Consider the following 144,179-nt stretch of genomic DNA (forward strand, 5'->3'; position numbering starts at 1 on the left):
CTAAAGAAGGAAAAACTTAAGTTGGAACTTGAAGGCTGATTGGGCGAAGGGGAGGGAAACAAAGGCATTCCAGATGGGGAAATGGACAAGCAATGGCTCAGCGTTGGATGGGAGAAAGGCACACTCCACAAGAAAAGATAGCAGCCAGGCTGAAGCAGGTGGGTATGATGAGGAGAAGCTAGAGAGAGAGGAACAGGGCAGAGACAGGCGTTTGGGAAGGCTTTTGAAAGCCGAGAGGAAGGGTTTCCCAGATTGACAAAGGAGAAACCTAGTATGTTTCTGTAAAGAGGAAGGATAAGACATTGGTATTCATCAAAGCAACAGCACAGGGAAGAGTTATATAAGCACAAAGACACATCTGATGATATCCCAGTAGGAGAGAGATAAGCAGTAAGAAACAGAGTGTGCACCTTGGACCTTACAAGATAGGAAAGAATTAGTCCTAACAGACACATTGTCTAGAGCTTCTGAGGACAAAAATAACAAGACCCCAAGAATAAAGATGGAAATTGTGCAGCCACAGCTGTGAATTTAGGGACATCATGGCATGACCAACTGCTAGCCACACAGCCAATGGCTTTATTTACACAAGGGTCTGATGAACTTCTTTGAAAAGATAATGAGTAGAAGCATTGGCACAGACAACTGGCTGCTTAGAAAGTGTCCTAAACAACTGGGGAACCCACAGATGTCCCTTACCCTCCTGAACGAAGGATTAGAATAAAAGGGGAAAGTGGTTCAGAGGGACGAGATTCAGAGAACATTCGCTAACACCATCATCCTTGAATGGAGGAGGGCGAGACGTTCAGAGTGGAGCCCTGAGTAATATTCTTACCTCCTGACACAGCCTTCCCAGAGCTTCTCTCCAAATTCCTGGAGAGAAGAGAATAGAGAAAGTGTAATGCTCAAGAGTGAACCAAATAAAATATCCTAAAAATCTTGACTCATCCAATAAAACGAAATTATTTTTTATAAACTGAGGAATAACAATTTTATCAGTTTTACCAGCAGATTTAGCGTTGTGCACAGTTTTTGCTTGGAGTCATTGAGTCCCAATGCGATACACTAAAGAAGACTTCTACTGTCACGTCAGTGAGCTCTGATCTGAGCAGATTGGACCGGCTTGGAATGAATGGCCCAAAGGCCAGGTTCATCTAGCAGGGAGGCTCTTGTCAACACTGACCATAGATGCACCTATTGTTCGCGTGAGAATAAAATGACTGGAAAGAAAGAACCATAAATAAAAATGATTCCATTATTAAGATGGCTTCTTGTAGGTATGAAATAGAAGATAACCAACTATCAGATTGACCTTGCACACTCGAGGAAATGGGCTTGTAAAAAAGAAAGTTAACATACACTTCCAACCACTATTTCTTGTTGAATAGGATTAATTGCCTCAATGTATAAGTAGATTTAGTGTGGATGGTGAGAAGACATAGAATATACAGTTTTATATTTAAGAATGTGTCCAAAACATCTAAACCTTTTGCTAATTAATCAACAAGTTCATGAGTAACTGGAATGGACAGGAGTTGACGGCACTGAAATTGAAACATGTTTCTAGATTAATTTCTATAGAGTAGGGTGATTATACTACTAAATGAACTCAATTCTATGAAGAATAAAAGGGCACAATGATCTAATTTCAGATGATTTATTTCTGCCAACACAGAGGGAAGATAAATGGTTAAATTTAAAAAATAAAATGTAACTGGTTTATCGTAAAAGCTTTTGCATTAAGAAAATAACTTCTGGGCCGGCCCCGTGGCTTAGCGGTTAAGTGCGCACACTCCGCTGCTGGTGGCCCGGGTTCGGATCCCGGGCGCTCACCGATGCACCGCTTCTCCAGCCATGCTGAGGCCGTGTCCCACATACAGCAACTAGAAGGATATGCAGCTATGACATACAACTATCTACTGGTGCTTTGGGGGGAAAAATAAATAAATAAAATCTTTAAAAAAAAAGAAAATAACTTCTGCGGCTGCCCCGTGGCTTAGCAGTTAAGTGCGTGGGCTCCGCTGCTGGCGGCCCTGGTTCAGATCCCAGGCGCGCACTGACGCACTGCTTATCCAGCCACGCTGAGGCTGAGTCCCACATACAGCAACTAGAAGGATGTGCAACTATGACGTACAACTATCTACTGGGGCTTTGGGGGAAAAAAAGGAGGAGGATTGGCAATAGATGTTAGCCAGAGCCCGTCTTCCTCAGCAAAAAGAGGAGGATTAGCATGGATGTTAGCTCAGGGCTGATCTTCCTCACACACACACACAAAAAAAAAAAAAAGAAAAAGAAAATAACTTCTGGATTAAATTTTTCTCATTACATTTTAATGTGATTCTTTAGGCAATTAGAATTAGGTTATAAAAACGCTAGGAAACTCTTCCAAAAGTAAAAAAAAAACAAAATTTCAAAAGAAAAGACAAATTGCTAGCTCAGAAAAAATTATTTGTGCTCTTTTCAGGTGAAAATAAAACACATTAAAATGTCTAGTTTCTTTAAAAACTTATTTTAAAAATCATGAAGTTCAGGTCAGTTCCTGCAGTGAACACTAACAAGTGGTGAATAGTTATTCTGGTACTTTCTTCAATTCCATAAATTCAACAATGGTGCAATGTCAAAATAAAGGAATATTTTACTTGTCTCTGGGAGCACCACTTCCTGAACTCTAATTAGAGGGTGATGCATAAAACATGTTTTGCTAACCAACGTAACATATTTGGAGTTGAGATATTGTCCAGGGAATAAACATTCAAATGAAAAGGAGACTTTATTTTAGGTAATGATTATTCTTGACTATTAAATATCTCTCTGGTCAAAATGTGGTATATATATACAATGGAATACTACTCAGCCATAAAAAAAGACAAAATCGTCCCATTTGCAACAACATGGGTGGGCCTGGAGGGTATTATGTTAAGTGAAGTAAGCCAGAAAGAGAAAGGCAAACACTGTATGATCTCACTCATATGTGGAATATAAACCAACACATGGACAGAGAAAACTGTATTGTGGTTACCAGGGGCAATGGGGGTGGGGGATGGGCACAAGAGGTGAAGGGAGACATATATATGCTGATGGACGAGCAAAAATGGAAAACCCCAAATTTCACAATGTTAAAAACTATTAAAACAATCCAAAGAGGCTTATGCACCCCTATGTTCATTGCAGCATTATTCACCATAGCCAAGAAGTGGAAGCAACCTAAGTGTCCCTCGACTGACGATTGGATTAAGAAAATGTGGTATATATATACAATGGAATACTACTCAGCCATAAAAAAAGACAAAATCGTCCCATTTGCAACAACATGGATGGGCCTGGAGCGTATTATGTTAAGTGAAATAAGCCAGAAAGAGAAAGACAAACACTGTATGATCTCACTCATATGTGGAATATAAACCAACACATGGACAGAGAAAACTGGACTGTGGTTACCCGGGAAGTGGGGGTGGGGGGTGGGCACAAGGGGTGAAGGGAGTCATATATGGGGTGATGAACAAACAAAAATGTACAACCCAAAATTTCACAATGTTAGAAACCATTAAAATATCAATAAAAATCAAAAAAAAAAAACTATTAAAACATAAATTAAAAAAAAAAGATTTAAAACATAAAAAAAAATCTCTCTTGTCTTTGCTTAAAATTAAATTGCTCTCTGAGAAATGTTTAATTTTAAAGCAGGAAATCAAGAAAATGAAGGTAGATACAGAAAAGTTCACTGTTTATCAGTTAAAGATATGCTTGTACATAGAATTTAAACTTAAAACCAACATAATTTATTAAACTAAAACTCACTTTTTGGCTAGAAAAAAAAGAAGAAAGAAGCACCTTCTTTCTTTTCAAGTAACAAGTGTTTTGAAGACAAATAAAGAGTGCAGAGGTAGAAACCAGGACAGAAGGCACAAATGCCAGACACAACTCACATCAGTTCAGGGCATGTAGCTCTCCAGCCTGCAGGCGTAGCCCTGAGATGGCTGATGTGTACCTGTCTCAGGGAGGTTCTGCTCGCTCTGACAGATCGTGGAATTCAACAGTAAAACTGTCCCTATCAGAGACTACAACGATCCCTAGAATAGTAACAAAATGATGTTTTCCAGTAGACAGACCACCCCAAGATGCACACTTTCCACACAGCCTGGGAGCCTCGCCTCCTACAGCTCTGGAGAAATGTGTCTGCAGGTCCAGAAGGCACCATCTTTGAATGTCAGCATCGCAGTCACACACCATAACATAATGCCTTGTTCCTCAGGGAGAACAGGCTGTTCTAACTGAGCTGAACAGATCAAGATTTTCTTCTAGTTTTCAGGCATGGATTCAAATTTCGTGGGGCCTGGAGCTTATACAAAATTAAGAATACAGAATTAGGTACCTATGAAAGGAAACAATGGCTAGAGAGAAAAGATATTACATAAAATTACATATTTTAAAAAATTGATTAATACCAAATTCCCAAATCCAAAAAAAGAGCATATTTCTTATAATTACATGTCTAACATATCTGTACAATACTTTTCCCTACATTTTTCATTGTATGTTCTTTGATCACTTCTTCATATTAAAAATTATTTTTTAATCCCATTTTCTGTAGAGAAATTAGAAATAATTCATTCTTTCTTCTTGCATAGTGGATTGAACTTTTAAAAAATTATTGATTGTTTAGAAAAATTTTTTCTAACTTCACAACTCGTTGTTAATGTCCTATATATTTTTAAGAACTTTCTAGCAAATTTCCTCCCTATATGAGTTGTAAAATTTCAAATTTTTTTATGCAGTGACTAATCTTAAATATTACTTGAACTGATAACACTCGATTTTGTGGGTCATTTTGCCTGGAACCACCAGACTGTGTCAGGACAGCATGTATCAAAATTGCTAAGACTCGATCTGATATGTCGGGGTGCATAAACTGTGTGATTCACGTATAGATATCATCACTAATCTGCTCCAGGGTTGTGCTTCCAAACATAGGAATTCCCTTAAATTTTATTTTGCACAATTCCCATGAAAAAATGAAAAAAAAAAAAAAAGCGTTTGGTGCTTTTATAGTTATATGTGCTATTTACTGCCTGCATTCTTGACCAGAAAGAACTTCTCTTCTGATGAGGCATCAACGAGAACTGAATCATCTGTGTACAACTTCACACACTGATGACTGGAAAGACTTTCCGTAGACTAGCTTATGGCTCTGTCCATTTCTTCTTCTATGCGCATATGCTTTAAGGGCAGCTGTGGTAGGACACGTCACAGCATGATTCCACTCTGGCCCTGCATCGATGTGCCATGATGCTGTGAATCAGCACAGTGGGGAGTAGGAGTATTCTGAGAGCTCATTCCACACCAAGCCAGGTAGCAATAACTTCCCTGTACAAAGAAGTGACCATAAACCACACAAATATTTCTCAAACTAAATGTATCCTCAATTCAGCTTCCTTTTAGCCAGCTTTTGGCCCATAGCCACTCCGACACACGACATAAGAGAAAGGGTGACAGACAATACATCAGAAGGAAAAGAGGCAGCTATTCTAGCCAGGTTTATGGTTACTTTTACACAAGTATATGAGCACATTGCTAGGACTCCTTCCCATAGCCTTGAAAGGGGACTGTGCAAATGAGGGGCCCTGAACCCTGACAATCATGACTAAATTCACCTCAGCTAGTTATTAGACAGTCCAACCTTGGGCTTCATGGTTTCTCCAAAAAGATACTTCTCATTAGTTGGCCTCTCTTCAAGTTTGATGCAGTGAAATGGAGACTGGAATGCTATAACTCCATCTGAGGAGCTTCCCTCTAAGGTGTTCTGAGCTAAAACCAAAGTGCACTTACCTTCAGAGTCAGTGTGGGCCACTCTGAAGGAGTAAGCATCATTTTAGTAACTCGAAATCGAGAATGCCAATTGGGGGACAGATAAAGTTATAGAATCCCTGTGTTGGAAAAGGCATGTTCTCAACCAAAGTAGAATAATGCTGTTTCTGACCAGTTATTTCACAAAGTATCTCTAGGCTTTCACACAACAGAAGATCAAACGTCTATGTCATTTAAGCCACTGTAACTAGGGCTTTGTCTATTACCTGCACCCAAACCATCCTTAATTGAGAAAGGGTACCAGCAGGATCACCCGGGGGGCTTTTCTGGGTTATCTCCTCCTCCATTCTGCTGTCCTGCAATGCAGGGAGGGCAGGAGGCCTTCTGCTGGGGAGAGGAGTAAGAAGAGGGAAGACTTGATGTGGTGTTTCAGTTATCTATTGCAGTGAAACAGGAGGCCCTAAAGCTTAGTGGATTAAAACAACAATTTATTATTTCCCATGACTCTTTGGGATGGGTCAGCTGGCCTGGGAGGTTCTGCCCACACAGTGTCAGCTGGGGTTACAAGGGTGGCTGTATTCAGCTAGGTGCTCACCTGGGGCTGGAACACCCAAGATGTCTTCTCTCACACGTCTGGCACCTCAGCTGGGGGCTGGCTGGGTCTCACCACGGGGTCTGCCTTTATTCAGTAGTCCTGCCTGAGCCTCCTTACACAGTAGCTAGGGCCCACGAGAGCAAAAGCAGAAATTGCCCAGCCTTGTAAAGCCTGGGCCTAGAATTATTGCAGCATCAACTCCCACCACATTGTGCTGGTCACAGCGAGTCACTAGACCAGCCCAGATTTAAAGGCAGGGGAAATAGACTCTGCCTCTTGATGGGGCAAGTGGTTTGCAGGTACAGGAATGGAAAATGTGTTGGCAGCCATCTTTGTAGACAGTCTACACGCAAAGAGATGGATAGAGAAGTACAGTGATTCCTAAAAGGACAAAAGAGTAGGGTGGAGTGGAACCCACGTTTGCCCTTTTAGCACCAAGAACATAACGTGTCCCTCAGATTTCAGCCATTCTTCCTATTCAATCACTTGCCCCTATAGAACACTGATAGTACTGGGGAAAGGGATGCTACCTGCTTTCCTAGAGTGAGCCACCCAGGATGGAACAACTGTGGTGACCATGTTCCGCAGTGTAGCTCTCAGAGCGCAGGCCTCCAAACTAAAGTTTTTCAGTATATGCTGAGATGAGCTGATTCACTGAAACAAATACATCATACACAAATACACACACACACACACACACACACACAGAAGTCATGAAAATAGGATTGCCAATTTATTAATTTGAAATTATAAAATAGCTGCTAAGTAATCCAGAATATTGTATTTTCTGATCAGTACATTTTTTCTTAAAAGTTGGACAGTCTACTTGGAAAGCCAAACTATTTCCAGAGGTTGCACAAGGAGAATCAGAATCAGAATGGAGGAAGTGGATTATCTTAACATGGTGTCCTCTTCTGTAAGGCTTGAAGGAAGTGCCTGCCAAGTGGGCAGTCAGACTACTGGTCCACTGGCTAAATCAACCCCGTGGTCTGTTTGTGTGTGACCTTTGAGATAAGAATGAAAGTGTTATAAAGAAAAACAAAGAGGATATACAACTGAGACCACATGTGATCAACAAAGCTTAAGATATTTACTGTCTGGCCCTTTACAGAAAAAGCCTTTACAGTGTTTACAGACTGCATGTCACAACCCAGTAGTGGGCAGTGAAATTAAGTTATTGGGTAGAAATCAGGATCTTATGGGCTGAATTGTGTCCCCCCAAATTCTTACGTTGAGGTCCTAGTCCCTAGTACCTCAGAATGTGACTGTATTTGAAGATAGTGCCTTTAAAGAGGTAATTAAGTTAAAATGAGGCCTTTAGGGTCGGTCTCAATTCAATATGGCTGTTGTCCTTATAATAAGAGGAAATTTGGACACAGATACACACAGAGGAAAGACCACGTGAAGACACAGGGAGAAGACAGCTGTCTACAAGCCGAGGAGAGAGGCCTCAGAAGAAACCAACCCTGCTGACACATTCATCACGGACTTTTAGCCTTCAGAACTGTGAGACAATAAATTTCTGTTGTTCAAGCCACCCAGTCTCGGATACTTTGTTATGGCAGCCCTGGCAAACCAATACATAGGAATTTTAGAAATATGCAATAAACTGAATGGAAAATGTCAGGGAACACTGTGTACTGAAAGAGTAAATATTGTTTAATATAGTTTTATTATAATTACATGGTGAGTGCATTTGTGTGTGTGTATGGGGTTTTGATATGTGATGTATTTCTCAATGTGGCTCATGCAAAAAGTTTGAAAAGCACTGGCTTAGAATACAGTAGGTGCTCAATGTGTTTGCTAGACAATACTTGCCCATCTTGTCAGGGTCCTTCTGGGGCTCACCAATACGTTTCTGGTCTTGTCTCTCCTTCTCTTGAGGCCTTCTCTGTTCCTCTTCACCTTCCTTCTGGTATCATATCGTGATCAGTTAGGCTGTGATCTTTTATACTGTCATGTACTGACTCTGCCTTAAGCTAAGTTCTGCTTTTCACAAGGTCTGATTGCTTCTTGATTTGTGTGGTTTCTATCATTTTCAGAACATCTCCAAATGGCTAACTTCACTCATTGTTTGGGATGTAGTAGATATCTGTTATTTTCATCTGACCACCATGGCTGCTGACCTCTGGCAATTGCCTCCCAACTTTTCTTTTGAGGAACCACCCCTCCCTACGCAATGTGGTTCTGGTAGGCTGTTCCTAGGGTGGATATGTGACCCAGACTGGCCAAAGTCGTCCCTGATATTTGACATAACATGGTCCTTAGTTTTAAGGACCATGAGAACCTGGAGCTGTCTTTCCTTCAGCATGGAAGACTCTCTCTGTGAAATGAAGCCAGACACAGACTCGAGCAGAGAGTTGGAGAGAAAGAGCCCCGGCTACACAGCTGGAGTTCTGAGATCCAGCCACGTCTAACATGTGAACTTCAGTTCTCAAACCAGTATTCTGTTATCATTGCTTGAATTTAACAAAGCAGGTTGGTCCCATTTGCCTCACATCCAAAGTTAACCTTGGGCTATAGTTGGCTACAAGCGCTGGCATGTCGGCTGATCATGGACACCAGCTTACCCGATGAGGAGCAGTGGTACGGTAAATGAGGCGGGTTTAAAGAAAGACCATGGAAGCGTCAGTACCTGTTCAGTACTGGGTGAATTCAATTATGTACACTATGCAAGTGGAAAGGAGATGTGTAAACTGGGAAAGACGACAGTAAACGTAGTGTTAAATGAATGAAGACCATGTATGGGAGGTCTCGCTGTAGGGCCAACAACTGAACTAAACCAATTAGCAGGCGATTTAAAAACCTTTCAGATTTATGATGTTTTGTTTAGAGGAGGAAATTATTGTATGCAATGATCAAGTAAAAATAAAAGACTCCTACAAGTATAGTAATTAGTCTCTCATTTTTAGTTTTAATTACTTTTTAAAAAATGGAACACAAAAATTATGAGCACAAAAGGATAGGTTTAAATCAAGTTTCAGTGAGTTATTCTAGAATACGAGAAGGGAAAATTAGACAGAGCTAGTGGCCACGTGTCTGTGAGGTTTTGCTGTTCACCTGTACGGAAGCCTTCCTGTGGGCTCTGCTCTACGAGCAGAACAGATCCCCAGAAGCATACAGTGTTTGAAGACACTAAAAAACAAATTACCGTGATGAAAAGCGTCTCTCTGTAGCTCATGGACTGTGAGGCATTAAGCACAAGAACTTGATGAAGCCCAGCCAGTTTCTAACGCACTAAAGAATTACACCTAGGAGTGAAACACGGAGAGGTAATAGGAGGCTGGCCTAGGCGTGGAGAGCTTCCAGCACATTGTGTGACACACACAGACAGCTGAGAGATACTAGTTATGTAAGACAATAGGCCGTGTAACTCCATATTAAGAACTCCATATTAAGTTCATAAGAACTCTGCTCTTAATGAAATAGCACAAAATTGAAGACATTCTTAATGACCACAGATTAAAAAAGAGTCACCCCTGTCTTTATTACTAATTTCCAACTTTCTTCTCTGTTTTCCTTCTGTAAAAATCTTCATAGAGCCTCTAACACTTCTGATCTCCATTTTCTCAATTTTTCTTATTTCTGGGCTCCCCATGCTTCAGCTGGCTCTTATAAGATTTCTGCTAAAGCTTTCTCCTTTTCAAGTGCCTTGCCTGCTTCCGTGAGAGTCCTTAAAGTCACACCAGCTACTATAAGTCCACTTGTCCTGACTTAGATTTTTTCTGTAGTAATTTTCTACCTGCAGTCACTGGTCCTATTCCATTTCTATTCACTATCTCCCAATTTCAACAATTCTTTCCCACATTTTTTTTGGCATATAAATAATTAAGGAGCTCACCCAAAACTTCCAGAATGTCAAATCCAAAGGATGTGTTCTAGTGTCTGTTTGATCTGACCTTTCTTTGAGACTCTTCTCTCGGCTTTCTCTCCAATACTTTCTACTGGTTTTTCTACTTCTCAGGGTGGTCTATCCTATTCTCCAGGACTTCCTGAACTATCTCACCACAGCCACTGTGCTGTCCAATGGGGACTTTAACCACTCGGGTGTTTCGTCTACACCTCAAAGTCACGGTGTCCAGAAGCAGCCTCGTTAATCCATCTCACTTAATTGCGTCCACTAACCCAGCCAGAAAATGTGGGTCCACCCTTTACTCCTCCCTCTGCCCAACAGCTAATAAGACATCTCCACGGCCATGACTCTAGTTCCAGCCCTTACCATCTCTGAATTAACTAATTGTCTCGCAGCCTCTATTCTTCCCCACGTCACCCTTCCCCACACCACATCTTCTCCTCTCACTGCTAACTCTGTGATTTTCTGAAAACGCAAATATGATTCTTTGACACCCTTGCTTTAAATCCTTCAATGCCTTCTAATACCCACAGCTGTGCTTCTCACACTTCACTGTGACTCTGGATCACGGGAAGCGTGTGAAAATGTGATTTGACTGGGGGTAGGGGAGCAGGCTCCACGTACCGCTCCTCCTCGAACCACACTTGAGTAGCAAGAGTTCCAGGTTCATGTCCACAGCCCACAGCCCCGTAGAGTCTGGTCCAGCCGCCATTCCTAACACAGCCCAGGACACTGTGATACCTCGGTCAACCTTGACCTCAGTCCCCCTCCATCCAGGGACCCTCATGCTTTTCTAGCCTCATTTCTCATTTCTCTTGTCAGCCAGTGAAATAAACACCAGCTGGGGATTAGCCCATATTCAAAAGATAAAAATCAAATAAAATTTCCTTAATAACAGGGAAATACGTGTTTTACAAGCTCTTGAGTGTGAAATGATTTAATAATATCACATTTGTTTCACATTTCTTAACAATTCACCTTTGGGTCTTTACCACATAATCTTTTTTTCTTAATGAAAATCTCACTAAAATTTTCATGAGGCAGTGGTGAGAGAACAGAACTATATTAAGTCTTATGAAAAATATATTATAGATCTTTCTCTAGGTACTGTATTTTTTCATTGGGTTATCAATTGCTTATCTTCATTCTAGGTTCTCAGGTCCTTTTTCTGTTATCCCTAGAAGCAGCTAATAAAAAGGCAGATGAAAATACATTTGGCTGTTTGGCCAGGGTTGACCATAATTTCCTATACCATGAATGCTGGGAAGAAACGTTCACGTTCGAGAGGATCAACTTTCTCTTTCCTTGAGCCCAGATCAGAGATTACCATAGGACGAGCAACCTCACGTAACATAGCTGAGCCATGAGGTTCAGCCTCACCTCCCGCCACTTCAGCAACACCACCCAACATCTTCTTAATCCTGGAGACTGCTGGGCTATTCCACACGCCTGTACTTTTACATATGCTATTTGCTCTGCTTAACACTCCCTTTCTCACCCCCTCGGTGAACTCGCCCAGATCTTCAGAACTAGGTCAAACGTCACCTGCATTAGGAGGCCCCACCCGATGGCCTCAGCTGAGCTAGCTTCTTACTGAGTTACCTACAACCACCGCGTTCGTGCTGGAAAATCGGATTTATTTGCATGATCCGTATCCCACCCTATTAGAGGCAAGAACCTTGATCTCCTGAGCCTGGCTGGCACAGTGTTGACTTATAAGGTGCTTGTGTAGGCAGAATAACGCCCTCCTCCTCCCAAAGGTGCCCACATCCTAATCCCCTGAACCCGGGAATGTGTTGCTTTACGTTGGCAAAAGGGACTGTGCAAGATGGAGTTAACAATCTTGAAATGGGGAGTTTATCCCAGATTATTATCTATGTGGGCCCAATGTAATCACAAGGATCTTTTAAGAGGAAAGAAGCGTCAGAGTCAGAGAAGGAGATGGGAGGTAAAAGCAGAGGTCAAGGGCTGCAGCCTTGAGCTAAGGCATGCAGGCGGCCTCTAAAACCTGGAAAAAGCAAGGAAACGGATTTTCTTAGACCCACCAGAAGCGAGTGTGTCCCTGCCAACACCTTGATGTTAGCCTGTGGGACCCATTTTGGACTTCTGATCTCCTGAACTCTAAGATAGGTTTGTGTTGTTTTAAGCCACTGAGTTTGGGTAATTTGTTACAGCAGCAACAGGACACTGACACAGTGCTCAAATTAATGTTTTTACAGAATGTGTGAATAGAAACACGGCTCATCTTCTCTGTCCTTGTGTTCTTTCCATCTCCTCTTTCTCCCCGAGCTGCAAGGGAAGCTGCAGGTGATGCCTCTGGGACCTGACCAAGGGAACCTGCACACCCAGAGGTGTTCTGCCAGCCCAGGCGGGTCAAGGCTGGGAGGGGCTGAGAGGCACCCCACTGTGTCACTCCGCCAAAACGCAGAGAAATGCTTAATTAAATACTTTGTCACCTACTGGTGCAAGACCCTGTGATTGGTGCTGGGGGAAATCTTATTTGGTCTAAAGCTTACTTTAAAATTCTCTGGAACTTGCGAATGAGCACTGCACTAAGGTAAATTCAAGCATGATACCTCTGGCGATCAGCTGCTGCCCTCCACCGGTCTCCCCACCCTCCTGCCTCCCCCAGGAAGGCAGGGCCGCCTACCTCCTCTGAGAACACAGCTTTCCTGACCTCCTCAAGTCACTTTCTGAAATACTGAGAAGCTGCCCCTTCCCCAGGCCTTTATTTCCAATTTAACGTATGTAAATATATAAAAAAAAGACTTTTTTTAAAGATAGGTTTCCTTTTCACAGTTATTTTCACAGGTGATGATTAAAAAGCAACACGAAGTCCACTCTGGAATTTGTACTCAGTCGTCGGCCTCTAGGTGTCGCCACCACCCAAGTCCTGTTATCAAAGGGCCCCCGCCCCATGCAAACAGGCTAATAAGCACTTGGTATTTTTTTCAAGATTATCCAGGGGAAAAAATATACATATATATTTATATATATATATAATATATATTTTTGCCTGTTATAGCCATAACACATATTTTTCACCTATATTATTTATATATACTGTGTAAATCACAGAACATTGTCATTTTTCTCTGCTGCATCCTAGCTCTAGTTTTCTGTACAAATTCAAACTAAGACAGTAGGTGATGTACCTGGCTACTCTTTAGTTTTATTCTTTTGTTCTATTTTCCGCATCAGCACTGGAACATCCTGGATTTTGTCTATCAGAATATTCATCAACAGCACACCCAGTTCCACAGACACACACGCAAACTGCTTCTCCTGGACAGCACTGCTGTGGTGTTTCCCCTTCCTCTAGACGTGTGTACATTTTTGGAGGCTGCTGTGAGTTGTTGTGGTTGTCAAAGCAAGTGGGCAGCAGCAGACATGGAAGAGTGGCTGCGTTTAGAGCTCTGGAAACATGCGGAAAGTTCACCAGGTAGTCACCAGCATTTGGTTCTTCCCCATTCTGAACCTTTACAACTTATAAATGTAAATGCATGGTATTTTGAATCTGAAATAAGAATGCTGGGTGGGAGACCTCAGAGGGTTCAGAAAGGTTGAAACCCTGCCCTCCAGCACTGCTCCTTCCTGGCTTTACGGGGTTTTTCTCTATATCGCCAAGGTCACCAGATTTGTTTGTCTTCATTTCAAAACATACGACAAACTTGTACAAAAACCATTGCTCCAGTTGTTCCCCTTTCCCTCTTCGTGCCGATCTGCCCCGTGCTAGTGCATCCTCACTCACGCATTGCCACCCCTTCTGCAGTTCTGTCACTCCCTCCCCGGGACTCTTCTTGTCACTGACTTGGTAATTATGGCATTTTACTCCTGATGGTGCTGTAGGTCACATTTCACAGGCGAGGCCAAGACTGAAATCAAATAACTGGAAAAGACATTCTGTTTAAAGATAGTCCTTGCCTCTCTTGTTTTTTTAACTAAGATTTAGTAGAACCAAAAATTGAGACAAATCTCCACTAAGCTATGTATGTAGGTATGTGTATACACACACACACATACACATAAAAATGAGAGCTTTCCAAATCTTACATCTAATATTTACACAGTCATTTTTCTGACAGCTTTGAATATAACCAAAGCTATTGTTAGGCAAAGAACTTTGGCTATAATCAAGGTTATTGTAAGACAAGAGAACATGCTGTTTTTATCATCCACCCACTTGCTCTACCCAAGAAAACTACTGAAGAGCAGTTAGCTCATATTAAGGGCTATATCTAGTTACTGCTAAACTGGCAGACTTGTGTCAGGCTTCTAAAAGCAATTTGTATTGACTTCTGACTCTGCAGCTAAAATTAACAAGAAGACCAGGAAGGCCAGGGTTTTGAACAAAGAAGCAACCCAAAGGCTATGTTAGTGACCAAATTGGCTGTGCTAGTTAAGAGTTTAAAAAATAAGAATGTATATGAAAGAATATCAGTCAAATTGAAAAAGTGGATAGTTACATAATAACAGCAAGTATCAGATTTCAGTCTGCTTTTATTGTAAGCCAGCAGTGACCCTTCCATTGGGCTACTGGAGAAATTAGAATGTTTAGTTAACTAATACTTTTGTAAAATAACAAACAGTCCCAAAACTCCCTGGCATACGTATTAATACGGTTGACAAAGTCTGGGCTTGTGGGGGAAGGGGAATTAATTCCTGCAACCAATACCAATGTTACTACTGACTTACAGACACCTGTCAAATCTGTCCCACAGAACTGGAACATTACAAGGGCGCAGAGGCCCTCGAGAGCAGCTCACCACCACTGCAGAAACCTTCTCTCCAGGTGGGCATGGTGGCACCACGTGACGCCAGCACTGTAAGCTCCTAATATGATTGAGCCACACTGGAACTGACCTTTACATTCCCCACACAGCCCAGACGGTGCTGGTACTCTGAACATCTATTTGTTACTCCTGATTTAGTAAACATGTCTTGATGGCACACAAAACCCCCAAATACTGATGAGAAAATCCAAACAGAAAACGGGCAAACCAAGCGTTCCAGTAGCCAGCACAGAGGCTCTGGGAAGGAAGGGCGTGTCCTGGACTAGCCAGCTTCTGAAGCCAACTACTTTCTCAATGAAATTAGTTTTTCCTTCACTTCAGGCTCACTTAAAAGTTAATAAAGGAAGGATGTCTGGCAGGATCCTCTCTCTCCATCTCCCCACATGCTTGATCACCCGCCACCACAGACTGGAGTCTGGGAATGCACATAATCATTGGATTTAACCGAATCTGGCACCTACCATTTCCTAATAACCTTCTGCCTTGTCTTCCGTTAGAAGTCAGATGTTTTAGGGTGAGCGAATAGGCCAGACTTTACAGAGAATTTTTTCAATTTTCTATTTGCCACAGGAGCAAAGTAAAAACAAAAAGAGAAAGCCAATAGCTATGTCCTTTATGGAAGTATTGGGTCCTTGGTATGTATTGTTGGGGAATTAAAGAGAAATTCTAGTACTAGGCTAAGACCAATGCTCTAAAAATAGGTGGGTGCACATCCTCTGAATAACTGATTACATGAAGAGACATTTCCAGAAGCTTTAAATATATATTTCAGCATCATGCTTTTTCCTTTAAATAAAATTTCAACAGCGTTATAAAACTGAGAATACAAAGGATGACTAGAAGTCACGGTTACATCCTGAGCTTGTAACATTTATATTTGTGACAAGACACTCAGCGGCTGACTTAACAACTCACTTGCTAGCTTCCCACAACGAAGTTTTGGATACTTGACAGCAAAGCATCAGTACTGCTTGTAATGCAAATCTTCACTTAAATTACCTATACTTCACAAAACACTGCTCTTAATGAACATGGCTAATTCCAGATGAGAATCCTTGCACTAAGAGAATCCTTTTCTGCTATGTGCCAGTTATCAATTTATCATGTCTTAGCTCCAAATTTACCCTCCAACACATGTTCTTTGATAATGGACAGAATTCCTTTCAGCTTCTCTCCTTCACAGTGAGCACGATGTCAAGCTTTCTCAGTAGAGGGTGCTGGAGGGACGCTTCAGGAGGAAGGGGCTCTCCCGCGGGCTGCTGCATGGTGGGTCAGCGGTATGGGTCTGATGGTGCTGCCTCAGCCTGGGGTCCCTCAGGGACCTTGCAGCTCTGGCCTGGCCTGGTGACAACCGCCCCACATGCTCCAGCCCTCCTGTCTGCGCCAGCACCTCCACTCCCTCTGCAAGCACACAGCTGGGCCACAGCTCACCAGCCCGGCCTGCACTCTGGGGGTGGCTTCCTGTCGTCCAGTGACTGTGGACCAGCCCCGCCTGGGAAACCAGGGACATCTCTGCTATGTCTCTGCTATCCACAGGCTACAACTCTAACATCTCCAAGGAGCGCTGAAGCCTGGCCTCCTTCCAAGTGTGCCCTTCCTGGGTACTCTCCCACAGCCTCAGAGTAAAATACAGTTTTCTTATATCTGAGAGTCACCCTCTAATCAGAGTTTAATAATTCTCAATATTTGACTTAAATCACCATGTGGTGTTTATCTCCTGATTGGTCACAGGCTGACACAACACATTTCATACTTCGCAACTGCTAACTGTCAGCAGAAAAGACATAAGCAATCAAAGTTACTAGTGATACACTAAGAAAAAACTAGATCTTTCAGTACATGGCCACATATTTAATTAACAGATAGACTATGAACACATACTAATAAACTATGTCTTTCATTTGACAACTGTAGGGTAGGTAGGCTTTTGTATAACAAATTTATTGTATACAAGTAAAAAGAGGACATACAAGTAATTCCTCTCTCTTAATACAAAGCTGACCCAGACCAAATAGCACAAAATAAAAAAAGCAGCTTCCGAGATACTAAACAGTAAACATTTATGCTCACGGTAAGTTACAGAGTACTACATTGTCATCAGCATCACGCAAACATACATATCCATACTCACCAATACTCGCTAGCAACAAACTCCACACAACGGTCCTAATCCAGACGAGATAATGGATCTGGTTTTTCTATCATCGTATTTGGGCTTACTTGGTGATCGGTGATTCTGCCGTTACTGAAATAGGAAAGGCCTCATCCCCCCTTTCAGGTCTTCACCAGGGAAAAGATACGCGCCAAGGTACAAAGAGAAAAAAACGACTTCTTAGCGCAGAGATCTCGGGCTTGGGCTGGACAGTTACTCGGTGACTCTTACGTCTACCACAAGGCATGCAACGGATACTGTTCCAATCAGCACAAAATCAGAATGTAAATTATAACAATATATTGAAAATACTACAAATAAAGGGCCATTTGCAATGAGAATGACTAATAAACAGTTTTCAGTAATGATGAAATCGTTGGAGAAAACAGATCTTCACCAATGCTTAAAATCTACTCTCTGCTAAAGGGACACATGTTCAGGAAGACGGCTGTCTCTCCTGGTGGACACCACCATCACCCGAAGTCCCCTGTCATCAGCTTGTCACTTTGCCTGCTGCCCAAGATTCCAGCAGTGCCTCTGCCTGTCTTCACTGCAGATGTAACTCTGTGTTTTGGGGTTCCAGTAAAGCTGTCCCTAGGGAACTAGCCCACTCTGGAACGGTCTCACCTAGGGGCAGTCTGGGCCCTAAATGAGCCAATGATGGGAACGGTTTTCCTGCTGTTGTCATTCAGAAACCATCCACAAGTCTGAATGCTTGAGTCATCTTACCTGCTAAATATGTACCTGCTGAAACTGTTTGCCCAGTCACCTCATAACCAGGATGGGAAACTGTCAGCATTCGGTTTCTCATGTATGACTGGGATACAGTACAGTCATAAATATTTATTAGGCATGTACAATAGTGCACGAAAGGAAGCTGCAGCTGGAATGCCTCCTTCTGGCTGCCACTCTGGGGAGTAAAAATACTGCTGCTGTCATCACTTCTGCTACCCGTACTACTTGGTTAGGATGGGCGAGGAGCAGACTGTGTAAGAGTGGTTTACCACTAAAGACAGGAAGGAGAAGGAAGGAGAAGTCTGGTCTAGGATAAGAGTCAATGTCAACTGCTGGTCTTTTTGCCACAGCCATTGATCTCAGAGTCATCTCTGAGCATGGCTGAGGGCCGTCCCAGAGTCCAGAATCTGTATTTCAACCTAGTGATGTTATTAGGACATGACATGAAATGGACTGACAGGGAGAAAAAGAAGAGAAAAAGATTATCCCAACTTCACAGATGGGATAATAATATCAATAAGCCAAATCAAATTAGCACCAAAAATGTTTGTCTATAATTTATCTCGGAGAAGTTGTTCCACCCGTCCCCAAAGGAAAATCCTACATAGGCATGGTAGATCATCAGAATAGCAGATAACGAGCCCAAAGCAACATGCAAAGCATCTACGTGAAAACAGTCATCTCCTGGCTGGCAAAGACTATAATACAATCACTCTCTTATTTCAGGGAAGGGTCCCAAACAAAATAATTCAAAAAACGTTCTTCCACTTAACGAGTACTATTACCATCAATTATTTTAACAGGTTTTCCCCAAAAACTACTTTGCTAAGAGAGTAGCCAAAAAAAAAAAAAAAAAAAAAAAAAGGTTAAAAACCCTGGTCGGGGAAAGGAAGAGATTTTTCCCTTAATATTCACATTCTGTTTTAATCTTTCGCAATGAGACCAGAAAGAAACTTCTAAAAAGCAGATTATCCATATTATTCTTATGAGCTCAAATGAGTTTTACAGATACAGAGAATTAACATTTTAGGAAATCTAGGATAAAATCCTATTAATATTCATCACTGTTCTGCAGATTATAGATGGTATCTATGTGGTTCATTAAATTTCTCCTTTAAAAAAAGAAAAAAACACAAAAATGCCATCATGACAGTTCACTGATGTGGACCAATTCAACAGGGGACATCAACTTTATAAGACAACAAAGGAACAAGAGGCTGGACACGCAGAGAGATGTCCCATATTACAACACACACACATTACTCTCTCATTCCAGCAGAAAAAGAACTCCTCCCTCACTACAAAATGCTTCAAGTTAGACGGACAAAAAAGCAAAACGAGAAACGCATTTATCTTGGCAGCAGGATTAGAAAATTATGTTCCAGGAGATGTTCACATTTCCTTTCACATTACAAATGAAGGAAGGAGATATTTTGCTGAAACCCCCAAAATCTTTCAAAGATATTTATTTCTCTATGGTAAATTCAGGTAGAAAGGCTGGTACAGAACAGTACTGTCCAACAGAACTAGAATGTATGCTGTACACAAATTTTTCTAGTGGCCACATTAAAAAAAATGGTGAGGGGCTGGCCCAGTGGCGTAGTGGCTAAGTTCGTGTGCTCCACCTCGGCAGCCTGGGGTTCACAGGTTCAGATCCTGGGCGCGGACTGACAGACTGCTTGTCAAGCCATGCTGTGGTGGTGCCCCACATATAAAGTAGAGGAAGATGGGCACGGACGTTAGCCTAGGGCCAGTCTTCCTCAGCAAAAAGAGGATTTGCAATGGATGTTAGCTCAGGGCTAATCTTCCTTACACACACACACACACACACACAAAAAGGTGAAATTAGTTTTAATATTTAACCTAATATATCCAAAATATTATCATTTAAAAATGTAATCAATATAATAATTACTAATGAGATATTTTACATTCTTTTTCTCATACTAAGTTTCCAAAATCTGGAATATATTTTACACTCACAGCACATCACACATTCAACTAGGTACGTTTCAAGTGCTCAGTAATAGTTCTATGTGGCATGGTGGTACCACGCTGGACAGCCTGTTCTGTGCTATACAGCTTTCATTTCCATAACATTAATAATGATAGATATTTGCACTGGAGCTTTTTCAGTGCAAAGTTTGGTTATTGTGAATTTTATTATTTTAGAACCAAAAATTATGTATATTACAAGAGTGTGGAGTGTTGTTCTATAAAAAGTTCTAAATCTCTGTGCCATTCATTATAAGCAGTACCAAGTTTTCAGCTAATATGCTTTCAAATGCCAGGGTCCTTAGCCTATTAAAAATGTGGTCCTCTGGAAGCAGGAGCCTCAGGAGATAAGACTGCATTGTAGTTTCTTGTTTTTCTACCTACCAATCAGTTCACGCACATGAAAACACACCACTACCACACACGCTGGGTTATACATGATGCTGACCTGTCTCATTCAGCTTAAGAGTTATTTAATTATGAGTAGATTCAATATAATCTCCTATGACTTAAATCATTTTTTAAAATGTTAAGTATAACATAATTTTGGCCTATTGTTTTAAGCCTATTATATGTTGACATACTAAGATAATGTGCATATTTAAACATGCAGTCTATATAAAGATTTCCATTTGGTGAAATTCTGTAGCAGAAACCAAATCCTGACATTAATTTTCTACCAAATAACTAGAACTGATGAGCCTTAAAACAGCTTCAAAGAAGAACCCTTCTGAAGCACAGAGAGGTTTCCAAAGTACATCTTCTCTTGGCTGATACACTGCCAAGCTGAAAATTAGCATGCAATAAAAACACACAAAATACGCCTTTATCTTTATTTTCTCCAAATAAAGTTTCACATGCTTTTCATACTTCTGGAAATAATTTCATTTCAGAAGATTTTTCTACTCTAAATATGGTTTTGTTTCACTTTAGTAGTTAAATAAGCATTAACCAATAAAAGTAAGTATAAAGAACTTTTAAAAATTATTAAAAACAACACAACAGAAAAAAGATGAAAGACTGAAGACAGATTTCCAAAAAGAAATAGGAATTCCCATAATAAAACACATTCAACTTATTAGTAATCAAATATATGCAAAATGAGATACCATTTTACACTCTTCAGCTCGGCAAAAATTTTAGTCTGATGATCCCAAACGTCGGCAAGGATCCAGAGTACCGGAAATTCTAGTGTAGCGGTGGGAGTGTAAGGTGCTACATGACTCTGGAAAGCAACTCGGTCTTATCTACTGAAGATGATCATGTGATTTATTGTACAACACAGCAATTCTATCCAAGGTACTCATCCACTCTGCATATGTGCACCAGAAATCACATAAAGAATGTTCACAGCAACACTTCCTTTTTCTACTTCAAAGAAAGATGCAGTTCAATGTCCAGCAACAGGAGAAGGGAAAAACTGATATTCATACAATGAAATAATACTTAGAAGTGAAAATAAATGAACTAGGTTACTTGTTTAAAAATGATAATACCCCATTGCTACGAACATAAAAAGGAAGTGACAGAAGAATCCAGTTTAATCCCATTTACTGTTATTTAAGGATACACACATGAAGGTAAAATGGTAAAGGACAGAAAGGCTGCGATCAACACAGAGCTCAGGAGAGGGGCTCTCGCTATCAAACAGGGACGGGGTAGGGTCAGAGAAGAGCCACAGAGCTTAGAGGAAAGGCAGGAGGCTGGTGGCAGGCACACAGGGGTTTATTGGTCTTCATATTTTAGTGTGTGCGTGTATATATATACACATAATATATGTGTGTGTATGCATATATATTCCATTGCACACATGAAATAATTTTAAAAATTGGAATGTTTGTAGTAAACAAAGAAAAAGATCGTACATAACGTTTCAGCTGAGCAACCATCACCTGGAGCGCCGTGCACTTGCCCTAAGTCTCCTTCACTCCTCGGCTGTAACCGCTGCTGTCGCTTCTGTTTCTCTCATCCTTGCAGGTGGAGACTCTTGTGCCGGTTACATTCTAGGGGCTCAACAGATGTTGACTGAAAGGATAACCAAACTAGACTGACCTGCGTTTCTGGAAGAACTAGGAAAACTCTGAAAATCTGGGTTACAAGTGGGCGGTGAGTACTTGGCTGACTTGGTTTCACGATTTAACACATTTCTGCAAACGTACAGCCTGTTCTCTTTTATCTCCTCCTTCACCCTCCCTCTGTCTTGGTGTTTAAAGTTTGAATAGTTCAGTGATGAGATCACCCTGAGACATTGCCTTCAGAAGTGTTGTCTCCTGCTTTTAGAGGCAGCTGCATCAAAGGCGGCCCAGCCATTAAGAGTTGCAGCTACACTCTACTTGTTTTCTGCACCCAATTAGGGGAGCAAATCCACCAGCCTGAGGCTCAGTGTCCCCAGGAAACCACAGTCATCGACTTGAACCAACCACGGGATGAGTGATTTAATGCCGTCCTCGGTCCTGGTCACTGTCTGAGATGATTCTGTGGTCGCTTTACACACACACACACACACACAGGACCACACATGCATCTCCTCGAATGGTCAATGATCCATCTGCATTTTTAAAACTAATCTGCAGCTTCAGGAATAGAGTTCACGGAAGGGAGTAGAAACACAGCATCCCAAATAAGGAAGGTTTCAACCAAACACAACTAAAATCAGAAAAGGTGTAAGAAATGGTAGAGCACGAACACTCCATTTTCAGAACGTGTTTTCTGGAATTTGTTTCTCTTTAATGCTGAATATAAAATCTGAGATTTCACCAGTGCCTTTAGAGACAAATGCATACAAATTGAAATCTAAAAACAATTATGCAGTTTAAAGTGGGCCCTGACAATTAAGCTGTTAAATGAAAAACATTTCTAGGAAAAGCAAAACTCTATACAGCAAAACCAAATTAAAACAAAACAGAAGGAGGCTTTGGTACCTTTCAATAATAGAGGACAAAAATAAGTTTAGTTCACTATTAAATTCATGTAATATAAAAACATCTATGTGGGAGTGTTGAATAAATCTGTAAAACAGAAACAAATCTAAACTATATTACAGTCTGAGAGAAAAAAAAATCTTCCTTTTCTCCTGTTTGACTTTAATAGAACACCAAAATTTGGAAAAACAAGTATATCCCCAACTAAATTTTCTTCTGGTCTGCATATACCTAGCAGGATGGTAATCTGTATTTTATCTAATTGTAAAATGGCATAATTTGATTTTTAGCAGCACATTTCCTTTGCCTCAACAAGCCTACTACAGGAAATAAAAATCCTGTCTTGAAATGCCCTTGTTATTACATCTATGTCCACTTCTTTCCTAGGCTTTAAGACTGTGATTATCCAAATCTAAAGGCAGCTAATTAAGGAAAGGAATAAAATCATTACATGTTTGGAATTCCGTCGGTAAAACAGTACAAGGACACAGTAATGTTCTCTGAACAGTGTGGTCCCGGAGGGCAACACCGCAGGATCTGCAGGGCCTGGGTGCCGCAGTGAACGCCACAGGTGTGCTTCCAGCTCACTCACAACCAGTATGGGACCAGCCAGGCTGCTCTCTATTTCTTTGCAGATTAAAGAAAAAGGGGGGCAGGGGTAGATGATGTGTGACTGCGGTAGTAAGTTAGCACTACTATCCATCTGGTCTGTTTAGGAGAGCCCTACTGGGCCTGCTATAACCACAGTAATTCAAAAGTTTTAAGACAAACAAATGTGAGTAGCTTTCTTTGTCTAGCAAGTAATTGTGTTGATCCTACAACCCTGCAATTTAACTTGAAGAGCCTATATCTTACCAACTTAGTGCTTGGTGCTCATCGGCAAAAGTAGACTAAATGTAAGTTAGATCATGGTAACATTAAAATTTTTTTTAATTGCTGTATCGTAAACAGAAATTCTAAGTCTTATCAGATGACTCAGATACTCAAACACAATATCCAGTTCAAAAAAAAATTTCCTGGATAGTCCCTGGGATTCATCAAATGGAATTTGACCTGGATCTTATTTAATGCCAACTAAGCAGTAATATCCATGATTTCACAACAGCTTTCCTTTGAGAGAAAATTGTGGATTTTGCATCTGTTCCAGTCAAGGAGAATTGTGTGGCATGTTTCTCTTCTGGTTGTGGTCCTGGGCTGTAAGTCTCGGGCTGGGATTTCAGCTTTAGCATTCAACAGTTCTTTAGAATAGTCCACAGTTAGCAAGTGGGAGGGTGAGAGAACACATGTGACAGGGCTTTAATTCTTTTGTTCTTTAAATTTCTTACAAACTTCCAGCTCAGAATCTAAACAGCAGATCCAGCATCAGGATGCTGAGAACAGCAGAATATTTTAAGCAGCCCTCTGCGAGTTTATCCTATTCAAGACTGTTCCCATGTTTGGCAACTAAAATCTCTAAAAAAATGTAAGCAGGAACAAGGATGCAGAAAAGCAGCCTCTACCCTAATGAAGCAGACATGTTCAGGGTTCATCAGTGTCCACTCCAAAGGGAGCAGAGATTTTGCATGCCAAGTAAAATTCGGAGTTACTCTCTGCTGGCCCCCTTCTTGTATATGCTGCTCTGAAAACTTACTGGTGCTCATATATGGAATGAGAACACTATCTACATTATTCTGAAAAACCTGGGACTGTGCACTGGCCAGAAGTATGAGTTAGTAAAGTTAGAGGACCAATGAAGAGTAACACAGGAAAAAAATTAAATTGTACAGCAATATCAGTATGTTTTAATATGCCTCATCAAGGGTTCATAAAATATATCTAAGATCTTCCTTTCTCAAAAAAATATAATCCCTTCACAAAATAGAATAAGCAGCTGTTAGGGGAGCTGCGTTTAAACACACATGTGCACTCACACATAAATAAGTTGCTAAAGCTGCAAATGCCTTCAGATATGAGTCAGATAATTTTCCTATAAATTTACTAATTAGTGCACCTCTTAAAATGTAACTTTTAAGCAGTCTTATGCATTTAGGTGAAACTTGCCCCTTGCAAGAAATAAAGTATATATTTTCCAAAATAGCAATTATTTTCATTCCTGTAACTTAGGTCTGATCACATGTTTTTGCAACAGAGATTTCTGGAAACCATCTGTAGGAGCTTGGAGGATTTATGGAGATAAGAGTCTCCACTACCAAAAGGAGGCTAGAACATCTAACTTTTTCTACAGGTGTTATTACAAAGCATAGTGACTTTTGTGATTCTGCAGCAAAAATCTTCAGCCCTTTGTCAACCAGCATTGTTTTTTTCCTTTCTGATCAAACGATTCTAATAGCCTGACAGACTAATCTCAAGGATACAATCCAGGCAGCTTAAAGAGAAGCAGGTCTGAGCAATACCGGTATCAATTACAACCCAGGGCAGATCCAACATTTTCTCTCTGATGGTGCTACCCACTTATCTTTCCGTCATGAAGGAAGCACAGCTGTCTCAGGTTAACAGCACCTCCAGAGGAGTGAGGCAATTGCAGGCAATTCTGAAAATAAGGAAAAACCCACCACAGTCTTATTTGGTTTAAAGCAATCATGCAATCCCATTACTCCCACATCTTCCAGAAACACCTTTTCCATGGCAAGCAAAGTTACTGGTGATGCATGTGGCTTCTGTCACAGGGATGCAGTAGGTAAGCAGGTGTGTGCTGAGTACCAGAGGGTGCTCCCAAATGCATCTCCGTCATCCTCCACTTGTCTTCTCTACGGTTCTGCCTGTTTATTACCAAAAAAGAAAAAGGTCAGTTAATGTATTGCATTGACAAGAAAATTCACCCTGGCAGTGATATTTTAAATGTCAGAAACAGGGATGTTGGCAATCACAATAAATCAGCCCACGTGATTGATAAGAGCAAATCCTGGGTTTCAGGGTCAGAGCCCAGATTGTAATCACACCCACCTGACCTGCTGCATATAAAGTGGAAAGAGAGCCACAGGTTTTCAACAACTGCTGAGGCTCCTCTCAGAGGTACTGTTCCACTCGCACCTGAGTGGGGAGTGTGGGGGTTGCCTCTCTCAGGGAGCCTGCAGAGGGTGACGATACCTATTGGTAAACAGCCACTGCCCCAAACCCCCAAGTGCTACCCCGGGGCCCTCCCCCAGGGATGACTCCATGATTCAACCACTAAACAGACACCTGGCACAGGGGGCCTCCGAGACTGCTCCAGCTCCGGCCAGTCAGTGCCCCAGGGTTGACCAACTGTTACATATGTTGAATACCACCTCTGAATGGCAGAGATCCAAAAGCAGAAACTTCTACTTCAAGCCCCACTTTGAGTCTATTAAAATAACAAACTTGATGGTTTTCTACCGGAAAATTATTGGTGAAAAGGCCTCCTTTTCTTTTAGGTAGGTACCATGGTGGGCCAGCCACTGCTGGCTCCAACCAGCCATAGGAGAAAGTGGGCTACCCCAAGGTTTCCATACCTTCTGACTTTTCAAGAAAAGTGGGAAATCTGTATTTTAAATATTAGCAACCTATTTAAATTCTTTTAAAAATTCTGTGCAGGACATATACATCCAGAGCGAATGTGGCCTGCAGGCCACCATTCTGTGACCTCCTACCTTCCTCTGCCCTGTCCACTTTGAGAACTGCCCGGAGACTATACTGCACCTGTCTATAGCCAAGAACGTTCTTTTCCCAGTATCTCTCGTCTCTCTCCTCACTGTGTAAGAGCAATTACAGATGCTAATGGTGTCTCAACATGTTCCCTGGCAGGCTTTCTGGCCCTGGCTTTTCTGTGTGAATGCCGTAGAGAGGGGAGGAAAGGAGATGAGAAAAGGGGCTTCCATCTCTTAGTGCCTTCCACCTGTGAATGCTCTGTCGAGGCCCGCACTCTGGGCCTACAGTGTAGACTGTGTAATAAATTGCTACCAAAGTGAAAAAGAAATAACTAGAAAGGAGGAAAACGCTGAACTTCTCTTGAAGACATTTTTATTTCTCTCCTGTGAAGACAAAGTATGAGCTGCTGTGAACTCATGAGACCCTGAGTGGTTCCTGAGAGGAGGTGGCACAAACACTGCTCCACGGACTGCCACTCTGCTCCACGCGCTCCTGCTCAGGTGTGACTGACTCAGGCCCCGCAATGGTGGGATGACTTGGCGGGGATGCGCAGAGCGCTGGCTGCCTTTGGAATGGTCTATTGACCAAGCAGACGTCAACGGCATCAAGACCACCTCTAATACTACGACCACAAGTCATGTAAGAATGCACATTGTATAGATCATAGGTTTCCTGCGACATTTCTGAGAGATGAATATTTTTAAAAAGTAAAAAAGTCAGCCGGCAGAGTCTCTAAGGAATCTACGTCTTCAAGGGAAATGAGAACAAAGGTGGCAAGCACACAGTATTTTTTTAAAGGTTTTTGCACAAACAATGATGTCCACTGGATTTAAACATCCATTAGATTACTCCTGCCCCAGTTTTTTCCAGTTCTTTGAAGATAAATCTGGATTGTTTAATATCTTTGGATGAAACATGTTATAAAAATACTACAATTTTCCTAACAAGTATTCCAATGCTCCATCTTTATAAAAATAGTTTTAAGAACCTTTAAATATTATATGTGTGGGTTTGCCTCTGTTTAAAACATGTGCATGGAAACCACCCACGCCCATCTGTGGACTCTGATGTAAAAACAAAGCCAGACCTCACCTCGGCTGTGAGCTGCAGGTGCTGGTGTATAATTTATATTACTGATAGTCTCCGCCCTCCTCCCACAGGTGTTCTAGAAATGGTACAAATCCTAGGCAGCCTCAGAAGCCCTATTACTTACAGACATCAAAGTTCCCAGTAATACACTTTCATTTCAATTCAGTGTGAAAAATAGACACTTTAGAATTCAGTCTCAATTTGAAATACAGTCAAAACCTCAATTGCTATGTATATAAAGACTGCAAGGAAATATACAAAAAATGTTAACGTGGTTATCTCTGGGTGGGGGAATAATAGGTGATTTTATTTTCTGCTTTATACTTTTTTGTATTCTCCCAGTTTTTCAAATGAGCCTAGGCTACTTTCATAATCAGAAAAAAATAGTGTTTTTTAAAAAGGGAAATAATCAAAATATTACCTCATTTAATAAAGAAATGCTATTTTTTTATTTTGAAAGTGGATCCATGTGCTTCACAAAGTTGTGATAATATACACTATTTCTAGGTCTAAATATTAGAAGAGCCTGAGCCTTTTATGTTCTCTAAAGGACACACGACATCATGAAGTGGCTACAGACACATTCCTATTAGTTTAAGAATTGCAGCATTTTTCTCATGGCTGATCATTTGTTACTGCAGACCATCTATCTCCCTTTGGATGTAAATGAGTTCAACAGGCAAAAGACCTTAAAAATATGGCTTTGATTCTGCTATTTCAAAAAATGTAAAACAATGTAAACTTGCACTTTAAAATAGAAAGAACTTACTACTTTTTGCTACCTTAAATTCTTCTTGGAAGAAGGGGGTATAAATTATAAATAAACTAAATTATAAATAAAAATAAACTCTAGTATACAGTAACAATTAAAAATTGGAAAGAAAAAAAACTAGACTTCTTTGCATGTTTTTACACTGGGCAGTCTCTAACTGTGCATTTGAGAAAGCGAAAGCCAAAAATCTGGAGACTATATATGCATTCCTGTAACACCTTCAACCTCAATCCCTAAGAACAATTTGAGAAAAATGAATTTTAAAACAAGAAAAGATTTACCTACCGTTGATGCCAACCGTGATTTTAGGCCTAAGAATGAAAAGACTGTGTTGCTTTCCTTTGATTCAAAAAAACTGTCATAATCCTAGAAAAAAGGGGAGAAGAAAATCAACAAAAGCGAACAATTATCTTTGGTGTTTTTGACAAATTTTTTATGGAAATAAAAAATGTACCATTGCTCCATTCAGGCCAGGGAAGAGCTACATAAATGTACTGCGAATTTGCTCTGCTTGAGCCTAAACATTTCTTTGCGTAAGATGACAAATGGTAACAAGTTTTTAATACAAAGCCTGTGACAAGATTAAAATGTAAAACATCGACAACGGAAATGAAATGGGAACACGCTCCCTTTCCCTTGTGTGCCAAACTAACATTTCCCTGTGTGGAATCACTCTGACCTAAGATTTACTGCAGCACTTGAACATGGAAGGCTGCCTCCCAACTCCACTCCTGATATTTCGTTATCTCGGACTTTAAAAAAAAATCACTGGGTAAACAGAAAGCCCTAAAGGTCTCCATGTGTCAACGTGAGTGCTTCTAATCTGCTTTTGAAGTTTTCCACATTTTTGAGATGATGTCTTCAGAGAGAATAAAAAGATCAAATAAAAACGAGAGGAAACTATATTCTCTGTAACATTTATCTTTGCCTCAGACACAGAATCGTTTTTCTCTCCTTACTTTCAGAAAAAAAGCCATCAAGGAATTCTGGTCAATATGTTTATCAATTGTTTCTTTTCAAAAGTTTGCATATATAATACTAGAGAGTTTCTAAGCTAATATAAAGCAGTCTTAAAATTTGATAGAAGTCCGCTTGATAACTCTATCCTAAGGATAAATATCATAAGCAGACAATGATCAGAATCACTTTTAGGCACATGCTCTGTGCCAGGTGCCCTACAATCAGTACGTCATTGGATCCCCACCAGAGCCCACCAGGTTGGAGACTGGCTCAGAGCAAAGAAACATGTTGCCCAAGTTTGACAGCCAATACGTGAGAGAGCTGAGATTTTGGCCCAATTCTCACTGACCTTGAAATTGATGATTTTTGTACTCTGTGATGCTTCTTGCCCAAGAGGAAAGCAGGTATGGGGGCACCCTGCATACCAGAGTCACGGAGCCCTAATGAAGCCACTGCTGAGCCAAGCCAATGGCATCACAAGTACTTTGAAACCTGTCTAGGGATCTACATGAGAGTCCATGACTTAGAGAGTAGAGACCTGCATCCTGCCCAGCATGCCTCAGTTCATGAAAAACCTCTGAATGACTGACTCTGTGCAGAGTAGCGAGTCGAGTCTCACGTGGTCTTGAAGGCAGCTTGGTTGTAATCCACGGTCATCTCAGCCTCAGGCCGTGCCCTTGCTGCTCCTTCTGTTGATCTGCACGGGGCAGCTCCCTCCGTTAGTGGATCGGGCCTAATGCCACTCACCTCCAAAGAGAGGCCCTCCTTGACTATGCCAAGGAGGAGCGACACATCTGAAGAGGGAGGCTCCGCAAAGACCTCCTGGAAAAATGGCATTTTAAGCTGAAATCTGAAGGATGAGTAGAGCTGGCCTAGTAAAGGGCCGGGACAGGGGCATTTGGGACGGGGACAGCACCGGCGGAGAGCGAAGCTGGCAGGTGTGACAGGGATCAGCATATGGCAGGCTGTAAACCAAGAAAAAGATTTTAAATTTTATCTAAAGTACAAAAGGAAAGCACGTACGGGTTCTGCTAGAATGAACTAGCTTCCTTTAAGAAAACCCCTAAGTCAGCTGTGTGGAGAATGGCTGAGAGAGGGCAGCAAGAAGGGAAGCAGGGAGAAGGGTGAGCGAGTACCATGGTAATTCAGAGACGGCGGCACCTGACCCAGGGCCATGGGAGTGGAGATGGAGAGAGGTGGACAGATTGGAGATGTATTTTGGAGGAAGAACTGATCATACTTGATTGTGGAATTGGTGTAGGAGGTTAGGGAGCATTAAGAATTAAAGCGGCTCTGAGCTTTGTGACTTGATGGAAAAGGCCAGAGAAAAAGCAGCTTTGAGGGTAAGGCTGGAGTTGAGTTTCAAAATATTAAGTTTGAGAAACTGTATGAAACATCCAAGTGAAGAAGATATCAGCCAGGCAGCTGGAGGTTCCTAGTGGCTCTAGGATATTACAGACTTTGTAGAATTTTATGGAAAATTTTATGAAACTGTCACTAATAATACAGGTCTAAATTTGAGGTAGAATTTAGGCAAAATCCCATGACCTGAAAATGTTGTTGCAAATATTCTTTGTAACAAAGATAATTCCAAATAGTTGAATAACATTTCACTTATCTGAGTTCAAGAAATAATCCTGTTCAATACAGACTTTCTCTACTTGATCATTTGATACTTATATTCAATGTGGTAACAGGAGGAAGAGAGCTAAACTACAGTCAGATTTCTCACCCTTGTAAAGATCCACTATATGAAAATTGGGGTCCTTATCCCTCTCTATACCATATTCTGCCACTACTCAGTCTAAATTCTTTCCCTAGGGAATGTCATCCACAGCCAAGGTCCTAATTAAATTCGTATCTCTAGCTCTGTTTTCTTCTCTCAGTTCTGGTTCCATAAAAGCAACTAACTGTTCAGACTCTTAACATAATAGGTCTAAATTGCAATTCTGATCTTCCTTCTACCCACAAGCTGGCCCTCTCAAAAAATGGCAGGACCATCTAATGGGCTCTACCAGTCAGAAATCAAGGCATCACCTCTCTTCTCTTAACAAATAACTATCTCACATATCCCTTCAACCTCTCCATTTTTCTACATCTGTGTCATCGCTCTAATCCAAGCTAGACTTCTGCAACAGCACCCCAATTTATCAACCCTTCTCCAATCTAACCTATTTCCACCCAATCATTCTCAAGTGAGGACAGACTAATCTTTTAAAAATGCAAATTTGAGGGCTGGCCCGGTGGTGCAGTGGTTAAGTTTGGCATGCTCTGCAGGTTCAGACCCTGGGAGCGGACCTACACCACCTGTCAGCCATGCTGAGGCAGCAACCCACATACAAAATAGAGGAAGATGGGCACAGCTGTTAGCTCAGGGCCACTCTTTCCCACCAAAAAAAAAAAAAACGTAAATTTGATCATATTGTCCTCTACTTAAATCCTTTCCTTCAAGATGTCTCATTGCTCTTAGAACACAGATTAAAATTCTTGATATGACAAAAAAGGCACTATCTGGTCTGGCTCTGACTTAGTCACAGTTGAGGAGAAGAGAGGTCATGTACTTCCACTTGCACCAATGCCATCTGGTTCACAGATGCATTTCTGAGAAACTGCGTGGTCTACATGCTCAGGTAGCTGTGGATGTGATGTCCAGCAATCTACGACCTTGAGTTCTAAGACCTTGATCAACTCATTAACCTCCTCAGACTGTTAATCCTTTCTGCATCAGATACTTCAAGTCCCTTGAAGCTCCAGAATTCTATGAAATGACGGTGCATCCAGTGGAGTTGCTCTTAAACGAGCTGTTCGCTGTGTCCAGGTGTCAAGTGCAGCCTACGTATTCCAGTTACTAGAGACACCTGTTGGAAATGTTTACCTCTCTCTGGTTGAACTGAGCAGGAAAGGGAAGAGACGACAGTGAGAGAAAAAAATTGAGGACTAGTGACTTAGTCATCAAAATGCTGTCCCAGTTCTTGAATTTCAAAAGACCTTTACCTGTTTCTACTTGATTAATAATTTCTGATGTCAGTGTGACATGCAGGAATTAAAAAACTAATGTAAAAAATAAAAAATGAGGGGCCGGCCCCGTGGCTTAGCGGTTGGGTGCACGTGCTCCGCTACTGGTGGCCCGGGTTCGGATCCTGGGTGCGCACCGACGCACTGCTTCTCTGGCCATGCTGAGGCCGCGTCCCACATACAGCAACTAGAAGGATGTGCAACTATGACATACAACTATCTATTGGGGCTATGGGGAAAAAAAGGAGGAGGATTGGCAATAGATGTTAGCTCAGAGCCAGTCTTCCTCAAAAAGAGGAGGATTAGCATGGATGTTAGCTCAGGGCTGATCTTCCTCACAAAAAAAATAAAATAAAATAAAAAATAAAAAAATAAAAATAAAAAATGAGAAACAATGCCTCACTCAACCTCTATAAATGTAGTGTGAATGCTACTTTAAAAGACTGAAGTGCTAACATGAAAATATCGTGCATGTAAAAGATCAAAAGGCAAGTTACAATGACACAATGTGTATAATTCAGGTTTCAGCGTTTATATTAAAAATCTTAACCTTAAAATGATTACAATTCTCCAAATCAGAAAACTGAAAATAAGCTCAACTCTCACAAGCAAGTTTCATATACATAAAACAAGATATATAAAATATATACAGGTAGAGAAAATATGTAACATTATAGACAATCCATTTAACCATTGAACCAAAATAGTTCTCATAAATTTTAGTCACCAACAAAGGTATTTAGAAATTTCAGACAATTTAGAAACTTCAGAATGGCAACATTTCTTATTTATGTAAAAACTATTTTTAACTGTATTTCTGTCATAAAAATTATAAGCATTATTTTTATTTTATGAACCTTTAACTCAATGCCACATCACTATGGTTAGGGGGCTTCTGAACTGAATATTAAGTTGGATCCTCCCAACAGTTTAAAAATTGTCACTTAAGGTAATTAATTCCTTCCAAAATGACAAATATACAACTTGGTAATTAACTTTAAAAGCAGAATAACTTAAAGGAAATCATTTTTAAAAGTCAATGTTAGAACAGTACCTGACACACACCAGATTACCAACAACACTCATCAAGTAGATGAATGAGCCGTGCTTGCTAATTACTGACTGACGTGCCATGCTGTAGGTAATCTCATGTAGTAACATAATTTGAGTAAATCCCATTTCTACTCTATTACTCGTGGGTTATAAAGAATTATGTAACAAATTTACTTCCTGACATTCAAAAGCTTTTGAGTGGCCTGATAAATCTCGAACTGTAAGAGGTTACATTATTTTCTTTGCCATTTTTAGGCAAAGGTCAGATGATTGATAATTTAAAATCTAGGATTTCTTAATAGTTAATACCTCCTTTCAGCGATAATAAATTAAATAGTATGATGTGAAATAATTTAAGAGTAAAATAGTATTAGAAATTTTAAAATCATGTCCTATTAAAGTATAAGGTCTTATAATGGCCTTCGGCATTCCCCAATAAAAGAGAAACATCTGCTTTCTTATCAAACTCATTTCACTTATCAAGCTTATATTTTAAAAAATACATTAGGGTTCATACTGCAAAAATTCAAAGCATTGTATTTTAAAAACCCAGTATGAAGTTTCTAAATGGGCTTGCTGAATTTCTCAGAGTCCAAGACTCTCTCTCTGAAGTGTCTGTGCACTCTGCAGTCTGTGCACACTGCAGATTGCAGTGCAATCTGCAAATTGCACATTTCAGGATAATCAACCTTCTGTAACTATCAAATACAATGATCAGTTAATATCACACAGACACACAAAGCATATTCAAGATAAAATTGCCCAGTTTCAGAAGCTGGTATGTTTTTATTACATTTAAGACAAAGAATGAAAAATCACTTTGTTTCTAGTGTCAGCTGCTTACAAAAAGAAAAATTTCTGGACTCTATAGATATCAGCATAACTGAGCACTGTTACTAACAGAGCATTTATCCAAATGCTGCAATTTTAAAAATGAAGCAAACTAAACAGCTGTTAAAAAGAAAAATCAATCTTCCGTCACCTATACTTCTGTTTGCGTTCAAGTGAAAGCCAATGTTAGAGACATTTATAAGCTCATGATAAAATCGACAACGGGTTGAACTCACAATAGCCTCATTCTTCCACAGAGCTTACTTAAGGACATTACCCGCACACTACCGTTAGACTATTATGGACTAGACAAGCATTTGAGACAAAGACTTTAAAGTTCTTTGCCCTTTTGGTGTTCCCTAAGAAAACAGTGGGGAAAACCCACAGCAGCCACTCTGAAAAGCTGCACTGCTTCCCACGCTAAGTCAATGACAATTAAGTGACAGAACTATATTATTTCCACATGCCAAGGGCATATCCAAACAGGAGGCTGCACGGAACAAAAACAACACGTGGCCGACAAGGAAATGGTGGCAGCAGCCATTCCTAAATGAGCCAAAGCAAATTTGGTTTACCCATAAGAAAATTTTTTAAAAAAATTCTTTTTAAGACTATGAGTTACTGCTGCTGCTGCCGCTGCTGTAGCTCCTTAAAACGAGCAGACGCTCCTTCTTAAAATTTCTTCTAAGCCTGAGGGTAGCCTCTGAGCAGAATTTCTTGATTTAGTGGTTAGGGACCATTAACGCTATATTCTATTTTATGAAATCTTGATACAGAAGGAAAAAACAGTTGACAGTTCCAATCCTGGTAGGATATGTAAGATGGAGTTGTCTGAAACAGCTTCATTCAGCAATTTTTATGCCAAATACTAAAAATATGAGTAAGCCCAAAGCTGAGGATTTTAAATTCCTAATTCATGCTCAGCATTTCTGACCATACCAGTACAAGATGGCAGAGCAAGTGAATACATCTACCTGAGTACCAGTTGAAATCGGACGGGAAAATATTTTTTGTGCTAAACACAGGAAAAGGAACTAGTAATAAAATTTTAAGAAATACCCAGAGGAGTAAGTGAAAAGGCTAATTAATTAAGAGAATCTCTTGGATATTGACATTGTGTCATTCTCCTTTAAGCCACAGGGATTTAGTAAAATAGAATTATATACCCTCCTCTATGACTGCTCACACAGCTAAACAGTTCCGCAGAGAATAGTACTTACATGTTTATAACATATATATTATACATTATATGATAGTTATTATAGTTACAGAAAAGAATGTGACTGTTATAAACTATAGCAATGCCATGTGTATGCATGCTCAGAGAAGCTATAAGAATGCATATTTCTCTGCATCTTTCAAAGAAAAATGTAAATACTGTCTAAACTTTAAAATCAAGGAATATAGATATTAGTACATGAAACACAGAGTGGTGATAATTTAAGAAAACTACAGAGCAGAACCTCCTAGAAGAGACCACATTTTGGAAAGCTGGGGGAGGTGGCACATAGAGAAGGGCCAAGGGAAACTGGCTGTTCACTTGTGATCCTCTTGTCAACAGGCTTTAAATTGTCTTGACATTGATATTAACATGGCCTTGGTGTCTTAACAGTTTTTTCTTCTCATTAACTTTAACTTCAGAAAGAGAGAAAATTTTATCAAAAAGAAAACCGCCAGTTTGGATATTAGTTAAGATACACTGCTAACCATGCAATCAGGGTGGCCTGGAACTGTCGGATGAAGGTTTTCAATATTCACAGCACAAGTCATTGTTTTTATAAAAGACACGTCTCAGGGATTCATCACTGTAGACTATTGAGGCAAACATCTCAGTAAGGTGAAAATGGGAGATTAAACATTTATAGACAGAAGAATAAAACCAGGGTTATAATAGATGAGACAAAACTGCAAAGAATATCTAATTAAATTGTTATGCTTCTGGGCATATAGCTGATCCACAATCAGTGATAGAGAGGAATTTATACCACCCCTTCCCCGCACCCGACTTTACCTCTCCTCGTATCTGGGAGGACGCCATGGAAGATCATTTCCAGTGAAACATCTGAAGGAGAAGATTCTCCTTGTTTAGATAAATGATCTTTTAGAGGCCTTGGAATACAGATTTTCAAATTCATCAAAAGTTTCCTACAAATATTCTACCTGTGGGATAGGTGAGCTTCTAATAGAGGCGAATTCCCAAATAGATTTCACTGTAAAACTTAGAAGGTTCAATGAGCTTGCTTTTGAGACATTTGGCTTTGACTTTGATTAAAAGGGAATGCAAATGCTCAGAACCTTGACGAGGCGAGACCCGTTAGAATAAGTCAGCTATCCGCTCAGCTGAAAACATCTGTGTAGCTATTCACCTATTCATATAACCAATTCTGTGAGGTATGTTCTCTGTTCCTAGCATTCCGAGGTACCAGATACTAAGATAAATATGCCGTGGAGCCTGCTGAGGGTGAGCACAAGAAACTCAGAGACTAGTTGAAGGCAAGGACACGAAAAAAAAATTCTATGAGATAAATGTCATAATAGCAGTAATGAGGCACAAGTTTGCTGGGCATGGGGGAGGGGGGTAATAACCAGAGTCCTAATTAATTAGTGAAAGCTCAATAACAAAGCCACTTGGACCTGAGTTTTGAGAAATAGGGTAGAATTATGTAGGAGGTAAAAATTACAGGATTTGGTAATCAACTGAGTACTGAGGTGAGGAAATGGGCGTGGGGTGATTCTCAGGGCTTTGCCGTAAGTATCATGTAGATGATGGAGCAGTAACCCCACATAAATAACATCCATATCCCAGAGGCAGCGCACAGTCCCCTGTGGATAACGATGAAAAGTTTGGACTTTAGGCTTTCCTTTTTTTTTCTGTATTGACTCGGATAATCAGAGTTCTATTAACACACAATTACTGCAGATAGTCAGGCTTCAACGTTAAGTCAAAATTTCCGTCCATCACTACGTTCTACTCCATTCTGCCAGAGGATTCACTTAATTTTTATGAAGAAGACCTGGGAAACAGCTAATCGTGTGTTTCTCAAATGTGACCACTAAGGAACCGGAGGAGGCAGAGGGAAATGTGAATGGACCATCTAGAGCAGGAGTAAACTATGCAGGGGCCTGTAAGCCAGGCATGGCATTGACTTTTTTTTTTTTTATTTTATTTTTATTTTCTTTATTTTTAATTATTTTATTGAGGTCATATTGGCTTATAACATTGTATATATTTCAGGTGTACATTATTATATGAGTGAAATCATACAGTATTTGTCTTTCTTTGTCTGACTTCCTTCTCTTAGGATAATACCCTCAAAGTCTATCCATGTTGTCACAAATGGCACGATTTCATCTTTTTTATGGCTGAGTAGTATTGCATTGTATATATACACCACATCTTCTTTATCCATTCATATGTTGATGGGCACTTGGGTTGCTTCCACATCTTGGCTATTGTGAATAATGCTGTGATGAATATGGGGGTGCATAAAATTTTTGAATTATTGATTTCATGTTCCTTGGATAAATACCCAATAATAGAATAGCTGGACTGTATGGTATTATTGTTTTTAAATTTCTGAGAAATCTCTATACTATTTTCCATAGTGGCTGCACCAGTTTGCACTCCCAGCAGCAGTGTATAAGAACATCCTTTTTTCCACATCATCTCTAACACTTGTTATTTCTTGTCTTGTTCACTATAGCCATTCTTAAGGGTCCAGGGTGATATCTCATTGTAGTTTTTATTTGTATTTCCCTAATAGTTAGTGATGTTGAACTCTTTTCATGTGCCTGTTGGCCATCCATATAGTGTCTTTGCAAAAATGTCTGTTCATATTTTCTGCCCATTTTTGATTGGGTTGTTCATTTTTTTGTTGTTGAGTTGTATGAGTTCTATATATTTCAGAAATTAACCCTTTGTCAGATATTTGATTTAGAAGTATTTTCTCCCCTCTGGTCTTTTCAAGCTGATGGTTTCCTTTGCCATGCAGAAGCTTTTTAGTCTGATGTAGTCCCATTTGATTATTTTTACTTTTGTTTCCCTTGCCTGAGTAGACATGGTATTCAAAAAGATACTGCTAAGACCAATGTCAAAGAGCATATGGCCTATATTTTCTTGTAGGAATTTTACAGTTTCAGGGTCTACTTACTTTCTTTTGCACGTGGCTGTCTAGTTTTCCCAACACTATTTATTGAAGAGACTTTCCTTTCTCCATTGCATGTTCTTAGCTCCTTTGTCCATAGATGTTTGGGTTATTTCCGGGCTGTCAATTCTGTTCCATTGCTCTGTGTGTCTGTTTTTGTGCCAGTACCAAGCTATTCTGACTACTATAGCTTTGTAGTATAGTTTGAATTCAGGGAGTGTGATACCTCCAACTTTGTTCTTTTTTCTCAAGATTGCTTTGGCTATTAGAGGTCTTTTGCTGTTCCATATAAATTTTAGGATTCTTTGTTCCATTTCTGTGAAGAATGTCATTGGGACTCTGATTGGGATTGCATTGAATCTGTAGATTGCTTTAGGTAATATGGACATTTTAACTATGTTAATTCTTCCAATCCATGAGCACAGAATATCTTTCCATTTCTTTATGTCTTCTTCAATTTCTTTCAATAACATCTTATAGTTTTCAGCGTATAGGTCTTTCACCTCCATGGTTAAGTTTATTCCTCGATATTTTATTCTTTTTGTTGCAACAGTAAATGGGATTGTATTTTTTATTTCTCTTTCTGCTAGCTTGTTATTAGTATATAGAAATGCAACTGATTTTTGTATGTTGATTTGGTACTCGGCAATGTTACTATATTTGTTGATTATTTCTAATAGTTTTTTGGTGAATTCTTTAGGGTTTTCTATATACAGAATCACGTCATCCGCAAATAGTGACAGTTCCACTTCTTCCTTTCCAATTTGGATACTTTTTATTTCTTTTTCTTGCCTAATTGCTCTGGCTAAAACTTCCAGTACTATGTTGAATAAGAGTGAGAAAGTGGGCATCCTTGTCTTGTTCTTGGTCTCAGAGGAATAGCTTTCAGTTTTTCACCAATGAATGTGATGTTATCTGTGGGTTTATTGTGGCCTTTATGATGTTGAGGTACTTTCCCTCTACATCCACTTTATTGAGAGTTTTTATCATAAATGAATGTTGGATCTTGTCAAATGCTTTCTCTGCATCTATTGAGATGATCACGTGCTTTTTATTATTTATTTTGTTAATGTGATATATATCACATTGATTGATTTGCAGATGTTGAACCATCCCTACATCCCTGGAATAAAACCCGCTTGATCCTGGTGTATGATCCTTTTCATGCATTGTTGTATTTGATTTGCTAATATTTTGTTGAGGATTTTTGCATCTATGTTCATCAGCAATACTGGCCTGTGATTTTCCTTTTTTGTGTTGTCCTTGTCTGGTTTTGACATCAGGGTAATGTTGGCCTCATAAAATGAGTTAGGAAGTGTCCCATCCTCTTCAATTTTTTGGAAGAGTTTGAGAAGAACAGGAATTAAATCTTCTTTGAATCTTTAGTAGAATTCACCAGAGAAGCCGTCTGGTCCTGGACTTTTGTTTTTGGGGAGGTTTTTGATTACTGTTTCACTTTCTTTACTTGTGATTGGTCTTTAAAAGGTTAGACAACAGAACAAAAACAACCAAACAAAAAAGAATATGCAGCAGAGAACTACGTGGCCTGCAAAGTATTTACCAGGTAGCCCAACCCCTGGTCTAGAGGATTGGAGGATATATTTTGAGGCAGCTCCTGCAAATGTGAAATTTCTCTGAAGCCTTGTTTAATCTTAAAAATTCAGGGAAATTGGTCACTCTGCCCCATAATCTATCACTGTCTGTTTTGTTATTAAAACATATTATGTTTTGCAATGTACTTACCTTCAAGTCAAATGGCTGCTTTGGGCAGATGGTCAGTCTTTATTCTATGACTTTGGGCACCCCCAAGCCCTGAGAAACCCAACTCTGGTTTTACCAGCAGCACAATAAACAATCATCTTGTTTTAACGTTTACTAGCTTTCATTTCACCAAGTGACTTTTTCTTGACCTTGAACCCAGATTCTGGGGGCACCAACAATAACCCTTCATGTCTTGATAACAGTTTACCCCAAAATATTTCTGTTGTTTGATAGAGGACTCTAAGGAAAGGAAGAAGAGTGGAATAGCCTAAAATGAGAATGCACTTTCTATAATAACATTCAATTGAATGCACTCTTCAGAACAGCTTGCCAGTTACAAACTATTATTTCAGGTGGCTGGAAACAAACTAAATAGCCCACAGTGGGGGAATGATTAAGTTAATTACAATAATCCACCCAAGGGAATAATAGACAACCTCTAAAAAATAAGTTTACAATGACATGGAAACTCTTTTTGTTAGAAAACAAAGCAGGGCACAAAATGGCATATATAGTATGATCAAAAAATGTGATTTTAAAAATTTAAATCTACTTGTAAGAAAAGAAAACCTGTATAGACTGTTTGCAGTGTTATTTGCAGTGTTATTTGAAAGGTAAAACTGATTGTTCTCCCTTTCTTTCTGATTCTCATTTTTCAAATTTTCCCTACTTTCATATTTATTTTAGTGCTGGGGGGAAAAGAAACAATAATAATAATAATAATAATAATGTTGGATAACCAATTCAATATGAAAACTTTTAGATATCTCTTTCCAACAACTTCTTTTGACACCTTTGGCTGAAGATCATTTCTTATATTTATGTATGGAGATATATATATATAAATATGATCCTTTTTAAAAAAAATAAAATCATATGTATAAATCAGAGATTTGTAAAACTGATAATTAAGGGAGTTGGTTCTTTGTGCTTCAAAAGAGATCCCCAAACACACTTAAAATGTATTATCCCATGACAATCTTCTCAAAAGTCTTCCATAAACACTGCATTTGGGACCATATAACTACATACATTTAGGTCTTCTTGTGGTGTGCTTCTGAGACTCCACGAATGGTTAGAAGACACTAACACATCTCCTTATCTCCTTTCATGGGAAAGAAAGAAAAGGAGAGGAGATGCCACAAAGAACCACTGCTGGTCATTTAGCCTTTCTGCACCTCCTGAAGATTAGTCTAACCCATCTCTAGTCTACTTTCAGGCTCCAATTAACAAACGTAATATGGGGAAAGGCAGTCATAGTTGGCCCCCAAATCATTACTTAAACAAAACTAGTCAACAGCTTTAATGTAACTTTACTTAGTTAGCAATACACCCAATATTTAGGTTCAAATTTAACATCCTACAAGTATCATCCCAAAGTGTAAAAAAAAAAAAAAAAAAGCAATTTAACAGTTTTAAATCATAAATAATCTTAAAAGTTGCATCATGGAAAATGATCAAAAGGTTATTTTTCTATAAAAATAGTCTGCCACCTGTCTCTCAGCTGAGCTGTTCTCTAAAAGACAGGACATTGCACGAGTAACTCCAGCCACACGCTCCACCTCACCCCGTCTCTCTCTCCACCTTCACCCGAGGCCCAGCTGGCATCCTCAGACAAACCTGAACCAACTTGTCTTGTCACTGTGTTTTTCCTTCCTGATGGTTAATCCACAAACTGGTTAATGTGACGCCAGGAAATGAAACTTGGCTGCATTCTCAATTCTAACTACCAGTATTTCAAAAAAATAAAAGAATTAATAAATTAATTCAGCCAAGTTGCAAGACAAAAAAACAACATATGAAAATCACTTATGTTTTGATACACTAATAATGAACAACTGGAAAAGGAAATGAAGAAAATAATTCTATTTACAATAGTACCAAAAAGAATAAAATACTTTGGAATAAACCTAACCAAGCTAGTAAAAGACTCATACACTAAAAACTACAAAACACTGCTGAAAGAAATGAATGGGGACACAAATAAATAGATATCCCACATTCATGGATTGGAAGACTTAACAGTGTCAAGATGTCAAGACTACCCAAAGCAATCTAAAGATTCAACACAATCCCTACCAAAATCTCAATAGCATTTTTTGCAGAAAGAGAACAAAAATCATCCTAAAATTCATCTAGGATCTCAAGAGACCCCAAATAACCAAAAGAAGTTTGAAAAAGGACAAAGTTGGAGGACTCACACCTCATTACAAAGCTACAGTAATCCAAAAGTGTGGCACCGGCATAAAGACAGAATACAGACCAGCAGAGAGTCCAAACAAAATAAACGCTCACATATACGGTCAAATGATCTTCAACAAAGGTGCTAAGAACACTCAATGGGGAAAGGACAGTCTCTTCAACAAATGACGCCAGGAAAACTAGATATCCACATGCAAAAGAATGAAGCTGAACCCTTATCTTGCACCATATACAAAAATTAAATAAAAATAAATTAAAAACCTAAACATAAGACCCAAAACTATGAAACACCTAGAAGAAAGCACAGGAGAAAAGCTTCATGACAGTGTATTTGGCAAAGAATGATTTCTTGGCTATAACTCCAAAAGTACGGGCAACAAAAGCAAAAATAGACAAATAGGACTACAACAAACTTAAAAACTTGTTCACCAAAGGATACAATCAACAAAGTGAAAGGCAACCTAAGAGTGGGAGAAAATATTTGCAAATTAGATATCTGATAAGGGGTTAATATCCAGAATATACAAATAACTCTTACAACTCAAAAACAAAAAATTAAATAACCCAATTAAAAAATGGGCAAAGAACTTGAATAGACATTTCTCCAAAGATGATATACAAATGGACAACAAGCATTTGAGATGCTCAACATCACTAATCATCAGAGAAATGCAAATCAAAATCAAAACGAGACATCACCTCACACCCATAATGATAGCTACTCTCAAAACAAAACACAAAAAATAATAAGTGTTGGTGGGGATGTGGAGAAGTTGAAACCCCTGTGCACTGTTGGTGGGATTGCAAAATGGTGCGACCACTATGAAAAGCAGTATGGTGGTTCCTCAAAAAATTAAAAACAGAACTACCATATGATGCAGCAATCTCACCTCTATCTATATATCCAAAAAAACTGAAAGCAGGATGTTGAAGAGATATTTGCAAACCCACGTTCATAGCAGCACTATTCACAATAGCCAAGAGGTGGAAGCAACCCAATGTCCACTGACAGATGAATGCATAAACAAAATATGGTATATTAATACAATGGAAGTCTTAAAAAGGAAGGAACTCTTGTCACATGCTTCAACGCTATACGCTGAATATTTGTATCCCTACAAAATTCATATGTTGAAGTCCTAATGTCCAAAGGCCTTTGGGAGGTGATTAAGTTATGAGGGCAAAGCCCTCATGGATGAGATTAATGCCCTTATAGAAGAGGTCTAGACGAGAGAGCCCCCTTGCCCCTTTCACCATGTGAGGACACTGCAGGAAGTTGGCAGCCTCCAACCCAGACGAGGGCTTTCACCAGAACCCAACCATGCTGTCACCCTGATTTTGGACTTCCAGCCTCCAGAACTTCAAGAAATAAATTCCTGTTGTTTATAAGCTACCCAGTCTGTGGTATTTTGTTATAGCAGCTTTAACGGACTAAGATATACTACATGGATGAACCTTGAGAACATTACGCTAAGTGAAATAAGCCAGTCACAAAAGGACAAATACTGTATGACTTCACTTCTGTGAGGTATCTAGAGTAGTCAAATTCATAGATATAGAAAGAAGAAGGACGGTTATCAGGGGCTGGGGAGAGGGGACAAACAGGAGCTGTTTAATGGGTATAGAGTTTCAATTCTGCAAGATGAAAAAGCTCTGGAGATCTGTTTTAAAACAATATGAATATATATAACACCACTGAACTGTACACTTAGAAATGGTTAAATAGTAAATTTAATGATACATGTTTTTATCACAATAAAAATTTTTTGATAGAAAATAAGAAAAATACGTAAAGAAATCCAAATCATTTTTTTGCTGAACGGGGAGGAGAAAAGAAATGAAAGAGGAATAAATATTTTCCTTTTGTGTAGATGTGTGTGTTTTCATTTCTGGTGCATTCCACACATGCCAGGTCCACAGAGAGAGAACAACGTTTAAACCTTGAACATGAGGACTTGAGGTCTCTAAAACCCAACTCAGACAGTAAAACGCGTTAGAAAAGCCTAGGTGTTGGGACCTAGGCTTTAGGTCCCCATTTCCAGAGAAGAATCTTGCTCATGGTAGGACACGCCAGGGAAACCACAAGGACAACCAGTCTGTGCCAATTTGGGTTCTTGACCATAGACGACTGAAATGGATACTGGCAACTTAAGAGGAAAGCAATTTATGGAGGTATAGTAGGGAGCTCACAGAATCCACATTAAAGCTGGAGGACCAGTTTAGAACACAGGAGAATTTCCATGTCTGGGTAGCCAAGAACACACCCAGGCCACACCCCAGGATCAGCCTCTTTAGGACACCAGCCATGGCTATGCCTGGTCCCATAACCCCTGGACACTCACTGCAACCTCCAACTGATGCTGTGTTTCCAGCATCATCCTCTCCACATTCAAATTCTGGGGTGGGAAGAACTGATTGGGCATGCCAGGGAGCTTCCATTCAGTGGGGAACTCCTCCCAACAGGCAGGATATTCAAATGCTAAAGGAGAGAGAGAAGGCAACTGTCCACATTGGTTACCAAGTAGCTTGGCAGCTATTTATGTCTCACATGACTAGTTCACCCAGTAAATAAAGTAACAAGTTTCTAGATAATCTCAGGAAATCTTCGTGCTTACTGGATCCTGTCAGTTGCAATGTGGCAGGTTTCCACAGGTTATCCAACCAGATAAGGCTACTCATGAACTATCACTGGCTAAAGCAAGGCGCACAGGAGCAGGTGAGATGAATGAGGCCATGGCAGGTTGCCCTCTAATGCTTTTGCTTTTGTCAAAGTCGAATTTACTTGACCTTGATAAGAGCAGACACTGTCTTCAAAACTCCTGACAGAAGAGACTATAAAGATAGAATGCATACACCAGCACTGCTGTCATCATCCCCACGGGACGAACACTGCTCACGCAGAGAAGATGCCATTTATCTAGCACAGTCTAATCAATATATAAGTCTCTAGCCAGCTCGCAGACAGTCTATCTGAAAAATTTCCATAGACTCCGTAGGACAAAGACATACAGAGATTTAGAAAGTCATAAAGAGGAGAAAACAAGAAGGGATTAACTTTTTTTTCATATTACATTCTTTCATTCATTCAAAACATTCCTCTAGTCAAAGGGCTCTCAAGACTTCTGCTTTTATGATGATACAGCAAAGATGTCTCTACCTTCTTTCCCTTGAAAGTTAACAAAACAACAAGGATTTTTTTAAAACACCAGAAACTCCTCTTTTTTTAAAGAAAACTAGGAGACATCTACTGTTCTGAACCTCAACGTATGCAGAAAGTAGGCAGAAAAACAGGGAGGGACATTAGACAGCAGAGGATGGTCCAACCTCAGTGTCTGCAGAGGCAGTATCAATAGGAAACAAGCTGCAGGGCCCCCAGAAAACATGAGGAATTGGAGGCACTGGCTATTGTGAAGGGGGGGTGAGTGAGCAAAGGCAGACAACAGGGAGACTGTTTAAAAGTCTATATAAGCGGGGGCCGGCCCGGTGGCGCAAGCAGTTAAGTGTGCGCTCCACTGCGGTGGCCCAGGGCTCACAGGTTCAGATCCCGGGCGCGCACCGATGCACTGCTTGGCAAGCCATGCTGTGGTGGCGTCCCATGTAAAGTGGAAGAAGATGGGCACGGATGTTAGCTCAGGGCCAGTCTTCCTCAGCAAAAAAGAGGAGGATTGGCAGACGTTGGCTCAGGGGTGCTCTTCCTCACAAAAAAAAAAGATGAGAAAATGGAGGCTTAAAGAGGTAGGTGACTTTCCAAAGGTGTCCCAGCCAACGTGAAGTTGTACGGAACTCAAATCTACGTCCAGTGCCATGTTCAGGATTCTCCTCATGACGCTGTCTGTAAGATCTCTCTGCATAATCTCTATGGCTTTATGTTCCAAGATCTCATTCTCCCTCATGCAGTGTGTCCTTTCAAGCCACCAAAAGCACTTTGTGATCCCTTTCCTCCCCTCTAATGGCAACCTAGCTATTCACTTCATCAAACACCCCAGCACTGTAGCCCTTCTCCTCCTCCAGGCCATCCTTAAAGAAGTGTAGTACAGGTCCCAAAATAACACTGACTTAAATACTTAGAGCCCTGGCAAAAGCAAATCCTAACTTACTCATTAGAAAGAAGTTTCTCCATTTTTTTCTTAACCTAAAGAGTAAGAAGGAAAATAAATAGACAAAAATGACTTTACCTTCTCATATGCTTCATATAGCAGGAAGGCACCTAATGTATTTTAGATGTTCAGAATGATCCATCTGGCTTAGTATCATTAAAAAAATGAAATTCTGGTTTATAAGCAGCTATTAGCAGTTTTTTATTCTATAGAGTGATAAAGATTCTAGCATAATTACCCCTTCCACTCTGCTCCCTCAAAATGTATTAATCAAAAAACACACTTTAAAATTTAGAACACAACAAACACATGCACACAGCTTCCCTTCCCACCCCGTTCCAAAGCAGACAGATGGCCAGGAAGACTGACAGACACACGTGCGCTCACAATCACACACACTATGTGACCTTGGACTCACACCCTCTCTCAACTGCACCGTTAGCCTTGTGGACTTGATAGGCACGGAGTGAAGAGGTCACAGTCTTCACAGAAAAAACCCCAACAGCACTCGAGGTGACTCTGTGGTTCGAGTCATGAAAAGAAATAGCGTGATAGCGAACGAGCCACTTACGCCACAGTATCGGTCACCATTAAATATCTGAGGCGGCAGAGGGTTGCCCTGAGCGGGCTTCTTTTCCGGGGGGATGTTCTTGTACATCCACTGCCTCTGTTCCTCTGACATGGTGATATCCACCTCCTCAAACTCGATCTTGTTGGCTTCCAGAAATCGAACTACATCCTGCTGCTTCTTCTTTATCTAAAGGGAGAAGACAAACACATAAGAAAAACGCTCATCTGAAACAACATGTGGATATTTCCAATCCAAGTGGATTTGACTTCTCCTTGTCAGAGGTCACTGACACAAAAAACAAGGCCATTCATGCAGGCACCAGGCACTGGCCACTCACTGGACAACCAGTGAGGTCTACGCAGGTCCTGACAGCAATTTCTTCACCTGGACTCTCCAGAACTCTGGGGCACAGCTCAGACTGCCTGGAATGAACAGACTGTGTGAGGAGAGAGACTCACTTAGTTCTCGGGGGGCCGTTACCACTCCCCCTTACCCACAGAAACTGACATTTATAGTCCTGAAAGCTCCCTCTGCCAAAATCACTGGAAAACCATGTGCACGGAGCCCACCTGAGATGTTGACATTTCACTGATTCCCGGGAGTAGTCACATTGATATTCCCCTCCGCAGCCTCCTTCAGATATTCCACAGCTGTAGCCACCGTCACGAAAGCATCCTTTCATCAATTCACAAGAGAACAATGTCCTCCACCTCTAAGGCAAGAGTCAACAGCAGGCAGCGTCTTACTTTGAACTCTATTTCTTACCCCTTTTTGTTCCTCTCATCTTTCATGTTTCCTTCTTTAGTCACTAGGGGTCAGGTGTGCTCCTGAAGGGCTGCCAACACATCTGTAGGTTTTCAAAATGCTACCAGCCTTCTTAATTTAAGGATACGTATTAACCAACTTAGATGGGATGACAATATTCAGTATCTTAAATGCAGCATGTAAAACGTGAGAAAACAAGCTTGCTATTCCTAAATAATTCTGGGAAATCTGCACAAAGAATGAACTTAAGTGGTGAAGTAAATTCTATAATGGCCAAAGAAAAGAATCATTTTGAGAGGTCAAGCAGCCCAAAAGAGCTGTCTCATCACAGAAAATAAAATGCTTAAAGAACAACCTTTCACACACAGAGTGTCCCCGTCACCTCCCCCAATCCAACTCTCCCCAAAAAGCCTCCATGACATGTGTCTCTGAGGTGGACATCTGTCACATGCCATGAGCAAAGAAAGAGATTCTGCTCCCTGGGCTGAAATCTATGAATGACAATCAAGATGGCATAGTTAGTATGGACAGAAATGAAAACAGGCAAAAATAGGACATCTTTAAGCTCAATAATATTATAAAATGAGAGAATTACTGTATGGTTATAAATCAAAATTGATAATGACATTATCTCAATTTCTTCAATTAAGCCATTTCTCATGTCTGAAAAAGTTAACTGTTTTCCCTCATTGACACACAACTTCAGAATATAGTTGCATTATTTTGTAACTTCAGCTTGCAGAAAGTATCATCCATCCTACTTAATTGCCCCTTACAACCCTACAAGGTAGATGTGATTGTCCCTGAGATCAAAAGTGGTCACCTACTTGGATCAAGGTCCTAGTGTGTGTTCTTAAGACAATCGCGTCATTGCCTTAAAATCCTTCTTTAGTGGGTCCCCACCACCCTTGGAAGAACATACACATTTCTTAGCATGGCACAATGTCCTTCATAATCCAGCTCCTTTGACTATTAAAGCAATGTATTTGCATTTTTTAAAGACTGGAAACTGTAAAACAATGAAAAGTTACCTACAATCCTCCTGCCAGACAACCACTGTCAAAATTTAGAGGAAAGGGTCTGGATTTAATGTCCATATGTGGAGCTCTACACAGGGCTACACCGAACACAGAGCTACATTCTACACTGTACGTGCTCCAGGACATTTCAAATGTGCATGAGAGTGATCAAAATTGAAACTGATACACAGCCAAACCTTGGTTTTCCATGTAACGTATATACACATAACATCTACCACTACCCCAAATGTGGGTACTTAAAAACTCATACATTCTCAATACTAGGATACATCAAAGACACAAAAACAGCTTCTTTACTCCCCCACCCTCTTGCTCGATACACATACACACACACACACACACACACACACACACACACAGTATTTATTGGCTATATTATTGGTCTTTCCTTTCACAGGATCACACTCAGTAAAAATAACTGTATCTTGCCCCTTTCACTCAACAATATATCATGAGGAGCGTCCCCTGTCATTAAACTTTTTCAAAAGCATCAATTTTAATATTTTCCTGGCAATTCCATCAGGTACAGTTGACTATTACTCTATTGTTGGATATTTAGCATACTTGTAGATTTCACCACTAGAAGTAACATCATGTAGTGAACATCTTTATTTATAAATCTTTAACTGTATCTCTCAACACCACTTTAGGACAAAGCCCACAAAGGGTGGAGACGTTTTTCAGGCTCCTGAAGGATCCAGGCTAACCTGCTTTTCGACAAGGCTACATCGCTTTACATCCCAATTAGCAAGGTTTGAAAGTGTCCATGTGTCAACACCCCTCCCTCCTTATGGCCAATATATGAAAGTTGTATCATATAATATTAAATTGAAATGGCTCAAGGTGATAGATGTTAACTAAACTTATTGCAATAATCATTTCACAGTACATACGTATATCAAATCATTATGTTGTACACCTTAAATTTATACCATGTTATATGTCAATTATATCTCAATAAAACTGGAAAAAATGGTTGCTGTTCTAAAAAAAAATTCAAATGCATCATAATGATGCTCAGGAAGCAAAGGATGGTTCCTTACTAACAATGGAGATGACCGACAGTAGTGCAAGGAGTAAAATGTAAGTAATTATATCTCTATTTTAAAAGAGGGATGGAGGGCCGGCCCCGTGGCTTAGTGGTTAAGTGCGCGCGCTCCGCTGCTGGCGGCCCGGGTTCGGATCCCGGGCGCGCACCGACGCACCGCTTCTCCAGCCATGCTGAGGCCGCGTCTCACATACAGCAACTAGGAGGATGTGCAGCTATGACATACAACTATCTACTGGGGCTTTGGGGGGAAAATAAATAAATAAAATCTTTAAAAAAATAAAATAAAAGGGGGATGCAGGGGAGGCATGATCAGGTTTGTGTTACAAAGAGATCAATACTACGCAACTTAAAAAGAAAAAAGGATAAATTCCACATGTACTGTTAGCATTCTATGTAAAGGTCTCTAAGGCATATTAGTGAAAAAAAAAACTGTGTAGACTAGGCACATTTTTTTGAAAAAAAATGAAGGAAAGTAGGAACACATTTGTATTTGCTTGTATTTCCATTTTTAGAAGAACTCTTGAAGATTATACAAGAAACTAACAGAAGTGGTTGCGGGGGGGTGGGGGTGGGGAGTGGGAACTGGTGACAGGGACCAAGCAGGAGCAAGAGTTTTCACTCTACATGTGGAAACTTGAAACCTGTCTGAAAAGCATGAACGTGTCAACATTCAAAAGATAAACAGAACTTTATTTTGAGAGAGAAAGAGGGCTTCAAAAAGAGAAAAGCCTGGCGGGGAGCAGCCACAGACGGCCACAGAGATGGGGTTGCTGTACAGAAATCAGCTCTCCTAACAAGACAGGAAGCAGGACTTGGAGCCTTTGGTCACACGCTGGCCTCCACGTATCCTTACACTTAAAAGAAAGGCCAGATGATTAAAAAGAATAGGAAAAAAAATAGCTACGACCACAGAAAAATAACTAATACCAGAGCAAATCACCCAAATCAACAATGGGGAGAAATTTAACCCAGAGAAGGATTTTCAAGTGGATCCACTTGAAAGGAAGGAGGGAAGGAAGGAAGATGAGTCACGCTGTTTTTAAGATCTGCCAAGGTGAATGTGGCCTGGAACCGTGGGAGCCCCGGCCTGAGGGGTAGGGACAGGCCAGCGCAGAAGGCAGGGACTTGGGAAGAGCTGGGGCCCCAGGTAACAGAAAGGCTTCCCACGTGGCAAGAGGAAGCCGTCAAGGGCACTTCACATGCTGGCATAAACCTAGTCGTCAAGTAACAATAACATAGGCCGTCATTTCCTTGGCACAAAGGACTTTATTCTCCCCCTTTTTCAATTGTCCTGAAACAATACGCACCTTACAGTCAATATCAGGACATTTGGGAAGCAAATGGAAGAGAAGAAGTCAATCGTGTGATAACAGCAGCTGCACTCACCCATGTTAATTCAGCCATCAGACGAAGGTACCCATAACTCATGTGGTTTGTTTTTTTCCCAAACACACTTAGAAGCCATGGCAGATAATGCTAGTTATTTACCCAGGAGCCAATCTCCCTTTCTTTCTTAACAACAGAAGCCTGGTTTTGTTTAGGAATGCAACCTCCCCAGCTACAAAAACTTGTTTACCCAAACTCCTCTGTAGCTAGGGGTGATCACATGACAGAGTTCTGGCCAATGAGATGTAAGGCAGGCATTCCCTGGGAAGGTTCCACTTAATGAATGACAACACAAAGCCCGTTGTGCACTTCCTCTTTCTCCCTTCTCCCTTGCAGGAATGCAGATGTGGTGCCTGGAGGTGCACAAACCATTTTGCAAATGTGAAAAACAAACACCATATGGTGAGGATGGTCAAGCAGAAGGACAGGAGCCAGGTCCTTGACGACACTTGACAGCTGTCACACTAGTCTTGTGCAGCCTCCTCTAAACCTTCTGTATTAGACAAATGAACCTGTAATTAGTTAACCCACTCTTTATCAAGTTTTCTACAGCTTGCATCCAAACGCAATGCTACTTTGTAAAATTCATAATTGCTACGTAAAATGTCTTCAAAAATACTGTAGCATGATGGATTGAAAATAAAAGCTGTTACTACACAGCAGAGCCTAGAAATAAAAGCTGTAAGACATAAATTTAATATAAGTGAAGTGAATATTTGTCACTGGATAAACAGATGAATTTTCATTATTTTCTTTGTAAAGCAACAACAAAGTTGTTGGACCTAAAACAGGAAGATATACAGAAAAGCATGAAAGTTGCATTTCACCTTATCATTCAAACATACACCATTACACACCATCCAAAGCAACTGAAGGGAACAGACACGGCTAAGTCTTCTGAGCTGGATCCCGGGCGGGCAAACTGGCCCACAGGCCAAATCCAGCCCACTGTTTCTGTAGGGCCCACAACCAAAGCTAGTCTTTATAGTTTTAAATGGTTGGGGGGGAAAAAAATCAAAACAATACTACTATTTCATGACGTGTAAAAATTATACGAAATAGAAATTTCAGCATCCATAAATAAAATTGCATTGGAAGGCAGCTGCACCATTCATTTACGTACTCTCTATGGCTGCTTTCGCCCTGCAATGGCTGAGTTGAGTCCTTCAAGGGAGGCTGTGTGGTTCCCAAAGCCTAGAGGATTTACCAGCTGCCCTTTACAGAAAAAGTTTGCCAACCCTGGGCTAGATCACACATCTTCATTTCCGGCTCAAAGGTCCCTCTCTCAGTGAGGCCTTCCCTCATCACCTGATTTTGCATTTTTACCAGCCATTCCCCCATCCCGGAGCCCAGTACTCCCCTTCAATGCTTCATTTTTCAACACAGCATTTAGCATCTGACACACTGGATGTTTTACATACTTGTCTGTCCACCTCCCCCTCCAGAATCTCCAACCACCTCAGCTCAAGTGTTATTGTCTAAATTTAACAAAATTTTATTAATTTATCAGTTGACTTGTTTTTATGCTCATCTCTCTCCACAGCTCTGCAAGCACAGGGACTGGCAGGCAGGAGCCCTCAAGAAATATTAACTGAAAAGAGGGTTAAAGAATTATCACTCCAGCACAGAACATCAAAGATTTCCAGGTGATGTTCACGAGATCAAACTGAGTTGGTAATTTAATTTAGGAAAAAATGTAAGCAAAATTTAGCCAAACAGGAATGTAGATCAAACGCTAGTATTTCTCAGTTAATGCTAAAGCTGTATGACTTTAAAAAGCAGTGTGTCTAGGATGCTACATGTAACTGTAAATAGCCTACATAATGCAAAAAATCTCTAGACTCTGAATGTGAAAAGGGCTTCCCTTCTAACATTGACAATGATTCCCTTCTAACATTGAATTAAAGTTGTATGTAATTTTATGTTTAAATAAATGCTATTGTCAGTTAATTTTAAAAATTGCAAGTGCATAACGTAGTGTTTTGTTTGGCCCAAATGTTTTTAGTGACTTGATGTATTTGCAAATTGACAGCAACTGAGAATTAAGCAAGTATGTTAGTATCTCCACGACTCTGCTTCCAGTTGCTGCCATAGGATTCCATCACCCTCAACCACCTCCCTCAAGGATTTCCAGGAGCTCTGAAGCACGCTCCTCAGACACACTTCCAAGCAGCCTTCTTGGGCATTGCGTCCGTAAGTGCCATGGTCTGAATGTGTCTCCCCAAAAATTGTATATTGAAATCTAACCTCCAAGTTGATGGTATCACAAGGTGGGGGCCTATGGAAGGTGATGAGGTTATAAGGGCAGAGCCCTCATGAATGGGATTACTGTCCTGACAAAAGAGACCCGAGAGCTCCCCTGCCCCTTCCACCACGTGAGGACACAGCAAGGCATCCCGAGTCTCCAGCCCAGAAGAGAGCTCTCACCAGAACCCAACTGTGCTGGCACCCTGATCTTGGACTGTCAGCCTCCACAACGGTGAGAAACAAATTTCCATTGTTTATTTGGCACTCAGTCTGAGTATTTTGTTATAGCAGCCCAAACAAAGACAGTAAACCTTTACCCTTTCAACTCCAAACCCTTGCAAGACCCTGATCTGCTGAGGACCCCAGCACCTGCACCCAAGCCCTGGTGGCCCATGCCCACAGGTGCCTGGTGACAAGCTGTTGGGCCAGTGCTGCTGTATCTGCTGACGTGGCATGAACACTCAATGACCCATGGAACTCTCAGCAAGAACGCTTGCAGCTTTCACCAGCAGCCTCCTGGCTCCGGGAATCCCTGGGACTGGACGGGAGGACAAGCTAAATCAGCTACACTGTACTTGACTTACACTCACCCCCTACTCTGTGGACTTGTAAGTAAATCTCCTTGCAGGATTAGTTCTTTCCCAGAAGGCTCCCAGGTAACTTATGGACTTAAGAAGCCCCTGTCAGATTCCTTCCATGGGCTTCCAGACATGCCTCGTCATGTTTGAATTCCGGGGTGTACAGCACGGACGCTGCACCCTGGAACCTTGGGAGTCACTAGTAAATAAAGAGACACAATCAATTTGAATAAGATAGGCTTTGTTTTTTTAATTGAGATTTAATGGGAGCAAGTGTGGGAAAGCTAGTTTAAAGACAAACAAGCACAGATGAAAGACAACAAGGAAAACCAGGTGCGGGGGAAGGCAGGTATCTTAGAGTTAGACTGTGCTGGGTTTAATCCTGGCCTTGTCAGCTGAGGGGCCGTGGAGAAATTACTAAATTTCTCTCTCAGCCTTAGTTTCCAAATCTGTGAAATGGCCCCAATATCTTTTTTCCCAGGTTCATTGGAGGCTGAAATAAGAAAAGAGGGAAGCAACAATAGGCACTTGTTCAATTGTTTCATTCACTCAAACATTAGCTTTTCTTTCTTTGCTCTAGATGTGGACTTCTGTAAAAAATACAGAGAGACTCCTGGGTACTTTCAAAGCCTTTAGGTATTCGATGCAACTATTCTTTATTTCACCTACTTTCACACTTCAAATACACAGTTTTCTTTTTTCTGACTTGAGGTAGATGTAAGGCTGATGAGGACCTTTTATGTATCTCATGTGGAAAAAGCCAGAAACAGGCAGAGGAAAGAGAACAGGAAGGATACATTTTCTTATAACTTGACCAAATTTACAAAGGAGAGGCTGGACTGGACCAGGAGAGTGGGAGGCCCTAAGATAACTCCTCAACTAAACAGGGAGGAAAGGTCTGATAGTTGTTCCCTTGTCAAAGACCCTAGGAACTTTCCAGGAATTGAGGAGGGTACCTCAAAGATAGTTAATTTCGTGGCAAATTCTTTAGTGTCTCACTGTTGGCCTCACCAGGCATTATACTGTCATAAAGAGGATGCACATGGCAGACACTAGACTGCTCACCCCAAAGCTATTCACAACCTCTTCTGTGAAGGCTGGAAAACTGAAGTTCCTCTTTGCCAAGTGGCCCCACAGCTGCGGCAGCATGTGACCCAGATCTGGCCCCTGAGGTGTGAGCCAAAGTCCACTGGGTGGAGCTTCTGGACAAGGCTTCACTCTCTCGCTGAAGCAGATGGATTGAGATGGACCTTTGCCCCTGCCCTTCCTCCTCTTCCTGCTTGGAACCCGGGTGTGAGGGCTAGAGGTGCGGCGGCAGCCTTCCACCGTGAGGCAACCAGCATCAGGAAAAGGCCAAAAGAAACAAAGGCCCTGAACAAGTCAGCCTCCAGACTTAGCAGGAGAGACAGAAACACTTCGAGTGTTCCTTTAAGCTCATGTTGGGCAGGTTCTGTCTTACGTGCAGATGAACACACTCCTAACTGAGACACTCACCAGCATGTTTCACTGTCGGGGAGCAGGGCAGGGGTGTAGACTAAACCCCAGCAAGCCATTGCTGTCAACATTCTAACGCTGTTGAACTACACCTGAGATTACACATAAAGGACTGCGTCTCTGGTGTCTATTCCAGTTTATCATACCAGAAAGCAAATACCAGGTGACCAGGCCAAAGATAACAATGAGAGAGGCTGTCTTGCCAGAGATCGAAATTGAGTTTTAGGGAATCAGAGTGTCATAAAGATGGATTATGAAATACAGGGCAATTTTTGAAAGACTCATTATTATATGCTGTAAATTAAAGCAACACAATTTTAATGATGGAGAAGACTGTGCTTTTTCTTTGTCTCTGTGTCATTAGCATACTCCCTCGTACTTACTAAGCACTCAATATGTTTGTATTAACCAAATGAACATTATTGATCTTGAATAAATACTTTTAACATATTTTCTTTTGAACCAGTCAACATTTTTGGTCTTGTTTTCTTAACCAACTTGCACTGGTTTCTTTTTTCCATGTTTATAATGTTAAGGCATCTTTTCTTTCTTTTTTTTTTTGTGAGGAAGATCAGCCCTGAGCTAACATCCATGCCAATCCTCCTCTTTTTTGCTGAGGAAGACCGGCCCTGAACTAACATCTATCGCCAATCCTCCTCCTTTTTTTCCCTTTTTCTCCCCAAAGCCCCAGTAGATAGTTGTATGTCATAGTTGCACATCCTTCTAGTTGCTGTATGTGGGACGTGGCCTCAGCATGGCCAGACAAGCAGTGCGTCGGTGCGCGCCCAAGATCCGAACCCAGGCCACCAGTAGTGGAGCATGCGCACTTAACTGCTAAGCCACGGGGCCAGCCCCTCATCTTTTCAATTTAAAAATTTTTTATTAAAAAAAGCCATAATCTCATCATCCTGAAGTAACTATTTTTCGTATTACCTTACAAGGATTCAACATTTAGAAATATACTATATATAGTTGCCATAATAACATACATGTTTGGGGTAGGATGTTTTGCTTGTACTACAAATGTTTTTTGTTTTTATAATCTTCATAGTCATCTTATTGCATGCATAAATTATATTAAATACTCTAATGTTTAGAACATTATCCTACCATTGGAAATTCAAGTGTGTTCTAGAGATTTTTTTCTTTTATGAAAAAAGAAAACTGTTCCAAATGTGCTTTTTCATGATGACAAATGTTATCAGTAGGAAGCTACCTAAACAGATATTACAACACATGGAGACTCACACACTTCTTCTTTCTTGATTTGTCCTTCAAGGTGAAGGTGATACTTTACCAAGTAACTATTTTACAAAACAGATTTTAGGAAATGTTTGATATTATTATTTTCTAACTGAGAACAACGTTTGTTGTCTATAAAAATTGTCACTATGAAAACCTGGAAATATAATTTTCTAATCTCTTAAAAGTCTTTCAAATGAAAATTTTCAGTGAGTTTTTTTAATGTAAAAATGGAACGTCTTTCGGTTGGTTTTTAGGAACAACTAATTGACATCAGGGAAGATAGTATGATTTTAACTATCAAAATTTTAACCACTTCGGCATGACTGACGAAGGGGATCAGAAAAAGGATTACCACTGTTCTTTAATTATAATGATGCTCATTCTCTACTGGCATCTATGTATTTTTGGGAGGTACCTTTTCAACAATGACAACTGTTAAGAGCAGACCTTCAAATTATAGTACTAATAGTTAGCTCTCAATGTTCTCACTAAGAAAAACTGTTTCTGATGAGAGAAAAAGAAATTTTTTATCATTAAAAAAATTAAGAATATTGTTTCCACTGTATCCCATCATCTTATAATTACTATTTTGCGGACTTTTATATGCACATATTTTATTAGTATAGAAAATATATACAAAGAATTTATTTACAATATACACATATTGGGGAAATATGCTCAAAGAATTTTTTTTGTTATTAGGGTATGGGATCAAAAAACCTTGCAGACCACTGCACTAGAGAACTGTGGGGACCAGGAGAAATGTAGGTATGCAAACATATAAGACTATATATTATTTTCCTTTATAATGTAAAAATATGTCTAAATAACTTTCAAGCCAGAAGGCAAATCTCTCTTCCAAACATTTGAGAAATATTAAATTCTATTAGTCTAATTTTTCAGCACCTTTTTTCTTATACTAGGTCTTAAAAGCCAGTTTATAAATTCGTATCTTGCAAAATGGAGGGGAAAAAATCAGCAAAAACGGAGGGGAAAAAATCCCACCATATTTTCTAAAAGTGTGGCTTAAATCTTGATAGTCTTTGTCTAGAAGCATTCTAGCATACCTACAGCCAGGAAAATTACCAGACTGATAAAGAAGTCCTGGAAAACTAACCAGAGTTTCACTGTAAATACAGAAGTATACTATACTGCTAACGTACTGTCTATGGGCTAACATAAATGAGACATGGTAATAAATCCAGAGGCAGAAGAGACAGCAGTACAAGCACGTCCTAAAGTACCTGAATCATCATGACGTCTTGCCATATCCTGTATAATCTGTTTTCTCTTCACACTAACACTTTGCCCTTGAAGGTATCACATACTCCCACGACTTGAACTATTATCTCTATGAAGATATATCCAAAGTCTGCATTTCAAAATTGGCCTCTTTCACAAGGGCCAATCCCAGAGCTCCAAAGCCTTTCTGGAAATTTATTCTTAAATGTCCCACATTATCTCAAAAATGACTGCTAAAACAAAACAACAAAAATAGCAATAAAAACCTTGTTGTCACAAGGTCAACCCACCCATCCACCTCCTCCTCCTAACTTTCCTGTTTTTATTAACAACACACCACTTTGTTGATGACTCAGCATGACAAGCGAACTGCCTATAAGTCCACAACTTAACACTGTTACAAAAATAACCTGCCTAGAGGGCCAGCCTGGTGGTGCAGTGGCTAAGTTGGTGTGCTCTGCTTAGACGGCCCAGGGTTCAGGGGTTCGGATCCCACGTGCAGACTTACACACTGCTTATCACGCCATTCTGTGGCGGCATCCCACATATAAAATAGAGGAATACTGGCACAGATGCTAGCTCAGCAACAATCTTCCTCATCAAAAAAAATAAAATAATAACCTGCCTAAATAAAAAACCTTCTGACAAACACATGCGTGCGCACACACACACATTATTAAACTAGCACTCTCCTGTGCTCAGGTTGGTAGCACTAAAACAGGGATGGTGCAGAGAAGGGGAGGAGGTAAGTCTGGCCACCACAAGCTTGGCTCTGAGGTCTGTGCAGGGCCCTGGTTCATCTCTGACTTTTTCACAATGGTTAGAACACTTTGATAATGATGCCAAGGGCAGTGGCCAGATCCTCACTTGGGCCACTTAGCTTTGATTTATGTTCTAGTCCCTGACAGTCAGAAAGGGAAGGGTCTGGGTCACCTCGGGCAAGTTCTATTCTATCAGAGCCTCAGTTTCCTCATCAGTGAAATGCAGATCATAATTCAGCTCAGAGGGTGGCGATGAAAATTAAATGACATAACGCTCACAGAGTTCTTACTGCATGGCATGCTGAAAGAGCTCAACATGTCAGCTACTATTATTAGTACAATTTTTATTCTAAGGCCACAAACCTCATCAGCTATTCTGTTCTTCAGCAAGCCTACTCTTCTGCTAGTCACTGGGGATACCTGGGCCCAGTACAACTCCACGGCCATTTGGCTGCTCTCTCCCCAGTCATTCACTAATTCACTCATTTGTTCACTCCACAAGGATATTTGAGGGTCTAGCAGGTGCCAGGCACTGTGCTAGGTACAGGGGGTACACACCTGTCTCTGCCTTACTCCAGTTTGACCCCGAGAAAGCTGTGAGTTACAGGGATTCAACAGTCAAAGCACTGACAGTGCCTGAACTATAAAACTTGATTCAAACAGAGAGAGGATCCACTTCCGGGGAACATACCCTTTAGCAAGAATAGGTTTCCCTTTAGATATGAGCATAATGTTGTCACACTAACCAAACGTGTTCTGTGAGGGTTGATTTTCCACGCAGGCTCAGGCTAACACAGCCATACTTCCATGCTGCCCCAGGAAGCACGCTAAAGCAGACAAAAAGTGATGAGGGCAGAAAAGGGTCTCCTTGTGTAGACCCTGGCACAGAGGCTTGTCATTCACAGAATGGAGTTCAACTGCCCCGTCTAGACCAGCTAAACACAGGAACAAGTGGGGCTATTCATTGTGTGTTCATAAGAGTCACCTTTTTGACTCTCCTGTCTCTGCTGCATATAGGAACTGAGAAAAGGAATGCTAAAGCTAAAACTAGGAAGTAGACCTAGAGTAGGAAGTAGGACCAGAGATTTCAGCCAAGCAAAGAGGAATTAACAAATGTCCCCATGGCTGTCCCCTAGGACTTAAAGTCTGTCCTGGTGCATTTTTAAACTGATAACCAACATCAATTCAAACACTTTTCTATGTTGAGTCACACTCAGTTGTCTCTCTTTCGGAATTACTGATTAAGATCAAGAAGTTAATATGTAATTAAATCCAATCACCTCATTTAGAGCCCTAACTGAAACTGAGGCAAGTGTCCGAGTTTATGGTCTACTGTTCTTGAGTTTACAAGTATTTCAGAACAGATCACAGAGAGGTTACCACTGCCCTGATTCTTTCCATGAACTCGAATCTAATCTATTAGTAATGAAAATGTTACCTGTATGTATTTTCTGATTGGGAAACAATATTTTCAGAATAGCTTAGTCAACTCCATTCACATTCTAGATCACAAGTTACTGAAACAATACTTGCTCCTAATTCTTGGTATAATGTTAAAAGAAAGCTAAGTAAGACAGCACTAGAACTGAATTAAAATTAAAAAGATAAATGAGTCCATGAAATCTGCTACCTCAAATTTATTTATTTATTTTGTGAGGAAGATCAGCCCTGAGCTAACATCCGTGCTAATCCTCCTCTTTTTGCTGAGGAAGACTGGCTCTGAGCTAACATCTATTGCCAATCCTCCCCTTTTTTTCCCCCAAAGCCCCAGGAGATAGTTGTGTGTCATAGCTGCACATCCTTCTAGTTGCTGTATGTGGGATGCAGCCTCAGCATGGCTGGAGAAGTGGTGTGTTGGTGCGCGCCCGGGATCCGAACCCGGGCCGCCAGTAGCGGAGCGCACGCACTTAACCACTAAGCCACGGGGCCGGCCCTACCTCAAATTTAATAACTTTATTTTTCAAAACTACTCTTAAATGTTTAATCTCATGTAATTACTTGTTCATGTTAAAAAACTAAAACCAGTGTCTTCCACAGCCCTGCTCTCTCCACCCACTCCTCCATCATGAGCTGCAACAGTCATATCCTCTTCCAGTTTCCTAGTAGCCACGAAGTCGCCTCCTTCTTTCCTTTATCTTCACGCTTTCCTTCAGTTGCCAAGTCCTGACAATTCTACTCCTCCTCTCATCTTGCCTATTTTCCCCCATTTCTACAGTCCCTGTCCTGCTGCCAGCCACAGCTCCAGCAATTTTACTGTCCTACCCACTCCCACTTAGAAGCGGACAAGAACGTTCTTCTCAAGCACATACCACTATCTTTTCAGAACTTTACAATTCCTCATTGGCTCCTGATAAAAAACGTTTTTAAAAGACAGCTCTACACTCTCCTGCTCCTGGATTTCCAGGCCTCTCACCAGCCATGCCCTGTCTCCATCTCACTGTCAGCACCCTGAAATCTTGAGGGGCACTGGATCACACCCCCTCCAGCCAGAGCACCTCAGCTCACACCACAGGCCCTTTCAAAACTGACTGTGACCTCAAATCTCTTCTCTCCTCTCATCAACCATGCCGTCTCTTCCTTCTAAATTATGTAAATTCACCTTGCTTGGAAAGACTCCTACACACATACCTGAGTGTCCAACACTGTAGTTACACCTTTATTTTCTGCCTTTTCAGACATATATATTCTTTATTTTTAAACAGTTACATACATTAATATCAATGTTACTTATGGTTCCAGATGTGTGTGACGTGTCTCCCAAGAGTATTTTCCACATAGTATATACTCAAATGTCATCCAACATGTTGTCTCTGGGGGTTGCCTGAAAGAGTAGATTCTAGTGGGAGGAATGGGTGACTAATATTTACCCACTTATTAGAAAACCAGAAAACTGAGAAGATCCTAGTAATAGTACCACCGCCCACTCACCTGCCCAACCCAGAAACCTGGATTTCATGTTCACCTCTCCCTGACGATACAAGTAATCATCAAGTCATTAATCATCAAGTTCCCGATTTCAAAATTTTCCTTGAACCCATCCATGTTTCTCCATTTTCACTCACTAGCCCATGCCAAGCCATCATATCTGGTCTACAATTTCTGTATCTTCTTCTGGTCAGACTCCCCCCAGATTCTCTACCTCTCACATAGTACCACTTTTTACAGAAAAGCTAAAATGAATTTTTTTAAAAAGCATAAACCTACTGGTTTCACATTTCTGTTTAAAACCTTTCAGTAACCTCCCATTATCCTTCAGATGATGGTAAAAATCCATGCCCGGGCCCATGGGGCCCACATCTTCAGCTTTGGGCGCCTCTCCCACTCACCCTGCAGCAGTTGCTCTCAACCCGTAAACAGTCCTGAGTCACCTGGAGGGCTTGCCAAAACAGACTGTGGAAAGTTTCCAAAGTTTCTGACTCAGTAAGACTTGAGTGGAGCTCAAGAATTTGCATTTCATATCTACACAATGGAATATTATGTGGCCATAAAAATGAATGAAGTACTGATACATGCCACAATACAAATGGACACTGAAAACACACTCAAGTGAACGAAGCTGGTCATAAAGGACCATATATTGCATGATTCCATTTATATAAAATGCCCAGAGAATAGGCCATCTAGACAGAAAGTAGATTAGTGGTCGTCTAGGGCTGGAGTGAGGAGCATGGGAGTACCGGGGGTATGGCTAAGAGGTGTGGGATTGGCATCTGAGGTGTCAACTTCTCCACGTAATCTCCCACCTCTCCTTTCTCTATACTTACTTCCTCACCACAGTGACTGACCCTTGTTTCCCTTGCCTTAAATGCTACAAGGCCCAACTGAGAGCCCACCTCTCACACAGTACCACCCCAATCCAGAATACTCTCCACTTACTTCCTTTGAACTTCCAGAGAATATGCTACCCATATTCATTTTGTGTCTAAGAGCTACTGGGTCTTGTCTAGTCAAGTAATTTTAAATTCCGGAGGGCAGGGAACATATGCTATATCTCTTTGACATTCAAGTACCTTGCACACCACCTCAGCAAATGACGCTGCGAGAAACAATAGACATGAAATTGCAATGCCCAGACCATGATCCTGAGCCATCTGTCCTACAACTATTCAATGACCTGTCAACTTATTCTTTTGACCAAAAAAAAACTGAGACAGAAAGTTTAGTTAAGTAACTTACCCAAAATAATTCCCCGGGGAGTTACAGTAGTCAGAACTGGAACCCAGATCTCCCAACAAGCGGCCCAACCTCCACTTCTCCATTCTGCCACATCGTTCACATTTAGGAGTTGGGACACCAAGAACTCATTCCCACAATATCATCCCAAATGAAAATACAGAGGCTTAAGCTCCATATACTATTTCAAGCAATTAGTTTTAAGATACCAGCAACGAAGCAGTTAATATTCAAAAATTAAGCATTCCAGGAAACACACAATGCATCAGGAGCCAGAGCTGCAAAAACAGAAGGGAGAAAAAAACCCATAAACACTTCAGATATTGAGATTATCACATACAGAATATAAAATAAGTATGTTTAATACGTTCAAAGAAAGAAAGGAAGAGCGACTAAAAAGTAAGTGGCACATGGGATTTCAGCAAACTAAAGTTCTTCAGAGCTTCTAGAGAAGACATGAGCACAGGCCCACAGCCACGGCTAAGCATTCAGCCTCCACAGCCTCACACCAACCCTAGCCAGGGATTCAAACAGAATCCAAATCATGATGAGAGAGGCACAGACCCACCGACACCACTACAAACACAGTGCCAAGGGCCCAGACCTTTCCCACTCACAGAAAATGCAAATGAAGCAAAATGCACTCTCTTTTACTTCTTTAAAGGGCAGCCATAAGCCTCGCCAAATAATCACAAAAGTTACTTTATGCCAAAGACATTAAAGTATTTATAAATCCCAAGAGGGAAGGAGACACATATTTGAACACAAGGTCTAAAATATAGAAGTTAAAGTTTTAAATGGGTCGTTATCAGTTCCAAATTATGGTCCAACGCAAGCAATTATAAAAGATTTCTAACTGGGGATAAGCAGACACCGAAAAACTAAAACTCCAGAGATAGGCTAAGCAACATTAACGTATCCTTCTAAAGTCACGCCCATCTCAAAAATATCCACCAGATTCCCCCTCCCTACTCCCACGTCCACTCTGCTCTGCTTGGAGGCTTTCCAAGCATTCATTCATTCATCTTGAAAATATTTATTGACTACCAGGCCTAAGAGCCAGCCCTGGTGGTCTAGTGGTTAAGATTCGGTGCTCTCACCACTGTGGTCTGGATTTGTTTCCCGGTCAGGGAACCACACCACCTGGCTGTATGTTGCTGGGATGTTGAAAGCTTTCAAATACCTGCACATCCACCCATGGGAGACACGCTTCAGCAGAGCTTCCACACTAAGACCGACTAGGAGGAATGACCTGCCACCCACTTCTGAAAAAACTGGCCATGGACACATTATGAATAGTTGTGGAACACTGCCTGATACAGTGCCCGAAGGTGAGAGGAGGCGCAAAAAGACAGGGCAGGATTCTGTTCTGCTGTGCACAGGGTCACCAGAAGTCGCAATCGACTCGATGGCACTAACAACAAACCAGGCCTAAGATATGTCAGGCACCTGCGAGATCCCAGAAACCAGTGTGACATCATGGTCCATCTGGGCTAAACCTAGTCCACCTCCCTTCCCCACCGTGCACCCTAAATCCAGTCTGCTCACAGCCTTGATGCCTCTCACGTAACCGTGGCAAAGGACCAGTTTGCTGTTGTTCCTGTTGTTTTAATGTTCCATCTATCGTAGACTATACTTTTAGCAAATGAATTTCTACAAAAATGAAATAACAAAGACACACAAAATAGAAGCCTAAAGTTTTCATTATTATACTCAAAAAAAACATAAAATTACTCCGTAAACTTGCTATAAAAGTTTCTAAACCTTTACCTTCAATTGCAGTTCTTACATCAGTAACCAAGTTTGGTCCACAGATGGCACTGAGTAATCCTGCTCCAGGACTGACTGATGCAGAGACTGACCAGGTCTTTAAGGAACGGTTTCTCTCAACTAAAATCATCTCCATATTGTCCACACTTCCTATCTAAATTTGACTAATTCTTCACAGCTCAGCCCCAAACCCACACTGCACTCAACTATGCCTACCCAGTGGTTCTCAACTGGGGTGATTTTGCCCCACCCAGGGGACATTTGTCAATGTCTGGAGATATTTTCGGCTGTCACAACCAGGGGGTACTACTGGCATCTAATTGGCAGAGGCCAGGGATGCTGCTGAACATCGTATGATGTACAAGACAATCACCCACAACAAAGAATTATCTAGCCCAAAATGTCAATAGCACCGATGCTGAGAAACTCTGACTTCTACCAACCACTGCCCTCCCAGATTATCTCCTTCACCAAACTCTCATTATACCCCCAGTTACCACCAACCTAGCATTTAATGATATACAGCCTGGCACTGTTCAATAACAGTCGTGTGTATCTGTACCTCTTTTGCCAACTTGTCTATAAATTCCTCTGGAGGATGAAGACCATGCGTATATCACACCTGCATCCCCCACGGGACTCAGTAGGGTAGCTTCAGGAGCTGCTCATCACATATCTGTCAGCTGATCTGTCTCCCTTCCCACCTGCTTGATGCAATATAAATGGCTCTAACTAATGTCTCCATCAACCCATGTACTAAACTACGTTTAGTCTGCATTTTTAAAAAAGCATGTATTACTTAGCTATGTGAAGCCATAATAAAACATTGGCAAAAACAGAGAATGAAAAATGTGGGTGGTTTGATTTTATTGTTTTTCCATTCCCTGTCAAGATTACATGTTTACTTCCTTAAAGAAAAAAGTCAGCCAAGTATTTAGGATGCCATTATTTTATGAGACTGTCTATGAAAATTATATACAACTGTTCACACACATGCTTCCTGTTTAATTAGAGGATATTTGTAGAAGAGCTGCTCCAGCAAAACTTGCTGTAAGGGTCAAAATCCTCTGCAGTAAAGAGGAAATCCGGCTGAGGACAGTATTTTCCACAGGCAAGACTTACAGGACTTCAGCCAAAGGTTATGCTGTTATCAATGGCCAGAGATGCTGCTCTGGAACACGGGGTGTTTTGGAATATGTGGTTCCCATTTCTACATCAGTCAATCCTCAGTCGTGTGAAAAGTGATCCTAAGAGAGGATCTAGAAACTACTTCTATTTACATCTGAAAATTTGAGGGACAGCAGATCATTCTCACAATTACATTTTACAGGGGATCATATAATTAGTTCACATTTCCATAGTAGGCACAAATTGATACCTCTAAGAGAGTCTGGATGCTCTTACCTGCACTCTATCGCCCCCTGCCTTGGGCTGGCTGTGTCATCAGCTTTCTCCTTCCTCCTCGCGCTACTGAGCAAGGCTGGTGAGCCTTGTCTGCTGAAACTCTAACTCTCTAACTTCAGCTGGACACGCGATTCTGTTTGGTCCTACACAGCACCACTTGGAGCTTTCATAGCTTCCTCAAATCTCCACAGGCACTCGCCCTTCTCACAGATGACCCTAATTCCTGCATTCCACATAAGATAAAGTTATTCTTGAAGAGTGTCTCCAAATTCTGGTGTCTCCACCTCAAGTTTCTCTATATCTTCAGCCATATAATTTTCCATTCCATCTTGACTCAAAAGAGTAAGTGGAGAAATTAACAAAGGAGAATTAGAGAGCAGAGAGCCAACACAAAGAAAAATCCAAGTCTCCTTAAAAGTCAAGGAGCCACAACTCACTCAACAGGTTTTTTTTTTTTTTGAGGAAGATTGGCCCTGAGCTAACATCTGTTGCCAATCTTCCTCTTTTTTTTTTTTTTCTTCCCAAAGCCCCAGTACATAGTTGTATATCCTAGCTGTAGATCCTTCTAGTTCTTCTATGTGGGACGCCACCTCAGCATGACTTGACGAGCAGTGAGTAGGTTCACACCCAGGATCCAAACCTGCGAACCCTGGGCCAACGAAGCCGAACACGCAAACTTAACCACTACGCCACTGGGCTGGCCCCTCAACAGGTTTTTATGAGACCTCGTGGAGACCCTGCAATATGCTAGGCTGCCTTAGGACTAAGGGAATATAGCTGACAATACAAGGCCTCTAATTTGATGCAGTGCATAATCTAATGGGGCGGGGGGAGAGATAGGGCTTTCCAACAAGTAACTTCCATACGAAACTGGCAGTAACAGGGGAGTGCCTATAGGGCCAGGGCAGCCAAAAGGGGGTGCTCTGTGGGGAAGGTGCATGCGGAGGCCTACAAAGCCACAGTAATGTGGAGGCAAAGAACAAAAGCACAGCATCAGAAATGTAAAAAGAAGGAACATAAAATAAACAGCTCCTAGATGATGAGGAACAGAGTCTACAGGTGTTACATCAGACGGTAGAGAGAAGGAAAAGGGAAAGCAAAAGAGGAGTTGCAATGTGGGAACAGAGTTAGGAGCAAATTACTTTCTCCTGGAATTGGAAATTGAGGTTTTCTGTATAATTCAAGCTCATCCTTTTGAACAGAAATTGATTATTATTTTATTTTAAACTATTTTTAGTTTAGCAATCTCTCTAAAATGCACAGCATGTGTTCCCGCATTGTTCAGGAGAACGCATCAAACCCATACATGCCAAACTTGATTTGTCTGTTCTGGACCAGGACTCACCATGATGATCCACTCTGGCGCTTTGATGTGGTGCACTGACATTCTCAGAGTGCACTTATGTGTAAGACTGCTGGTTTACTCTCTAGCAAACGGAGCCCAAAGCCGTGCTTCTGGAATTCTCCATTTCTGCCTTCAGAAGGCAGCTGTCACCTCTCAGAGCTTCCCCTTGTGACTCCCTCACTTGGGCCCAGACACTGGTGGCCTGTTTCATTCCTGGCTGTCTGGGTGAGGCTCTGAAGGGCAGCCCCCTACCCTGGGAATGCAAAATAGCCAACTTCCTCTCAGTGGCCTCTCTGCCTCCTTCCAGGTCTCATTCCAGGCCTTCCAGCTTCACTCCACAGTGGGGTTCTAGAATTCTGATATCTGGACAACTAATAAAATTATCTCTAAAAACACAGATTCTTCACACCACTTATTTAAGAAGCAGTCAAATAAACCATGTCCCTCGCAGCCTTCACATTTTCTGAAGCATTCCATTCACTCGGTGTGGTCATGAGCTCTTGATTAGCTTGATATTTTTTTTTTTTTGTGAGGAAGATCAGCCCTGAGCTAACATCCATGCTAATCCTCCTCTTTTTGCTGAGGAAGACCGGCTCTGAGCTAACATCTATCGCCAATCCTCCTCCTTTTTCTCCCCAAAGCCCCAGTAGATAGTTGTATGTCATAGTTGCACATCCTTCTAGTTGCTGTATGTGGGACGCGGCCTCAGCATGGCCAGACAAGCAGTGCGTCAGTGCGCGCCCGGGATCCGAACCCGGACCGCCAGTAGCGGAGCGCGCGCACTTAACCGCTAAGCCAAGGGGCCGGCCCTAGCTTGATATTTTTTAACGAGGTTTTTCTTGGCTTTCTGAACCTAACACACAGACTTAGTCTTGTTAAAAGGATGATGCTTTTTTATTAATCATCTCCTCCCTGTTAATTATCTCTTAGAACCAAGCTTGCTATTCAAATATCACCGTGGAACTAACTGCAGAACATCTGTTTGTCTGCTTCACACTACAGGAAATACACACCAATGGAAAAGGAGGCATCTGGTCTAAAATGAAGGGCAGCATGGGGACACAAATCAAATTCTTTCTCTGACAAGAAAGAACAGGAAAGGTGACATCTGTTCCAGTTCACAAGCTCATATCAAGTATCTTGAAAAAAAAATTTTCCACTGGAGCCTTTTATTTAAGTGGAGTTTTCTAGAATCTTAAAAACAGCCACCTTCCCAACCTGAGATGCTATTTTTCTGTCTAGCTCTGAATATGACTTTCTTTGCCTTCATCCAAATAAATATAGCTGCCCTTGTGATTGACCTATCGGACAGCTCACGTTAGCATTATATTCCACAGGACTCTGTGTTGTCCTCCATTTTCCACGTTCATCTTTCCTCCTCAGGCAGATTATGAGGTATTTGGGGGGTTAGGATCATGCCATATACTCATTCTGCATCCTGAACATGGCTGAACACTGAGCAATAGAAGGTACTCATAAATATATGGGAAATGATTAACTCAATTCATTTCCAAAATATATACCCCCTAAAAATTCACTTCTGTTACCCATATTGGTTTATATGTGGAATAGAAGAAAAATTAAAAATTCAGAGCTAGAAGAGCTCTTTAAAAAAGGGATCTAAACTAGTTCTTAAAAAACATCAACATTATCAGTCATCAGGGAGACGCAAATCAAAACCACACTGAGATACCACCACACACCCACTAAAACAGCTGTAATCAAAAAGACAGTCAATAACAGGTGCTGGTTAAAATGTGGAGAACATCAGAACGCTTCTACCTTGCTAGTGGGAATGTAAAATGGAATAGCTGCTTTGGAAAACAGTTTGGGAGTTCCTCACCAAGTTAAACATAGAGTTTCCCTATGAGCCACCAATTCTCCTCCTAGGTATATACCCAAGCGAAGTGAAAACATATGGTCACATAAAAACTTGTACACAAATGTTCACAGCAGCATTATTCATAATAGCCAAAAAGCGGAAAGAACCCAAATATCTAACAACTAATGAATGAATAAACAAAATGTGGCATACCCATACAAGAGAATACTCTTCTGCCATAAAAAGAAATGAAGTACTGATACATTCTACAACATGCATGGACTTGGAAAACATTTTGCTAAGTGAATGAAGCCAAACACAAAAGGTCACATATTATACGATTCCACTTATGTGAAAGGCCCAGAATAGGCAAATCCATAGAGACAGAAAGTAGATTAGTGGTTGCCAGGGGCTGGAGGGAGGAGGGCATGCTGAGTGACTGCTAATGGAGATGGGGTTTCTTTTTGCGGTGATGAAAGGTTCTGGACTTAGATAGTGGTGATGGTTGCACAACACAGTAAATACACTAAAAGCCACTGAAACGTACAATTTAAAAGGGTGAATTATATCACCTTTTTATTATATGGTATGTGAATTATATCTCAATTAGAAAACAACAGTAACAACATGATGAGAAACCTGAAGCCCAGAGAAGCTAAGTTTCTTGTCCAAAGACAAAAGCTCATTAAATAGCATCACCAGAACCAGATTCCCAGTCTCCCAGCTCCCAATGCAGTACTCTAGGTCCACAACACACTGCTCTCAAAGTTTCAGGACAAGCAGTGTAGACTTGAACTAGTCATTTAACAGCTCACACCTCATCAGAAGAGAAAGATGAACTGAATGATCTCTTCAGTTCCTTCCAGTTGTAAAGCAACCTGAGTCTTCTCACATGGTGAGCATTTCCTCTCTGTTACTGTAGATCAGAGCAGGGGTTCTCAACCAAGGGTGATTATGCCCCCAGGGGACATTTGAGAATGCCTAGAGACATTCTGGTTGTCACAATTGGGGGCAGGGGCTGCTACTAGCACCCAGCAGGTAGAGACAGGGCATGCTGCTCTATGTCTGCAATGCACAGAACGGCCCCCCACAACAAAGAATGACCCAGTGCCAAACGTCAACAGTGATGCCAGTGATAAACCCTGGCGTGGGGTGTGATCCACTCTATTTTTAAGCTTTCCAAGGAAGGTCTGTCCTATAATGACTGAAGCAGCAGTTCTGAGATTACAGAGTGACTGGGAGGCTGGCACCATGCACAAACAGGATAGAGACATTTTTTACTCCCCATAACAATTCGCTTCCACACAGAGTCGAAAATTCAAATGCCCTCAGGAGTCAGGTGGTTAACATAAAGGAATGAAGCCAACCAATTCCTAATAACAGGACTATTATTTCCCTCCTTCCACAAGAAAACTTTCACTGGCTCCCATTCTTCATGAAACATATATAACTCTTTCAATATAATCTTGTGATTTCCCACTTTAGATAGACATAGATGCCAAGAAATATCTTCAATTATAAGAAAAAGAATCACACAAATCAATAACAAATGGCTCAGAGTTAGGAAGACGGTGGGAATGGTGGGGGTGCTGTAGAGACTCCCAGGGTACACCCCAGAAAGGGCCACCACTAATCAGCTTCAACGGATCCCTGCCATGATAGAGTGAGGCACTGCAGTCAAGAGACCTTCAGATGTCTCCAGAAGAGTGGGAAATTCAGATTACATGTATGTGAGAAAGACATGTCCCAGCATTTAAAATCTTTGCTCAAAAAACTTTTAAAACACTGTGTTGGGGCTGGCCCAGTGGCGTAGTGGTTATGTTCAGCACATTCCACTTCAGTGGCCCAGGGTTCAAGGGTTTGGATCCCAGGCACAGATCTACATCAAGCCATGCTGTGGCGGCGTCCCATATACAAAACAGAGGAAGCTGGGCACAGACGTTAGCTCAGGGCCAATATCCCTCATCTAAATAAATAAATAAATAAATAACACTGTGTTAAGTCAATATCAAAGGGGTTTCAGTTGCCAAACCCAGACCCCTGACCTCAAACCTCCACTAACCCTAATAAACAATGTCAGTTTCAGGTCTTCCCATGGATGCATTCCATTGAACTCAGGACCTATTGTCCAATTATAAGAACAATTTTTTCCTTAATTAAATCCTAATAGTTCGTTTAAAGTTGAAAACTCACAAAGGATCAGAGAATTACTGCTGACAAATTTATATGAAACTCATATTATTATTAATGGCTGCCATTTCATTAAGCTCCAACAACTTTACAAATGGGGACGCTGAGATCCAGAGAAGTTAAAAGACTTGCTAAGCCACCGTGCTGGTTAGGTTACCAGAACCATTAATTCGAAGCCAGGTCTTTCTGCTCCTAAAAGCCACATTCTTTCCACATATCACCTTGCTTGTATCACACAAATTTCTTCTATCTACCAAGTTTATGAGGCTCTCTCAGTAAATTACATGTAAAGAATCTGATCTTAAAAAGAGAGATGGCTGACAATGAACGAGGCAAAAAGATCTTGAAACAAGTAAACCCGGCAGTGAAGTGTATGATCAGCGGCTTCCCGGACCCACTCCTGCGGGCCCCTCCTACCTTCCTGTGTGTGTTGATCCCCTTTTCCTTTACACACACAGCGGCTGCCTGCACTCCACAGGCCTTCCTGCTCTCCCCTCCAACCACTAACAGCCCTGACTCCAGCTCCAGCTCAGCTCCTGATTCCCACTTTCTAGTCACTCTTGTATTGAACTCCTACAGAAGGCTGCAATATACGGATAAACTCTTTCCACTCAAAAGGACACTTTAGTTGCAGGGTAAGAAACAGGGAATGATCAGCCCATGGAGAAAATGTCTCCCAGGAACCCAGGATTCAAGATGAAAGAATGAGAGCACGTACTTTCACCACCACCATTTGTCCAGGTAGATCTCATGTTGCCCAAAAGGTCCCAAGAGATTAAATATCTCCGCCCTCGGCCCCCTCCCTGGGTTCCAGCCACCCAGCCCACATTTCCTTCTCCCATATTACCCTCCCATCCCATCCCACTCTGCTCCCTTGGGTTCAATACATCAAGTCCATTCTACTCAACTTTATCACACACAGCAAGAGAATCACATTTGAGGCAAATCACACGCCTGGTTTCAGGACATCCAACAGTCCCTTCAGAGCATTGCTTATTCTAATTTCTCTTTAATCTCTGATTCCTTCCTCTGGGACATAGCCATTAAGAAAAACGATGGCACAAATCTGGGTGTCTGAACTTTATGGGTTCTATGACAAGGCAAGTTATTCAAAGTTTCTGAGCTTCAGTTTCCTATCCTATTAGAGAGGGGGAGAGGGAGAGAGAATATGAACGGCCACCATGCCGAGGTACTTTAAGGAAGACAAACGCAAGGCCCTAGTACATCCTGTAAGTGGTGTGAATGCAGTTGTTATTATAATTATTATTATGAATACTAGCCTTCCAATTCAACCCACACTGCTTATAGCTTTTATCAGTCTCTGCGGAAGCAAGGCCACTGCTTTCACATGCCCTGAGGATACTGTGCCCACAATTACCTGCTCAACAGCTGAGTGGGGACCCCTAGAACTGCTCTTTCGGAGTCCTGCCCCTCCCCCTTTCTTTAGATTGAGCTCACACACTGTTATCCCAGCCTGTTTCCTGGTTCTCACTGGTCTCCGGTCAGGGGCTCTTCCGGTAGGCAGTGGGAGGTGATGAAAAAGTACTGGACACAATCAGAAGATAGGGGTTCGAATCTGGACTCACTGAGCCACGTGATCCTAGGCATGTTACTTAACCACCCTCTACCTCAACATTCTCATCTGTCAAATCAATATAATAAACCACAGTTTGTAGGATCATTGTAACGATTAAATAAGCTGCAGGGAAAACCCTACCACAAGCTGGGCACAGGTAAACCCTAACTGTTCACTGACCCTTCAGTGCTGCGAGGCTCAGCACAGAGGACAGGCACCTCCTAGAGACCCCATCCCAGTGTGTCTCTCCCTCTCCTGTCTCCAGCACCTGTTTCCACAAAGCCCCCTACCTCTTTACCACCATCCACCTGCCCCCCTGCCAGATCTGAAAGCACTCCACCACCATGTCACAAGCCTCGAGATTCAGTGCTCAGTTCCACCGTCGGGATAAGCACCGTCTTTCTGGCAAGTACCACTCATCTTCATCAAACACAGAAATCCTGGCCCTTCTCCACCACCCGTCCCCTAATGTGGGGTGAGACATTCGCAGGGGATCTTATCCATCAATTCAACTTGGTATCTCATGTTCCTCTTGCCTCTTACTCAGAGACTCAAAATATTCTACATTCAGTTACAGAAATCTGAAAGCAGAGTCCAAGCGTACAGAGTGCAAGACAGGGCTGGCAAATACGCGGCACAGGCCCTGGTCCTTCCTCCTCCAGTGCCGGAGCAGACATCAACAATCAATCCCACTGTTCTCCAGCTGACCCAGACAAGGATCTGAAAACCCCTCTCCCAGGTCTCCAGGCAGCCACCATCCATCCGTCAGAGCTGTCATTTGGGATGAAATCTACTTGCCAAGTTTGGGAAGCCTTAGATCAAACCAGGACTCGAAAATCATGTACTATGTACAGCAAAGAATAGTGCCTATTTGCACAGTAAGCACTGTGTAGGCAGTGAATAAAGATGGTTTAGTTACTCATGCACAACACACTGTGTACCTATAAAATGTTCAAAAATTACAGAAGAACTCTAATTAAGTGGTTTGTTTGGGGAATGACTTCGAATTGTAATGTTCTTATTAATTCAAATTTCAGTAGAAAACTCTCTATACTTAAATTTACTAAAAACTCTAAAATTATACCAGCATGCATCCTTGGCTTAGTAAGTACTATGTACTATACATAATTTTGTTGATGATTAAAGATCTTACACGATCCAAGGTTATAATTTTTTATTTTTTTATTATTGCTATTACTACTGCTGCTGATGATAATGATGATATAATAAAAATAATGGTTAACACGCACTGAGTACTTACTATGCACCTGGCACTCTGCTAACTGCCTTATTCCGAATACACAGCAATCCTATGCAGGAGGTACCACTACTATCCCACTTTTACAAATGAAGAGACTGAGACTACTTGCCTAAGGCCACGTCCCTCATCAACAGCAGAGCTAGGATTTGGACTCAGCCCCTGCCTTAACCATGAGGCTACGCTGCCCTCCAGTGATAGATAATCCATAGATGAGGCAGAAGTAGGTGCCTGGGTTGAGTATAAGTTGATTCCAGAATTAAATAAATCAGCAAATACTCAACCCAAACACCTACTTTGGGTAGAAAGTAGTTTATTTATCATAAAAGGACAGTGCAACCCAAAACTCCTGTCAATTGGGGACCCAGGCTTCTGAAAGTGGCCAATTCCCACTCAAAGCAACTGTCCTAATGAACATAAATACTACAGCAGAGAAAGTAAGCTTCAATCCTCACAGGAATGTCATGAATGAAGACCATACGCCCAGCCCTTGTGCAACCCACAGGAGGAAAACAAACCAACTCAAAAGCTGTGTTGCTTCTGTTGCTTTGGGTTTTTTGTTTTGCTTTGTCTTTAATACAAAAATTGGTACACAGCAATAGCTGCTGACGAACTATATTTGCATTCACCAAATACCACTGAACTCACCTGTCGAGCAAGTCACCTACTTGGGTCTCTTTTACTCTCAGCCCTCCACTCCCAAAGCCACTAGGTCCAAAATGACAAAAGCCATTTCCAGGTTTGGGCCTTCACCGGTAAGAAATGGAAAACGCATCCTGAAGCCCTTAGAACCCTTTGCCCTTGGTGACAGCCAACATTCCATTTCTGGCTTCAGGAGCTCTGAAGCAAAGTTGGCAGAGGGCCCACAAAGGTCCCACAACAAGGCAACCCACCCTGATGTATGGCGTGCCCTGCCCTTCTACCCTCAGGGGTCAGTTCCAGGAAACCCCTCTTGGGGTTCTGCCAGGTCCCGAGCCAGCCCCAACAAGTCAGGCCCCCTCAAAGCAAGCTGTCAATGGTAATAGCAAAGGGAATCAGATCTAGGAGACCAACCAAATTGTTCCAGAGTCTCCTAGGGGCTGCACCAGCCTAAAAAGTACCTATAGGTCTATAGGTGGGGGCCCCCATCTGCCAGCACCTAATTCAGCTTTCAGTCCTTCAGCAAAGCTGTCCTGAGTCCAGAAGGGGAAATATTCAATTAAGTACTTTTCCTAGGTTGAATTCTTTTTTTAGAGTTTGGAAAAAACAATCAAACATACAAGAAATAACAACACTAACTTTACATTACCATAGTCCAGTTTCTGAGTAACTAGCCAGTGCAGGCAGATAAACTCAGATTAGCCTATTACGAGGACAGGAGGGAAACCACACTGCCTTATAGCAGACTGCTCAGCTGCAGCTGGTCCAGGCTTCCAGCCTCCAAGTCCACCCCCATTCCCACTTCTCCAGCCAGCCCAACCACCAATCAAAAAATCAGCAAGGACACATACTGATCACTATTGGTCTAGAAAAGACTAAACAGAAAGGTTCAATGACATGTTTTTAAGCTACAACTAGAAAGAGGATCCAAAAAGACAATAGGACATAATCAGAAGTGGAAAATTTCTCTCAAATGTTAACAAACATTTGCAATTTCATAGAAAAAAATAAGTTTTCACTAAATTTCTACTTTGAAAAGCTAAGATCCTTTTTCGCAAAATAGATAAACAATATAATATAAAATTAATCAGAAAAATAACGAATACAGGAACGTGATTGAAATCAGAACAAGTTGAGTTTCTAACTAACACTACAGCTAAAATAAAACCCATGAGAGGAGTTCCTAATGAAAAACTGTTGAAACCTAAAAGGGTCTCCTTCTGAATTGAGAGACTGGAAGGTAACTTTTTAAAAGATTAACATTTAGCAGCTGAACTAGCAATTTCTTGATCCCATTTTTTTAAATCTGCATTTCAAAATAAAGTATTTTAAACTTTCATATATAATAATCAGTAAGTCATCCTAAGTTTTATTTTTAAAAGTGAAACATTTGCTAAGAATCTAGACTTTTTCTAGTCTGTCACCATTTCTAACTTTACTAACAAAAAAACAATTCATTTTGGAACTTTTTATAAGTTAAACATGAAAAAAATCTGAAGAAGAAATATTCTTCAGAGTTAGTATCTCACACTGCATCCCGCAGAACGGCTGACTTTTTTCACGATAGTTGTTTTCCTTTTCTGTTTTTCATCAAAAAATTGAAAACCAGAAAAAATAAGACGCAAGCAGTGTTACATTCCTGCAGTGTGGAAACCACCTTATACTTCATTATAAATAGTTGTCAAAATTTAGTTTCCTCAAACAGACTGAAATGTTTATCTAAAGTGTCCTAATGCAAATGGATAAAAAGTCCCTAATTTCATAAAGGAGTCCATGCCCTTGAGCATATTTAGATTTACAAGTTTAAAATATTATAGAATGGAAAAAAATATCAAAGTTGGGAAATATTAAAATGAACTAGAAAAACTCAGGTCAGGTCTTCACTTGGGATATTAATAAAAAGTTCCCTTTCTAGCAATAAACCTTATACAATGACTATAATTTCATCTAACTCCATATCTAGCTACTGACTTTAAGATTCAAGAAATTTGCCCATAGTCTTTCCAATTAAAGGGGGAAAATTCCATCAATTAGTCTATTTCAACCCTCATCTTGCATGCTGTTATGGGTTGAATTGTGTCCCCCAAAAAGATGATAAAGTCCTAACCCCCAGTACCTATGAGTGTGACCTTATTTGAAAATACGATCTTTGCAGACGATCAAGTTAAGATGAGGTCATTAAGGTGGGCTCAAATTGAATGACTGTGTCCTAATAAAAAGGGGAAATTTGGACACAGACACAGACACACATGTGCTATGTGAACATGAAGACAGATGATACCGTGATATATCTACACGCCAAGGAATGCCCAAGATTGCCAGCAAACCACCAGAAGCTAGGAGAGAGGCATGGAACAGTCTCCCCCACAGCCCTCAGAAGGAAGAAATCCTGCTGACATCTTGATCTCGACTTCCAGCTTCCAGAACTGTGAGACAAATTTCTGTGGTTTAAGCCCCCCAGTATTTGGTACTTTGTTAATGGCAGCCCTAGGAAAAGAATACATACGCCTTCCTCGCCTGACCTTCCCTCACAACCACATCCTTGTCCTTGCACCCCCAACTTATTCTTGCTTCTCCCGATCACTGCTTGTACGCTCCCACCTCTTCCCTAACCTCACTCCACATCTCCCCTGCCAACGCCCTTCGGCACTGTTTCTTGTCAGGGGTACCACTGGTATTTTGGAGGGGGCAGTTCTTATGGGGGACTGTCTGACACACTGCAGGACGTCGAGCTTCCCTAGTACTCTCATTCCCCCAAGGGTGCGACAGTGCCCACAGTGGAGAACTTCTGCTCTAGAAGCTTTGGAGCCACCCCACCAGAGTTTGACTCAGGGTCCCACCATCTACCATGTATGATCTCAACCAAGTCAGTTAACTTCAGCATCTTCATCTGTAAAATGGAAATAAATAACTACCTTGCCAAATGATTCTGAAAATTCAATGAGTTAAGGATTCTAATGAGCCCAGGCTTACCCTCACTAGTTCATTCTGGCATTAGAATCACTTAGGAATTATGCTCAGGTGGTTCTACCTGGTCACATCCTGACTTTGCCTTGGAACTCCTTTCAGAGGCATCTTACACAGCGAAGCTTCACTGAATATACTCTGTGGAGATGCAACTACTTGACTAATCATCACATATTTAAAATAGCTATAAGTCACGCAAAGCAGTAGGATATGCCTTCTACAGGAGCAAAGAGCGAGACAACTCGGAGCAAAGTTTCTGTGTGTTCCCCTGCCACCCCCACTCCCACTTGAAAACATAGTTGCAGCCCTGGGCAAAGCTCCACGTTTCCCAACTTTGCTCCCAATGTCTTTGTATCTTTTGCTCCCAGTGAAGGTCCCTCTCCAACATCCAGGGATACACTGCTAGCTCATTTCACCCTGCCCCAGGGAAACATCCCCCCGAGCCAGCATCAGTCCTTCATCGTCCTCGATTAAATGGTGTGCATCCCAAGTTTTCGGGCTGTAGAGAGCACTGATTTGCGCCATGAGGCCAGAGTCTAAGTCTGTTCTGACCATCACATAAACCTAGCACCTAACAGCACATAACAAAGAGCCGGGTACTTAGCAGGCCTGCAATGACTGTTTGATGAATGCCAGGGTGAATTAAGACATGAATGAACGCATTGCTAAATGAATGTATGAATGAATACATTCAGGAGTCAGGAGGCCTGGCTTCCATTTAGCCCTCAGCTCTGCAGACTGCCATAAATGCTCTCACGGCACACCACTTAATCTCTACGCCCAAATTTCCTTCCCTGTGAAATTAGGTGGTTGGACGTCACCAGAAAACCTCCTCAGGTTTTCTTTCAGCTCTAACAACTGAGCCCAGGAACTTTAACACAGAATGAAAGACTTTATTTCCTTTTTGAGAAATTTTAGTCAAAGCAAATGGGGGTAAAGATTTTTCTAAAATCACATACCAGGGCTCTCTCCCTGCCAGAGAGCACCTTGTTCCTGGGGACAAAAGGCTCCAGATAGCATGCAAGTTGCAGATACTGAGGACATTTCTGAGATGCTGAGCACTATGGAGTTCGTCATCGTGGGCTCCTTTCAGGGACTTAGTGTCTACTCTGTCCCCAAAAGAGGTCCATAGGGACCTCCGCCACCTGACCCTCCCTTTCCAGCCTGAACAAGGTGGGCGCGTGTACTCTCTCTCAGGTTCCAAATCTAACTCAATTCCTCTCCTTGCCATCTGCCTAAGGCCCCCACATGCATATTTGATGATTTCTGGCACCTTTCCTCCTTATCTGACACCCTGCAATGCATCCCTCTGCTGCCTATATTATTTCTATCTCTGGTAAGAATGTTGCTGAAAGAGGCATGTGTCCTTGGGCTGTACTTTATCACAGGTGGTTTACCTTTCCTATCTTATCTCCCCACCTGAATTCCTTGAGAACAGAGACCACACCCTCCATTCTCCTCCAGTTCCCCCAAGACCAAGGACAGAGCCGAGCGAGTAGCAGACCCTTACAAGATACTTGATGAATGAATAAAACAATGCATGAATGAAATAACTGATTTCAATGTTTTTAAATTAATAAGTCATATTAATATATTTCCCGAATAAAGTTACCAAGACCTCCTCTTTTGGGTACACAACCAGAATAAATTAAATTTTAAAATGATACTTCTATGAAGATATTATTTTCTTAGGACTGAACTAAAATGTCCTTCACTACAGCATCATCAGCTGCATAAGAAATCTGATTTTCAGGTATCCGTAGCATAATAATGTGGCATCACTTTTATTTCCCAGTAAAAGCAGATTTGCGCTGGATCTGGGGAGGATAAGAGGGCAATAATCACCCCTTGGTGTGAACCAGTCCAACTACCACTGTTACCTGCTGAAGCTGGAGAGTTCAGGGAAGTCAGAACAAGATATGAAGATTTTCTCTAAATGGATTGTATAAATTTACTGCTCATTGGGGCAGGGCATCTTTTTGGAAATTTCTGGGACTTACTTAGCTAAGTCTAATTCTAGTCACATTTCTTCCTTGTGGTTTAATCAACTTCAGCTAAAACCAAACCAACTTGGGAATCAAATTATTTGTTCTCCCACGCACTTGCTGGTCATGGTTGGTCACCGAATAAAACAGCACCAACGGTCAATGCAACACTGCTGGAGGGAAGACACTGTGGCCCCGCCACCAAAGCTTAATATAGCTTAATGCTATATTATATTATAAGCCCCATTAGCCTCCCCAGCCAAAGAGCTGATCTAAACAACTTCGTTATCTCCCAGAAATCATTATACTTGCATATAAGCATAAACTTAACATCTCCAAAAGTATCGATGTTACATAATTACAGAAAAACTGTGTACTGGTAAAGGAGATAATACTACAACTGGAGAGACTCAGTGGCTAGAGACTGTCTGAGACTGAAAAGATTGGGTCCATTAAAATAGATAATTAATGCTTATGGGCTGGACGGTATGTCATAACAAAGCATGTCTTCCAGCTTAAATCAAACCACGTCAGAACACATGCTACCAAGTGGGGCAGTGGGGGGACCTGAGACATCACAGTAAAACACAGAAGGAAAAGAAAAAATTCACTCTGAGGCTAATATGTATACTGTTAAAGTGAAAGAAGCTATTATGAGGATTTACCCACATTTCCCCAGCTGATGAAGTGAAAACATTTTAAAGCAGAGTGCACTTCTCAGTTATTCATCACAATCCTTCATTCTACAGGAGAGAAACTCAGCAGAGAGGGAGCACCTTATCTAAGCTTACACCACCAGTCACAGCCCGCATTAAAACTTAGGTCTCTTAAGTCCAGCTTCATGTGCAAAACACACAGTATGAAATTTAAAAATTAAAAAAGCACACAGCAGGCAGGCAATAAATATTTGTTAATGGAATTGAGGAAACAGAGATGCAGGGTTCCAGAACTATCTTGCTATTACTACCTCCTGACAGGATAAGCCAAGTAACTACCTTAAGTTTTCACTTTGACTTGTCCAACGTAGCCTAGGCTTCTTAATACTATAAAGCATCCTTTCCCCAATCAACAAAATGCTATTGGAACAATTACTGACGCATGCAAGTTGGTGGTGAAACCAAAAGCTGTGTAGCATTCTTATGAAGGAGTGCATTTGAAAAAACTCTACCTACAAAATAGTAGGGTTTCCAAACACATGAAGTGTAGCTCCAGTGGAGAAATCTACAAAAGGCAGGTATGACTAAGCAACCACAAATACATAGAAACCCCGAACTATCAGGGGTCTGGGGACCAGTGCAGCCTGCAAATAAAGATAAGCTGGAGTTTCCCATCTATCGTTTTAATGCAAAAGGGAGTCTTTTTTATATTATAATTTCTTTTTAAATAAAAAGCCTCAAAGGTTTATAAGAATTTGCAAACAATATTTTATTCCATCTTCCATTCCACCTGCTTCAGAAACAAATTTTGGGACAATCTGGTTGAGGTGCTGGACAGAAAACTGGCCAGACCAAATTTTAAGCAACCGATATTGCACTTTTTGATGTATTTGATTATATATGTCATGAAAGAGCCTCTTAAATCTATAATTTAACTTAGCTAAGGAAACCAAATCTTAATAATCATGTAAAACATATTGCTACGTTATCTTAGTGGGCTATCAAGTGTACTACTGAATTTTTTCTTAGCGTCTGACATCTAGCTATTTAACTTCTCTTCCTCCTAAAAAAAAAAATTCAGGAATATCGACCAGACAAAACGGATTAACATAATTAGACCACAATTTATACATCCCCGAGAAGAAAATGACCACAGCATTACAAGGGGAAAGAAACCCAACACACCCACTTACATGAAAACATAAAAACATTTATAGCACCCCAGGCAAAAAGATGACAAAACAAACAAAAAACGCTGCACGACAGGACAAACCTGGTATACTGTTCTCTTTGCGCAGGTACAAAACTAAAGAAATACACTTGGTGGCGGGGAACGGAGAGTGGAAAGCAATTCCCACTTCAACTTGTTTCATTCAAGAGCTAGGTTAGCAAACCAAGCAGCTGAAAGAGCTCCCGTACAAAACATAACCAAGCTGAACGTCCCAAATCGAGAAGAACTAACGCCAAGGGGAGCGGGACCCCCGAAACCCTCGGACCACCCCTTCTCTAAATTCCTGAGCCACCCAACTGGAGCGGGGGGCTTCGCGCGGACTCCATCTTCCCGCCGCGCCGTCCCCCTCTCAGGCCGCGAGGGTGGGCGTACGGGGGAGCCCGGGTCCCCCACCCACCTCTGCTGCCCGCCCTGTTCATTGTTGTCCCGGGGTGATGGATCACCTGCGGGCGCTGGCTCCCGCGGCCGGACGCGCCGCCGCCGGGACGCGCAGAGCCGAGCGCCGCGCGCCTCCGCAGGACCGCACCGCGCCCCCACCCGCAGACGCGCCCCCGGCCCGCCGGCGGTCCCCGCAGTGCTCACCGCCACGAAACCCGAGGAGGAGGCGATGAACACGCGGATGACCATCCTCCCGCCGGCCGGACCGTGTGCCTCCGTGGGGCTCCGGGCGGGCGCGGGCGCGGGCGCGGACGCAACACTGGGCTACAAGCCGCCGCCGCCGCGGAGCAGAGCGCTCCGGTGGGAAGACCGCGGGGACCGGGCTCCCTCCCGCCGGGTCCGCAGATAAAAGCCCGGAGCCTCCCGGCCGCCGGCCGCGGGGGGAGGAGGGGAGGGAGCTGGCTGCGGGGCATGCCGGGAGTTGTAGTCTCGGGCTCTCCCCGGGCGGCCGGTGGAGCGAGCTCCTGCCAGCCCCCGCTCACTGCGGTCAGTCCTGCACGCGCGCAGGTGGCTGGAGCGCACCCCGAGTCCGGGAGAGGCCGTGACCGGGGCTGGAGGGGGCGAGGATCCCAGCGAGACGAGGACAAAGAAAAGTGGGCAAAAGGGCTTGCTTGGTTCCAAGTCCAAGCTTGGGTTCTGTGTTGTGGTTTACTGGTTTGGAGCATCCCCCCACCGCGCTCCGAGACGTCAGCGGACGCGAGCGTGCCGCGGGGACCCACTGTTTCGGGGGCGCCCAGGGACGAGGGGGCTGCGGTGGGGGCAGCGGGGCTGGGCGCTGCTCTGTTTGCCCGGCGGCTCTGGCGACTGCAGAAAAGTGATTCTTTTAGGTGAATGAGAGGTTTTCTGTTTCTGTAGACGCTGAAAATTAGAAATCAGATGAGAGCACAACCGATATTTTATTTTTCTTAGCAAAACTGTAATTGTAGTAGAAAAAATAAATACCAGGCGAAATTAGAATCCTTCTATCAACATTGGGAATCAGGACCCCACCCCCACCCCCCTACCCCACACAATGGCTTCGCTTCTGTGCACTTAATATTTACAGTTGAGCCAATCTGTGCCTTTTTCAGACCTGCTGCACATTCCAGCGCAGTCTCCCAGGAGGATGCTGTTAGATAAAAAGCTTTTATGTAGTTGCTAATAGTTTAGGAATAGTTCCTTAGCAAGTATTTTCTGTTTCACAAAAGCGCAGCCTCTCACAGTGTCTGGAAATGAACCAGTTTTACCCACAGCACTGTATTTACTTTCTTCCTTTCAGCGGGGGAGGTTAGCAGAGTTCTGGGAACAATGTTAATTAACAGTTCTAGAAAGAAATTAGATGATGAGGTCTCTGGCTCTTTGGTAAATTTCTTGCACAAATACTAATTGTTTTGGAACATTTGTTTTTTAGAGCAATTTTGAATACTTCAAGTTTACAACCTTTCTATTACTTTTCTTAAGTCATTTCTGTAGTATTCCTTTTTAATTTAGTACAATAACAGAAGATACAATCCTAATGGGGATTTGTTTCTTCTTAGTATTCAACCATTTTAAATATAAATTTTGCTGTAGTTAATATCTCTCTGCACATATACTTTAATTTGGCTACCATAAACGTGGAAATGAATGTTTATAAAATTTAAAATAATTTTATTAAAGGTAGATACTATATTTCTTATGTAAATGTAGCTTTATAAAAGTCAGCATTTTCTTCAGTTGGGAATTATTCAGCTTTGAAGATAAGGTTAAATTCAACAAATAGGAACTCAGAGCATATTCTCTGAAAGGTCGGGAGTGGATGAGGAGTTAAATAAGTCATTTCCTCAGTTAGCAGAGCACCTATTGTCTGCAAAAGAAAAAGACAGGTACAGAAATAGAGACAGAACAAGACACACTGTGCCCATGGAGTGTTGTGTGGATAGAAAGGAAGGAGACAGAAAGGGTGCCCTTTTAGAAGAGACTTTAAAGATGAGTAGAATTTCTGCTGGCAGATAGGGGGGATGCCAGGTTAGAATATATAGTGTGTGTGAGAACTGCAAGGAGTTGGTTTTGCTTCAGAAAGGGATATGAGGGGACCAATAGGGATTTGTGCATTTGAATGAATGCCACATGGGACTCACACTGGGTTGTTTGCCCAGCTCCTTGCCCTTTTCTGGAATCTGTTCCTTGCTCTGATCCAAGAGGTTGTAGGAGTGGTGTCCCGAAGCCCTGTTCATACAGCAAGACCCAGACCCCTGGCCACGTTGGATTGGCGTAATGGTGAGCCCTGACCCAGGTAAGGCCAGGCAACATCCCTGCCCTAAGGATCTGTAAATAGGACTGGGAAAGAGAGAGAGAGCTTGAACTTTAACTTGTGACATGAAAGCTCAGAGCTTTCAGAAGCCATGTTCCAACATGAGAACCAGAGAAGCTGAAGAAGCTAGTCAGGAGCAAGAGAACAACAAAGCAGACATGTGGAGGGTGACAGATGAGTTTCAGAAAGTTCTGATAATGCTTTAGTCCACAGATGCTAAAACTATGACCTGTGTGTGGAATCCAGCTAGTTGTCTGTTTTATAAATAAAGTTTTATTGGAACACATTCTTTTTCATATTGTCTATGGCAGAGTGACAGAAACCATATGGCTCTCAAAGCCTAGTACATTTATTATCAGGTCCTTTACAGAAAAAGTTTGCCAATCCCTGTTTATGATTCAACCTGTTGCTATAACCCTGCTCTTGAGGCCTGTGTAACATCCCTGTATCTATATCCTAAATTCCTCATTCCTCACTCACTCACAACAGAAACATAAGTAGATTTCTGTTTTATGCAACCAAAAGCGCCCTGAGAAGTTTGTACTTAATTTGTGAGGATTCTGAGGAAGAGAAGGATATGATCAGAACTATGATCATAGATGGTACTGGTTAGCTCTGTTTTTTCCACCCTGAAAAAGTTTATCTCTAGAGCTTATATGCAGGACAAAGTGTTAGCAGTCCAGGAACCCACATGGCCGGTACAGAGTTGAGACCCGCGTCAGTAGACAAAGGGGAAGAGTGACCGAGAATAGGAAGCAATCTGGGATATAAGCTAGCTGTCCAAGATCATCACCAGGGTATCAGCCCACAGAGAGGATTAGATGCCCATCTGACAAGTAAAGTCTGCAGATAAAGCAGGCAGCTGAAACTTAAAGACAGAACTCAGAAAGCTGAGTAGGTCATTAGGATTTAGGGAAGTTGCTCCTGCTTTGCCTAAGACTTGATCCCCTTTCCAAGTCATTCCTATGAAAAAGAACGTGTTCTAATAAAACTTTATTTACAAAACAGACAACCAGCTGGATTTGACACACAGGTCATAGTTTTAGGACCCCTGGACTAAAGCATTACTCCATCTGGCTAGAGTGTCAGTTTTTCCCTCAGCTTTATTGAGATATAATGGATATATAACATTGTGTAAATTTAAAGTCTACAACATGATGATTGGATATATGGATATATTGTGAAATGATCACCATAATAAGGTTAGTTAACAGGCTACAGTGTTTTAAAGCAGGGGTTCTTAACCTTTAGCAATCTAATAAACTCTATGGACCCTTTCTCAAAAACAAAATGTTTCTAAATACAGAAAATAGAAGAGACAAGATTACAGAGGAAACTACTTATATTACAATATTACAAAACAGTTATCAAAATATTAAAATTTTGATATGGTAATATATACACTTCTTTATTAATGCATTAAATATCAAGATTTAGTAGTGGGTTAAATAGCCACCATGATTTTGAAATATAATGGGAAAAGATAAAATTTTGAGACATTTGCAACAGTTAGGAAATATCAAACTACCTGTGATTTCTATTGGTAACAAGGTCACAAATGTTTGCTGCTAATACGGTGGTTTGTTGCCTACAGTCATAATTGAAGGAATTGGCACATTTTGGGTAGAGTTTAGTGAAGATATAAAGATGTTATTTTTTTCTTATTCATGAAGTTCCTAAATTCTATCCACTGTTCCCTTGGGGGGTGTGGGGCGTGTGTGCCCAAGAACCCCAGGTTAAGAAACTGTGGTGTCTGACTATATCCAAATCTGTAAAAGCCTATGAATTTGTCTAAGAAGAAAGTATAGAAACAGACAAGAAGCAGCCACGAAGAGTCCCTTGGAGAACTCCTACATTTAAGAATTGGAAGGAGAACACGGAATTTAAGAGTGGAAAAGCAATCAGAAAAGTACAAAACCAGAAGAGTACAGTAGGCAGAACCCGAGAGGAGAGTTTCAAATTACAGGAAGAAGAGAGTAGCAAGCACGTTACTCAGCATGGAAGCCAAGAAAGATACTAGTGAAAATGGAGGCTTGGAGTTTATTTGTTAGGCAGCTTGAGTTAGGGCACTTAGGACCTTGGGCAAATTTTGTCACCTCTCTAAGCCTCGGTTTTCATGTCCAGAAAATGAGTATAAATAATGGTTGTCACTCAAGATTGTTATGAGGATTAATTACGCTTAGGATATTGTCTCAGTTATGCCTTATAGTATCTGTCAACCCACAGCCCTTCTGAAGGATACTCCCACTCTACCTGGTTACAGATGTTTGGACCACATCTGTGTACTTCCCCCAGTGTGAACTATTGCAGCTTGAAAGTAATTTATGACGTATATGACCAGGCTTGAAAATACATGTTGGTCCTCTTTCAGGAATTTACAGTTGGAAAATTGAAAGATGAAGGCAGTTAGCAGTAGGAGTATAAAGGAAGATGCTGTGAGGGGAGTGGGGTGGGGATGAGAAGCTTTGAGCGAGTTGAGGCAATGAGGGAACAGAAATGAAGAATAAGAAGAGGAAGGCAATCTGTGACAAGATGAGAATGGAGCCACAATGGAGTGAAAAGCAGAGACACTAACAAGGGGGCTGCCAGTGTCTTCCTTCCAGTCTCGGTTTCCGGGAGTCCAGGTCTGCCACAGTGCCTGCCCTTGGATTGCTGTTTCATAGCCCCCGTCTTTTGTCTTGAGCTAGTTTGAGCCGGTCTCTCTTCCTGGCAGCTGTCCAATCCTTCCCAGATAGTAAGTCATGATCCTGCAGGGATCAGGCAGGGAACATAAATGAGAGAGGTGAGGAGGTCCAAGTGCACATGCATTCACCGTGGGGACTGTAGCAAACTGGACGGCACGTCTCAAAAACTCGGATTTCTGTCTGAAATATTCTGACTTTTCAGTGTCGACTTAATTTTTAAAAACTGAGCCGACTAAGCCAAAACCATCTGCAAGTCCTGTTCGGCCCTCTGGTTCTCCTGGTTTCTCCCTCCAAGGTAAATAAAGCGCTGAGTTTGGCACGCAGTAAATCCACAAGCAGCACTGGGTGGTGTTGTAATGATGGTTTATTGTCGTTGCTGACCTTTGTGAGAGCACTTCCAGCAGAAGCCAGGTTGCAGCGGCTTGAGGACTGACGGCTGACAAGGCGGTAGAAGCGACCATAGAGTTCTCCAACTGGAAGTTGCGGAGTGATACGAGGGACAAGTGAGGACAGAAGCTTGAAGGGGAGTCAGGGAACATGAACATTCCTCATGAAGGTTTATCCACAGATTAAATAAAGAGCTCTTTTAAACAGAATGGAGTCTCACCTGTCCAGATTTTATTTTTAGAATGGAATTGAATCTGATTGATAATTCTGCTCTGTCAGGGCGGCCCTGTTCTTAACAGCACTTAATCCAACACTGTCTAGCTCCCCGAGGATTTAACTTGTTAAGGAGCTTCAGTCACCACACTGTGCCTGTCACAATCTCTGCTGTGCTCGAGGCAGTTGCTCCTCTGAAAGCTGAGCTGGCACGTTTGGCTGTTACGGGGCGACAGATCTGTGGGCAAGGAGGTGATAAGCCAAAGGGCAGGGGTCGGTCAGAATGGTTAAGAAATGGGCCTCCAAACCAGATTAATGTCACAAGTGTGTGACCTTCCTTAGGCGGTTTACTTAACTTGCTGATACATCATCTTCCTCCCTGCTGTTGGGGGCTTAGTGGAGAAGATGCATGTAAAGTATTCCATCACACAGTGCCTGGGATGGAGTTAGGATTCAGTAAGTATTAGCTATTATTAATCATGCAAAGTAAATCAGGGAATGGTTTTCTATAAATAAATTTATATGCATAAAGCATATAAATCCCATAAATATTTCTGTTTCATGTCTGTGATTTTAAATTTCTAAATGACAAGGATCTGGTTTGTGTAAGCCACTTTGTACAGTGCCATGTTCCATCAAAGTACTTAACAAAATCTTTTTGATGTTAATGAAGGTTAGAGGCCATGCTTAAGATAAAAGGAATGTTAGTGAAATGAAGCAGCATTCAAGTCAAGTAATGCAGCCTGGCTTTCCTAAGAGAATCCGTCCACTGGTGGCCCATTCTGTCTGTTCTGAATGAAATAAAATCTGAGTTAACAGGAACCATACTAACCTAGCCCTGATTTGGATGGAACTTGCAGCACTCATGTTTAAGGACAGGAGGCAGAGCATAAAGTAAGGAATTAGGCTTGAAACCAACATTCAGGACACATTCTTAAATCAGTTCACACTGAACCCTACCAATAGGTTTCCCTATCCTCTCTGATGGGAGAAGACACTTGCATTTCCGCCTTGCCTTATTCCCACTAGAAAATGAAAAAAGTTATGAGAAGAGAGGTGAATGGCACAAGCCACCATCTTGGAGCTGTAACAATGAGGCTTTGAGATCTGCTGGTGGCCATAGGAAGACTAAACCCTGGTGTGCACTTCTTTTGCAGTTACAGTCACTCTGTGTGCAGGTGCTATGCTAGGTGCTGGGGACTCAGCGGTAAATCAAACACTGTCCCTGCTCTCATGGAGATTATGGCTGACTGGAGAAGATGAAAACTGAAGAGGAGTATGCTGGGTGCTTGAAGAAAGAGACTATATTTTGTTGTTTAGTTTTTTAATATCGTAGGACTCTCCTAATTAACTTTTTGTGGGAGATAGATAGATGATAGATAGATAGGCAGGCAGACAGACATAGATATATATATAAAATCTCCCCCCACCCCCCAATTATATTCTAGGTCAGGAGATGATATCACCATAACAAAATAAAGGTTAAAGTTGAGATTTCTTAAATAGTTCTACTCAACACAACTCAGAGGAACTTCCAATACTCTACAATATTTTGGTTATTAGTTTAACTGCTTTGTGAATGATTACTGTACCTCAATAAACAAAAATTTACATTTAGGTTATTGTTGAATTCTGAAACTATTTTGATTCCTCATGAATACATTGCTAATGAGTTTTCAGATCATTATAATTTCCCACTATGCTAGGTATAAAGACCATTTAGAATAATTGCAGGGCCGGCCCCGTGGCTTAGCGGTTAAGTGCACGTGCTCCGCTGCTGGCAGCCCAGGTTCTGATCCTGGGCGCGCACTGACGCACCACTTCTCCTGCCATGCTGAGGCCGAGTCCACATACAGCAACTAGAAGGATGTGCAGCTATGACATACAACTATCTATTGGGGCTTTGGGGGAAAAAATAAATAAATAAATAAAATTATAAAAAAAAACACGTTATTAGAATAATTGCAACAGATGAAGTATAAGAAAATATTTATGTATAGCTACAATCAGAGAAAATTGAAAAGTCAGGTTAAACAAACATAAGGTGTTAATTATTGTTGTAGCAATTATTTTTATGATTGTTTTTCCCGTGATTTTGAAGGGCCTGCTGAAGGGAAATTATGACATTTGCTTTTAGTACTTTCTCATACACTAAGCCATAATGATTTTGAAAAAAGCAATGATCTTTACCTTTATTTATTTATTTATTTTTTTTGTGAGGAAGACTAGCCCTGAGCTAACATCCAATGCCAATCCTCCTCTTTTTTTTTTTGCTGAGGAAGATTGGCCCTGGGCTAACATCCATGCCCATCTTCCTCTACTTTATATGGGACGCTGCCACAGCATGGCTTGATAAACGGTGTGTGGGTGCGCACCTGGGATCTGAACCTGCAAACCCCGGGTCACCACAGTGGAGCACATGCACTTAACCACTGTGCCACCAGGCCAGCCCTAGATCTTTACCTTTACATTCCTCGGTTTTTCCTAAATTTAAATACCTTTAAATTTCCTAAAAGTAAAATCAAAGGACTTGAAAAAATATAGAGCACTCTAACGTTAGTACCACATTTTTATCTCGGTTCTTTGCATCCATCTCTCTCTCCAATTCATTGAGAGGCAACTTAAATTGCAGATATTACTCTACTTGCATCTCCACTGCAATGAGAGCCTTTGCGTTTAAAGAGCATCTTTCGAGAGGGAAAGCATTTTTGCATCAAGTGGAATTCCATTTAACACTCATGTCTGGGAGCAAGGCTTCCATCATGAATGCAACTCACCATACTCAGAAGCCATGACCTGGCCCAGATATCACTAAGTTTATGACAAAATGAAACACTTAATAATGGATTTCTAGTCCTTCCAGTCTTAATTGCTCCCTGGTTATAAACCAGACATATTTGAAAAATTCATTAAATTCTTCTTGACCCAAGAACAACGTAGTGAAATGCCTTATTTTACTTTAACCACAGTTTACATTTGCCCAGCTTTTTAAAGCCCAATTGTTCAGTCCAATTCATTTGTTGAACATCTGCTCTCTATCAATAACACCAAACTTCCTCTCTTCAGCAATTTGCATTTCTTTAAATTTTTAATAATTACTAAGAAATCATCTCTCAAGATCAGAAAAATATTAATACGTCCTTGTAATTCCTGAGAAGCCTATGACTTTGATAGCTGTTCAACAGAGGGGGTATTATCCAATTTCAATTCCATACCACAAGCATTTGTCAAGTTGCTACTATGCACTAGGCACTCTGCTAGATGGTGGAATATGAACATTAATAAAGTAGAGAGCGTGTGTTGGGGGTGGAATGAAACAGTTTTAGCAAAAACTCAAGTTCAACAAACAAAGGTCACTGAGTGAGTGGTTGTGGGAGAACAATGCAGAGACATGGAATATGGGTCCTTTGAAAGAAATCTTTGTAGTATGATGTAAAGTTTACTTGCAATGTGTATCATTATCATTCCCGTTTTAGATAGTAAAGTACAATAATATTTTAGGTAGTTAAAATCTCATCAGGGTCTATTTTCCTCTAACTTGTTACATTTTGCCCTTGTTCCTCCGTTGGGAGTAACGACTGTACTCGGAGTCAAGGATGAGGGCAGGAGGTGCTGCAGGAGAGGATTCTGCAGTACTGAATAGCAACCTATCAGCCTAAAACAGAGGGCTTCCTGTGTCCAAAATCCGCTTCTATTCCTGAATCAGTTGATACACATGCAGCTGCAAGTTTGGCCAAACCTGACAAATTTCCAGCAGCCATAGTGACATTTGGTTGTTTCACATAACGAGAAGAGGGCAGGGAGGTGACTCCAGGTTTATTGTAGCTGCAATAATGTCCTCAAAGCCCAGGACACTTTCCACTTTCCATTCTGCCATCCTCAGCATAATGACGATTCCTTGGGCTTGTTGTCTCATGGTGGCTGCCATGATGGCTGCCACAGTCACAACTATGGCATCTTCATACCATCATCCCAAGTAGGAAGAAAGAAGAGGTCAACAAGAAAATATGCTTTCCTTTCATCATGGAGCAAAAGCTTTCCCAGAAGCCCCCTAGCAGACTTCTCCTTAAACCTCATTGGTCAGAACTGGGTCACATGGCCAACCACAAGGGAGGCTGGGAAAATGTATATCAGGAAAAAGAATGAGAGAGCCAAGATGGGTTTAACTCTATCATTCATGCCCTAGGACTGGGGTGGAGGGTGGGCATATTGCCGACCCAAACCACTGGGCTTCTGCTAGCAAGAAAGACAATCAACAGTGACTGCTACAGTCATGTGCTTAGTGTGACCTTGGGTCAATTGCTTAGCATCTATGCCTCAGTTTCCACATCAGTAAAAATGACATAATAATAAAACCTAATTCCTAGGCTTGGAGTGAGAATTAAATGACATAATCCATGCCAAGTGCTTGAAGAACAGGCTGGTACGTGGTAAGCACTCGTAAATATTAGCTACTAATAAAAAGAGGCACTATATTTCCCAAAGTGCTTAATTTACAATGAAATTCCTCAGATTCCCTGGACTGCACCATGTGCAGGAGATACAGAACTGGAAAACATGCCTTCCAACCCTCAGAGGAGAGTTCCTTCCACCAGACCTATGTCTGTGACATGGTTTCGACTCCTTCTATTCTTTTCCTGCGATATCCCCCCATTCCTCTTTCTTTCTCCCATTCTCTTCTCTCCCTCTTCCCCACTTTTGGTCACGTCTATTCTCCCGTCTTCTTTTCCCATACATGTTCCTTTTCCTTCTCATAATTCCCTCCCTTTCCTTTCAGGACAGAAATTTTCATTGCTTCACCCTGCTCCTGACTTCAAGGATAAAAAGACTGATGACCCTCACCTAGGACTCTTCAGATTCCTATGAGACAGTTATCCTGCAAGGACTAATAGGTGATATATTCAAAAGTAGGTTAATCTATTCTGCATGTGATAAAGCATAAATAATTCACAAGCCAGGCGGTAGCCACGCACCCAGCATGAGTGGATTAGATGGCAAACACTCCTCATTGCGTTAGTTTCTTTTTGCCATATCGCTCTCAGGAAGGTCAGAAGAAAATCATTTTAGGGAAAGGCAAAAACCTTTTAATTTAACCAAATTGGTTTATCCACTTTTTTTTCTTTTTTTTTTTTTTTGAGTAGGGCAGAAATAGGACAAATAACTTAAGAAATGAACTTTTAACAAATAGATTTGCAAAAGAATTAATCAGCAAAAAAGATCATTTGTTTACGGGCCGGCCTGGTGGCATAGCGGTTAAATGCACCCACTCCGCTTCAGCAGCCCGAGGGCTCACAGGTTTGGATCCCGGCAGTGCACCGACGCGCCGCTTGTCAGGCCATGCTGTGGCGGCCTCCCATATAAAGTAGAGGAAGATGGGCACAGATGTTAGCCCAGGGCCAGTCTTCCTCAGCAAAAAGAGAAGGATTGGCATCGGATGTTAGCTCAGAGCTGATCTCCCTCACACACACAAAAAAACTCAACAATAAAAAAATTTTAAAAAGAACATTTGTTTATCATTTCAAAAAAACGGCAGAATCTGGTTCCTGTGAGATTGATGAATGGAACACAGCAGAAAAAGTAAACTAGAGATTGTGTGTGTTATGAGCTTTGGAGATGAGCAGGGAAAAAAGTCAGCATAAAAAGAATTCACATACTATATATTTAAAGCTATTCTGAGAAATCTGAAACATTTACAAACATTTTTAAAATGAAACCTCCAGCTTCAACCTACCTAATACGTAGACACAAGCACAGAGAAAGAGGCAAAATGAGGAGGCAAAAGAATACATTCCAAGTAAGGGAACAGGCCAAAACCCCAGAAAAGGAACTAAGTGAAACAGAAATGAGCAACCTACCCGACAGAGAGTTCAAACTAAGAGTGTTAGGGATGCTCACTGATCTGGGGAGAAGAATAGATGAACTCAGTGAGAATGTCAACAAAGAAATGGAAGATATAAAAAAGAACCAATCAGAAATGAAGAATACAATACTGGAAATGAAAAATTCATTAGAGGGACTCAAAAGCAGAGTAGAGGATACAGAAGAACGGATCTGTGAGCTGGACGAAAGACTAGAAGAAATTACCCAAGGTGAACAGGTAAAAGAGAAAAGAATTAAAAAGAGTGAGGACAGTCTAAGGGACCTCTGGGACAACATCAAGCACACTAACATCTGTGTTACAGGTGTCCCGGAAGGAGAAGAGCAAGACAAGGGGGCAGAGAATCTATTTCAAGAAATAATAGATGAAAACTTCCCTAACCTAAGGAAGGAAACAGACATCCAGGTACAGGAAGCACAGAGAGCCCCAAACAAGATAAACCCAAAGAGGCCCACACCAAGACACATCATAATCAAAATGTCCAGAATTAAAGATAAAGAGAGAATCCTAAAAGCCGCAAGAGAATGTCAAGTTACATACAAAGGAAACCCCATAAGACTATCAGCTGACTTCTCAGCAGAAACCTTACAGGCTAGAAGAGAATGGCACAATATATTTAAAGTGCTAAAAGGAAAAAACTTACAGCCAAGAATACTCTACCCAGCAAGGTTATCATTCAAAATGGAAGGAGAGATCAAAATTTTCCCAGATAAGCAAAAATTAGAGGAGTTTGTCACCAAGAAACCAATGCTACAAGAAATGTTAAAGGGACTGATTTAAGGGGAAAAGAGAAGACTACAAATAGGAAAAAATATCTATTTCCATGATCAGAACGTAATGGATACAAATACACAAAAAAGAGGGTAGATATGATATCAAAAACATAAAAGGAGGGAGGAGGGGAGTTAAGAGTACAGCTTTCAGACAGAGATCACACTAAAGTGACCATCAATTCTGTATAGAAGAAGAAAGGAACAGAGAAGGACTACTAAAGCACTGAGAAAAAAAAAAAAGTTAAAAAATGGCAGTAAGTACATACTTATCAATAGCTACTTTAAACGTCAATGGACTAAATGCTCCAATTAAAAGGCATAGGGTGGCTGACTGGATAAAAAAACAAGACCCATATATATGCTGCATACAAGAGACACACTTCAGACCTAAAGACACTCACAAACTGAAAGTGAAGGGATGGAAAAAGATACTCCACGCAAATGGCAATGAAAAGAAAGCTGGGGTAGCAGTACTCATATCAGACAAAATAGACTTTAAAACAAAAACTGTAAAAAGAGACAAAGAAGGGCATTACATAATGATCAAGGGAACAATCCAACAAGAGGATACAACACTTGTAAATATCTACGCACCCAATGTAGGTGCACCTAAATATATAAAGCGATTATTAACAGACATAAAAACAGAAATAGACAGTAACACAATAATAGTAGGGGGCTTTAACACTCCACTTACACCAACGGATAGATCATCCAAACAGAAGATCAATAAGGAAACATTGGCCTTAAACGACACACTAGAACAGATGGACCTAGTAGATATATACAGAGCATTCCATCCAAAAACCAAAGAATACACGTTCTTTTCAAATGCACATGGAACATTCTCCAGAATTGATCACATATTAGGCCACAAAACAAGTCTCCATAAATTTAAGAAGATTGAAATAATACCAAGCATCTTTTCTGACCACAACGGTATGAAACTAGAAATCAACTATAGGAAGAAAATCAGAAAAGCCACAAATACGTGGAGATTAAACAAAATGCTACTGAACAACGATTGGGTTAATGAAGAAATCAAAGAAGAAATCAAAAAATACCTGGAGACAAATGAAAATGAAAATACGACATGCCAGAATTTATGGAATACAGCAAAAGCAGTTCTAAGAGGGAAGTTTATAGCAATACAGGCCTATCTCAACAAACAAGAAAAATCTCAAATAAACAATCTAACAATGCACCTAAAGGAACTGGAAAAAGAAGAACAAACCAAGCCCAAAATCAGTAGAAGAAGGGAAATAATAAAAATCAGAGCAGAAATAAATGAAATAGAGACCAAAAAAACAATAGAAAAAATTAATAAAACCAAGAGCTGGTTCTTTGAAAAGGTCAACAAAATTGACAAATCTTTAGCTAGACTCACCAAGAAAAAAAGAGAGAAGGCACAAATAAGTAAAATCACAAATGAAAGAGGAGAGGTTACAACAGACACCTCGGAAATACAAAAGATTATAAGAGAATACTATGAAAAGCTATATGCCAACCAATTCGACAATCTGGAAGAAATGGATAAATTCTTAGAATCATACAACCTTCCAAAACTGGATCAAGAAGAAGTAGAGAATTTGAATAGACCAATCGCCAGTGAGGAGATCGAAACAGTAATCACAAACCTCCCCAAAAATAAAAGTCCAGGACCAGACAGCTTCCCTGGTGAATTCTACCAAACATTCAAAGAAGACTTAATACCTATCCTTCTCAAACTCTTCCAAAAAATTGAGGAGGGGGGGAAGCTCCCTAACTCATTCTACGAAGCGGACATTACCCTGATACCAAAACCAGACAAGGACAACACAAAAAAAAGAAAATTACAGGCCAATATCACTGATGAACATCGATGCAAAAATCCTCAACAAAATACTAGCAAATCGCATACAACAATACGTTAAAAAGATTATACACCATGATCAAGTAGGATTTATTCCAGGGATGCAGGGATGGTTTAACATTCGCAAATCAATCAACGTAATACACCACATTAATAAAATGAAGAATAAAAATCACATGATCGTCTCAATAGATGCAGAGAAAGCATTTGACAAGATACAGCATCCATTTATGATAAAAACTCTGAATAAAATGGGTATAGAAGGAAAGTACCTCAACATAATAAAGACCATATATGAGAAACCCACAGCTAATGTCATCCTCAATGGTGAAAAACTGAAAGCCATCCCTCTAAGAACAGGAACCAGACAAGGATGCCCACTGTCACCACTCCTATTTAACATAGTACTGGAAGTCCTACCCAGAGCAATCAGGCAAGAGAAAGAAATCAAAGGCATCCAAATTGGAAAGGAAGAAGTGAAACTGTCACTATTTGCAGATGACATGATTTTATATATAGAAAACCCTAAAGAATCCACCAGAAAACTTTTAGAAGTAATAAACGAATATGGTAAAGTTGCAGGATACAAAATCAACATACAAAAATCAGTTGCATTTCTGTACACTAACAACGAAGTAGCAGAAAGAGAAATTAAGAATACAATCCCATTTATAATTGCAACAAAAAGAATAAAATACCTAGGAATAAACTTAACCAAAAAGGTGAAAGATCTGTACACCGAAAACTATAAAACATTTCTGAAAGAAATTGAAGAAGACACAAAGAAATGGAAAAATATTCCGTGCTCTTGGATTGGAAGAATTAACATAGTTAAGATGTCCATACTTCCTAAAGCCATCTATAGATTCAATGCAATCCCTATCAAAGTTCCAACAACATTTTTCACAGAAATAGAACAAAGAATCCTAAAATTTATATGGAACAACAAAAGACCCTGAATAGCTAAAGGAATCCTGAGAAAAAAGAACAAAGCTGGAGGTATCACACTCCCTGATTTCAAAATATACTACAAAGCTATAGTAACCAAAACAGCATGGTACTGGCACAAAAACAGACACACAGATCAATGGAATAGAATCGAAAGCCCAGAAATAAACCCACACATCTATGGACAGCTAATCTTTGACAAAGGAGCCAAGAACATACAATGAGGAAAAGAAAATCTCTTCAACAAATGGTGTTGGGAAAACTGGATAGCCATATGCAAAAAAATGAAAGTAGACCCTTACCTTACACCATACACAAAAATTAACTCCAAATGGATTAAAGACTTGAATGTAAGACCTGAAACTGTGAAACTTCTAGAAGAAAACATAGGCAGTATGCTCTTCGACATAGGTCTTAGCAACATCTTTTCAAACACCACGTCTGACCGGGCAAGAGAAACAATAGAAAAAATAAACAAATGGGACTACATCAAACTAAAAAGCTTCTGCACAGCAAAGGAAACCATCAACAAAACAAAAAGACAACCTAGCAATTGGGAGAAGATATTTGCAAACCATACTTCTGATAAGGGCTTAATCTCCAAAATATATAAAGAACTCATGCATCTCAACAACAAAAAAACTAACAACCCAATTAAAAAATGGGCAAAAGACCTGAACAGACATTTCTCCAAAGAAGATATACAGATGGCCAACAGACACATGGAAAGATGTTCAAAATCACTAACTATCAGGGAAATGCAAATCAAAACTACAATGAGATATCACCTCACGCCCGTCAGAATGGCTATAATTAACAAGACAGGAAACAACATGTGTTGGAGAGGATGTGGAGAGAAGGGAACTCTCATACACTGCTGGTGGGAGTGCAAACTGGTGCAGCCACTATGGAAAACAGTATGGAGATTCCTCAAAAAATCAAGGATAGAACTACCATCTGATCCAGCTATTCCACTGCTGGGTATTTATCCAAAGAGCTTGAAAACACCAATTTGTAAAGGTACATGCACCCCTGTGTTCATTGCAGCGTTATTCACAATAGCCAAGACTTGGAAGCAACCTAAGTGCCCATCAAGGGACGAATGGATAAAGAAGCTGTGGTATATATACACAATGGAATACTACTCAGCCATAAGAAACGATGAAATCCAGCCATTTGTGACAACATGGACGGACATTGAGGGTATAATGCAAAGTGAAATAAGTCAGAGGGAGAAGGTCAAATACCATATGATTTCCTTCATTAAGTAGTAGATAATAACAACAATAAACAAACACATAGGGACAGAGATTGGATTGGTGGTCACCAGAGGGGAAGGCGGAGGGAGGAGTGTGAAAGGGATAATTCGGTACATGTGTGTGGTGATGGGTTGTAATTAGTATTTTGGTGGTGAACATGATGTAATCTATGCAGAAATAGAAGTACAATGATGTACACCTGAAGTTTTTACAATGTCATAAACCAATGTTACTGCAATAAACAAAAAATTAAAAAAAAAAAAAATGAAAGCTCCAGCTTCAGTGTGCAGTAAAATCTTCTTCAACCAAATGGTATGACTTTTGAATGTTAGTGAAATCCTGTGTTCCTTTATTTTTTAATTGCCTTTAAATTAGCAAAAGAGAGAAATGATTACCATTTGTGCCCACTAGAGAAGGGGAAGTGAATAGATGCAGAGGTTAAAACCAAGCTGTGTTACAGCCACACCCTCCCCTCCTTCATCACTCCCCAGCTCTCTACCTAAACAGGAAGAGCCCACGGTGCTGGGGCTGGATCTGAGGGGAAACAGCAGCAGCGCGGTTTCTGTTTACCTTCATCTCCACCAAAGGCAAGTGGGTCGATGGGATGAATCCTCTGGGAATCCCTGCCTCCGCCCAGAAGGAAAGCTTTAGCAGAGGTCACAACCTCAAATGCCTATGAGGACCAGAAAGGTATAACAAAGGCAAAAATGGCACAGCTGCTTGTTTTGGACTAAATAACAACAACGGAGTAGGACTGCTGAATAAAGTATGCAGTCACAGAAAAGAATGTGGCAGTCATGTACACACTTATAGGGATTCTTAGGATATATTGTTATTATTGTTAGGGAGGAAAAACACAAGGCACAAAGTGGTGAATATAGTTTGCTTTCTTTTGTGTAAGAAGGGAGAGGAAATTGCACATACAGATATAAAATATCAGACCAACAGAAATCAAATAATTGGTTACCTATAGAGGTCAGTTGGTGGGGAGAAAGAGGGGCAGGGTGGAGAGGAAATGGATGAATATAGTTGATTTTTTTGACTATATTTTTATATAGTTTTTTTTGTGTGTGTGTGTGTGTGAGGAAGATCAGCCCTGAGCTAACATCCATGCCAATCCTCCTCTTTTTGCTGAGGAAGACTGGCCCTGGGCTAACATCCGTGCCCGTCTTCTTCTACTTTATATGGAACACTGCCACAGCATGGCTTGACAAGCGGTGCGTTGGTGTGCGCCCAGGATCCGAACCCGTGAACCCTGGGCTGCTGAAGCGGAGCGCGAGCACTTAACCGCTGCACCACAGGCTGCCCCTATCAACTTAATCTTTACTTCAAGCCTTTATCTGAATAGACCTGGGCTTCATTTGGTAAGTATTGATGCCCCTTCTCCCCTTCCAGGGTTGCATTAGAATCTGGAAGGCAGGCTCACAGAGGGCTAAAAATGATGAAAAGCTCTCTAAATAATGGTCTTTAACCTATTCCCTGTGTCCTAGTTTGCTTGGGCTGCTATAACAAAATACCATAGACTGGGTGGCTTAAACGCCCAATATTTATTTCTCACAGTTCTAGAGGCTGGGAAGTCCAAGATCAAAGTGCTGGCAGATTCGATTCTTGGAGAGTGCCCACTTCCTCAGTCACAGACAGCCACCTTCCTGCTGTGTGCCCACGTGGCCTTTCCTGGGTGCGTGCGCATGGAAAGAGAGGTCACTGTGGTCTCTTTTCTTTCTCTCTCTTTTTTTTTTTTTGTGAGGAAGATCAGCCCTGAGCTAACATCTATTGCCAATTCTCCATGCCAATCCTCCTCCTTTTTTTTTTTTTTTTTGCTGAGGAAGACCGGCCCTGAGCTAACATCTATTGCCAATTCTCCTCCTTTTTTTCCCCCCTTTTTCTCCCCAAAGCCCCAGTAGATGGTTGTATGTCATAGTTGTACATCCTTCTAGTTGCTGTATGTGGGACACGGCCTCAGCATGGCTGGACAAGGGATGCGTCAGTGCGCACCCGGGATCCGAACCGGGGCTGCCAGTAGCAGAGCTCGAGCACTTAACCGCTAAGCCACGGGGCTAGCCCTCTCTTCCTTTTCTTAAAAGGGCATTAATCCCATCATGAGAGTGTCAACCTACAAAAACAGAAACTAGTTTAAGAGGCAAAGTGTTTTTTTGGGATCAAAGAATTACCATTTGGGGAGCACAGATTCAGGTAGAAACCCAATTAGTGTTCTGATTACAGGAAAGGGGCTCAAGGTTTTTATGGGAAAAAGGGAGGAAGATGAGGTGAGTTGTACTGAAGAAGAGTTCACTGGTGCTGGATGAAGCAAGGCTAGGTTTGTACTTAGATTGGCTTGAGATTCGGTCATCAGGCAAAAGGCTAGACTTGTACTTCAGTGATTGGTTAGTGATTCGGTCATCGGCAAAGTCCAGTTTCACCAGTCCTTACAAACAAGGTATTCTTGTCCTTACTGGCTTCCTGGAATGTTGGTGATTTGGTCCAGTTTGGAAGATAAAGAAAACAAGCCGTGCAAGGCAGTTCCTCTGAAATGGCTGCTCTGGCTCTATTTTAATATGGCTCCGCTCGCATCATCTTTCACAAGTCTCACTCTCAGGATGTAATCTAAGCCAAACTACCTCTTTCCAATGTCCTCCAGGCCTCTGCCTCTCCCTCAAACCCTGTCCTCGTCCATAGGTTTGGCTTTTGGAAAACAAAACCCAGAAGGGCCTACAGACCCTTCCGCTTCCCATCTTGCCCTGTGCCTCCTCTGAGGCAATGAAACAAGAAGGGTGAGAGGTGGGTAGGGGGAGAGAACAGAGACTGTTCATGGAGAAAAAAACAGAACGTCTCAGTTCAGACTATCATTCAGCCCCAGTGTTATGCACAGTGTATCCTCTCAACACCTAGGACAGCAGACATGGTTCTCCCCTCTCTCGGCCCCCTGGCCAGGCTTGGGACTGGGGCCAGAAGCTCAGGTTCGAGCTGCCCCTGTTTCACCTCATCTAATGCTCCAAACTCATCTTCCTTCAGGGAAAGGACAATAATGTCACTAAAAGAATCAGTTCAAAATAATTCGTTTTTCAGGAGTAACTGAAGTAGAATTATCTGACAGGTGGGGGGTCCAAAGGTCGTCCAACCCTGTTTCTAAAGTTTACACAAAAGCCTTATCTCTAGAGTACAAATACTGTCAGGTATTGAGAAAGAGTCTAACTCCTTCGCTACATTTTTCCCCAAACATTCCCAGGAACTATGGATTATAATATACCATGAACTAAAGTAAAATACTAAAAAATGAGTCAATTTCACTCACATAAGTGAACGCAGCTCTTTCCTCCCTGGGCCTCTGCTTACCTATTTCAGGCACTTTGCGGGCAAAGGCCTCCTTCAGGCGCTTGAACTGCTGGACATTGATGTGGGTTTTGATGCTGGAATAAGAAGAAAGAGAGATGCCCTTCGAAACTTTCCTCCTGTTGAGTTGCAGATTCTTTTCAGTTCTGATTCTAAAAGGGACAGCCTGGTTGATCTTTTATTAGCTGTGGTCTAAAAAGAAGGCTGCTTGCCTTTGGGGTTAGCAGCCCTGCAGAGGTGTCCCCAGCCACCTCTCAGATAATGAAAGTCTCAGTGAATCTGGCCTTCCTCAGTGGGGAGCCTGAGATGCCCCGGGCAAAGCTGCTGACAGCAGGGTCTGCAGTCGGCTGTCCCAGAGGGCTGCATCCAGGCCCCTAGATGGCCAGGAAGGACGCAGATGACAGTGCGTGGGACTGGCCAGGGCCTGCTGGATTCAGAGGCAACTCTCCACACGTTCCCCACTTGGTGATTGGACAGTTTTTGGTTCTGTGCATTTTGTGGACTGCTGGAGGATTTCTGTAGCAAATATTTAACCCTGAGCAAGCTGGGCTTCTCTGAAACCGAGTCAGTTTTCGAGGTGCCTCTTCCTGCTTTCAGCTGATGCGAGCTCAGGAAGTGGGAATTGATTTCATCCTAGGCAGAACTAATTAGAGAGGAAGTTTGTTACCGCAGAGTCACAAGCTTCGTTTCAAAGTCAAATCAAAATGACTTTTGTATTCTTCACTGGTTTGGATTACTTAGATGCTCCAAGCCAGTGTTTCAGCAGCTCTGTAACAGGGAGTGGGCTGCAGTAACTATCCTGATGGTTGGAACCGGTTAAATTTTCTCACTTACTTATTATCACATTGTTAATGATAATCTGAAAGTTCCCAGAGAAGGTGGGGGGAGGGGAATAAAACCATCATGGGGAAGGCTGGCAGAAATCATTGCAGGCTGCATTGTAGAATGGAGTGTAATAGACTATACATGCTTGTTTTCTCCAGTGGATGGTGAAGTTATGAAAAACCCAGAGCCCAGCCTTGCATAACACCATGGACTTGGGATTATAGCTCGTATTTTTCAAGACATTCTTATGCCAGATTCTTTACATACAATTAATCCTCACAGAAAACCAGCAAAAGAAGCATATTGATCCATATTTTACAGATGAGGAGACTGAGGTTCTGAGTGGTTAGGTGACCTGTCCAAGGTTACACAGCTATTAAGTAGCTGAGTTATTATTAGAGTCTGGATTTGCCCAACACTGGAGTCCATGACTGAATATTTTCAAACGAGAGACTTGAGTTATATACTGTAGTTAATTTAAGGCCAATTGACTTAGCAAAGCTCTATTAGCTAAAAGAGTAGAGGAAAGCTGTTATTTAATAATGAGGACAGCAACAACTATTATTTGTTGGGCACCTTCTATGTGTCAGGAATGTTTCTAGGCACCTCATATCCCTTTTTTCATTTAAGCCACAAAACAGCTCCAGGATAGTTGCCCACCTTTATAGATCAGGACAATGGTACTTAGAGAGGTGACTATCACTCTCTCATGGAGCAGTTAGGGGGCTATGAGGCCCCATACAGGAAGATTACACTGTGGATCCAAGCTGTGAGTAAATAGGATGTAAAACCATAAAATCGTAGACTCTTAGAGCCTAAAGAGATAGCCAAGGTGACCAAGTCTAACGCCTCTATTTTACATGTGGGAAAACTTAGAACCTTGCCCCCAAAATCACACATCCTCTAGTTACTTGTAAATCCAAGCCCAGAATAAAGGCTCAATTCATCGATTTTGATTTGAGTGCCTATTATGTGCCACCCAAGGCCAGGTCTGCTATCTCCCGGACTCAAGATGTTTTCTGTCAGACCCTGTGTAGATGGCAGGACAAGGGGCCTGAGATCACAATAGTTTAGCTCAGCTCTAGGGACAAGTTTAGCTCACCTCCAGTTCTGCAGGAGATAACCCTGCAGCTTGAAGAGTCAAGAACACCGGTGATGACAGGGATTGAAGAGGGAAATGTGTCCCTTCATTCAGAAGGCGGAACAGGTTAGGTGTTGTGTAAGAAGGCTGTGTGACCGGGACATGGGACTGACCACAATTGGTGAGAAAAATTTCAACCAGGGGAGGGAGAGGGGAGAGATCAGAGCTGGAGCGTCAGGTACAACTTGATCCTAAATGTGGGCGTCAAAAATACCATGCTGAGTTACTTTTGGAGTGACTTGTCCTACACGAAATGAAGTCCAAGCCTTTTGAGTAGAACCTCACTGCATGATTTATTTTAATGCAGTTGATAAGAACAATGGTAAGTGTCTGTTTCTGTAAAAATGAAGGGCCATATTCATCAAGTGCATGACCTGTGAACTCCTGGGGGCATTTATGAAGATAAGAGCAATCCCACCATGCACCAGGCAAGCACAGGATATAGCTTCAAGGGAGCGAGAACTTCTCTGTGTCTCCAAGCTGAAAACATGAACTCCCAAAGCAGTTTATTTATGAGACTCTTTTGGCTCTAAATATTTGCACATAATTTAAGAAATGTATGTTGAATGAAAAAATGCATGGCTGAGAAAAGTGAGGTCAGTGCGTTAAGTGACTATCCCTGGTTATGTTACCAATTAGCAGCAATCTTGGACTTGAAGCCTCCGTCCAACTTCTATTTCATTCTCCCAATTTGCTTCTTTGGAATCTTTCAAGATTATAAAAAAGGAGAGTAATATTACGCCTTCCTTTGCACCAGACTAAGAATGTCAGCAAAGTGTCTCGCAATCTTTGAAGGAGGAAACATAAAGTCAGCGTATGGAAAGGTGGGCATCATCTCAGCAGCATAGCTCTCAAACTATAACAGGTTGCATAATGACATTTCTAAAATTCTCTAATTTGACATTGGAAAGGTACCTTCCATGTGCAGAAATGCAGTAGTAATTCTATTTGCTGGGCTACATGAGAAGTGAGGCTTGAATGGCCTGCCTTCTTTGGTCAGATAAATGGATGAGAAGACTCTAGCCAGTCTCTTCTAACTCTGTGTCCACAAGCATATTTGCTGCATTAGTGGAGAAGAAGACAATCTTTGTAATAAAGGTGGCTAGGCTGAGGCATGACTGATTCAGTGATTTGGAATCCTGACAGCTAATGGAAATATAGCTACGTGACTGCTTGGACCAATATGGCTATTGGATCAACTGTGTATGAATGAACCATTAATAATTCCCGTAGAATAAAAGATTATGTCAACTCAGATGGCTCTGTTGACTTAACCATGCTGTGGGGCGAGGGATGGATGAGACTGGACAGAAGCACAAGGAATAAAAGAAAGAGACTCCTCTAACTGGGAGAGCTGCCTGTCAGTAGGGAGAGGGCAGGGCTGGTGCAGGTCAGGACCCTGGACCTGGAAAGCCAGGGCACAACTTTTTTTTTTTGATTGAGATAACATTGGTTTATAACATTATATAAGTTGTGCGACAACTTATGCTATCAGGGTAAGTTATCATGTGCAACATTATAACCTGACTCCTGTATACACTACAGCATGCTCACCACCAAAAGTCTAGTTTTCATACATCACCATACAATTGACTCCCTCTACCCATTTTACCTCTCTCTACCTCCATCCCCTCTTGTAACCACCAATCTGTTCTCTGGATCTATGTGTTTGTTTTTGGTTTTTGTTCACTAATTTTATTTTATTTTTTTATCTTCCACATATGAGTGAAATCTTATGCTATTTGTCTTTCTCGGTCTGACTTATTTCACTTAGCATAATACCTTCGAGGTCTATCCATGTCATTGCAAATGGCAAGATTTCATCTTATTTTATGGCTGAGTAGTATTCCATTGTATAGATATACCACGTCTTCTTTGTCTATTCATCCATCACTGGGCACTTAGGTTGTTTCCAGGTCTTGGCTATTGTAAATAATAATGATGCAATTAACATAGGGTGCATATATCTTTTTCAAATTAGTGTTTTCATATTCTTCAGATAAATACCTAGAAGTGGAATAGCTGGATCATATGGTAGTTCTATTCTTAATTTTTTGAGGACTCTCTATACTGTTTTCCGTAGTGGCTGCACCAATTTACATTCCCACCAGCAGTGTATGAGGGTTTTGTTTTTTTTGGGCAGGGCACATTCTTGAATTAAAGCCAATATCGGGTATGGCCATTTCCTCTCTTCTAGTCAGACTTGTCTGGATGTGTCTAAGCCATGTCCTTGGTAGGCAAACAGAAATTTTTCAAATAGTACATGCTTCCTGCCCTTTATATACATTTTCCCCTCATAAAACTTTCATTTGGCAGCCATTGCTACCTAATTACTTTGAGTATCAATCAGCACACCAGCCTGAAATACATTCCCACTGTCCAATGTCATGAATTGAAAAGGAGCTTATCACACAAGGGAAAATTCTGTTGCTTACCAATGAGGAGGTGCCTCTAGCACCACCAGTAAATGTATGTTTAGTGTAAATGACCAACTTGCATCACTGCCCCTCCCTGTTCCAGCCCTGATAGGAAGACGGATAAGATCTCGGAGTGCTACACTCTCCCCAGCAATTTTGCAGGGTGTGGAAGGTTAGTTTCGCCACCTACTTTGCACATAGCTCTGCATTTCGGCATTCTCTGGGGGCAGTGTACCCAAACCTTGCCAGGCATGCGACAATCACCTGGGGAACTTAAAGTAAATGCATATTTTCCAACTGTATCCCATATCTAACCAGTCAAAATCAGTGGAGAGTGGTGTGGGGGTGGGACAGCTGTAGTTCCAGCAGGCACTCCAGGTGGTTCTGATCTACAGCCAGAATGGGAAGCCAGATTTCTAGGTTGAATTCTGGAGAAAAAAAAAAAAAATTTTGTAGGTCATAAGACAGAATTTTCCCTCTGAATAATAATTGCTGAGACACTCCAGGAATCTTTATAAAACCATTGTCATAATGCCCCATGTTACTTATATTAATGCCCTCCGTTCGAATTGTAATCTTTTTGGAGGAAGCTCTGGATCCTATTAAGTCAAAATTTCTTGAACACCTACCTACCACATGCCAAGCCCTTTGGGCAACACAATGGATTAAACATGTTTCCTGTCTGCAGGAAACTAATGCTGAGTCTAGACTGTGGAAAATAAGACCCTTACATGTGAATAATCACATGATAGTCCAGGGACCGAAAGAGCCAGAGGTACCGAAGGGATGATCCTGGCACATCTTGGTCCAGGTGCTACTGGTAACTGTCCTCCTAGGAGGCCAGCGAGGGTCCTTTTCCAGCCTCCTTCTGCTTCTCTTTCTCTCTCTTTTTGATTTTTTTTTGGTGAGGAAGATTAGCCCTGAGCTAACCTCCATTGCCAATCCTCCTCTTTTTTCTGAGGAAGATTGGCCCTGGGCTAACATCCGTGCCCATCTTCCTCTACTTTATATGTGGGACGCCTGCCACGGGCATGGCTTGATAAGCGGTGCGTATGTTCCCACCTGGGATTCGAACCTGCGAACCCCGGGCCACCAAAGCGGAGTGTGTGAACTTAACCACTACAACACTGGGCCAGCCCCTGCTTCTCTTTCTCGTGACTGATGAAATGCTCAGGGTGCAGTGCCTGTGTCCTAGGTGCAGCTGCCCCAATAGGGTTATAACGGAGCAGTGCAGAAGCACCTCCCAGTCTTTGCGGGAAGAACTGAAGAAAGGCTGGAATACCCAATAGGGCCTGGATCTGGGGGGTAAGTACTCAACAGGACTGTGGGTTTAAAGAAGGAGGGAGGTGGTGATAGTGACGATAAGAGGAAAGGAAATAAGAAGAGCCAGGAATTCTGCTTCTGCTGGTGCATTGGGAGCCCAGCATGTGCTGTTAGCCCAGCTGTGCATTCTGAGCCCGTTATCCAGCACTCTGCTTTCCATCTCTGGATCTGTCCATCAGACCGCTGGCTTTCTTATTTGTGCACGTGCTACTGCAGGCTAGAGTTCTGCTGCTGTGGTTTTGAAGCTATAGGGAATCAGCTGGGGGTATGAAGCTCCAAACTGCAGAAGACTTGAAGACCCGCTGAACCAAACTGTACCACCTGAGATGACAATGAGTCAGGAGCAGCCAAGGCCTGCGTGCAAAGGGTGTGTTGTGAAACAAGGTCGTTTACATTTTTATACAATGAGTGCCGGGGGAGAAGACAGACAGGGCTCTGGTAGGAAAGTCAGCAGCAAAGTCCCATTTAAAGGTCTGAAGAATTCTGAAAATGTACTGTAGAAGGGTATTTGTTTCCCTCTATTCTAGTAAAGAAGCAAAGTGTGCTTTCCTTTTAAACAACTAGAAAAAAATGTATTTATGTCTATCTCAAAACTGGAGCCCAATGTTTAACTCTGAAAATAATGAACATCCGAAACTGAAATACTCTTCTTTTTTTCTTTTGTGAGGAGATCAGCTCTGTGCTAACATCTGCCAATCCTTCTCTTTTTTTGCTGAGGAAGACTGGCCCTGGGCTAACATCCGAGCCCGTCTTCCTCCACTTTATGTGGGACGCCACCACAGCATGGCCTGACAAGCAGTGCATCGGTGTGAGCCCAGGATCTGAACCGGCGAACCCCGGGCCGCCACAGCAGAGTGCGTGCACTTAACAGCTTGCGCCACTGGGCCGGCCCCTGAAATGCTTTTCTTAAAAAAAGAAAAGAATGCGGTAGTAAGTAATAGCATTACTTATACAATGTGTACTACCAGCAGAACTTTCCATCCAGATTTTAGTGTGTAAATACGTGACAAAAGTTGTTAATTCATGTAAACTCGTCTGAAAAAGGAAATTGTCCTGAGCTTAAAGGACAACAAAATATGGTGTTTAGTAAAAAGAAGGGAGAATGTGGGTTTCTGATTTCTAAAAAAGCCAAAGATCAAATTTCTTTGACACAGTAACCTGTGATCTTTTAACCAAAAAGCAAATGGCTTCTGTAGGGTCTGCCAGACAGCCAGGCACCCGAGGGTCAGACTGTTTTTCCATGCGGCACCAGTGCCAGTCCCAGTTAAAACTACCCAGCAGTGCTCAGCATGGTAGGGGAAATGCCGTGTAAGCATTAGCGGGACAGCAGAAAGGTCTGAATTCTTCCTGCAAGGGAACCTAATGCCCAACATGAAGGAAATAAGTTTTCAGAGACCGAGAATACAGAAGAGGGTAGTTATAGAGGTGGCTATGACTAAGAAGAGTTAGGAAAAACAAAATACACACCCCACCACCTAAAATCTAAAAATCCAGTGTAAGGATTGTCCTGAGACTTCAGGCGCACCCCGAGATCTAAGCAGGGCAGCCTCGTCCTTTCCTCAGCAGAAAGGGTGCTTTGTAACCCCCACCTGAGATCAGTGGGCCCCCAGGTGGTTTGTGAGCGACCCCTCAGACAGCTCCTGACTATCTCCCACCACTGGAAAGACCCTTTCTACCAGTTACCATCAACTTCCCAACTTGCAAAGTCAGGTTTTGAAGACCAATCTAATAGTACTATAAAATTTCATTACGTTATTGTTTGTTTTAAATTAGAAGCCTCCGAACTCTTTCCATTGGGGATTACCATGATTAAGTTGGCAATTTTACACCCAGGAGAAGAACTAACCAAAGTAAATTTCCCACCAAGCTTTTATTTCCAGGTGAAATTTGCTTCCTAGTGACAGACTCTGCCATAAGGCTTTCAGACACTAGTTTTTGTTTGCTGATTCGCTCAGCAGGAATACTTTCTCTTTTGAATGTGTTTAATCAAACTGACTAGAACAACCACACACTTTCAAAGTTTTCTTTACAAAACTTGCATTTTGACTGTCACGTGTTGAACAGGACACCAGCAGTCAACGGATAATAACAGTGCTTGTTCCGCTGCCTGAACTCCAGGCCACAGATTTCATATTGGCACTTAACCTTTGAATCTGGGTATCCATTGACTTAATTCCCCACATTTGAAAATCTACTATGAATATTACAGCTCTACCACAACATTGAAAATGTAAGGTAGTTTTGGATAATACTCTGTGAAAAAAGTTATGATCTTAATATTTCAATAAAATATGATCATATTTTAATATGATCTTAATAGTCTAAGTAATTCCTCATGCAACTTCAAAGGTAGGGAGTAGGAAATTACACTGTAATGGAAAATCAGAATAAGATTATGAAGGTATTCATTCATAGTTGAAGTATTCATTAATAGTTCAACAATTTACTTTTTGCTCACAGTTCTGTGGGTTGCCTGGGTGATTCTTCTGCTGATCTCTCCTGGCATCATTCACGTGGTTGCACCCATGTGGCAGATTGGCTGGCGGCTGGGCTCGGCTGGGACTGTCAGCCATGCACATTGATCTTACTGTGTGTGGCCTCCACGTAGCCACGGGGGGCTTTCTTACAGTGCGGTGGCCTCAAGGCAGCGTTCTTAGGGGAGCATTCCAAGAGTGTGCAAACAGGGCTATGAGACCTGTGTCGCTTCTATCACATTTTATTGGTCAAAGCAAGTCAGGCAGCCAGGCCAGATTCAAGAGAAGATAGATTCTACCTCTCGAGGAGAGAAGCGGCAGTCACAGTGCAAAAAGCCTGTGGAGCGGGAGATACTGATGCAGCCATTTTGGGAAACCATCTACTACACTCCACTTCCTAACAAAACAATTCACATTACTCCCACATGCAAAGGACACTGATCGCCACCTCCCTCCATGGCTCATCCTATTACGGCATCTGCTCCAAATCCGGGCTCCAGGCCTCTCAGTCAGGCGCGAATGTGGAGGGAGGAGCTCCTTGTGGCCTTGAGTGCAGCTGCTCGGGCGTGCCTCTCTCCGTCTGGCAACTTGTGAACTAAGAAGACAGTTTCTGCTCCCTACACACCCAACACACAGTGATGACACAAGGACAGGAAAACTGCAATAGGCGAATGATTGTACACTGTGCACCATGGGGGCCTTACAGGGAGCAGAGATAAGCATGGAAAAAGTGGGGAAGTTCTGTCCTCAGGAAGATGGATTAGGAGCCTGCACAGTCTTCCGGCGAGGGATAATCATGAAACCACCATTTCCTGAGCATTTACTAGGGCCAGACACTGCTCTGCGCACTCTCCACACACTTTCTCCTTTAACCTTCATCATTAACTTGAGGAGAAACGTACCTATTTGGCAACTGAGCAGAACCCAGGCTAAGACACAACAGGTGAGATGACTCACCTAAGCTCCATAGCTGAAGTGTTGGAGGTGGGAAAGTTGAAGGTAGCTTTGAACTTTCTGCTTGGATATTAACTGGGAAAGGAAAGCAGAACAAGTCATAGGAGGTGGAGAAGTTGAATTAATCTTTGGACATGTGGATTTTGAGGTGCCTGCAGGATATCTATGGGCAAGGGCTGAGGGCTGGAAATACAGACTTAGGAACGATTGGCCTACGTGGGATCCTAACACTAGTTTTTCCAAGAAGATTGAGAAGCAGTGTGGGGATGAAACTAGCAAAATCCAACACCTGCCCAATTCTAGCTTGTCATGATTGAAAGTTGCTTGTCTGTGGCTGGCATTTCTAATACATCATGCTGTGGGCCATGGGGGGTTCAGGGCTGGTTCTTCTGCCAGATGTGACACAACAATCCTTATCACGGTACCTGTGAACTTGCACAAGAAAGCTCTACTTTGGGGCCGGCCCCGTGGCGTAGCGGGTTAAGTGCGCGCGCTCTGCTGCTGGCGGCCCGGGTTCGGATCCCGGGTGTGCACCGATACACTGCTTTGTCAGGCCATGCTGAGGTGGCGTCCCATAGAAAATGGAGGAAGACGGGCACAGATGTTAGCCCAGGGCCAGTCTTCCTCAGCAAAAAGAGGAGGATTGGCGTGGCTGTTAGCTCAGGGCTGCTCTTCCTCAAAAAAAAAAAAAGAAAGCTCTATTTCTAGTGAGTGATATGGATTTAGAATATTCTCTGTACTAGGAAGAGTGTATTCTTTGCATGCTCCCACATTTGAGGAAAATTGGATTTTTGGTCAATGGAGAGTCTCATTTCCTTGTAGAAGACAGTTCTTGTGTTTTAGTCTACCTTTGGTTTATTTGTAAATCAATTGCAATTGAAAACATATAAATGTATCAGCTGCTGAGACATTGCCTAATTATAAATTTAATAAGAACAATAGACTCTCAAGGATTGAACATCAGGGCCATTGCAGTACTTCAGATCTTTCTTGATTCCCTCAAGGGGAATTGTCCGTACATCCTGGAGTGCTTCACACGGAGGCAGACATAAAGAGCAGTTATATAGTGTTTCAGTTTGATTTAGAATCACCCTTTTAAAAAACAACAAAAATAACTGGTTTCACTGTTAGGTCCATTTTAATATTTAGCTGTTACCAGGTTATATAATCCTTCGGTATAGGGTAGGCAAGAACACAGATGGTACAGTAACCATAGCAACCACACTTAGGCTTGTTTTCTGCCTGTCAGCTTTTTTCAACATCATATTCCTTTTAAAGCAGAGGCTTTCTCTCACACTTCCTTTCTCCCATTCTCTCTCCCACCCCATTTCTTCCTCCTTTTCCTCTCTCCTTGCACTCCGCCCCCCCCACCACTCTCTCTCAGCAGACTAGAAAAGAACAAAGAAGTTTCATATAACTTGCTCTTGGTTTTCAATCTCTTAATTATTCAAACCTTAAATATGAGTCCGAATTATAATGTTTCCATCTTAAAACTGCATTTCTTACTTGTCTCTCTTTTACTTAAATAGGAAGTATAGAAGGGAAAGCACTTATATGGCCAAAAGTTACCAAAATGAGACCATTTTCCTTAACTTTGAGTTCGCGCAAGATCACATAAGCCCAACTAGATAGACATCTACCGTAAGGACTCTCAGAAGCAGATTCTGATGGCTTTTTAGGTAAATCTCACTTCCAGCCACGCTCACATTACAAGTCTGGCCTGACTCTGGATCCCAAAGACCTCCTACTTAGGTGTATTGACTAAACACGTGCAGCTGTACTTCACTTCGCCCCTCTGCAACAGTGCTAAGCAGCATCTGACAAGTACACTTTGAGTTTCCGCACCTCACAAATCAGATCTTCTGTCAGAGGACTGCAGGGCCCCGTTCTCCCCTGAAACTTTTCTCTGTGTAGAAGCTGTATTTTATCTTTGTTTTTTAACTGTCACCCCCTCAGGGAGGACTTCCTGAACCTTAGTTGTTCTCTTAGTCCCTGTACACTTCTTCAATTGTGATTCATATTTCTCTGTTTGATTTCTTGTGTGCTGTCTGTCTCTCCCAATGGCCTCTAAGCTCTATGAGGGCAGAAACCATTCTTGAAACGGTGTTCCCAATATGTTATACAGGATTTGGCTCATTTGCAAGTATTAAATGAATACTTTTCAAATGAATGAATGAATGTTTCCTTTTTTTTTTTTTTTTTTGGTGAGGGAGATTGGCCCTGAGCTAACCTCTGTGCCCATCTTCCTCTATTTTGTATGTGGGTCACTGCCACAGCATGGCTTGATGAGTGGTGTAGGTCCACACCTGGGATCTGAACCTCTGGATCTGGGCTGCCAAAGCAGAGAGCACCAAACTTAACCATTATGCCACCTGGCGGGCCCCAAATGTTTCCTTTTTTTTTTTATAAACTTCTTTTAGATTTGGTTGCAAAACCAAAGCAAACCAAACGTTTTTCTAATTTGAAGTGTGGGTATGGCTTCTGTTTCTGATACCAGCTCAGCACAAGGTTGACATAAAGGAAGCCATATTGTAGAAAAGAAACCATATTGTAACTTTGAATGACTTCTGATTAACTAACCCAGCTGGATATGCACCCTCCAGGAGATCTAAATGCTCTGTAGATTTTATGGCCCCTCCCAGCTGTGATAAGTTGATAACTTGTTCTTTTGAGTTCCTTAGGAATGTGATGTGATGACCCCCGGGCAGAGAGTCTGTGCTGATAGCCATCATCAATGACAACTGACAGATCAGGGTAGAGGTTGCTCCGGTCTCTGATGCTTATCCAGTAAAACCAAAGACTATCAGGAACTAAGACCAGATGCCGCCCCCACCTGGAGACCAGCCCCCTATATAACCGGCCTATAGTCTTTGTTCTGTAAGATGGTTCTTTCGGACATTAGTTAGCCATCTTCCCCCTTGATAGCAAGCAGTAATAAAACCCTTTCTCGCCTACTGCTTTTTTGTGTGTGTGTGTGAGGATGATCAGCCCTGAGCTAACATCCATGCCAATCCTCCTCTTTTTGCTGAGGAAGACCGGCCCTGGGCTAACATCCATGCCCACCTTCCTCTGCTTTATATGGGATGCCTCCACAGCGTGGCTTGACAAGCAGTGCATCGGTGCATGCCTGGGATCCAAACCTGCAAACCCCGGGCTGCCCAAGCGGAGCACATGCACTTAACCACTACACCACCGGGCCGGCCCCCTCTCTCCTACCGGTTTGCCTCTCAACTATTGGCATGACTTGTGGTGGGCAGAACACCTCACCTTGGATAGCAACATTTCCCTTTTTACTTTGGCTGCTAGGACGCTCAAGTTAGTGCTCAGTCAGTGTAGCTGTGTTTGCTACTGAGCTAAGCATGTTTGTTTCTTTTGCATGGCTTTTATTTTCTTTTAGTATTGTAGTTGCATTATTTTTATGTTTTTTATTTTAAGCCACCTTAAATACTTATTGAAAGCAAGAACCATATAATAATAATAAATAAATATAAGATCTATCATAATAAAATGATTTTTCAAGAATCTCCCAGAGAGAATGATGTGTACTATGAATGGTTAACTCTATTAAATATTGACATGAACAATAACCAAAGAAACTTTAAATAGCAAAAAATTGAAACGGCCTTTTTGCTTTTCTGCTATGTTACAGAGAATTGAGTGAGCATAAGTAAACATTACATATAAAACTGATCATATTTATCAGCAAAATAGTTCAACTTTTAAAGGGTAAAATTCTTGTAAATTGCTAAAGCATTACTTTACTACATTATATATATATACATATATATCCATGCAGACCCACTTAAAACCCTTCTCTGTGGCCTGTAGGGTTCCCTGCCACCTTTTTATAGAGAAGAAAATCCTGTCTAAAAATCCTAGCTCATGGGTTTTACCGCCTTAGGTAAATGATGTAGCCGTATGGTCTTGCTTTGCAGATTCAGGGCACGAAATCCTTCAACTGACATTGAGACATGTTTACAGCTGGCGGAGGGGGAGGTGAGGGAGCTTCAGGAGGGACTCCTGAGACACTTCTAAGTATCTGTGGCCAGAAGAGGAAGCTGTGGTGAGGGAGCAAATCAATGACATCTGTGTCACCTGGGAAGGTGGTGAGGCACGTGAGGATTTATTAATAGAAAGGACAACTGGGAAAAGGTCACACTTAGAAAACAAATGCTTTGTGGCAAGAGAAGCTGGGACCCGCTTCAGATGAAGGAAGGAAGAACTTTTCCCAGCAGTAAGAAGACAGACAGCATCTACTTCTGTGCCTGAGGGGACAGGAAGGAAATAAGGAGGATCAGCTGGTTTTCTCCCTGGCCCCGGGTGAGTGGGTGGAGAGTGGAGGAATGGTTAACTTGGAAAATGCAGTTCTGAGCCAGCTCTGTCCCTGTTCCTGACTCTCTGGGGCAGGGGGATGTAGCCAGGGGACAAACGGAGAGGGATCTGCCTTCTGCCTGCTGTTACTTGTCCTCTTGCGTAGCAAGGTGCAGCGAGTCCTTCACCCCATAGAGTCCCGTCTTGCGCCCTGGAAAACATTCAGTCGTCAGGTCCCCATTTTTTCAACCCTCCTCCTACTTCTTTCTAGGCTTCCAGGCTTGCGCTGGGCTAGTAACAGGACACATTACTCCAGGAGTTTGAGGGAGTTAGGGAATCGCACCCATATTGCCTGTGGGTTCTGAACCAATTGAAAAAACCCTCTGGTGTGGAGCAAGTATTTGTTCTATGATGACAGTGGTTGTTTTGGGCCATTCCCTTTCCTAATAGCACCGGCTTCCATTTACAGAATGTCCTCTCCTCCACGGTGGGCAGTTTCCACGGGACGATGGATAAGGTTCCTGTCCTGTCCCAGCCAACTGAATCCGTTCCACGCTGATGGACATTTGGATTGTACCCATCTTTTGCTGCTATTATAGAGGCTGCTGCAAACATTACTATACACGTCTCCTGGTGTTTATGTGCGAGAGAGGGGATTTTCTAGGTCATGGGGTAGGTACAAGTAGTTGGCAAAGTGTTTTCCACAGGAGTGCTTCCTTTTTTTTGTGTGAGGAAGATTGGCCCTGAGCTAACATCTGCCAATCCTCCTCTTTTTGCTGAGGAAGACCGGCCCTGGGCTAACATCCGTGCTCATCTTCCTCCACTTTATATGGGATGCTGCCACAGCATGGCCTGACAAGCAGTGCGTCGGTGTGCACCCGGGATCCGAACCAGTGAACCCCAGGCCGCCGCAGTGGAGCGCCCGCACTTAACTGCTTGCGCCACTGGGCTGTCTCCTCACAGGGGTGCTTCTAATTCGCGCTCCCACATGCAGTGGATGCAAGTTCTCATTGTTCCTGATCATGCTAACACTTGGCACTTTCCAAAATTTGAATTTTCCCCATTGGTTTTCAACAAAACGCTACATGGTGGTTTTGATTTGCATCTATCTGATATTGAATGCGGTTGAGCACTTTTTAATATTTTATAACAACTTCATTGAGATATAATTCACATACCTTACAATTCACTCATTTAAAGTGTACAATTCTATACTTTTTAGCTTATTCACAGAGTTGTGTAACCATCACCACAAGCAACTTTAGAAGATTTTCATCACACCAAAAGAAACACCGTACCCATTAGCAGTCATTTCTGATTTCCCCCAAGTCCCTCAGCCCTGGTAACTTTTTGACTCTATAGATTTGCCTACTCTGCACATTTCCTATAAATGGAATCTATAATATGTGGCTCTTTGTGAGTGGCTTCTTCCACATAGCATAGTGTTTTTAATGTTCATCCATGCTGTGACATGTACCAGTATCAGGACTTCATTCCTTTTTACTGCCAAATAATAATCCATTGTGTGGGTATACACCACTTTATTTATCCATTCATCAGTTAAATGTTGTAAGAAATACAACATATGGGTTGTTTCCACTTTTGAACTTTCGTGTACAAATTTTTATGTGGATATATATTTTCATTTCTCTTGGGTGTACACCTAGGAGTGGAATTGTTGGGTCATATAGTAACCCTATGTTTAACCTTTTGAGAAACTGTGACTATTTTGCATAGTGGCTGCATCATTTTACATTCCCACCAGTAGTGTATGAGGGTTCCAATTTCTCCATATCTTCACCAACTTATTGTCTTCTTTTGATTACAGTCATCCTAATGGATGTGAAGTGGTTTCTCAGTTTGGTGTTGCTTTGCATTTGTCTGATAGCTAGTGATGTTGAGCATCTTTTCATGTGCTTATGGGCTATTTGTATACATATCTTCTTTGGAGAAATGTCTATTCAAATCTTTTGCCTGTTTTTAAAATTTGTTTAACTGTCTTTTTATTGGTGAGTAGTAAGGCTTTGTTATATAGTCTACATCAAGTCTCTTATCAGGTATAGAATTAGCAAAAATCTACCATTTGGTGGGTAGAGAAAGTGGGACACCACTTTCCTGGTTGTGTCCACTGAAGCACAAAATGTTAAATTTTGATGATGTTCACTTTATCATTTTTTTTTTCTATTGTTGCTTGTGCTTTTGGTGTCATATCTAAGAAACCATTGACTAGTTCAAGGTCAGGAAGACTTATGTCTATGCTTTCTTCTAAGAGGTTTGTAGTTTTAGCCCTCACATTTAGATTGATCCGTTTTGGGTTAAATTTTGTATATGGCATAGGGTATGGGTCCAACTGCATTGCTTTGCATGTGGATATCCAGCTGTCTCAGTACCATTTCTTGAAGAGACTATTCTTTCCCCACTGAATTGCCTTGGCACCCTTATTGAAAATCAATTGACCCTAAATGTTAGAGTTTATTTCTGGACTCTCAATTCTATTCCAATGATCTCTATGTCTTTTCTTATACCAGTACCACATTGGCTTAATTACTGTAGTAAGTTTTGTAGTTGGGAAGTGTGAGCCTTCCAACTCTGTTCTTTTTCAAGACTGTTCTGGCTGTTCTAGGTTCCTTGAATTTCCATGTGAATTTTAGGTTCAGCTTGTCAATTTCTGCAAAGAAGCCAGCTACAATTTTGGTAGGGATTACATTGAATCTATAGATCGATTTGAAGAGTACTGCCATCTTTACAATATTAAATCTTCCAATCTGTGAACACAGAATGTCTTTCCATTTATTTTAGGTCTTCAATTTCTTTCAACAATGTGCTATTAATTTTCAGAGCGTAAGTTTTTACTTCTGTTAAATTTATTCTTAAGTATTTTATGCTTTTTGATGCTAGTATAAATGGAATTGTTTTCTTAATTTCATTTATGGTTTGTTCATTGCTACTGTATAGAAATACAATTGATTTTTGTGTATAGATATTGTGTCCTGCAACCTAGCTGAATTCATTTATTAGTTCTAACAGTTTTTTAATACAATCCTTAGGATTTTCTATATACAAGAAAGATCATGTCTTCTGCAAATAGAGATAATTTTACTTCTTCCTTTCCAATTTGGATACCTTTTTTTTTTTTTTCCTTGCCTAATTCCCCTGGCTGAAATGGCCATTACAATGTTGAATAGAAGTGGCAAGAGCAGACATCCTTTTCTTGTTCCTGATCTTAAGGGGAAAGCACCAGTCTTTCATCATTACATATGGTGGAAGCTGTGAGCTTTCCACAGATACCCTTAATCAGATTCAGGAATTTCCCTTCTATTTCTAGTTTACTGAGTGCTTTTATCATGAAGGGAATTGAATTTTGTCAAATGCTTTTTCTGTCTATTGAGATGATAATTTGGTTTTTGTCTTTTATTCTATTGTATGATGTATTACATTAATTGATTTCAAATGTTAAGTTTGAGTGTTTTAAAATATGTTCACAGGCCATTTGTGTTCTGTGAAATCCTGTTCATCATGTTTGCCCTTTTCTACTGGTTTGCTTGTCCTTTTCTTACTGATCTGTAGTAATTTTTTACATAGCCTATATATCTTCATTAGTTATATGTGTAGCAAAAATTTTCTCCAAATTTTTGGTTTGTCTTTTCTCTCTCTTTATGAGGTCCTTTGATGAACAGTAGATTCTTAACATTAACGTTATAAAATTTAAAAATCTTTACTCTATGGCTGGTACTTTTGGAGACCTGTTTAAGAAATCCTTCTCTTCCAAGGTAAGTGTATTCTCCTAAATTGTCTTGCCATTCACAGTTAGATCTGGACTCCACCTGAGCCTGATTTTTTTAAGGTGTGAGGTACGATCAGGTGTCGTATTTTCCCGTGTGGATATCTAATTGTTTTGGACACAATTAATGCAGCTCCTCAGATTCACTCAGACTCACCTTGCCCAGGGTCCTCAGCTGATTGCCCTTGGGGAGCTCCTGATGGCTCCAGGGCTACACAGCTGCTGCCTCCTCTACCAGCACTGCCAGCTGCCTTGACCTTCCCTATAGACAGTGCCAGCTCCAGCATGGTCCCCATCATGTCTGTTGCTGTGAAAGCGCCAGTGGATCTGGCACCGGGGTCCAACCCAGTCCTCCTGCCGCTGCCCACTCTATATAAAACCCAACACTACAAGGCATGTGATCTTGGCATGAGTGTCCTAAAGATGGCCCAAAGGGATCAAGTGATACAGCCTGAAAATGTGGTAGGGTTAATGTATTCTGAGGCAAAATTTGACCAATGAGGAATAGAAGATAAGCAAGAACCAGCAGATCAAGTCTCCTCCCATCCTCCCTCTGATGGACTGTTGTGAAACATGATGCTTCTGAACAGCCTTCTGAAAATGCCCAGCATGACTGAGCAGTGGGCAACCAGCTGTGTCTCTTTGTGAAGCTATGGCTACCTCAGAAATCATTTGTTTCCCTTTCTGTCCCAGCCTCACTGCCCTTTTCTATCGCTTTTTGCTGCCCTGGGATTAGATCTCCCAATAAATTAAGCTCTGCCCTTAGGTTCTGGTTTCTTGGAAACCAAGGCTAAGATATTTGTCTTAGTCTTTCCTTTACTCACTTACCAGCAATGCCTATTACATATATTGTAAGTCAATACTATATGTGTCTGTTTCAAAAGTGTATATTTTGTTCTATTGATCTATCATGTAGATATGCCACCCATTCTTTACTATTATAGTTTTATCATATATCCCCCAAACTTATTCATCTTCAGGTGATCATCAATACTTTGCCAAGATTTTACAGATATGCTCATGAGCAGAAGAGTTTAAGTTGGGATAGCATGTTCCTTAGACATTTGATAGAATTCACCTGTAAACTTTATGGGGCTTGGCATTTTTTTCTGGGAAAAATTTTAAATTACTGTTTCAATTTCTTTAATGGTTAGAGATTATTTATTATATGGTTATCTTTGAGTTTAGTAAGTTATATTTTTTAGTTTTGATAAGCTTTATTTTTCGAGTTTATTGACAAAGTTCACAATTTCCTTTTATTTTCTGTTCAATATCTGTAGAATTTGATGTTGTTTCCTTTTCAATCTTAATTGTGCTTACTTTGAATCTTTCACTTTTTTCTTAATTAAACTTGCTAGGAGTTTGTCAATTTTATTAGCATTTTTAAAGAACCAACTTTTGACATTCTCATTCCCATCTATTGTATTTTTTACATTTCATTAATATCTTTTCTCTCTCTCTCTTTTTTAAGCTTAAATAACAGAAATTTTTTTCTCATAGTTCTGGAGACTGGGAAGTCCGTGAGCAGGGTGCCTGCAGATTTGGTGTCTGGTGAGGGTCCACTCCTGGTGAAGGCTTGTTTCCTGGTTCACAGATGACCATCTTCTCGCTGAGTCCTCACATGGCAGAAGGAGTGAGAGAGCTCTCTGGAATCTCTTTTATTTTATTGTTATTTTGTTTATTTATTTATTTTTTATTGAGGTAACATTGTTATAACATTATTTAAATTTCAGATGTACATCATTATATTTCAATTTATATGTAGACTACATCATGTTCACCACCCAAAGACTAATTACCATCCATCACAGCACACATGTGCCCTATTACCCCTTTCACCCTCCCCACCCTCCTCTGGTAACCACCAATCTAATCTCTTTATCTATGTGTTTGTTGTTGTTTTGTTGTTGTTTTTATCTTCCTCTTATGAGTGAAATCATATGATATTGGACTTTCTCTGTCTGACTTATTTTGCTTAGCATAATACCCTCAAGGTCCATCCATGTTGCTGCAAATGGCAAGATTTCCTCTTTTTTATGGCTGAGTAGTACTCCATTGTGTATATATACCACATCTTTATCCATTCATCCATTGATGGGCACTTAGATTGTTTCCAAGTCTTGTCTATTGTGAATAATACTGCAATGAAAATATGGGGGCAAGTATCTTTTTGCATTTGTGTTTTTGTGTTCTTTGGATAAATACCCAGTAGTGGAATAGCTGGATCATAAGGTATTTCTATTTTTAATTGTCTGAGGACTCTCCATACTGTTTTCCATAGTGTCTGCACCAGTTTACATTCCCACCAGCAGTGTATGAGGGTTCCCTTCTCTCCACATCTTCTCCAATGCTTATTTCTTGTCTTGTTAATTATAGCCATTCTGACGGGTGTGGGGTGATATTTCATTGTAATTTTGATTTTCATTTCCCTAATAATTAGTGATGTTGAACATCCTTTCATGTGCCTGTTGGCCATCTGTATATCTTCTTTGGGAAAATGTCTGTTCAGATCCTTTGCCCATTTTTTAACTGAGTTGTTTGTCTTTTTGTTGTTGAGTTGTATGAGTTCTTTATATATTTTGGATATTAACCCTTAGTCAGATATATGATTTGCAAATATCTTTTCCAAATTGTTAGGTTGTCTTTTTGTTTTGTTGATGGTTTCCTTTGCTGTGCAGAAGCTTTTTCGTTTGATGTAGTCCCATTTGTTTATTTTTTCTTTTGTTTCCTTTGCCTGGTAAGACTTGGTATTCAAAAAGATACTGCTAAGACTGAAGTTGAAGAGCACACTGCCTATGTTTTCTTCTAGAATTTTTATGGTTTTTTCAAGTTTTACATTCTAGTTTTAATCCATTTTGAGGTAATTTTTGTGTATGGTGTAAGATAATGGTCTACTTTCATTCTTTTGCACATGGCTGTCCAGTTTCCCCAAGACCATTTATTGAAGACTTTCCTTTCTCCATTGTATGTTCTTGGCTTTCTGGTTGAAAATTAGCTGTCCATAAATGTGTGGGTTTATTTCTGGACTCTCAATTCTGTTCCATTGATCTCTGTGTCTGTTTTTGTGCCAGTACCATGCTGTTTTGATTCTATAGCTTTGTAGTATATTTTGAAATCAGGGAGTGTGATACCTCCAGCTTTGTTCTTTTTCCTTCAGGATTCCTTTGGCTATTTGGGGTCTTTTTGTTGTTCCAAATAAATTTTAGTATTCTTTGTTCTATTTCCAAGAAAAATGTCATTGGGAGTTTGATAGGGACTGCATTCAATCTGTAGATTGCTTTAGGAAGTACAGACATTTTAACTATGTTTATTCTTCCAATCCATGAGTATGGAATATCTTTCCATTTCTTTGGGTCTTCTTCAATTTCTTTCAACAATGTTTTACAGTTTTCAGTGTACAGGTCTTTCACCTCTTTGGTTAGATTTATTCCTAGGTATTTTATTCTTTTTGTTGCAATTGTAAATGGGATTGTATTCTTAATTTCTCTTTCTGCTACTTTGATGTTAATGTTTAGAAACACAACTGATTTTTGTCTGTTGATTTTGTACCCTGCAACTTTACTCTATTCATTATTATTTCGAATAGTTTTTTTAGGGTTTTCTGTGTATGAAATCATGTCGTCCGCAAATAGTAATAGTTTTACTTCTTGCTTTGGATCCTTTTTATTTCTTTTTCTTGCCTGATTGCTCTGGCTAGGACTTCCAGTACTATGTTAAATAAGAGTGGCAAAAGTGAGTATCCTTGTTCTTGTTCTTAAAGGGATAGCTTTCAGTTTTTCACTGTTGAGTATGATATTAGCTGTGGGTTTGTCATATATGGTCTTTATTATATTGAGGTACTTTCCTTCTATACCCATTTTATTCAAAGTTTTTATTATAAATGAATGCTATGCCTTATTGAATACTTTCTCTGTATCAATTGACATGATCATGTGATTTTTATTCTTCATTTTGTTAACATGGTGTATCATGTTGATTGATTTGCAGACGTTGAACCATCCCTGCATCCCTGGAATAAATCCCACTTGATCATGGAGTATGATCTTTTTAACATATAGTTGTATTAAATTTGCTAGTATTTTGTTAAGGATTTTTCCATCTATGTTCATCAGTGATATTGGCCTATAATTTTCTGTTTTTGTGTTGTCCTTGCCTGGTTTTGGTATCAGGGTAATGTTAGCCTCATAAAATGAGTTAGGAAGCATCCCCCCCTCTTCAATTTTTGGAAGAGTCTGAGAAGGATAGGGATTAAATCTTCTTTGAATGTTTGGTATAGTTCACCAGGAAAGCTGTCTGGTCCTGGACTTTTGTTTTTTGGGAGGTTTTTTATTATTATTTCAATCTCCTTACTGATGAGTGATCTATTCAGCTTCTCTACATCTTCTTGATATAGTTTTGGAACGTTGTATGATTCTAAGAATTTATCCATTTCTTCTAGATTATCCAGGTTGTCGGCATATAGCTTTTTGTAGTATTCTCTTACAGTCCTTTGTATTTCTGTGGTGTCCATAGTTATTTCTCCTCTTTCATTTGTGATTTTATTTATTTGAGCCTTCTCTATTTTTTTCATGGTGGGTCTAGCTAAAGGTTTGTCAATTTTGTTTATCTTTTCAAAGAACCAGCTCTTCGTTTCATTGATCTTTTCTATTGTTTTTTCAGTCTCTATTTCATTTATTTCTGCTCTGATTTTTATTATTGCCTTCCTTCTACTGATTTTGGGCTTCATTTGTTCTTCTTTTTCTAGTTTAGGTATACTGTTAGATTGTTTATTTGAGATTTTTCTTGTTTCTTGAGGTAGACTTGTATTACTATATACTTCCCTCTTGGTATCGCTTTTGTTGTATCCCATAGATTTTGGTATGTCGTATTTTCATTTTCATTTGTCTCCAGGTATTTTTTGATTTCTGCTTTGATTTCTTCATTGACTAAATCATTGTTCAGTAGCATTTTGTTTAGTTTCTACATGTGGCTTTTCAAGTTTTCTTTTTGTAGTTGGTTTCATACTGTGGTGTTCAGAAAAGATGCTTGGTATTATTTCAGTCTTCTTAAATTTATTGAAACTTGTTTTGTGTCCTAATATGTGATCATCCTGGAGAATGTTCCATGTGCATTAAAAAAGAATGTGTATTCTGTGGTTTTTAGTTGGGGTGTTCTGTATATATCTACTAAGTCCCTCTGGTCTAATGTGTCATTTAAGGCCAACATTTCTTTATTGATCTTCTGTTTGGATAACCTACCCAATGATGTAAGTGGAGTGGTAAAGTCCCCTCCTATTATTGTGTTACTTTCGATTTCTCCTTTTATGTCTGTTAATAATTGCTTTATATATTTAGGTGCTCCTGTGTTGGGTGTGTAGATATTTACAAGTGTTATGTCCTCTTGTTGTCCTTTATCATTATGTAGTGCCCTTCTTTGTCTCTTTGTAAAGTTTTTGTTTTAAAGTCTACTTTATCTCATAGAAGTACTGCTACCCCAGCTTTCTTTTCATTGCCATTTGCATGGAGTATCTTTTTCCATTCCTTCACTTTCAGTTTGAGTGTCTTTAGGTCTGAAGTGTTTCTCTTGTATTCAGCATATATATGGGTCTTTTTTTTTTTTTTTATCCATTCAGCCACTCTATGTCTTTTGATTGAAGCATTTAGTCCATTGACATTTAAAGTAGGTATTGATAAGTATGTACTTATTGCCATTTTGTTACTTTTTTTCTGGGTGTTTTAGTAGTTCTTTGTTCCTGTCTTCTCTTGCTCTCTTCCTTTGTGATTTGATGGCTTTCTTTAGAATTATGTTTGGGTTCCTTTCTCTTTATGTCTTGTGTATTTATTATAGGTTTCTATTTTGTGATTACCATGAGGTTCATATATGATAACCTATGTAAATAGCAATCTATATTAAGTTGATGGTCCCTTAAGTTTGACCTCTTACTAAAAGCCCTACACTTTTACTCCTCTCCCTCCATATTTTATGATTTTTATATCATATTTAACCTCTTTGTGTGTGTGCTTGTGTGTATCCTTTAATCTCTTATCATGGAGATAGATATTTTTAGTACTTTCATCTTTTAATCTTCATACTAGCTTTATAGGTGGTTGATCTGCTACCTTTACCATATATTTGCCTTTACCAGTGATATGTTTTCTTTTATAATTTTCTTATTCCTATGTGTGGTCTTTTCTTTTCCACTGAAATAAGTCCCTTTAACATTTCTAGTAAGGCTGGTTTAGTGGTGATAGTCTTCTGTAGTTTTTGCTTGTCTGGGAAACTTTTTATCTCTCCTTCCTTTCTGAATGATAACCTTACTGGTAGAGTATTCTTGGCTGTAGGATTTTTCCTTTTTGCACTTTGAATATATCATGCCACGCCCTTCTACCCCGTAAGGTTTCTGCTGAGAAGTCAGCTGATAGCCTTATGGGGTTTCTTTTGTATGTAACGTTGCCTTTCTCTCGCAGGTTTTAGGATTCTCTCTTTATCTTTAATTCTTGACATTTTAATTATGATGTGTCTTGGTGTGGGCCTCTTTGGGTTCATCTTGTTTGGTGTTCTCTGTGCTTCCTGTATCTGGATGTCTCTTTCCTTCCTTAGGTTAGGGAAGTTTTCAGCTATTATTTCTTCAAATAGGTTCTCTGCCCTTTTGTCTCTCTCTCCTCCTTCTGGGACACCTATAATACAGATGTTAGTAAGCTTAATGTTGTCCCAGAGGTCCCTTAGACTGTCTTTGTTCTTTTTAATTCTTTTTTCTTTTTTCTGTTCAGCTTGGGTGATTTCCTCTATTCTTTCCTCCAGCTCACTGATCTGTTCTTCTGTGTCATCTACTCTGCTATTGATTCCGTTTAGTGAATTTTTCATTTCAATTATTGTATTCTTTAGTTCTAATTGGTTCTGTTTTATATTTTCCAATTCTTTGTTGAAGTTCTTACTGTGTTCATCTATTCTTCTCCCAAGATCAGTGAACATCCTTATGACTATTAGTTTGTACTCTTTATCAGGTAGATTGTTTATCTGTCTTTTGTTTAGTTCTTTTTCTGAGGATTCATCCTGTTCCTTTATTTGGAACATACTCCTTTGTCTCCTCACTTTGCCTATTTCTCTGTACTTATATCCATGTATTGGGTAGATCAGCTACATCTCCCAGTCTTGGAAATGTGGCCTTATGTAAGAGATATCGTATGGGGCCCAGCATTGTGCTTCCCTCCTGTCACCTGTTCCAAATGTTCCAGGAGTATCCTTTGTGTGGGCTACATGTACCCTTCATCAGTGCTGGGGTTGCTCTTGCTGCAGGCACCTGGTTAGGCTAGGCTGGCCCCCAGACCAGCCGGTTGTAAGGGTTGCTATGGTCACTTTAGTCACTTTATTGGGTGGGGCAAATGCATGCACAGCTGACTGCAAGGTCTAATAGCACACATCTGCTGCTGTTTTGCTTTTAAGTGAGTTAGGCCCAGGCTAGGCTCAGGGGCTCACAATTACTGCAGGGCTCTGATGAGGCTCTCTGCAGCGCAAGGCTGTTGTCAGCTCTCTCAGGAGCAAAATAAGTGGGGCCGGCCCCAGGTGTGGCAGCACACAATTGTTTCAGGCTTTGGAAGGTGGGGCAGATCCCCTATGTGGCTGTTTGAGATGGCCATCAGCACAAGTCTGTTGCAGCCAACATGCCCCACCGCCCACAGGCCCACACACCCTGCCAATACAGGCCTGCCTGGCATGAATGCCCCACTGAGGCAGATCCACTTGCCCTGTGGCAGAGGTCTCACACATGCTACCTACTCGGGCCCACGAGTTCCCCATGGGCTTGCTGGAGGGTTGGGCCAGTCCCTAGGGCAGGTGGCCTACCCTAGCTGAAGTGGATTAAATTGGTGCTCTAGTGGGTGGGGCAAACCCCTGTGCTAACAGGCCAGGGGAAGAACTCCAATTGCGTCTGCCAGCGTCTGTGTCAGTACCACTGCACTAGGTCTTAGTAATGGCTGCTCCCACTAGGTCAGTCCCTGGGGGGAGGTGTGAGCCCAGCCACCTCCTGCCTCTCTGAGATGCATTCAGAGCTTAGCAAGTGAGTCTCTTGTGCCAAAGGACTATGCACCTTTCTTTCTGGTGATTTCATGTTGGTTTCCAGAACAGGTGAATCTGTGTGTGGGCCCTTTAAGAGCAGACTTTTCTTTCTGTGAATTTCAATAGTTTTTCTGGGAGTATTGCCCATTGGTTTTCAAAGCCGGCAAAGCCAGGTACTATGGGAACTTGTCTTGGTTGTGCTGAATTCAAAAGCTAGGATGCCTATTGTGGCATGGATCTCCCCGGATCCCCCGCTCCTCTGGGAAAAGCTTTCTTCCTTTAAGATTGCTCCCAGCCATGAAGCACCAGCTGGGATGTGCTTTTCTCCTCAGCAAGAGTGTATTTCTGCCTCTTCCACCCTGTCAGTGTTGTCCCTTGTTGTGGGGGTTCTATTTATCTAGTTTCCATTTATCCAATTACCTCTTTCTCAGAGGTAATTGTTCCACAGGTAGCTGTAGATTTGTTGTGTCCAGGGGAGGAGGTGAGTTCAGAGTCCTCTTACACAGCCATCTTCCCAGAATCCTCTCCATTAATATCTTCTCTTATAATTATTTCTCCTTTTTCAGTTTATTCTGCTAATTATTTTCTAAACTTCTTAAGTTTGATTCTTAGCTCATTAATTTTGAGCTTTTCTTCTTTTCTATTTGTGAGCATTAGAGGCCATAAATTTCCCTCTAAGAAACGCCTTTGCTGCATCTCACAATTTTGATGGTATTTTCCCTATTATTCAAGACCAAATATTTTCTGATTTCTATTAAAATATTTCTTTGAGTGGTATTTGTTTAGAGGTGCATTTATTTTTTTCATTGATCTCAACAAATTGCATCAGAGAAAGTCATTGTATGATACCAAGCCTTCAAAATTCATTAAGATTAGTTTTATGGCTTCAAACATGGTCTATTTTCATAAATATTCCTTACGTGTTTGAAAAGACTGCACAACCTTGAGCCAATGAACATACAAACACTGTAACCAACAATTGCAATGTTCTCCATACGTTCATTAGCTCAGGCTTGCAAATTTTTTTGTTCAAATTTTAGATATCCTTAGTGATTTTTTTCCTTGCTTTCTGCATTTATAAATTTAGAATAGTCTATCATCCTGGTAAATTGAAACTTTTATCTTTATGTAATGAATCTTACTACCTCTAATAATGATTTTTGCCTTAAAGCATATTTTGTTTGCTATTGCTATAGCTAGATCATCTTAATTTGGTTAGTATTTTCCTGGTATCTCTTTCTCTAATTTTACTTTCATATGTCCTTATGTTTTGGATGTGCCTTTTATAAACAAAAAAATAGCTGCATTATCAAAAAAAAAATCCAGTCTAATAAACTTTGTTTTTTAACTAGAGATGTGAGAACTTTAAAAATATTTTTGTTTGACTATTCATATACTTGGTTTATTTTTACTATCTTATTTCATGCTCACTATTTTTTTGTTTTTACCTTTTGTTTGCCCTTCTCTTTCTTTTTTTTGTCCTTTTTCTTATTCTATTTCCCTCCTTCTACTTTTATTGAAATGTTATACACTCAATATCTAATGTTTTAGTGATTGTTCTTGCCATTTAACACACATACTTAGAGTCTAAAATAATCAATATCTGTATCCTGCTCCCTAATAATATAAGAATATTAGAATGATTTAACTGCTTTCACCCACTTGTCAACTCACATGCTATTATTGTTCAGTATTTTAGCCTGTTTACCTTTCACAATTAAGACGTTGTTATTTACCCACATTTATACTAAGATCTTTGCTCACCATTCCTTCTTACCTCTCATACAATCCATTTAGGAAGACTTTTTCCCGTGTGGAGTATACCCTTTAGAATTTCTTATAGTGAGGGATTGTTGGTGCTAACTCTCCCAGTTTACAATTGCCCAACTAATGCCTTTATTTCATTCTCATTCTTGGAAGAAAATTATAAATCTTCATTGATATACTTTAAAAGAGATCTATTAATATACCATGTGTGTGGATGCAAAGACTCAAAACATAAAGATATCAATTTTACTCCAAATTCAACACAATTCCCAATTCCACCCAGTTTTTTGTTGTTTTGTTTTGTTTTATGGACCTTAACAAGCTGATCCTAAAGTGAAGGATTCATTAGAATTCTTCCAATGAAATGGAAGAGCAAAGGGCAAAGAATAGCCAAGTCACTCTTGAACAAAAACTACAAAATGGGCCCTCTTTCAGACATTAAGACTTACAAAGATATGATAATTAAGCTAGTGTGGCATTAGCAAAAGAATAGAAAAAAAAGAACCATAGAAAGAACAGAGTCCAGAAACAGAGCCAAGCACATATAGTAACTTGATATTTAATATCGGTGGCATTGCAGAGAGTGGGAAAAGATAAGCCATTCAATAAATGCTGTTGGGATAATGGATATCATACAGGGGGAATATGAAACTGGATTCCCTTACACTATACACAAAAATCTACGTCGAGTGGAGTAAAGACCAAAATATACCAAGCAAAACTTTCAAACTTTTAGAATAAAATATAGAAGAATATTTTTGTGCTTTTAGGCTTGGGAAAGATTGTGTTATCAGGAAAAAGAAATTCAAACCTTTAAGGAAAAGACTATGAATCAATTAGACCACATTAACATTTAAAACGTCTGTGCATCTGAAGACACTTTAAAGAAGTGAGAGAAGATAAGCCACTAACCAGAGAAGATACTTGCAATGCATTCTGTCAACCAAGATTAGTATAGAGTATGTGTGTGTGTATATATAAACGTCTACAAATCATACCAAAAAGACAAATAGCAAGGGAGATGAACAAGCACTTAACAAAACAGGAAACACATGAAAAATACTCGATCTCACTAGTAGTAAAAGAAAGGTAAATTAAAATAAAAATGGGTGCTATTTCATACCCATAGAATTGGTAAAAATGTAGTCTGATGATTCTAAAAGTTGGAGAGAATTTGGAGCAGTGGGAACTTTCATTTCTTTGTGACATGAAAATACATACAGGGACCGGCCGGTGGCTTAGCGGTTAAGTGTGCGCGCTCCGCTTCTGGTGGCCGGAGTTCAGATCCCGGGTGCGCAGACGCACTGCTTGTCCGGCCATGCTGAGGCCGCGTCCCACATACAGCAACTAGAAGGATGTGCAACTATGACATACAACTATCTACTGGGGCTTTGGGGAGAAAAAGGGAAAAAAAAAAAGAAAATACATGCATGTTACATATGTGTGCACACGGACATCATACATATACACAAAGACATCATCAGGTATATTAATGAAAAACTGGAAACAGCCTAAACGTCTATCAACATAAGAATGGAGAAATAAATTTTAATGTAACCATACAGGAGAAAAAAAATGAATGAATACTAAGTGTAATGTGGTATCCTAGATTAGATTCTGGAACAGAAAAAAAGGATATTAGTGGGAAAACTGGTGATATCCAAATAAAGTCTGTAGTTTAGTTTTTTGTACCAATGTTAATTTCTTAGCTTAGACAAAATTATCATTGTTGTGTGGGATGTTAACAATGGGGGAAGTTGGGAGAATGGTTTATGGGAGCTCTCTGTGCTGCAACTTTTCTGTAAGTCTAAAATTATTCCAAAATAAAAAGTTTACTTTAAAAAAAAATGAATAGAGCTACTTGTATCATTATGGATAAATTTCACAAACATAACGTTGAGAAAATAGCAAATTGCAGAAGACACACATAGTACGTAACACACATAGTATATAAATTTAGAAGCATTCAATATAATATTATGTCTTATTTAATGATGCATACATATGTAGTATAATTTTAAACATATATGTGAATGATAAACACCAAATTCTGAATATTAATTTCTTCTTGAAGATGAGGGATTGGCATATGATTAGGAAGGTTGATGACAGAATTTAGAGATTTTCTTGGCAATGTTTAATTTCTTAAGTTGGGTGGTGCATACATATACAGATTTTGTTATAAAATTCTCCCTTTAAATTATCTGAAATATTTGATTAAAAAAGTCAATTTCTCTGAAAGGAAAGAAGGAAGGGAGGGAGAGAGGGAGGAAGGGAGGGAGGGAGGAAGAGAGAGAAAGCAGAACACAGGGAAGGAGCGAGGGAGGAAGAAAGAGAAAGGCAGTGCTAAATACAAAAAATTTTTAAAATATTTTTTTGTAAAGGATTTGGAAGTCTCACTGAGAACTGGTTTTAACAACCTCTTGTAGTAATGTTTAAGAATTGGAGTTTAAGGCACATTTAGGACCACAGCCACCTGAATCAGAATCTCAAGGCAGCTCACATAAAGGTTAATTCCTAGGCCCAAGATCCCAAGAGATTTGAGTTTAAGTAGGACCCAGGAACTTGAATTTCACCAAACTCTCTGAGTGTTCTTATACAATTTAGGGTATGACTATATAGATAAACTGATTTGGTTTATTTAAGCCATAAATTGATTTCAATAATTTCTTATTTATTTTTATATATACATATTTTATGAGTATGAATGTACGTATATATGAATTATAGGTTGCCTGAATTAATGAGTGGTCCCAGCTCAGAGGTAACTTGACCACGAGATTAGCTAGCTGCATAGCTATCCCATACAGGATTCTTATCCTTTAATGGATGCTGTGACAATCTGGTGAAGTTTTGGATCCCTTTTCAAAATAGTGCATTTAAATAAATAAAATAAATTACATAAGATTATTTAAAAAAATCAAAATACAGTTACAAATTATTAAACAAATTTGTGGTATATTAATGTGTGCTTCTTTATTAAGGCACTGAATAACAAGATATACTGCAGATATAATAACTCATAATTTGAAAATAGAAATGAACATAAATGATATTTGGTGATATTTGCAACAACTATAAGATCACATGAAAACATCTGTAATTTCTACTGGTCTCAAAGTCACAGATAATGCTTGTACTATCGCACAAGCCTAAAGTCATAGTTTGTTGCCTAAAGTCATAGTTAAAGAGAATGCTAAGTTTCAATTAGAAGTTTGTGAAAATAATAATCATCTATAGCTCAGGGCCAGGACTAGTGGGAGGTGAGTAAAGCAATCACATTCGGTCACAAAATTTCTGGAGCACTAAAGCACTCAGTTATCAAGATATTTTAAAAAACGAAAATTAAGGCAAAAAAACCATGGTGAACAAAATATCAAGATTTTTAAAGAAAGAAAGGATCAGTATGGATTGCCTGAATTCTAACCACAGACCCAAAGAATTCTGTCTGTGAACTCCCTCCGTGGGTTAAGAATTCCTGCATTATAGGCAAGTGTTCTCACTTTTTCCACTTTCCCCCACTTATTTGGCATTGTTTGCGCAGAACCATGAAAATCTTCCAAATCTTGCTTTTGCATCAATAATCTTTACATGTGACAACGAATACAAATAGGTTTTTCTGTTTATGTGCTACATAAATTCCTTATAATAAAATGAATTTTCAAAATCTAATAAGTCTGGGGCCAGCCTGGTGACAGCAGTTAGGTTGGCCCGGTCCGCTTCGGTGGTGCAGCCTGGGGTTCACAGGTTCGGATCCTGGGCACGGACATACTCACTGTTCATCAAGCCATGCTGAGGAGGCATCCCACGTACAAGAACTACAACTCTACAACTATGATTTACAACTATGTACTGGGCCTTTGGGGAGAAGAAAGAAAAAGAGGAAGATTGGCAACAGATGTTAGCGCAGGGTAAACCTTCCTCAAAAAAAAAAAAAAAAAGAAAAAGGAATAAAGTAAAATCCAAAAAATCTGTCTTGATTCTTTGGCAATGATAAAGATTTTTAAAAAATAGAAAAAGGTCATTTTGACGTCTTACGATTTCTGTGTTTGTAATCTAATAAAGGCAAGTCGTTTTTAAAATAATTCTGATTATTTCACTTGTAATGTGAGATTTTTTACTATGAAAATAAATCGGTCAGTGCTGATCCCTATCAGGAGCAGGGAGAAGTGTTCAGGAGAGTGTGTTAACAGTCAGGGACGCTCTTGGCCCACACCGCGTTTAGAAACCCCGTCAGAGACAGAACACCAGCCTTAACGTGCTTTCCTTCTTCATTATGGAACATGCTCTTTTGAGAGTATTCTTAAATGAAACGTATATTTCTGCATTCAGTTGTTTCCTACGCTGGAAGAAAAACAACAGGTTTTCCTGTAAAATGCTATAATTCCTTACGGAATTTTTGAAGGACTGATTTATTTTATTTTCAATGTGTCCTTCCATTTGCGGCCACCAGTGCTGAGGCTCCACCTAGGGCCCTTTTCTGTGATTGCATTCACATTCATTAACGCTCCTCGGCTTTACCACGGCAACAGGGAAAACAGTTGTGCCAACAAGAGCGTGGTCGAGTCTTGGTTTTGTTCCGAGTATGTGTCTAACACAAAAACTAGATCTGGTCACCCGCAGGAACGGAACCCCTGAAGCCCCGCGGCCGGCCGGCCGACGGCTGGGTAACGTTGTCCCCGGTCTCGGAACGCTGCCCTCCAGGAACGCAGCCCGCTGCCCTTTGTACCAGGCGGCCCCAGCGCAGGGGGCGGGACAGCGCAGAAACCACCTCCGCGAGCCTCGCAGGGACGGCCGGCTGGCACAGCTGGGCGGGGCTTAGGGCAGGGGAAGGCAGAGAAAGACCCGAGGGCAGGCCTCGCGAATTTGGTTTAGAAGCCACAACGCTGAGAACCTTGCTTGTCGCCTCTACCTTTTGTATTTCTGTCTCTTAGCTGGGCTTCCAGCATTTTACTCCTGGTCCACTGGGCGATGCGTTTTTGATTCCCTCCCGCTCCAGCAGAGAGTAACGCAGACCGATGTGAGCTACACCCGAGAGTTGGGACTCACACCTGCCGTCTGTCTGCTTCGTCACCGTGCAACCACCCTTCCCGAAGTGACGATTTTTATTTGATACGAGAACCGGCAGGCAGCAGTGGTTGTGTGAGGAGATTGCTAGATTCCCAGCTTTCCTCATCTTTGTGATGACAGCCGCACGCGCCTTAATGTTGCACATATTCACTTGGCTTTTTCTGGGAACTGCCATATGTTCCCAAAGATACTTAGCGTGGGGAGAGTTGTAAAAAAGCAGCGGGAAGGGAATTATTTTTGAAAATGTTATTTTAAAATTGTAGGCATGTAGACCATTACCACTCAGCACAGAGCAAAGTGGAAGTCTCCCAAATTATTCACATACAGAGCTAATGTAAATAATCCCAGCCCCCAAGATCAGCAGAACTACCCTGACTTTCTGCACGTTCCCACTGATAGTCTTACTCTGTAGAGTTTGGATGTAAATTCTCTAGGAAGGAAGACAGAGCTGTAAAGAGTGAATTCTCTTTATAAACAGTCATTAGAATCATGTATACAAAGCAGAAATTGTGCTTACAGTGACCAGTGTAGGTACACATGCAGACAATTTAGGCAAACAAACCCACTTTAGAATCAGATACAAACCAGAAGCACAGTTATTTAGCTCAACATCTATTACATATGGTAACAAAAGATTCACTTTTAATTATTTCATACATGTAAAGAATATATAATATACAGATGTTCAGTATAAATAAGAAAAATAAAATAAACATGCTCGTACCCACCACTCAGCTTAAGAAGAATTGTAGTATATTTTTGAAGTCGCCTCCTGTGCACCCCACCTGGCATCACCTCCCTCTCGGCTTACTCTACTCCTCGCTTCCTAGGTAACTATCATCTTGAATTATGGGTTATCATTTCTTCATTTTTCTTTGCAGTTTTTTTTTTTTTTTTTTTTTGCTCAGGAAGATTAGCCCTGAGCTAACATCCGTGCCCATCTTCCTCTAATATGTGGGACGCCTGCCACAGCCTGGCTTGATAAATGGTGTGTAGGTCCACACCTGGGATCCAAACCTGTGAACCCCAGGCTGCTGAAGCAGAGCACGTGAACTTAAACACTAAGCCACTGGGCCAGCCCATCTTTGTAGTTTCAAAAAAAACTTATAGATCCCTAAATAATAAGTTTGTTATATTTGTGTGTGTTTGAATTTTATATACATGGAAGTGAAATCTCTGTATCCTTCTGTGACTTTCTTTTTCATAAGCATCATTGTTCCATTCATGGGGATGCGTGAAGCTATAGTCCATTCTTTTCACTGCTGTATATTAAGTATTCTATTATATGTATCTACACAACTTATTTATCCAGTCTCCTGTCCATGGTCCTTTGGGTTGGTTCCATTTTTTTACTATTAAAAACAGTGCTGCAATGAACGTTTTAGTACCTGTGTCCTGTTGCACATTTGTGAGAGTTTCCCTAGTCTAGGGTATTTATCTACAGTTGGAATTGCTGGGTATTAGGTCAGTGTATCTTTAACTTTACTAGATAATGTCAAATTATGCTTACGGGAGGTTGGACACATTTACCCTCTCATTAGCAGTATATAAGAGTTGCGCATCCTTACAAGCATGACAACCTGTCAGGCTTTAAAATTTTTGCCAATATTTTGGGCATAAAAGCGTATTTCAGCCCTTTTCTGATTATGAGTGAAGTTGGACATCTTTTTATATGTTTGATAATCATTGGTTTTTCCTTTTCTATGAAATGGGTACCCAGGTTTTTTGCCCATTTTTCTATCAGTTTGCATGTTTTTTTACTGAAGTTCGTATATATATATATAACTAATACTTTGTTCCAACTAATAGGTGTTGGAAATATATTCCCCTGGCTTATGTCTTATCTTTTAGCATTTTTACAATGGTGTCTTTCAGTAAACAGAAGTTCTTATTTTAATAGACTTGTATTTATCTCTTTTACTTTATGGATTCTGCCTCTTTTTTGTCTTAAGAAATCCTTTTTGTAACACAAAGTTGCAAAGATAATCTCCTATATTTTCTTTAGAAAGTTTAGAAATTTGTATGTATTTATCAGGAATTTATATTTTGGTTATGATGTGGGTCCATATAGAAAACAAATTGTCCTGGCATTATTTATTAAGTTGTCCATTCCTTCCACACTACTGTAAAATGGCAGCTCTGACTCCTTTAACATATATGAGGGTCTGTCTCTGAGGTTCCTGTTTTTGTTTCATTGGTATATTTATCTGTCTCTGCACCAGTAACACACTAGTGAAACTTTAAATAATCCTGGAAATCTAGTGGGCAAATTCTCTCCATCCTCATAAGCACATTTTTTTTTCAATAGTGTATTGGCTATTCTTTTTTCTCCTTAGCTATTCTTGTTCTTTTGCTCTTTTGTATAAATTTTATAATTAGCTTATCAAATTCCACAAAACAATTTAATAAACTTTTTCTGCCGGCTTACTTTCTTTAATTATAATTCTTCTGTAACACAGACTGAATATCCACAGATAAGCGTTAAACTATTTTAAAGGAGTGCCGAGAGATTAAAGAATGAGTTAACTTAGTAACATCAATCCTAAAAAATTTAATTAGCGAGATTTTGTTTACAAAACATGAAACATGACAGCCTGTAGGAAACCAGCCAAGATCAACGAACGGAGATCCTGTATATTCTCTCCCAGCTACCTCATTTTCGAATCAGGTCTATTTTGGGAGAAACTAAGATTTCAATAAAATCAGTGAACAAGTATTTATTCGTAAGCAATTATAATGTACCCCAGCCCCGTTCTAGATACTGTGGAAAATATATAATTTGAGTAAAATATGATTTAGGTCTTCCAAGGATTTACAATTTATTGTGGAAACAATTGATTATCAATAAAATTCCAAACTTTGTAATTCTAACTATTAGCTATTGTGGAATAAGAGTTAAGAGAAAGGAGAGAACCTGTGGATTAAGGTAATCAGTATAAATTTCATATTAAATAAGTAGAATTTTAAAAAAAATAAGAAGGAAGAGAAGGCAAGGTCTGGTACATAATAGAAATCCAATAAATATTTGTAAAATGGTAACTTCAAAGACTATGTGACCAAATAGGTACAGAAGGTATATATGGTGGTCCAACAGAAAATTAGTTTGAGAGATTAGATAGTAGAAAGAATAAATTGAGGAGAAACTGAGCCACAAGACAGTTGATTAATCCAGTTTTAAGGCAATAAAGTTCTGAAAAAAGTGTATGGCAATGTGAAAAGAACATAATTTGACAAATTAAGAAAATATTTATAAACAAATCAATGAAATTAGTGACATGCTAGGTCACAAAAAAGAATTATTAACATATAATAATTAGTATCTAATAAGAAATATGAAAAAGAAGAGTCAAAGATTACCTCAGATTTTCTCACCTGGGATTCATGAAGTGTGATTATACTACCGATTCCTCTCCCCTCCTCCACAAATATTAAGAAGTTGGAAAGACTTTCTAGCAGCTTTGACAGGAAAGATAATAGTTTTGTTATGAACATATTGAGTTGGGGACGATAGAAGATTATAAGCAATTGGAAGCATGAGATGAGAACATAGTTGAGATGTCAACTAAGTTTTTAAAAGCTACAATTATAGTGGCGTCTCAGCCTGAGAATTTCAATAGGGCTATGTTTGGATGGGACACTTTTGAGCGTGTCTAGAGGTCTAGTAGAGGTTGCTGCTTAGTTCAGCAGGTTTAACGCATGAGTCAATGTAATTCCAAGCCTCCGATATTTGACAGCGGCAATAACAGGTATTGTTCTTCAGAAGTCCCTGCTCTCAGAAAATCCAGAATCTGGTAGGCACCGAGATGCTCCTGGGAAGTAACTCATTCTAAGGGAGGAGAGTGTTGAACACAGGTTCTGGGATGAAAGGAGAGAGCTCTCAGCTCTATTACCCCCCTGCCTTCCATCCTCCTCACCTCAAAACTAACCATGGCATACCACTCATCTCACTTAATATAGGAGTGTGGAGGAAACATGCAGGTTCTGAGAAGCAAGTAGTACTGATGTATATCTGGAAAGAGCTGATGCAGGAAAAAGCTCTAGAAATGACGAGCTGGACATCACTGCAGAAAGTTGAAGCAGAAAGAAGGAATTAGCTGCCATCCTGTCGGAGAGGAGAGGACCATTTCATGAGCAAAAGTGAGATGCCCCCTAGAGACTCCCATAAGTCTTCGGGAGAAATTTAGAAGAGAGAAAGAGAGAGTTTAGAATTTTTCAAATTTGCACTATACCAATGAAACTCACTCAATTAGGGACAATACCATACCCCCAGAGGGTAACTGTAAATGTGTGTAGGCATTTTTGCTTATCGCAATGACTCGGGTCCTACAGGCATTGAGTGGTTTGGGACCAGGGATGATAAACTAATGCAGTGCTCAAAACAGTCTCACACAAGGAATTGTCTTCCTGACCAAAATGCTAATAAATAATGCCTTTATTGAGAAATGGTGCATTATAACGATACCAAATAAAATGATAAACTATGAGGTTGTGCTCTCATTCTCTTTCTTCTACATTGTTTAAGACATTTGATAAGTGACAAAACAACTACATCTGATAAGCATTGATTTTTTAATCAACTATCATGGCAGAAATAGTAAAAGACATAATTTGCAAACTCAAGGAAAGTACAAACTAATATTGAATTTAAAAAATCTAAAACTTGAATAAAATACACTGCAGTTTTATATTCTTAAATTTTCTTCTGCCATGCATAAAGGTCATTGCAGGAGGCCTAATTATTATTTTATTTATGTTTTAAAGAGATGGAGAATTTTCTCCTTTCCAAATCCCAAGAGAATGGAGATTATGAGGGAATTCAGAGAATAAAGGATTTAAAGAAATTTATCATCTATGCTCTCTGATTCCAGGGAAAAGAACATATAAATTGCTCCAAGAATAAAGTTCTCTTTCCTTTGTGGAGGGTAAAAAAAAGGGGCGGCAATTATCTTAACTAAATGTATTCCTCTCTTCCTAAGCAGGTTTAATATTATATCCTCCTGTTGTTGAAAATCCATTTCTTCCTGTTCTCCTGCCAGAGAAAATTCCATTTCATGAATCTAAATGGGAATTTTCCAAATAGAAAGTGAGAAAAAGCTTATCCAGAAAAAGAGGAAGATGCTAAGCCAGAAGCAGCAGGAGCTATACCAGGAGAGCATCCTTGGTCAGACATCAGAGTCCACCTTCAACAGCACCAACCTCAGGGCACCGTCATTTCCTCTCTATTATCATCACAAAGGTGGAAAGCATATTCTAGCCCTTCAAACACGATGTATCATTCTATCACCCATCTTGAATACTAAAAGGATTCTGTCCTATGAAACTCTTGGGTATTTTTTGAAAATCTTTATAAATGAAAATATAGTGTACATTTTATTATAAGTTAACTCATATATTGAAAGGCTCTCCTTGTTGAAAGAATTTGGGAAACAGGGAAGAAGGAAAGAGTACTAATTTTGAATCCAGATAGCTCGAGATCAAACCCTGGCTTTATTACTTGCTGTGTAATTGGGCAAATTTCTTAGCTTTGGTTTCCTCATCTGTAGCCTCAGAGATTAGCATTTTCTGATAAAACATCATAGCAGAATTAGTAAAAGACACAGAATTTGCAAACTCAAGGAAAAGTACAAAGTAATATTGAATTAAAAAAACTAAAAATTGAATAAAATATAGTTTTATATTCTTAAAGTTTTATGTTTATACTCTTAAAGTTTCTCCTGCCAGGCATAAAGGTCACTGTCTTCTAAATTTTATTTACAAACCGAACAGTTCCTTCTTCATCTCTCTCTCACAGTGCTTTCTAATATATAGCTAGCAGAAACCAGTTGGCACTGCCTGGGAGTCTCTTTAGTCAGTTCCACAAGTTTATTAGGTGTATTTTCTATCTTCCAAAGTACCACAGGTGACAGTTTTAAAAATTGTTTCCCTACTATACAACATGGGTCATCGTTTTCTCAGCCTGCTGGAGCAGTTTACTATTGTTGTTCCAGCCATCACTAATAGTTTGCTCAACACTTTTCCAGCCCTTGCTAACAATTTTCTTGTTACTATTCCAGTCTTTGCCAGCAGCCTTGGTCCACAGATTTTCCAGCTTCCACTTGCTGCCTGGTCCTAAAGCCACTGTCACACATTTTAGATATTTGTTATGGCAACACCCCACTTATAGAAACAAATTTTTATATCAGTTAATTTTTGCTTATAACAAGCCCCTTCAAAACACAGCCCCTTAAAAGCATAACCATTTGTTAGCTCACAAATCTACAGATGAGCGATTTTGGCTGGACATATCTGGGTGGTCTCACCTGGACTCACTCATGTGACTGTACTCAGCTGGCATGTCACTGGGGTCTGGTTGTTTATTGACGGCCTTACTCACATAGCTGGTGTGCGGCTGGTGCAACAGGGACGATTGGGCCACGCGTCTCCAGCAAGCAGCAGGCTCGCCTAGTCTTCTTTACATGGTTGCTGGGTTCCAAAAACAGCAAGAGAAGGTAAGTTTCAAAAAGGAAGTGTCATCACTTTTCAAGTCTTTGCTTGTGTCACATTTGCTACTTTCTCATTGGCCAAGCCAAAAGTCAGTGTGGGAGGTGACCAGCCAAGGTCATGGGTGTAAGGAGGGAAATTTTGTAAACAATCTGTAACAGGTGGTAATGCCTGAGCTTGGTTTTAAAGGATACGTGAGATTTTACAGATAGGCAAGTGGGAGAGAAATTCATTGCAAGAAGAGGGAACATCATATTAAAAGCCATGAAGGAGTAAACATCATAACCTATTCTGAAAACACATGATTTTGCCCTTTCTTGATACTGCCACTATTCAACCTTTCATATTTCAAGCTTCAAAATAAGAACGTAGATTATGGGGCCCGCCCCGTGGCTTAGCGGTTAAGTTTGCACACTCGGCTACTGGCGGCCCGGGTTCGCTTCTCCGGCCATGCTGAGGCAGCGTCCCACATATAGCAACTAGAAGGATGTGCAACTATGACATACAACTATCTACTGGAGCTTTGGGGAGAAAAAGAGAAAAAAAACAAAAAGGAGGAGGATTGGCAATAGATGTTAGCTCAGGGCCTGTCTTCCTCAGCAAAAAGAGGAGGATTGGCATGGATGTTAGCTCAGGGCTGATCTTCCTCACAGAAAAAAAAAAAAAAGAACTTGTTATCTTTTTAATGTCAAGTTTGAATTCCAACCAATTTGCTTACCCTGATAGAAGAAATCTTAAAAATCATGATGAGAACAGAAAAAACTGCAATTCGTATAGTTGATCCAACTTGCCTTTCAGACTTCAAATTGTCCTCACTTTCTAAATATGATAACATTTCAAGAATTGACTCACAAACAACAAATAATAAAACGAATCATTAATATTATTTCCATTCAAGACAATTCAGATTGGGAGTGTTAGTGGTGGTAGGCAGTGCATGAAAACAGTAAGCACACCAGTAGAATTCCTTGAAAAACTAGACTCTATTGGCTGTGATGTGTTTTACCCTGCTAGGTAGAAGGAGAACCAATGACTAAGTGAAGTTTATTTGTGAGAAAATGGTTTAGCCAGTGATAGTGGTTGACCTGTTATGTTATCCACCATACTCTATGCTTAAGTGACATTACACAGCTCTCCATATTCTAATGTTCTGAAATTGAAAGAAACATCTGTGTTTAGATACAATTCACATTTAACTGCAGGGGCTAGACAGTTTTGTTACCAGATCTATTTTACACCACTATCAAGGTGTCTGTTTTTCAGCATTTTACCTCTGTGATCTAGATGATGAAAATTGTTGTGCAGAGCAGTTGTAACCCAGCTTCGTGTCTTGGCTCCCTCATGACCTATCTGATATGACAGTTTTCAGAAGAAGAATGTCATACATTTGAAAATCAATGAATTAGTAAGCTGTGGTCTGTAGTCTTGCAAAATTATTATTAATATTGTTTTTTTGGCAAGGGTGTGAGGAGATTAGTCTTAGAGTATGAGAGTTGAATTGGGAATTGGAAATATGGTTCAAACTTTCATTTTAGCACTGCCCAGAGAGCTGAGGTAATTTATCCAAACCTACAAAGCCAGTTAATTGCAGAGTTGAGACCCTAACCCAGACCACCCATCCTGGTCTGGTGCTCTTTCTACCAAATCATGCTGCCTTTGACCAAAATAAAGTTTGTGGTAAAAATAGTTCACCATTTCATAGCTATTTCAAAAGTTACTTAAATAGTTGATATCAGCCCAAGTTCTAGGTGCTTAAGATAGGACAGCGAACAAAATATAGTACCTGCCTTCATCTAGCTTCTGTTAAAATAATCACAGAGCTGATGATTTTGACATCTTGTAACTGTTTGCCTCTGCATTCATTCATTCAACAAATATTTCATAAGCACCTAATAAATGTCATCACTTTTTTTGTGTGTGTGTGAGGAGATCAGCCCTGAGCTAACATCTGCCAATCCTCCTCTTTTTGCTGAGGAAGACTGGCCCTGGGCTAACATCTGTGCCCATCTTCCTCCACTTTATATGGGACACTGCCACAGCATGGCTTGCCAAGCAGTGTGTCGTTGTGCGCCGGGATCCCAACCAGCGAATCCCGGGCTGCCGCAGCAGAGCGCCCGCACTTAACCTCTTGCGCCACGGGACCAGCCCCTGTCATCACTTTTCTAGGCACTGGGAAAATGTCAGTGAATCAGGAAAAAAAAATTCCTGTTCTCATGGAGCCTACAGTATAGTATTCATTTTTAAATGTGTCTTTTTTATAAGCAAATATAATAATATAAATATAAAAAATATAAATATAATACAAAATATTAAATAAATATTGTATAAATATAAATATACACACATATAAATAATATGGCACGGTGCAAAGGCAATTTTCTAGTAATCAGGAGATGTGGATTTTAATTTTGATTTTTGCCTCTGAACTGTATGAGTTTAGAAAAGTTACACAACTTCCCTGGGTCCCAGTTTACTAGTCTGTAAAAGGAGGAGAATAGACTAAACCTGTGCTATTCAATATGGTAGCCACGTGCCAGCCCTGGAATCAACCATTCTACCTAGAAGCTCTGGTTCCTTTCTGCGGGGAAAGAGATGAGAGGCCAAGATGTGGGCACTAGGTGCGCTTGTTACTGGAATGTTTTGCTTCCAGGGCCCTTTCGCCGGCCGGGAGCTCCTCCCGTTTCTTTTCCTTGAGGGCCTGTCTTCCCCCATCGGTCTCAGTCATCCCTCCCTGCTCCTGACCCTTTCATCCTCTTTCCCTCCTTTTTGCATCTGCAATGCACCGTTACTGTTCCAATCGTTCCTTATTCCTGATTTGCCCTTCTTTTACAGACCCAAAATAGCTTCTCTGTTATTCTTTGGAAAGTTGATACATGTCGACTCATTTCTTTTCTCCTTTCATTCTGGGCTCTGGAAAGTGGATCAGTCTACTTAATTTTTGGTGGATGTATGGTTGGATCATGATTTGTTCTATTTTACACTCATTTCACCAGTTCTTACATCAAATTGGTCTACCAGTTAGAGTGCAATATCCTCCCAGCAGCTGTCTTAGCCCTTTTTTCCCATTACAACTTTCTGGACTAAATCCTTTTGTTTTCTTTTAATTTGAAATTTGTTCTTTAATTAATCCATTCATATATGTGTCATGACTGTGTTTGGTATTCCAGATAATAAGGTGAAAGAGAGAGACACACCCTAGTAGCAGCAGTAATTCTAATCAAAGCCCATACCACCAAAATTTTGATAATTGTTTTCACTCGGTGATGGATATGTGGCGATTCATCATACTAGTCTCTCTATTTTTGCATATGTTTGAGCATTTTCATAATAAAAAGCTAAATTGAAAAATACCCAAAGTGCTAAGAATACATCTTATAGGTTCACCTCATTTTGTTATCAGAATCTTTTTTTTCTTTTTCTTTTTTCTTTTTTTTTTCGTGAGGAAGATCAGCCCTGAGCTAACATCCGTGCCAGTCCTCTTTTTGCTGAGGAAGACCGGCTGTAAGCCAAAATCCACGGCTAATCCTCCTCCTTTTTTTTTCCCCCCCAAAGTCCCAGTAGACAGTTGCATGCCACAGTTGCATGCCACAGCGGCACATCCTTCTGGTTGCTGCATGTGGGACGCGGCCTCAGCATGGCCGGAGAAGCGGTGTGACGGTGCGCGCCCGGGATCCGAACCCGGGCCGCCAGTAGCGGAGCGCGCGCACCCAACCCCTAAGCCGCAGGGCCAGCCCCTGTTATCAGAATCTTTTGCTAAGCAATAGCTGCCTCACCATTGGGTCAGAAGTTCAA

General features: G+C 40.8%; 1 protein-coding gene across 2 annotated transcripts; it reads right to left on the minus strand.

The window, feature by feature from the left end:
- Positions 1 to 22,616: 22,616 nt before the first annotated feature.
- On the minus strand, positions 22,617 to 82,531 carry SH3BGRL2 (SH3 domain binding glutamate rich protein like 2). 2 transcript variants are annotated; one of them, XM_058566736.1, is made up of 4 exons: positions 82,359 to 82,531; positions 46,952 to 47,137; positions 28,602 to 28,682; positions 22,617 to 25,608 (listed from the first exon to the last, which is right to left on the minus strand). In XM_058566736.1, exons 1-4 carry the CDS (start codon positions 82,401 to 82,403, stop codon positions 25,597 to 25,599), a joined length of 324 nt encoding a protein of 107 aa, XP_058422719.1. In that variant the 5' UTR covers positions 82,404 to 82,531; the 3' UTR covers positions 22,617 to 25,596. The 2 variants fall into 2 exon arrangements, with proteins under 2 accessions (XP_058422719.1, XP_058422720.1); XM_058566737.1 differs by lacking the exon at positions 82,359 to 82,531 and adding an exon at positions 47,521 to 47,619.
- Between the last annotated feature and the right edge of the window lie 61,648 nt (positions 82,532 to 144,179).

The sequence above is a fragment of the Diceros bicornis genome, chromosome 23, assembly GCF_020826845.1.
Source record: "Diceros bicornis minor isolate mBicDic1 chromosome 23, mDicBic1.mat.cur, whole genome shotgun sequence".
NCBI classification, from domain to species: Eukaryota; Metazoa; Chordata; class Mammalia; order Perissodactyla; family Rhinocerotidae; genus Diceros; species Diceros bicornis.

Excerpts from the sequence above, each read along its gene's own strand:
- SH3BGRL2 (XM_058566736.1), bottom strand. The coding sequence starts at position 82,403 with ATGGTCATCCGCGTGTTCATCGCCTCCTCCTCGGGTTTCGTGGCG. Across the intron at positions 47,138-82,358 it reads CCTCCTCGGGTTTCGTGGCG|ATAAAGAAGAAGCAGCAGGA; the intron begins GTGAGCACTGCG and ends TTCTCCCTTTAG. Across the intron at positions 28,683-46,951 it reads ATGGTGACCGATACTGTGGC|GATTATGACAGTTTTTTTGA; the intron begins GTAAGTGGCTCG and ends CCTTTTTTCTAG.